The 107,305-nt window shown below is 48.1% G+C and overlaps 1 protein-coding gene across 1 annotated transcript; it reads right to left on the bottom strand.

Moving 5' to 3' along the window:
- Positions 1-23,512: 23,512 nt before the first annotated feature.
- Positions 23,513-103,048, bottom strand: MAP3K9 (mitogen-activated protein kinase kinase kinase 9). The gene is made up of 12 exons (XM_059691945.1): positions 102,275-103,048; positions 96,305-96,718; positions 57,189-57,369; positions 49,223-49,371; positions 48,116-48,291; positions 43,218-43,458; positions 41,155-41,277; positions 39,579-39,732; positions 36,848-36,916; positions 35,299-35,411; positions 33,560-34,363; positions 23,513-31,989 (listed from the first exon to the last, which is right to left on the bottom strand). The coding sequence occupies exons 1-12, from the start codon at positions 102,672-102,674 to the stop codon at positions 31,505-31,507; spliced, it is 3,309 nt and encodes a 1,102-aa protein (XP_059547928.1). The 5' UTR covers positions 102,675-103,048; the 3' UTR covers positions 23,513-31,504.
- Positions 103,049-107,305: the final 4,257 nt, after the last annotated feature.

Below are 107,305 nucleotides of genomic sequence, written 5' to 3'. Positions count from 1 at the left end.
ATAATGGCTGGGCCGCAAAAATACTCGTTGCAGGCCGCATGCTGCCCGCGGGCCGTGAGTTTGACATGCTTGCTCTACAGGGAAGAAAGAAAAGAAAATAGGCAACTTCAAATCTGTCTAATAAAAACACCAAGGGCACCATAGAAGTAGCATCTGCGGCCGTTCTGGAGGATCGGGGAAGATTTTCCCGGGAGAGTGCTGACTGGCGGAACAGAAGTGTGAGAGATAAGTCAGCTTCAGTCCAGGGCCCATGGCTGGGGCCTGCCTCTCCTTTTCCAGGTTATAATGTGAAAAGATTTGACAGCTTGAGATCAAGTGCTGTCTTTTCTTATCTTTTCCCTGGTTGTTCATGCCTGAGCTCAGCCGATGTCATTTGTACTACCCTGTGGACCCAAAGGCTGAGAAGTCACAGAAGACTCTGGAGGTTTATATCTGATTAAATCCCCTCGGAATAGAACAGGGACAGTGGCTACATGCATTATCTCTGAGTGCGATCAGACGCTCTCCAAGACCTGTGATTTCCTTTATAAGCAAAAATTCCAGGCCAGGTTTTACAAATATAGTCACAATGCCATAAGCAGCCTGAATATCTCCTATTGTTTTATGTTCCTTTGTTTGCTCTAATTTCAGCTTTTTTATTCTAAAACTAGTGCCCCAGTGTACAGGTTTGTGCACATTGAAAGGAAATTAATTAGAAGGAGGCCTGCGGGGCGGGACTAGGCCAGAAGGGCCAGACACACCCTGGAGCCAACCTCCCATGGTCCCAACCCAGCCAGCCACACCTGGGGCAGCGCCATGGCTCAAAGGGTGTCTGCGGAGTGAGCAGGGTCCCTCTGGCAGGTGGGGTCCCTCGGCCTGACCTGCAGGGATCAGGCCGAAACTGGCTCTCCAATATCCCCTGAGGGGTCCCGGATTGCGAGAGGGTGGTTCTTAGGTGACGCACGCACCCTGGAATTGGTCTCCCTCCTCTCTGGTTCTGGGGTGCATCACCCAAGAACCGCTGCTGCCAAGTCACCGCAGCTCGGCAGCTCCTGCATTGAGTGTCTGCCCCCTAATAGTCAGTGTGCATCATACCTACCAGATGGTTAGACGGTTGGATGGTCCGATGCAGGGGTTGTCTTGTCAACAAACTGTGCTGGGACAACTGGATAGCCAGATGAGAAAAAATGAAGTTGAACCACTACTTCACACCATATACAAAAGTTTACTCAAAACGGATTAAAGACCTAAATGTAAGAGCTAGAACTATAAGACTCCGTAGAGTGTAGGTGTAAACCTTTGTGATCTTGGTAAGTGATGGTTACCTGGATATACCAAAAGCATAAGCAACAACAACAAAAAAATAGATAATCTGGACTTCTTCTCTATTAAAATGAAAAACTTTTGTATTTCAAACAAGACCAACAAGCAAAAAAGCAAATGATAGCCCACAGAATGGGAGAAAATTTTGCAATCACATATCTGATAAGATATTTATATCTAGAATACATAAAGAACTATCATAACTCACTAATAAAAGACGTATAAATTGACCACAAAATAAGACCCAAAGCATGGAGGCATTGAACAGACTGACATACCTCAATGTGGGATTGGAGGGACGAGAAGAGATAAACCAAAGAACTCATATACTTATATGCATGGCCCATGGACACAGGCAATAGGATAATGAAGACTTTGGGTGGCGGGGCGGGGGGTGGGGTGTAAAGGACTGGGAGGGGGCCGATATGGGAGACATATGTGATACTATCAACAATAACAATATAAATATTAAAAATAAAATTTAAAAAGGCAAATGACCCACTTTAAAAATGGACAGACTCTGAATAGACATTTTTCCAAAGAAGATATGCAAATGTTCACTAAACACATTAACAGATGCCCAACATCATTAGCCACTAAAGAAATGCAAATCAAAACCACAATGAGATGCTACTTCACACCCACTAGGATGGCTGTCATCAAAAACACAAAAAACGCCTGATGGTTTTCATGGCTCAGTGGTTGAACAATGACATATGAACCAGGAGGTCACAGTTCCATTCCTGGTCATGCCCAGGTTGCAGGCTCGATCCCCAGTGTGTATGTGGCGGGTGTGTGTGTGTCTGTGTGTGTGTGTGTGTGTGCAGGAGGCAGCTGATCAGTGATTCTCTCTCATCATTGATGCTTCTGTTTCTCTCTCCCTCTCCCTTCCTCTCTATCAACACTAATAAAAGAGAAAAATGGTAATTGGCGTACAACGATACCCTTTTCATTGGCTAATCAGGGCTATATGCAAATTAACTGCCAACTAAGAGTGGCACTTAACTGTCAACAAGATGGCGGTTAATTTGCATATGTAGGCACAATGCAGGGAGGCGAAAGGGAAAGCAGGAAGAAGCCCCCTGCCACTGACAGTGATCTGAAACCCAGGGGGGAGCTAAGAGCTGGGGGGCAGGGCAAAGGCGGCCCTGGGGCCACCTTTGCCCTGCCCCCCAGCCATGATCGGAGAATCAGGCACCTTTTCCACCCTGGCCAGTGATAGCAGGAAGTAGGGGTGGAGCCAGCGATGGGAGCTGGGCACGGTCGAAGCTGGCAGTCCCAGGAGCTAGGGGTCCCTTGCCTGGGCCTAAAGCGGAGCCCACAATCGCGGGGCCGCTGCAGCTGTGGGTCCCCGCTGCCCGGGCCGAACGCCTCAGCCAGAGGCATCCTGCAGGGGCAGGGGCGGAGCCTGCGCAATCATGGCGCCCCCCGCTGCCACTGCAGGTCCCCGCTGCCCGGGCCGGACGCCTAGGCCAGAGGCTTCAGGCCTGGGCAAGGGGCCGATCCTGTGATTGGAGGGTGATGGGGGTCAACGCCTGAGGGCTCCCAGTATGTTTTGAGGGGGCAGGCTGGGCTGAGGGACACTCCCCCCCACACACACACCCAGTGCACGAATTTCGTGCACCGGGCCCCTAGTAATCAATAAAAATATATTTTAAAAACAAAACACAAGGGGAGCTATGGGGGGGGGGGAGAGGAACAGCTGCAATAATCTGAACAATAAAGATTTAATTTAAAAAACACAAATAACAAGTTTTGGTGATGATATAGAGAAATTGGACCCTCATACACTCCTGGTGGTAATGCAATATGGTGATGCGGCTGTGGAGAACAGCCTGGCAGTTCCTCAAATGGTTAAACATGCAGTGATCTTATGGCCCATCTGACCAAGAATGACACACTATAAAATGCACAGATCTCCAGTGTCCATTGGTAAGTCCTAAAAATGAATACATTCCTGCAACCAACATAACAATCATAACATAGAGCATCGCCCTCACCATATAAAGTTCTCTCATACCCTTTCCAGCAATCTCCTCTGTGAAACCCTAGAGGTAACTATTATTCTGATTTCTAGCTCCATGGAATAGTATTGCAAAAACAAAATTGTTTTTGAAATTCATATAAATGGGATAATCTAGCATTGTGACATTGTATTTTTCTCTTAATGCACAATTGTATCCCTATTAAATTTACTCCTACTGATTTCATTCTTTCCATACAGCTTGTTGTGGGCATTTTCATCTTGATTCCATCATCCATATCCGCTAATTCCCCCAACTTCATGCCGTCTATACATTTGATAACTCTTTGTGTCCTTAATCCAACATAACACAAGAGCAAAAATGGAGTCCAGCAGCGCTTAAGTAGAAACCTCCCTTCCAGGCTTAGGAATGAGAAACATGGTGGAGGCGCAGGTCAAAAGGAGGTGGGTGTGGGCATGGGGAGAAAACCCCTGTTGCTGGAGAGGCCTGAGTTCTGCCAGGAGTGGTTGGAAGAGGGAGCTGGTGACAGGCTGTCCAGTGGGGATGTGTGCTGGGGAGAGGGCAGGGCGGCAGGGGAAAGGCTGAGAGTCACATGCATAGGAATGAGCACGAGGTAGAGGGAGGGGAAGAGCTTCCCTGGGAAGAACCAAGGGCCACTCAGTCACCGGCGGTGGGTAACATGAGGTAGGTAATATTATTCCCATTTTCACATGGGCAAACTGAAGCCCAGAGACTGTGTTGAACACCCAATTGGATGATTCTCTACTTTTTCTTCTTCTCTGAGACCCCTCTACCCACCCACCAAGGTGTGCGGTGGCTGGCATAGTGCTACCCAACATACACCACCACTCCTCGGGCCAGGGTGCAGACCTGACCCTGTGCGCAAGGTTGGTGTCTGTTTCTCAGGAAAGTAGATTTGGGTCTAGAGACACTTGTCCTCACTGGTAGGCCCTTCCCCAAGGTGGGACTGTAGTACGGAGTGCAGCCATGGGTGCCGGGAAGGCCAGCCGAGAAAAGGGAAAGGACAGATGTGCTGAGTGAAGCAGGAGCAGAGAACTTCGCAACTTCTGAGGAGAAGAGGAAGAGGCCACACACACCTCGGTCCACCGAGGCTCCTGGGTCTTCTGAGAATCTCTCCTAGTCCTCCACTTACGTACTCCATTTTGATTAAGATAAATCGAGTGGCTTTCAATGATTGGTAACCAAAGGGGCTTGACTCAGAGACGTTAAGTAACTTCCCTGATGCCACGTAGTCCAGAGGGCGGAGTTGGAGCGGCAAAGCCCACACATTACTTAACTGCCAACCGCTCAGACTGTGTCTTCCCCCCCGGGCCCGCAGGCAGATGTAAGGCATGGCCTACCAGATCACTCCGCCTCCGTGTCCCTTCTTTCACACCCAATACACGTTCCCAAGGAAGCCCCAGGGCAGCCTCCATTGAGAAAATAAGTCACTTAATGATGAGAATGTCTAGGAGAGGCAGCACCATTTCCGTGGGTGGGAGGGGGCACCAGGGGGCAAGTTCTAGTCTTTACCAAGTCCTGGGTCTTTGCAGGAGCAGGTGGAACCATCTCCTTTCCTCCATGAGACCCGGTTAAGCAGATGGCTCGTGTGAGGAGGGGAGAGGCCAGGAAGGAATGGGGACATCGTTTGGAGAGGGGACTTTGTCCATGTCCCTCAGGAGAACGGAATTTAGATTTGCCCCAAATGTGCAGTCAAGCCAGGTGAAGCCCGAAGAAAAGTGGGTCAAGCCTTCTCCGGGCAGATCCATTAGAGGTAGCTGCTCCCTCGGAGCCACTTGAAGTCTGCAGCTCCTGGAGCTCCGTTTATTGACTCTGTTTATTTCTCTAATTTGTCAAGTACTGTCTGCGAGCAGCGAGCTTGCCTCCTCAGTGCTCGGCTCCTACCCGGCCTTGCAGGCGTCGCCAATTTGATCAGCACACTCTGCACTCCATCTTTTGAGTCATTAATGAAAACCCTGATGAATACTGGGCATAGTCAGATCCCTGGGAGGCTTCTCCTCCGCTGCTACCTCTTCTTGCCAAGCCAACAACCTAGCAGGGATGACCCTTCTGTTCAGGCCATTTTGGCCCATTGTTCAAGAATGTCTGCCCCCTCTTTTCATCCATTTATTTATTCAATCACTCATTCACTCATTGTGCTAGGGCTAGAGGTTTACCACAATTCCTGGCAAATGCAAATTCACGGAAAATGCTTTATGAATGCAAGTTATTATAACCGTGAGGTGTTGTGGGGAAGCAAAGATGCAGAGGACAGACCCCAGCCCTCAACAGTAAGTATAGGGACAAGAATAATAGCTTCGCCCAGCTGTTGTGGCTCAGTGGTTGAGCATCGACCTATGAATCAGGTCACAGTTCAATTCCCTGTCAGGGCACATGCCCAGGTTGTAGGCTCTATCCCCAGTATATGTTTCTATATCTCTCTCCCTTTCCCTTCCTCTCTGAAATCAATAAAGAAATATTTTTTTAAAAAAGATAATAGCTTCCATTTGCCAGGGCTGGACTAAGTATTCCGCAGATATTGTTCAGCCTGTGGTGGAGATTAGCCACCCGAGGGAGGCAGCTCTTGCTAATGATTACGAGTAAGAATTCTTAAGTTTTTAGATTTGCCTTCTTGCAAACTGCTGGTGGGGATAAACTTGCCTCCTAGGATTGTTATAAGGGTTTACATTATTAAATAAGTTGATATAGAAAAGGCACTTGGAGCATTTCTTGGCACATAATGAGCATTCAGTAAATGCTAGCTATTACTATTATTTCATGCAATAAATGCAACTACCCAGTATGAGGTATTATTATCCATGTTTTTCAAGCAAGAAAGCAGAGGGTTAGGAGGGTAAGTAATTTGCCCAAAGTATGTCAGCCAATAATGGAACCAGGGTCCAAGACCAAGTCTGTTTGATGCCAAATCCCATTTGCTTTATTATCATAACCTCAAAAGGAAGAAAACATGCATAAATACCATTTTATAAGATAGAAGAGCAAATGAGACTGTAAAGTGCAGTATATTTTCACCTCACAGAGTAGATTCTCAACAAATTCTACCAAATGATGATGATGATGACAAAATTATAAGCACCATACTGAAGTTTTAGAAAAAAAAACAAAAACTGTTTTAGGGTACCAGAGGAAGGAGAGATCATGTCTGAGCAGGGGACTAGTTGGAGACTTTCAAGGAGAAGGTACCATTGGAGTAGGCCTTAGCAGATGAGTGTGAGCTGGACTAAGGGAGAAAAGAACGTGAACCCCAAGAAGCAATCTGTCGAAATGGGCTTCCTGTGGCTAACTGGGCCCAAGTTCACAACCAGAGTCTAGTGGCCATGGCTGCTAGAGGCTCTCACACACTCTGCATTTCAGGAAAAGCCATACACTGAGCTCTCAACCTCCTGTAGTTTGCTCCTGCTATCTGAGTCCATTATAAGGGAGTTCCTGGTTTTGTCATTTCACCAGTGGACTGACACCTGCCCTGTCCAATCAGAATTCACAATTACATCCTCATTTGCATCTAAATTGACCAGTCAGAACTGCTGTATAAAGACCAATTAGAACACACAATACTGAAATCCCAGCTGTCAGACTGGCTATCATCAACAAATCAACAAACGACAAGTGCTGGAGAGGATGTGGAGAAAAAGGAACACTTGTGCACTGCTGGTGGGAATGCAGACTGGTGCAGCCACTATGGAAGACAGTACGGAGTTTCCTTAAAAAACTGAAAATGGAACTCTCATTTGACCCTGTGATCCCACTTCTAGGAATATATCCCAAGAAACCAGAAACACCAATCAGAAAGGATATATGCACCCCTATGTTCATAGCAGCACAATTCACCATAGCTAAGATCTGGAAACAGCCTAAGTGCCCATCAGTAGATGAATGGATTAGAAAACTGTGGTACATCTACACGATGGAATACTATGCTGCTCTAAAAAGGAAGGAACTCTTACCATTTGCAACGTCATGGATGGAACTGGAGAGCATTATGCTAAGTGAAATAAGCCAGTCAATGAAGGAAAAATACCACATGATCTCACTCATTCATGGATAATAGAGACCATTATAAACTTTTGAACAATAATAGATACAGAGGCAGAGCTGCCTCAAACAGATTGTCAAACTGCAGCGGGAAGGCCGGGGAGGGTTGGGGGGCAGGAGGTAGGGGGGTAAGAGATCAACTAAAGGACTTGTATGCATGCATATAAGCATAACCAATGGACATAAGACACTGGGGGATAGGGGAGGCTAGGGGACTGTCTAGGGTGGGGGGATAAAATGGACACATATGTAATACCCTTTGTAATACTTTAAGCAATAATAAAAAAAAAAAGAACACACAATACTGACTAATCAGAACTGCACAATTCGAGTCAATCAGAACAGTACAAACATGGAAACCACATTTGCATAAAATTGAACCAATCAGGAACCTGAGTGGGAAATTTCTCTATAAAAGGTGGCCTCCCCTTTGTCTGCGTGGAAGGCACTTTTTGTTTCCACTAAGGTTGCATTTCCCTGGTTTGCACACTGCTGGTGGGGATGAAGTTTCTCCTTTTTCTGCATCTCTGGGAATTTTTGTCAACAAAAGAAAAAGACTCTCTTTACACAGGAAACTGCATGAGCAAAGGCATGAAGATGGGAATGTTTAGGGTGTGTTTGAAATAAAAAGGCAACAAGAAGTTCCATTTAGATAGTATGTGATATATTTAAGGAAATAGTTGGGAATGAATTAGAAAGTATTGGTAAATGAAGTCTTGCCCAAAGCACTGGCTGACGTAGAGAGATTTCTCATACTCCAAGAGTCTCCTAAAAACACCAGGAAAGCACCATCGTCGGGCTTTGGGGCTGAGGACGGGGATTTCTCTTTAATATTCAGGCGAGAGTAATTGCCAGAACTGTGCAATGGGGCTTAAGTTTGAGGTAGGGGCAAAGCAGGGCTGACATTCAGCCGATACATGGGTGCAAAATGAGTCGTTAAAATACTAAAGTGTTTGAACCTTGAGGACATTATGCTAAGCTAAATAAGCCAGTCACAAAAGGACAAATGCTGTATGCTTCCATTCATATGAAGTATCTAAAGTAGTCAACATTATAGCAACAGAAAGTAGAAAGGTTGTTGCCAAAGGCTGAAGGGAGAAAGAAGGGGGAATTATTGCTTAGTGGGTATAGAGTTTCAGTTTTGCAAGATGGAAAAGTCTGAGATCAATTGCACAACAATGCAAATATATTTCACACTACTGAACTAAGCTCCTAGAAATTGTTAAGATGGTGAATTTAACATTGTGTGTTTTTTACAATAAAGAAAAAGTGACCACCAATCCCCCCCCCACCCCCCCCAAAAAAAGAAACACATTAAAGTGCTTTCCATCCGCTGGCAAATGGCACTGCCCTGGGCCACCCCAGGCCCCTTCTCCTGGACCCTGGATCCTTGACATCCTGCTATAAAGGGATTAAAGTCTGGCACTATTTTGAAAATCACCCCTGGGGCTTGGGGACTTGGCTGGAAGAAGCCTTTGCACAGCATTTTTCTTAAGATGGAAAAACACAACAATTGTATCAATGAAGGGGGGAGGCGGGCAGAGCGGGGGCTGAAGAGTGTTGGAAAAGCAAACAGACCCAACCACTGCATCTGGCCTCATATTCCTCAGGCGGGATCCCTGCGAGAGAGGAAGCATTGCGGGAACTCTTTCTGCTGAGTCACTGGGCGCCGCCCTGCCCCCCATGAGACTGCTATGTGGAGTCTGGAGGTACCGACCCTGGGAGTCCCTTTCTGGCCCCCGGGGACCACAAGAGTCCATCCACATCAGGGCATCGGGCACTGCCACCACCTAGGCACACACCGGGCTGCCCACTGTGTGGACACCGGGTTTTCCTGCTGCCCTCAGCACCGGATTGCCCTAATCTCTCCACTAGCTTGGCAATGCTGTGGAAAGTGCCAGAAAAAAACAACCCTAAAGAGTTGGTTCTTGGCAGCTTTGGCTCAGTCATTTCTCTTCCTACTGAGCCAGTGGAGTGGATCGCTCCTTGCCCAGCGCCTGATTTCCCGTCTGTGAGGCGGTCCGGCTCCCTCCAAGTGACAGGAGGGAAGGAGAGGCGGAGGCTTGGGGCCTGCTGTCCCTTCTGCTGCCACTTTCCTCCTCCTGCCCCAGCAGTGGCCCCGCTCACCCCTGCATTTCTGCCTGATGACTCCACTCCCCATAGTCACCTCCCTCCTACCCCTGCCCTTAAGGAAAAAGTGACCCCCCCCCCAATATATTAAAGTGCTTTCCATCCAGCTGGTAATTGGCATGGCCCTGGGCCACCCAAGGCCCCTTCTCCTGGACCCTGGACTCCTTGAAGTCAGGGCCTCCCTTCCCTCCCACGTAGAGAAAACATGGAAGACACCCGAAGCCTTTTCCAAGGGGTCTCCCCGGGCAGGGGAGAGGAGAGCCCAAGGAGGGCAGGGAGGGCCTGAACAAGGGAGGGCGGGGAGGAGAATGTAGGGGACCGGTTGTGACAATTAAAATGGTCTTTATTGGCATGTCAGCCCTCCACATGCAGCGAGCGGCCACCCGTCCCTAGCAGGTTCCTGAAGAAACATATGTGTCCATCTTGGCCATTTGAACGCCCCCCGCAACAGCACGTGCTCTCTGTTCTGCCCTCGCTAGCCCGGTGCTCACCCCAGAGTCAGCCGAGGGCTGGAATGACGCCACACCTGTCTGTGTGGAGCCCACCTTCCCTCCCCTACCTTGGCGCCTCTCTCCACAGTGCTCCCAGGTCTCAGGTGGCCTGTGTTCACTTGGGAATTTGTTTCAGCCTCTCTTGGGCATCACCAACGTTGGCCTGGCCACCCTGTAGCCTGGTGATGCTGTGATGACCCTTTAGTCAGCTTGCCATGGCTGAAAGGGGCCTCCCCTCCATGCAGAGAACTCTTAGCCACACTTCATCAGTTCATATTTACATGGATAACAACACCTAAGTTTTATAAAACGTCTCAAGTGCCATGCAGGTGTTTGTATGCTTTACTTAACCCTCACAATTCCACGAAGTCTAGGCTACCGCTCACCCTGATTGACAGGCCCAGGAAACGAGCATAAACATCTGGTAACATACCCAAAGCCGCATGTAAGGACCAGAGCCCAGATTCCCACCCAAGCCATGAAACGCCAGAGCGCAGGCATTTCCCAAAACATCATGCCAGGAGGCCACCAGAGTACACAGGACTGGCACCCAGTCCTTTCCTGGAGCAGGCGGTGATGGGATGGATGGAGAAGCTCATGAGGAGGGAGATACATGAAAGAGGGAGGGGAAAGAACGCAGAAGGGGGACTGGAGCCAACGGCCACGGAGGGACTGGGACTCTCTCTCCGTGTTCTCCAGGAGCCGGCTCTGACAAGTGGCAGGGTGTGGGTGCGAGTGAGGAGAAGAGGAATCGAAGCAAGTGGAAAGAGAGTAAGTGAGCAGAGGCACCTAGAGGCAAGGATGGGAGACATACAGAAGGTCAAGGAAGCACAATGGGCCCTGGCCGGGTAGCTCGGTTGGTCAGAGCATCATCCTGATAAGTCAAGGTCGTGGGTTCGATCCCTGGTCAGGGTAGATACAGTAAACCACCAATGAGTGCACAAATGAGCGGAACAACCAATCAATCTTCCTCTCTCCTTCGCTGAAAAACAATTTTAGAATTAAAGAAGCACAGTGGGTGGTGGAAGCAGAGAGCCGGCATCACCCTGGAGGTGCTGAGCCCGTGTCTGGATCCCTGACTCGGTGCCGGCCAGGCAGTCGCCAACTTTGGCTCTAAGACCTGAGTGCAATCAGTTCATCATGGCCGGCTTCTTCTTGACCAAGGTTCCCCAAGGCATGAGATGCCAGTGGCTTCTCAACAGGGTGCCCCAGGTTCTGGGGAAGAGAGGGCTGGAGGCCAGGAGGGAAACCAGACACTAGCTTCACCAGCAGGACCAGAGTATGCCTGGCAATGCCATCCTCTGGCCCAGCAGGCTGCCAGGACAGGCCCAGGCCGGGCAAGGAAAGGGAGGGAGGCCACCCCAAGGCCCTGGGGACACCTTGTCAACAGGCCAGTGTTCTTTGGCAACACTCCAGACCCAACAGCAACAGTGAGACAAAGGATTTCCTTCCTCCTCTGGCCAGTCACCAATTCCCTCGGGCTCTTGCAGGAGCCACGGGTCTGTCATCATAAAGATCCTCCTCAAACTTTTTCATCCACCCTGCGAGCAGGAAAGGGGGAAGGAAGCAAGATGGAAAAGACGTGTCAGCGTCTGTCCTGTGGCTGTGGTCTTCCCAGCAGGCTAGACTTCGTTACTGAGCAGAGTGGGGTCAGGGCCACAGCCTGGGGCACGCCCGTCCAAGACCCTTCCTGCCCTGTGGTGTTCTCCCACATCTGAGGGCTGGTAGAGCGGGGAGAGATGTTGCTCATCGTACCTGTAGAACCTGGGGCCCAGGGAGGGGAAGTGATTGCTGGAGATCACACAGTAAGTTACTGGCAACAGAGGTGCCAGAGACTTCGGTCTCCAGTGAGCAAACCTACCATCTCATTGCTACATGCACCGCGCTGACTCCTGAGGACGGGGCACGGGGGATGCTTCCAGAATGGCAGGTTTCAGTGGGAGGGGCAGGTTCACAAGAGAGAAGGGGCAGACAGACCACAAGGGTCTTGCGCTGTGTGACTTAGTAGAGCTGTGGCTGTAGGGCCCTGTGCCCTGTGCATGTTGTCGGGGTTCAGAGTGCCGGCTCTGGGCTCAAACAAATATGGACCTGGATTTTGTGTGACCCTGGATAGGTGACTAAATTCTCTAAGCCTCAGGCTCTTCTTGTGAAAAATGAAGATGAAAAGAATCCCTCCCGGGATTTGGGAGAGGATTAAGTAAAACAATCCACGTAAAGCACTTAGAACATTTGAAAACTGGCCCTGAGCGGGTCTGCCTAGGGCCAGCCGGGAGTGTGTGGGTTCTTGACCTCGTGCAGGAAAAATTTCACAACACCAGTCCAGGTGACTCTGAGGGAACGTTTATTAAAGCTGGGGACAGTGAAACAAGGAAGCGCTTAGCACAGAAGCAACAGCAGGGAGCCTAGGCTGAGCTGCCTTAGCTCCCTGGGAAGTCAGAGAAAAGGGGGCCTTGGAGACGGGTTAGCCCAGGTGAGCGGCTGCTGCCCATTGCTCCCTGGGATCCCTTAGAGTTAGGGGGGGAAGTTGGGGAAGACAAAGGGAATGTGCAGGCTGCTCCCCAGAGGGAGAGCATGAGCTGGACTCTGGCTGGAGGCTTTTCTCTCTTGCAGGCGGGAATCTTCGGGGCGGCCGCAGGAGGGCTTCAGCAGAATGTTCATCAGTTTTCCAGGTGTGCTCTTTCATGGTTGTGGCCTCTACTGATTGGTCAGTGCCTGGGCAGGGGGTCATCAGTCACTGCAGCTGGTCCTGGCCTTGCCCACCTGGTTTTGCTGCTTTTCTGGGCCTGGAGCTGAAATACAACTGAGGCCTAGATGTCATCTCCATGGAGGTGACCTCTGCATCTGCGGTAAATGCCAGCGTGCAGAGCTGCCTGTCTCAGTTCCCCTGTTCCCCTTGTCCTGGCTGGCTGGCCTGTCTATGCAGGCTCTGGGCTCAAACACGTGTGGACTGGAATTTTGCGTGACCCTGGATAGGTGAGTCAACTTCTCTAAGCCTCAGGCTCCTCTTCTGTAACATGAAGATAAAAAGGATACCTCCTAGGGTTTGGGAGAGGATTAAGTAAAATAATCCACATAAAGCACTTACACATTTGAAAATTGGCACTGAATAAGCACTTGATCTATGTTGGCTCTGGTTTTTATCTACAGCAGTTATCTGATTTAATTCTCACACCTTTCTTTTAAAAAAGGGAGGATGTAGGCTCAGAAAGGCAAGTTACTTGCTCAAATTTATCTATCCATTCAGATTCCTTAAGCTCATGCCAAGAGCCAAACACTGTTCTAGACGTGGGATACAGCAGTGAGCAACGCCGGCAAAAGTCCCTGCCTTCATGGCGCAAAATGTGGCCCACAGCCACCGTTTCCGGGCTGGGCAGGGCTGTGGTCTCATTTTGCGCCATGGGGTCTTGGCAGTGTTGGCTGCTATTTGGTGGGGTGTCGCTCCAGGACACTAGTGTCCTGGTGCATGGAAATTAATTAGAAGAAATATTTTAATATCGCTATTCGCCCTTTCTCTATAATAGAAGTGTCAACCAAATTCACGATCAACAATGACAGATAGAAACACACACGTGCAATTGGCACCAGCAAGAGCTTTATATGTATCGTGCATGCACGAGTCAACTTAGCCTTTTATATATATAGATAAACTTGCTTAATTAGACCTGCTTTCTGATTTAGATAAACTTTTTCCAGCCCAGTGAAGCACCCCAACTTCTCTTTCAGGTAATTGTCAGCAACACTGCAGTAAATATCAACACGTTGCCGAAACCGGTTTGGCTCAGTGGATAGAGCATCGGCCTGCAGACTGAAGGGTCCCAGGTTCGATTCCGGTCAAGGGCATGTACCTGGGTTGTGGGCATATCCCCAGTAGGAGATGTGCAGGAGGCAGCTGATCGATGTTTCTCTCTCATCGATGTTTCTAACTCTCTATCTCTCTCCCTTCCTCTCTGTAAAAAATCAATAAAATATATTTTAAAAAAATATATCAACACGAAGCACATTATTGTAGATCATGCAGGGAGAACAAAGGGTAAAATATTTAACTGCAGCAGTGTTTGACTATATTCTGTGCAGTGAGAAAACCTGTAGTCATTTTCAAGGTCCACCATTTCTTACTTCTTTTCAGTTGGGTCAAGTTTCCAAGCTTTCTAAATCTCTGTTTTCCAGCTAATGAAAAGAAAATAGGATTCCACCGAGTCTCCTATCTACCTACTCCAGGACTTCTGCGAGGATCCAATGAGATGAGGCATGGGGAAGTGCTTCACAAACATTTGGTTGAACTATAAAATGTTTGCACCTGGCTATATAGCAAGTTGGGTTCCTGGGCTGAAGAAATTCCAAGGAAGCTAGTCGCTAGGGAGAGGAAGCTGAGCATTGCTACATGACGTCATTACCCGGCACCCACAGCAACTATTTCCAGGCTGGGCTGGGCTGTGGGCCGCATTTTGTGCCATGGGGTCTTGGCAGCATTGGCTGTGATTTGGTGGGGTGTCGCTCCGGGGTATTGGTGGGGCCTGTGTCCCACTTGGTGGAAGCCAAGTGTTGGTTTGTTGGCGTCAGGTTCCTGGTGCCGTTTATTTTTAAATAGCCAGTGCACATCATGGCAGCTCCTGCATTGAGCGTCTGCCCCCTGGTGGTCAGTGCTCGTCATAGCTACTGGTGGGAGGGAAGGATGGACACTTAGCCTTTTATATATGTAGATAGCACAAAGACCCGCAGCTGTTTTACCTTTATCCACCTCTTCTAAGGAGCACCTGAGAAGCTCCTTCATTCCTGGCGAGGGGGAAACTGGGCCTCTTTAAAATCCTCCATCTGCTGCAGTAGCAGCGAGGTCCAAATGGGCGGTGCAGGAGGGGTGGGCCCAGAGGCCTGGAGATCTGGTCCTGACTTTGGGTCATTCTCGGGAACCTCCGAGGAGCCTCATGGGCTTCCACCCCAGCTCCCCACCTCTGAGGACATTGCTGGGAGGATCAAAGAGAACCGCTTGGAAGGGCTGGCTCCCATTGCAGGTAATTGCCAGGTAAACACACAGGCCCTCGGCCTTCGGCCTCTGTGATGTAATGGGCCTGCGCTGGCAGAGCGAGGAGATGGCTCACTGTGGGGGGGGCAGGCACTCTTCCAGGCCATGACGGTCGGCGAAGTGAGTTGCCTTTGCCAAAGTGAAATGGTTCCCTCGTGACTTGAAAAGAGAACTGTCTTCTACTATTTCATAAAGCATTTCAGTTACCTGGGCTGACACTCCCCTTCTCTTTCCACGAAACCTCTGCGGCAGAGTTACCATACTTCTGGGAAAGCAGCGCGTATTTCAAAGAGGGTGGGAACTCATATGGAAGGTGCGGTGGGTACAGAAGAGGCTGCTGCATAGCTACGTGGGGACTCAGGATTTTACCCGAGAGCACCCTGTGCCCAGGTTCTAGTCATGGTCATTTCCTGATCTCACCCATCAGCTGAGTGACCTTGAGCGAGTCAGTGATGACTCTGGCCCTCACATTTAAAAAACTATTTTTTAATTGATTTTGAGAAAGAGGAAAGGAAAAGGGGAGAGAGGGAGAGAGAGAGAGAGACAGAGAGAGAGAGAGAGAGAGAGAGAGAGAGAGAGAGAGAGAGAGAAACATCAACGTGAGAGCAGAAACATCGATCACCTGATGCTTGCATGTCCCCTACCAGGGATCGAGCCTGCAACCTGGGCACGTGCCCTGGGCGGGAATCAAACCAGCAACCTTTTGGTGCCAGCCACACCGACCAGGGCTGGCCCTCAGGTTTCTCACATATAAAATGGGGAGGTAATTGTAAAGTTCACTTTCAGCTCCAAAATTCTGTGACTCTAAGAGGAAGAGCTTGTAAATGATACAGCCAGAGCCTCAGAAAGACTGGGGGGATGCATTTGTTGTGTCTGGGATGGCTCACAATTGGGCTCAATGATCCATCTTTGTTTTAGGCCCAGAAAACCCTTCTGAACATGATTGCTGCAGGCCAGACTGAGGCCTAGACAGGAATTTCACATAGAAAGCAAAATAACAACAACAACAAAAACAACCCCAACCCCCCACCCCCAACACACACACACACACACATTAAGGGGGTGGGGGTGGGGGGGCTAGGGGTTGTTGTTTTCGCTTGGAGCTTGGAGGCCCAGAAGAAAAGCACACAAGGTTAAGGCTAAGGACACACACATACTCAGCCCCTGACTTTTAATATCAGAAGATCACTCTCATAAGCTCCATCAACAGTTTAGTAACCCACTTGGTGCCAACTAAGCCTTCTCCCTTAATGACATGCCTAGAGCACTGCAATTTAAAACCCTGGCAACCATGTCCTATGCCATTAAAAACACACCAACACACAGGCCTTCCTTGAGCCCCTAATATTTTGTTAGCATTTGCCCCTGCTGTTCTCCCACCCCTCCCGCCCCCCAACACAAGGCTCTTCACCAAACAGCTCTGTCCCCTGTTCCTGAATGCCTGCTCATCACTCTCCAGCCTCCGTCAGAGGCCCAAGGTCAGGTTCCATTCACATCCACAGTCTTGCTGACTCCCACCCGAGTTTCCAGCTCACTGTGCTTCCACTGTTCCCCGTCGAACCGCAGTGTGTGAACGTGTTTTTGTTCTTGACTGCATACTCTTATGCTCCACCAGCTTAGAGACCAAGTATGTCTTGTTCTGCTTCATTGCCACTTCTCACTTAGTGGGTGAATATTTATTAATAAATATTCGTGGCAATAAGTAGGGAAGGAGGGAAGGAGAAAGGGCAGGCAGGAGGAAACAGCATCTCCACCCACTCTTTCTGAGCCTCTGGCTGTATCATTCCCGCCTTCATCTTCATCTGGAAAACCTGTCGTTCCACTTGGCCAATTGCACGAATAGTTTTACTAGAGAATAAGGTCGGTGAACTTTGAAACATTTAATAAAGTCTGTGGTGAAGGGGCGGCATGAAGATGTCTAGATTTCTTCAGTATTGACTTTGCGTGTTTCAGACAAGTCCCTCTGAGGGTAGGAAGCAGGTCTGTTCCAGCCTCTACTGCAGACCCAGCCCCCAGGATAGTGCCCGGCACACAGATACAGGTTCCAGTGTTTGAGTGAGTGAATGACTAAATATCAGAGGGAGACACGTAAACCCCAGCCTCATTACACCCACTTCTCTAGCACCTCCTAAATCCATTCAGAGACCCAGCCCTCACAACCGCCCCCCGCCCCCCGCACGCACCCCCCTCCCCCCACACACACCTTTTAGGGGCTAGCTCCTTTGATTGCTGGCCCAGTAAAGACTTCACTTCTGGAAAAAGACTCCTCTCCTTTGTCAGCTGTTTCAGACGGCCCTTGAAGGAAAAATAAGTCTGGCTTCAAGTTTTCCCAACGCCCACTTATAGTTCCTCACACATGTATACTATTTTGTCTTCCAATGGCCAGCTAATTCTCTCAAAGGCAACCGTCTCTCCACCCCCACCCCGACGACTCCACCCCAACGACCTCCTCCCCCACTCAGCTTCAGGGGCCGATGGGAGCAAGCTGCTGACTGTGAGGTTTCCACAATGCACTCCGTAATGGAATAAATCTGCCTAAATTTCACTCTTAAACCCCAGAGATTAATGTTATCTTATTAGCAACACAAAATGGAAAAGACTGAGCGCTTTCAGCTTAATCTGCTTAGTTGCCGAGGCTGCAGGGAGCTTCTCCAAGGAATGTGCTTGGCTTTTGTTAGAGGAAGGGGGGAAAGTCCAACATATTATTTGGCATAAATCTGCCGATCTAATTTAGATGGTGAAAACCCAACTGATTAAGCCCTGGGCCTGTCTTTTTTTTTTTTTCCCCCCTATGGAGTCTACAAATATCATTGTTATTAGGAAATCTCATACCATAAAACTCACTATTGCAAATTTTATTCTCTCTCTCTCTCTCTCTCTCTCTCTCTCTCTCTCTCTCTCTCACACACACACACACACACACACACACACACAGAGCTGCTCTTTATTCTCATCAGTGCCATCTGGTGGTGATTCAAATCCTCTACTTTTAAAAATATTGATACCAGAGTGCCTGTGTATGTATGCATACAAGTTGTATCTATCTTATTTATCTATTGTATTCAAAAATAAAACCCAGAAATCAAAAAAAAGATTCATTAAAAAATTACCATAATAAAACCATTAAATGTTGAATATTTTAATGAAAAATAACTGTATGTTCCAAAACTAAAAATATATATGAAAAAAGTGTCGTTATTTTACGGTTTTGCACATCCCTTTAGTGTCTGGCTTAACAAAAGACAGCCAAATCCTCATATCTGTTTCTGCACTCAGTCTGTTTCAATATCTTGTTTTTGGTTGAAACATATGAAGAATATCTGACCTCGAGGGGTCCCTCGAGCTATAAAAGAAGCTGCGTGGCCACCTCCTCTCCCAGTGCCCCCGGACCTGTCTCTTGCTTCTCTAGTGTTTGGACAAAACAGACCCAGGGACGCCTCCTACCACCCTCCAACCTCTTTTCCAGTCACCACATTGGGAACCACCTCAGTCATGCTCAGCGTCCGAGACCAGCCAACACCATTTTTTGAACCTAACTCCTTATTGTTGAACAACCGTGAGCTCCCAGATTCATCAGGATTATTCCTCTGACGTGGAGGCTGCTGCCAAGCGCCCGGTGAACCTGCCTCTGTGGGCCTCCAATGGCGCCCTCTCGCTGGGCTTCTGTTTCAACCGCCCGGATGTGGCACTGGAGGACCTGGGCCACCTCTTCCTCGAGTTGACAGAGAAGAGGCATGAGGGAGCCCAGGGTCTCTTAAAGATGCAAGCATCTCCCCTGTGCCACCCCGGCTTCGACTGCACATGTGCCTATATCTCCCCTTTCTCCGCCCAACATTCCATACCGGATTGGGGAGGGAGGGTGTTAACCCCCTAGAGAGACAACGCTGTGTGACCCTCTAGCTTCCTGGGGACGCTTCCCGGGTGACCGTGCTTACAGTGTCTGACTTTCTTTTGCTCTTTCCTTTATTCATATTAACTAGCCAATCATGACAGTAACAATATCATTTGCTCTGAGATGGGGGTCAAAAAAAGATCCCCACACCCAGAACCCATCCCCTAAACCTTCACCCCACCTGTTATTTTCCATGGCTCAGTGTCCTCTCCTAGAAAGGCTCCCGAGAGGCACTGGTTTTGTCACCACAGAGCACACTGGGCTATCATTTATCTTTTCTCTTTCTCTCCCAGTCATCACCTAACCCTAACACTTATGAAAAAGAAAAGACTTCAAGAAAAGAGCATCCTATGAGGCGAGAAATGCAAGATAAGCAAACTGGCAGAGGGTAAAAGTCCCCTTGCATGGGCTGCTTGCAATACTTGGAATTCCCATAACCATGACCACCAGTGACTGTTCCCATCTTAGTCATCTTTCAGGTCTCAACATAGACACCTTCCTTCCTTCCTTCTTTCTTTCTTTCTTTCTTTCTTTCTTTCTTTCTTTCTTTCTTTCTTTCTTTCTTTCTTTCTCTTCTTTCTTCTTTCTTTCAATTTATCTTCATCTAGATAGATAGATAGAGATAGAGATGGTGCTAGAATGGAGTCACCAGCAGAATATAGATATAGGTACATAGATACATACACACAGACAGTCTCTGGCGCCTTAGTTGTCTGTTGCCTTACCTGATTTTCCCCCACTAGATGGTCAACTCCAAAAAGGCAGTAATTTTCTATCTCAATCACTCTCGGGAGTTTTAAAACTCAGGGGGGATGGTTTACGGTGTGTGTGTGTGTGTGTGTGTGTGTGTGTGTGTGTGTGTGTGCATTCTTCTTTAAGCGGGTGCCTCTAAATGGGGCATGCCTCTCCATTCGCCACAGTCCCCCCCACCCCCGCCCCCTCCTGTTGTTATAAGAATGCATCACCCATTGACCTGCCTGGCCCTGAATGAATTGGAATTTGTCAGCCACACTGCATCCCCAACCGGAGTAGGCCCTCCATAGGTATTTATCAGGGGAATGGTTCTGTTCCTTCAGGCTGGGTAAAGCTTCTTGAGCTGGATGGGAGTCCATGCTTCTTGAACTGGCCCCCCTTCACTAACCAGGGCCCCAGGAATCCCTTTGTGCTTGGTCAACTGCTCCAGTGCATCCCAGCACAGGAGGTCTCACCAGGGAGTCTGTGACCTCGAGGGCAGAATCCAAGTCTCTCTTCCTTTCTTCTTTTTCCCTCTTTCTCTTGCCTAATTCTCTCTTGCCTTCTCCTACCTTAATTCAACCACTTAATTCTCAACCACTTAATTAGGTTACACTCAGCGTAGACACCTGGGTAAGTAGCAGAGTGTCTGCTCATAACGAGGTTGTCTGGCCGGTGTGCTCAGGAGGTCACGGTTGATTCCCAGTCAGGACACATGCCTGGGTTTCGGGCTCGATCCCCAGGAGGGGGCGTGCAGGAGGCAGCTGGTGGATGTTTCTCTCTCCCTCACCCTCTCCCTCTCCCTTCCTCTCTCTGAAATCAATTTTAAGAAGAGAGAGAAGATCAGCTCTCTCCAGCCGGGGGCCTCTGCCCCTGGAAGATCAATCAGGTCTCATGGGAAATAGGAAAGTGTGCAGCCTAATGGGAGGGGAAGGGCAAGGGGGCGGGGACACTGCGGTAGGAGTTTGGGAAGGGAGGCTGGGATCTGACCAGGTTGGGCCCTCCAGGCCAGGCTAAAGAATGTGTATCTTTTCTACAGAAACTGGAGTGGCATGATCCGACCTGTGTTCCATGGGCCCATTTTCTAGGGCTAATTTTCTATCCCAACCCTTCCCTTTCCCCTCTTATCACAGAGATGTCTCCAGTGCCTGCCACTGAGACTGCGTAAGGACCCCTCCTGATTGGGTGGCTGCAGTGTGACCCTGTGTGTGTGTGTGTGTGTGTGTGTGTGTGTGTGTGTGTGTGTAGAGGGGGGCGGGGGAGACAGGGCAGAGCCACAGAGGCCCACCCTCACCACCACCCCACTTTCCTACGCCAAAACACCTCCAACTTGAGCTGGTCGGACTAGATTGGGTGGGGACCCGAGAGGATTAGCACATCAGTCCCAGTCTTAAAGAGGCACATTCCATAGTCAAGTAAACAGGGTGTGGGCACGTAGGCCCCGCCCCGCTCGGAGGAGAGTGAGCCTGTGTTGCCCTCTAGGAGACCTCCCTGGTACTTCCTCTCTTAGAACGTCCTCTGCCTGTGCCCTCACTAGATTCTGCTTGCATTCTGCAGGAGACTGCCCAGCACTGGGGAGGAAGAGATGAGGAAAGGGGGAAGGGGGAGAGCCCATTAGGACTGGAAGCTGGACTGGCCCGGGCCCCAGTTCTACCTTCTAAGAGCGGGGGCTTCTGAAGTCACTGTATTACTCAGGGCCCCTGCCTCGAAGCCAGTGGCCTGGGCTTCTGGGACATCTGCAGAGGAACCTGGCATCATTGGAGAGTATCCAAACTACTGTATTCATCATTGTTTGGCTCAATGTAACAGTAACATGCATTCATTCTTTAAAAAAAAGTCTTAAAAATTCCAAAAGCAAAAAAGCATTTTTTAGATCATCCATCATACCTTTCCATAAAGACAGCAATGATTGGCTTTCTTCCTTTTTCTTATGCCTATCAAGTGTATATTTTTTTAAAGGTGGAAAGAAAAGGAAATATGTTTTCTGCATATAATTAGGATAAAATTGTTTTTGAATCCTGCCTTTTAACCTATGAACATTTCCTTATTTCCTTAATTATTCTTGAACAATCTAATTCTAATGGCTACATAACACCATAGATGGTTGTATCACAAAACCAGAAATAGGAACCCAGCATGAATCATCACAGGCCATCCCCTTCAAAATAAGACAGACGAGCGGCTGAGTATGAGAGGGTGTCATCTCCTGTGTGCGTGCCTTTGCGCCCCTCCATCCCTTAGGACTCAGCTCAGGTGTTGTAGCCTCCAGGCAGCCTGTGGGTCCCCGGCTCAGGCTGATGCCAGTCCATGACGCACCCTCTAGTTCCCCCATGGCACCAACCACATTATATGAAACAGATTTCTGTATATTTCAATCTCTCCCATCAAACTGTGGGGAACTGTGAGGCCTGGGCCCCATCTGAACAAGCTATGACTCTCCAGTGTCCAGCGGGTGTGTGGCACACAGAAGACAATAAATGCCTTGCAGAGAAGTGAAGCGCAAACCTCCTGTGGGTAGGCATTTAGAAGGTTCCTGATTTGTGAAGAGCTTCCATGCTCTCACTTTCTCAGATCCTATGTTGACTGAGGGGAGAGGGTGGAAGAAGACCCCAAAAATCTCCTTTGGGTCCTTGGTAGTCACTTGAACCCTCCTGTCAGTAATGTTGGGATGGCCTGTAAATGAATCTTTGTGTGTACCCGACTCATCCTCATGATACAAGTGCAAATCCCAGCCCTGCTATTGGATAGTGTGGCCTTGGGCACGTTCCTTGACTCTGATCCTCGTTTTCCTCATATAACATGGAGATAATAATGAGATCTACTCTTAAGGATGCTGAGATGTTGTAAGTGAGATGATGTAGATCAAGTCCTAGTACATCATAGCTAGTTTTTATTACTGAATGGCATTTCTGGGCCCATGTTATAAAATGAATGCTGCATGGCCATACTGCTTTCCAGAAACATGGGACAATTTATACACAGGCTTATGGCATGTGGCACTCTCCACGGCATCTTCTTCAGCAAGGAGTTTGGTCAATTTTTCATCTCTGCCCAATCTGCTTTACAAAGGTTATGTGGGCCCTGGACCTACCTTGAAATTCAGCAAAAGGTCCTCTTTCTCCTCATAGTCTAAGCATCCGGCACTGTCACCCCTCCCCGGGTGCAGAGGAAAGGTATGGAGTGAAATGAAAGGTCACGGCATGAGGGTGTCAATATTGAAGTTCAGAAGCCATTTTTCCACGTGCAGCTAAATGATGAAAAGGGGGACTAAAGAGGCGAAGAATGGCCCCAAACAAAATTCTTCCTGTCTGTTTTCACCCACATCCTACCCAACCCTCAGTCAAAGTTAGAGCACAACGGCTGTGCTATGATCAGCTTGCTGCAGAAGTGGCTCAGAGAGGTTAAGCATCTTGCCCAAGGTCACACAGCTCATAAGGGCCATTAAGACTATCAAGACCACAAGGAATCCATGACTCAGAGCCCACAAATCTTGTCTATAAGTGTCAAACCCCATCTGTGTTTGTCCTCTTAACCCCATTCACAACTTCACCAGCAATATTAGGGTAGAGGATGAGAGACAACACACACTTGCTAAGAGCTCTGAAAGCCAAAACCCATGACCTGTGCCAAAGTCAGTTACGAGAAGAGACTCAATCACCTGGACAGACGTCACTCAGGGCCATGCTTCAGAAAGGCCCCTGTGGTCCAGCTGGGGGTGCTAGGACCTTCGGGGGGGGGGGGGGGGCTCCTCTCCCACCTCTTCCCTGTGCCATATCCATTTCTCTCTGGTTATTTTTTCCCTACATGTGGAAATTCCCAGAAACAGCCAGTTACTTGGACATCTTATTTAATTACAAAGAAAAGAGGGGCAAGGACAAATGTATAAAGCACCACAGTAAACCAGAAGTCATTGCTATACCAGTTTTATTCAAGTTTGTGTGTGCTCTGGTGGTGAGACCAGGCTGAGACCAGCATTGCACTGTAATACGATAAGAGGTTTAGCCATTGAACCAAGCCTGCTTGGCATCCTTAGTCAACAATTTACAGTACCTGGAAAACAAACAGCCAAAGGAAAGAACCTGAAAAGTTTCCTTCAGGACTTTTCTATTTTAATATTGTTGACGAATTAACAATAACTTAAATCCCAAAGCAAACGGGAACTCAAGGACACAGGGTCAGGACACACGGACAGGACACGGAGCAGAGAAGACCTAGGAATGAAAATTGGTAGCTAGTTACAGAGGAGCAAAAGGAACGCGTGTGCAACCTTTCACCTTACCCAGACTCAAAGGCTCGAACGGGGAGGCGAATCCCAAAGAAAGTGAGATAAAACCCATCTCCAGCTCCTTTCCTTCATCCTCTGAAGACAGACACAGTGTCAACTAAAGGTTCGTGTAGACAAGCGTGCATGTGTGTGTATGTGTACAGAGTGGGTGATGAAAAAAATCAGAGAAAGCTGACAAGTTCATCAACTCCCCTCTTTGCTACAACTGGGTACCAAGGGCACATGGCTCTCAATGCAACAAAAGGCAAAAGCCTGGCTTCAAGTTCCCAGTGAGGAGCTACCACAAGGCTTCCACACTCAAAAGACTAGGAGGGAGGGGGGTGGAAGCTGTGGCTAAGAGCAGTCATGGGGCCACTGGGGCTGACAACACAGGAGCGAGGCCCACAGGCCTTCCGTGGTGCGGGGAGAAGGGCTACGGGATTGACGTGTTCAACCCTTGTGTGGAACAAACCCCCGAAAAATGGTGGAAATGGTGGAGAGAGCAGCCAGGAGCAGAGAGGAAGTCGGCTGAGCTGGGAGGTTGCAGGTCCTGCTGGGTGAGCCCAGGGACGAAGGCAGACGGATTAGCCACAGGATACGCTCCCCCTTGGACACAGAGCCATCTCAAGGCTTGGGGGACCTACACTAGGCCCACCTTATCCCAGGGCTACTCAACAGTGGCACAACTTTGGAGCCAAGCAGTTCAGTAATGTTGCTTCCTAGCTGTGTGTGGGACCTTGGGCACGTTATAGAGTTATCTGAGCCTCAGTTTCCACATCCTCAGATGGGGGTCATACCTTCCCTCCCAGGATTATTGTGAGTCAAAATAATAATAATGGTAATAATAATACCTCTAGGACACCGCCTCCCACATAGAGGAAACGTGTGGTTTCTGATTCCTTGTTAGCCACGCAGAGACCAGGCTAAGTCTATGCTTCACTCTGACAGTGACGGAGAAGAGCCACAGCCAGCATGGCCCTGGCACTGGAGGTAGAGATAAATGATGAGAGTGAAACAAAGATGAGAGAATAATAACGGCAGTGAAAAGGAGATGGCTGACATGAGGAAGGCTTGCGGGGACCCAGGCACAGTGCGCTGAACACGCTCCAGGCATGCAAGGGAGTGAGGACGCCTCCACCCACCTGTCCTTTCTGAAATCTGGGAGAGAGAATGAGTCCGATTTATTCACATCTCTGGGAGTTCCGGGATGTCGCAGAGATGTTAGGTGAGAATCAAAACGGCCCTCTCTACTGTAATCGCCTACTTTGCCCCTAAAACACACACATACCTCTAAGTGGCCTCAGGGTTTGGGGGAGGCTGAAAGGAAGCTGGAGAACTTCAAGGAAAAGTCACCCCCAATTGTAGGTCCAAAGATGAAATCTGCCCTAAGATGACAGTCAGCATATTCCTATTTAAACGCAAATACTACCAGAAAACTCCTCCTCACACGGGATGTAGAGCAAGGGCAACCAGGAAAAACAGAACAAATCCTATCACCAACTTCACAATTCTGCCCCAGCGGCTCCGCAGACCCAGTGAGGTACTCCCGTTGGATGGAAATTTTAAGGGGGCACCCACGACTCAGTTCTATCAAGATAAATCGTATTTCAGTGCAGTATTTTAAAAAATTAAAATTAATGGGAAAAACAATCCACGTTGAGCACAATATCAGAATTTTAAATAAAGCCAGGACCTGTCCATGCAGGAGCTTAGGGATGTGGGCAGCATATTCCCTCTGAAACGGAAACTTGGTCTCACCCTCCAGCAAGTGCAGGCAAGTGACAATATCCCCCCCCCCCCCCACACCCACACACCGGACTCTCCTTCATCAATCACAGCTGACCTCTGGGCTTAGAATTCCTGGATGTGAGCCTCATGCGCGATCGTAGAAAAGGGCTGGAATGTACTCCAGTGTCTTGTCCTCAAACACCCATCTAGTTGTCAGGTCCACGCCTGCCAATTGGTCTCGTAAAACTAGGTTGTGGGTGTTTGCAGGGAGGGTGAGACCAGTCAGGAGGGAAGATGGGTCAGGAGAAAGGTGGGTGTTTCCAAGAGAAACAAAGATGTGGAAAAGCTCCTGGCTCTGAGAACCCACTGGACCCTTCTCTATTCATTCTCTCTCTCTCTCTCTCTCTCTCTCTCTCTCGAAGAAACATTGATTGGTTGCCTCCTATAACGCACCCCATCCGGAGACTGAACCCACAACCTAGGTATGTGCCCTGACCGGGAATCAAACCCTGCCACCTTTCGGTGTATGCAGCAATGCTCCAACCAACTGAACCACACCAGCCAGGGCTCATTCTAGCTGTAGTTGTGACCTAAAGCAAGGCTCCGGGCAGGGGATGCAGGGAAGCAGGGACCAGACCGTGAGAATCAGGACTGACCAGTCCCACTGGCTCCAGATTAAGGAGGGAGCCCAGCCTTTGGAAGAGCACATGCCAGGGCTCCCTCAGAAGCCCAGAGGCCAGGCTGCTTCCAGGGCCCAAGCCTGGAAATGGACAAAGGCGGGGCGGCCTGTCACATCCCCTCAGGACAAATGGAAAACACTCAGTCAACAGTCTGAGCAGTCTAGGCTAGGAGGGGCTCACCTGGCCGCACAGCCAACCCGAGGCCCAGGGCTGGGTCAGGTTAATTGGGCACCTGAGCCCTGTTAATTAGCCTTCATCAGCCAGGACTCCAATTTCTGCCGCCCACCTTCCAACACAGGTGCCTGAGTTGGTGAGCTCCCAGGCAGCCAGGCCAGGAACAAGCCGGGGACTGAGGAAGCAGCAGTGGGTTGTTCTTTCGGACGTGGATTTTTATTCATTTGAATTGCTGACCTAAGAAAACAATGATTCGTCTGAAGGAAGAGCAGGGCATTTGGGAACGTGTGACTACAACTGTAGCTTCACAGGACATCATCCTCAGGCCTGCAGCCATGGAGCAAGGCCGGTGGTCTAGCAGGTGGAAGCATACGAAATTGCTTATTTCCATATATATATATATATATATATTTTTACCTACAACCACTTCCCCCCTCCCCCAACACGTATATAATTTTCTCCAAAGAGAAGCCATCCAGCAAGGTGAGACTTATCAGCGCTGGACCGGGGGCTCCAGGACCACACAGTTTAAAGTTAGAAGGGCTTCGTGCTTCGGTAGGGGCAGCACTGTCCTCAGCTCACGGCTGGGCTGAGGCCCACGGACAGGAAGAGACATCTGCAACCTCACGCACCTAGTGTATGGGCAGCTCAGATCTCCGCAATCCTGCAGCTCCCGTGGCCTCCCTCACTTCCCATCACAACCACCATGAGCTGCAGGCTGTTCTCACCTCTGACCCAGGGGTGCAGTCTCTGACAAAGGCCTCAGGAAAAGCCCGGCCTCCCTGGCCTCCCCCGCCCCCCGAAAACTTGGCACCTGCTTCTTCCCCCAATCCTTCAAGAGGCAATAATGCATAAGCCATGGACACGGCCTGGGGCGGGGGGGGGGGCAGGGGCGGGTACAGGGTGAAGGGAGTCAATGGGGAATAAAGGGGACATCTGCATACTTTCAACAATAAAGATAAATTTAAAAAAAAATGGCAATGGAGTGTTTCTGACCTGCCTGATGCTACACACCTGAGTCAAAGGCTCAATGAAAGGAAAAGGTCCATTCTGCACTGAGGGGCCTGCCAGAAGTGAGCCATTCACAGCCATCCAGTCTTCAGTACCCACTGCCCTGTGCGCTGTTAACAGCAAGCTTGAAGAGTTAGGGGTGCTCAGGAGGTGTTTCCCTCCTTGCAGGGGAGGGAGGGAGGCCCAATGTGGGGGCTGTGGAACAAGAGTGTTGACAAGAAGTCAGGCCTTGCCCAGCTGGCCGGCCTAGCTCAGTGGTTGAGCATCAACTTATGAACCAGGAGGTCACGGTTCGATTCCCGGTTGGAGCACGTGCCCGGATTTTGAGCTCAATCCCCAGTGTGTGGTGTGCAGGGGCAGCCGATCAATGATTCTCTCTCATCACTGATGTTTCTATCTCTTTCCCTCTCCCTTCCTCTCTGAAATCAATAAAAAAAATCAGGCCTCGCTGTCCTCGGGTGCCCCACCACGTCCCTGAGCAATCGTGGTCTGAGGGAAAAGGGCTGTGTGAGGAAGCCCACACCATGACACATGCCCCACAGGCCAGCTGACCCTGTCCCGAAGGTTCCTCCAGGATGTGGCCTGATTCCAGTCTCTGAACAAATAAGACTCCGGGAGGGCCTCCAAGAAATCAGAGACCCCACGCTGTCATTCCGATGCTGCCCCCAGCCACTTCCTCCTCTGGAGACACTAGTGGTGGAGACGATCAGCCGGGCACGGTAAGTGGGGGAATTTGGAAGGAGGCTTGTAAACATCAGGTGCTACATAAATGCAGGAGAAGAGCACGGGCCTGACCATGGGCCCTGTTAGTCACGCAAAGCCAACCTCCAATCACTCCTCTTCCAGAAGACAAAGGAGGAGATGGCAGGCAAGTCCCTAGAAGGAAAAGGTGAGAACCACACTGCCACCCTCAGCAGTCCGTCCTCACTGACCTGCTGATCCTGTGCTCACTGCCCTTGGGAGGGAAGCGGGGACGGCGGCCTTTGCAGGAAGGAAATCCGAGAGTGAAGAGACAAGCCCGAGGTCAGACGGCAGAAGCAGAGTGAGGAACAGAGCCAACGTGTTCAGGGCTCAGAGCCTGGTGCCCGACTCAGAAATCCACCCAAGCAGCTTTTTCATTTCTCTTCACCTGAACCTTTGTCTTCAAGCATTTTCCCTTCTCTACCAGCAAGGGCATCAAATGTAGAAGAAAGAGATGTAATTTTGTACTAGGTCAGGAGGAGAGGTTAGCATTATTCCGAGTCGTGCAAATATAAGGTAGCACCATCATCATCATCATCATCATCATCAACCACCACCACCAAACCCTCAGGATACTAAAGGATGGGAAGTTAAGAGCACACACCAACGTCTCTTAGAAATAACATATGAGGGTATCTAGGACATCCACTCAGCCCCAGCAGTGGCCTGGAGGCCCCAGGCGGTAAATGAAGGATCATCTGTTTAGCATCAGTGGAAGGAGCCAACAGCTCTCAGGATAAGGGGCAGAGAACAGGGTCTGTTTCCTATCAGCATCGTCCATGTAGTGAGCACCGGCCAAGAGTAAGGGGAAGTCTCTGAGGAGAGAGAAAAGGGGAAAGGGAGGCTATTGCTGTCGCAGAGGAAGCCTGGTCCCCAGGTTCAAGGCGTGAGCCTGACCATGACCACAGAGGCCACGGAACCTGAATAGACAGAAAGTACCTCAAACCTGCTACCCTATAGGATCCTTATCCCAGGGGCCCAGCAGAGAGAGACGGTAACGCCTTCATCATCATGGAAACTCACGGAAGCATTTTCAGAAGAACCCCGCTGCTGCCTCTGGCAGTTGTAGTGCTTCCCTCAGCAGAGACGCAGCCTCTGGCTCCCTCCTGGATGGAGGAGTAAGAGCGGGGTTCAACTGTCACTCAGTGGCAAATGGCCGTCACTCGGTTTATGCTGTGTCGGTTACACTTCCAAGAAAGATGGCTACCACCTAACAAAATGGCAAAAGGTAGAACATGAGCAAAGGAAGCATCCCTGCCTCACACCACAGAGCACCATCCAGAGTCAGCATGGTTTGGATCACGCTGCAGGCTGCACCCACCTCCCCCCGAGAGCCGCTTTGTGGCTTACAGGTGTGTTGGTGGCTTACAGATGTGTTAGTGGCTGGGACTGGAGCTATGCGGAGTCCAGGGAGGGGCACAGACCAGACCACCTGTGTCCCTCTCCCACCAGGAATGAAGAGGAGTCCTGGCTGGACTCACAGTTTATCCCTCCTAGCTAAGGAGTGGGGAATGGGGCAAAAACAATCTCCTACATGTGGGCTTCACTGAACAAAGACAGAGAGGATGAGATGCAACAACAGACCCTGAGCCACAAAACCAATAGTGCCTCCCCAGCCAAGACCAGGTGGGGCCCTTGAACCAAAGTGCCAGTGGGCTCATAAAACAAGGAACGATTTGAAAGCCATCCCCTCGGCAGGATGTCTGTCACAGGTGCAGAGAGCAGTGACCATGTCTATCACTTGGACCTGCTTCACCGCTCTCCCCGTTCTGACATTCAGGCAGCAAGAGCAAGGAGCCTGCAGGCTGGCCACCAACATCTCCAGAGGAACGTTCCACGATAAAAGGCGGTGGAGCAACACACAGAGTCTTGAGGGGGGCGGAGCAGGACCTAAGGACTCTACTCCCAATCACGCTGTTTCCCCCACTCAGAGACAACTGTTCCCACGGACGCAGGAGGCCTCACTGATGCAGGAGGCCTCAGAGTGAGTGGAGTAGTGAAGATGCGTAAGAGAAAGCTCCAGAAGAAGCTCAACATTCAAGTCAAGGAATCAAATTCCAGAAAAGTCAGGGTTGGCCACTGTTGTCCTTCCTACCTGGCTCCACAGTCCAGCATTGGGGCCATCTGTGCACAGAGACAAGAGCCTTGGCCAGTGGCCAGTGCCGGGACTTGGAGGTTACTGTCCATCGGCAGCTCACGGAGCACCTTACAATCATCGCCGCCGCACTCATCCATTCACGGAAGGTACTACCAAGGGCTCTGTTTTGCTTCACGGGCATTTCAGAATGGATGGCCTGGCTGAGAAGGAACACCGTTGCCCAGTTCCAACCCCCAGTGTCGAGGATCCCACACTCCCACCCCATATGCTATTCTGGTGCAATGCAGAGATATCTACCAACCAAATACGGAACCCAAAGTCCACTATTTCCAGGGACTGGAGGAAAGCTCGCGGGAAGGGAATGACACATAAAGATCAGACAACAAAAGGGACAAACGGAGGAACTTGGTCTCTGGCATCCCAAGCAACTGGTCGTGGGATGAGCTTATGTTTGTATCGGAACCTGGCCTGACCGTATGTGGGCCCCGGGGAGAAGATGGGTGCCAAAAGGAACAAGGATGGACAGGCTCCGTTACCCTCTTTACTGCAGCTAACTGTATTTTCCCTAACACCCTTCCCGCCCCCAGCTCTCACTGAGGCAGCTCCCCTACCACGGGCAGGCTCAAATAAATAGGTGGGCACCTGGAAGTGCAGGGAGGTAGTGCCGGGTCCATCCGTCCCCCAGCTGGCATGGAAGGGCTTAGGACACAGAAAAGCTCACATCAAACAAGATTCTGATTCATGGGTGTCGGGGAAGAATGTGGAAGAGAAATAAAATCAATCACAGAACGTCCAATACTGATGCTTGGGAAGGCTGAACTCAGGGCTAACAGGGCCCCCAGGACAGGCCCTGGGCATACCCAGGGGCTGAGGAGAGGGAGCAGCAGACAGATTTGGCTGAGTGACACCGCAGGGTCACCCTAAAGGCGAGGAAGACTGTGGAGGGTGGGGGACATGCACGTACCCCTCTCCCCTACAGCCAGAGCTGATAGCCACAGCCCCTCCAGTGGACACAGGTAAAAGGCCCTACAGGGCTAGCGACCCTCTGAAGTGGCTCTGCTTCCATCCCTTCCGTCTTCAAAGTGCATTATCAGTGCAAGAAGTGGGACTGGATCTCAGGGGTCCAACTCTGAGAAAGGGCTGTGCCAGCCAGCTCCCCCATCTCCTCCTGCGTCCCCCTTGCCCACCCTGAGCCTTTCCGTGCTAAGACCAGAACTCTTGCTGGATCTCATAAGAGGCAGGCCTGTGTGCGCTCAGTTCAGCTCTACACAGTGGCACAGTGCTGTCCTGACTCTGGCCCTCGGCGTCCAGGTCCAACAGCGTCCGCTCGGTGGGGGGCAGCGGCCCCGCCTGGAACGGGAGCAGGGCAGGGAGCCCAGGCCGCTCCTCCAAAGTGCTGCTGCTGCTAGCAAGGCAGGAGTCCAGGTTGCTGGGTGTCTCTGTGCTGGAGCTGTTGGCCGGGGAGGCGCTACGGGCGTGGCTGGGGGACACAAACCACCAGGGGTCCAGCCGTTGCCGGTTGGCGGAAGGACGAGGCCGAGGCAGGAACTCCAGGGTCTTGGGTCTCTCCAAGGCGGAGTCCTGCTGTGCGTTCCAGCGCCTCGGGGTTGGGGGGAAAACTACATTGGGGTCAGGGAGACGGGGGAATTCACCTGGGTCTCGGCTGGGGCTGGGGGTTTTCAACATTCCTGGTCAAAAAGACAAAGGGAGTGGCATCAGATGAGGGTCCCTTGTTTCTGGGCCAGGTATACTCTGCTCCATCCCCACCTTGCCAAGGCCCTACTCACTTGGGATAACACAAACAACAAGTATTTAATGAGCACCTACTATGTGCCATGCAGTGTGTTGGGAGGCCCTGGAAAATACAACAGTGAACTAGAAGACCATGGTCACTATATCTGACAACAATAATGGGACACATGGGGGTTATAGCTATAATAAAATGACTTAAGGCAGATGCTGGCAAACTACAACTCGCAGGCCAGCCACCTGTGTTTGTAAATAAAGTTTTATTGGAACAGAGCCACACCTACTGCCTGCTCTCCCACTGCAGCAGCGGAGGTGAGCAGTTACAACAGAAACTGTATGTCCCACCAAGCCTAAAATACTGACCATCTGGCCCTTTACCAAAAACGTTTGCTGACCCATGACTTAAGGAAATGTCTGTTTATTCCCAGTTCATCCATTTAATAAACATGTGATGAGGACAAAGCTAGGTATCAGAAACCTAAAAAAAGGGAGTAATATAGGGAGAGGTCACATATTTATGTTTAACAAAAAAATCTTGCCCTAACCGGTTTGGCTCAGTGGATAGAGCGTCAGCCTGTGGACTCAAGGGTCCCAGGTTTGATTCCCGGTCAAGGGCATGTACCTTAGTTGCGGGCACATCCCCAGTGGGGGTTGTGCAGGAGGCAGCTGATCAATGTTTCTCTCTCATCGATGTTTCTAACTCTCTATCCCTCTCCCTTCCTTTCTGTAAATAATCAATAAAATATATTTTTAAAAAAATAAAGGATGAGTTCCTTTATAAAAAAAAAATCTAAAGAGGGGAGAGACAGCTGAATGGGCGAATACAATGATCATTTATAGGCAATCCCCTTGAAAAGTACTGGATTAGAGGCGGCTTCCAAGTCAGACTCAGGTCTTCTGGGAGGAAGGGCTAGTGATGGGACAGACCCAGGAAGGGTGCAGGCGTGCCCAGGTGTCACCAGTGTCAGATGGAGAAGGCAGGCCCCTGCGCAAGCACAGCAATTTACCTGGACACACCTCCACTTCCGAAGAGTCAGGCATGAGTCAGGGGTGAGTGGTGAAGGGCGGGAGGCCTGGGTGGAGGCTTGCCTTATGAGTGTGCCTGTACTAATGCTATAATGAGGCGAGAGCACAGCTATGCGGCAAAAAACACCCGTCCGAGTTCAGGGCAGGCTCCTTCCGGGAACTGCAATCTCTTCTGCAGGGAACAAGCAGAGCTAGGCTCCCGCCCTCCTGTACCCTGACACTGGCCCTCTGCATCCAGGCCCAGAGCACTGCCCTGTGCTCTCCCAGGCCCAGGGCCCCAGCGTCCACAGGAGCCCAAACCCCGGCTCTGGTCCTTCCTAGAACCTGCCTCTCTTGCTCCTCAGGGAAGACCCCCTGAGGCACAGGACAGACCAGCCATCTGGATTGGCTGAGTCAGAGGAGGAATGGAGTTCACTCTAACATCCCTACCCTTGGGGAAGGCACAAAGGCAGGAAAGAGAAGAGAGGAGGGGGCAGGACTCACCTGCTCCGGGGCTGGGGCCCAGCCCGTTGCTGGAGGGGCTCCTGCTGGCCAGGAGAGCCGCTGGCTTGAGGGCCCCGTCAGAAGGGGTCCGCCGGTGACCACTGGGCTGCGTGGGGGCTGTGAGGGTGACGTGGGTGGGAGTCAGAGATTGGTGAGGGTCCCGTTTGAAGCGCTCCACTCGGATGTTGACCAAGGGGTTGTGGGTGCAAGGGGTCGGGGGTGGGGCCTCCACCGGGCTGACAGGCATCTCATACACCACGATCTCATCGCTGTCCGAACGCAGCAGGGAGCGTGTGGAGTTGCACTCGGAGATGGAGGAGAGAGACAGCAGTGTCAGGGAGGCAGAGGGGTCTCCTAGCAACAGCATGGGCTCCTCCTTCTTGAAGAGCTTCCGGGACGGGGGGCTGGTGCTCCGTCGAGGACGACTGGCCCTCTGAAAAAGTCCCTCGCGCCTCTTCTTCTCCTCCCGGGCTGGTGGCTCAGGCTCCTCTGGGAGAGGCAGCTGGCACTTGCCAGCTTCCAGCAGGTCAAACCCTAGGCCTGTGGCTGCGAGAACAGCCCCACAGCCAAGCAGAGCCACCTCACAGCGGCGGTGGTGGGCGCCACCCCGCTTGAGGCTGTTGGTTGGCGTCAGCTGAGGGGTACTGGTGGCTGAGTTGACTGGGGTGGGCTCCTCGTGGGCTGTGTCACTGGGGGGGCCATCCCCATCCTCTCCACGAGGGAATGGGATACAGAGGTAGGACTGGTTGGGTGAATGCTGTAGACGACTTTCCCCACTCCCTGGGCCTTCGCTGTCCTCATCGTCTGTGAAGTTGAGAGTAGACGGGAAATAGAAAATGGGAATGCAGCAGCAACAGTAAGATTCTGGTCCTTCTCCCCCACCCAGGCCTCCTGGCTCAGTGTCAGGGATGCAGAGGTCAAATACTCAGATGGGCGAGATGGGGGACTGGGCATTGAACCAAGAGGGCTTTACCCCTCCACACTCAACTGTGACCAGCGAGAAATCACTCTCCATTCCAGAGCTTGTTTCCCTACTTGCAGAAGCAGATCTGCCAATTTCCTACTTCTTTCCTAGGGACCCTCAACACAAGAAGAGCAGCGAGTTTCCTAGAACAATGGATAGACAGAAACATCCCTAATTTTTTTGCACTTTGGAATTGCAAGGGACCTTGGGTTTCTAGAATGACAGCCTAGAATTTGTCTTAAGACTGGACTCTTGCAAAGGAGTAGAATCCCCTCCATGGGTGAAGGCCAGCCTTCTCTATAGACTGACCTATGACCTTGGGAATCTACAGAGATAAATAAGAGGATGACTCTCTGAGAGAGAGCCTGGAGAAGACCTTACCCATTCAGTGATCTCCCTTAAGAGGAAGACTGCGGCAGCCTCTACCACCATCTCTTGTTTTATGGACATCCTGCACTGAAATATGATGAAACAGACCCAGAAAAGGGAAATGCCTGATTCAAGGCCTCACCCTTCTGCACTGCCCTAAGGAGACCCTGACTGGCCCCTTGGGACAGAAGGCCAAGGGCAGGCTCCATGGCAGCAGTAGTGACTTGGGAAGATTTAATGAAATGGGAATAGGGCAAACGAAGAGGGAAAAAGGTGGGGGGCCAGGATTTGAGTAAAAGAGGGGACGACCCCATGAAATAATACTGAGGACCCTACACAGTCCTAGAAGCTTGGCAAGAATTCCCTGGGGGAACAGGGAGAGAGTCTAGACAAGGGCAATGCTTACCCATCTCTGTAAGGCTGGTGAACCCCGGCAGGGCCGGGCTGCTCCGAGGGCCCTTCCCCAGGTTGGGGGCACTGGACGACCACTGTTTGTATCCATCTACCAGGGACTTGAGGCTACAGAAGGGGAAAGGAGGACACTATTAATACTGGTTACTGCCCTTACTCCACCCTCAGTTCCATGGGCCTGTGGGAATGTGTCTCCCTTCATGACACCAGAGCCCTCTAGAGCCTTGGGGAACAGGCAACAAACCTTACTGAGCCCACCTGCTTCATTGACAAAAGCGCACATGCTGCAGGGAGAGAAAAGCAGCGGCGTGACCCACCCCCTTCACATGCTGCTAAGGGCTGTGGAAGGATCTGATGGGCGGGCCGGGAAGAGGATAGAAGGAATAAGGACTGCCCAGCACCGGCCAGGATCTACCCTGAGTCCATCTTAAGGGAGAGGCCATCCATCCACAGACACTGAATACAACACACGGGTGACATCAGAAACACTGCAATGCCATGCCAGCCAGGCCCTGGGCAGAGGAGTGGGCAGAGACGGCCAGGTGGCTCCACTCACATCATTTCTCAATTCCTCCTTCCAAGCTTATGGCATGCTCAGGCAACTGTCAAAGCCATTCACTTTCCAAAATCAAAAACCAACCAACACAGCTGCACCAACCCAGTGCACTTTGGGACAGACCTATGTGGGGAGGACGTAATGCTGTATGCGAGCCCTCGGTTTGTCTGGGACTGGAGAGCAAAAGGACAGGAGCTCGCTTTCATCCCTGGAATCAGCTCACACTAGCAAGCCAGCAACTCCAGACGCAGACTGGGAAGCCCACCAACCCCCTGATAGGTGTGTGTGTGGTTGGGGGTGGGGTGGGGGGAGTCAGGGGCCCAGAAACACTGGCCTTTCCCTTGAGGACAATGAGAGGAAGGACAGGAATCTGTGCTGTGGTTGCCCTAGAGATACCAGGATTAGAACCTGAGGTGGCTCTCACTTTTGGGCTAGAAAGCCATTCAATGGAAGCCCACTCTTCCCAGTTTCTCTTGAGGGAGAGAGAAGAACCAAGTTTTTCCATGACTTCAGATCTGCTTCAAGTGCCATCACAAATACCAATGAACTAGAATACATTCTAGCCACCAGTGGTGTGAACCAAAATACACCACAAGAGATAAGCAAGCTGCTAGAACCCCTAGCCTGGGACTTCTGCCCGCTAACCTTAGAACAACACTGCCTCCAGCTCTGGGTCCAAGGAAATCCAGGTTAGCATAGTCAGAGCCAGTGCTGCAGACCAAAGAGTACAGACTATGGTCTCCCTAAAACTAAGAGTACCAGGAGAACCCCAATAACCGGAGTGATCAGGGAAGTGAAGAACAAGGTAAAGTCAGACCAACACAGGAATTTTCCCAAGGTGCACGATGGTACTGCTTAAAATAAATAAATAAAAGGTCAGCACAGCTTGGCAATAACGAGGCTGGATTCTATGAGGTGCACTGTGAGAACAAGGAAATGGAAGGAGGGTTATTGCCAATACATTTGAAAGGGTGATGATGAGACTCACCCCAAGTGGAAATGTGGAGATTCTGATGGGGTACTTAACCCGTTAGCTTTCTCACGTCTCTGAGGGGATCTTCAACGAACACAGAGAATCAGTAGTGGGTCGAGCAGGTATATCCAGCTCAGCCTCTCCCAGAGGAGACCCCTCAAGGCTGGACTCGAGCTGCGTCACCAGCCACCCTCCCCTTGCCCAGTCAGCAAAGCCCACGCCATGAAAGGATCTTACGAAGAAGGCCCAGCTTGAGCTGCTACACATCAGGGCCGCCCCGTCCCTGGGACAAAGGTCCCTGGGTGCCACAGCATCACTCCACGGGGCTGCAAACTCCCCTACAAATGTGGACTATTATGTTCTTAAAATATACAGATGCAGATTCACTTAACATTACTAAATTCAATAGAGCTTTATGTCTATATATTTTCTTTAGCTGACAGGGACCAAATTTAGAAATATTGTCATATAGAGGCTCTTAAAATTTACTGACATTAAAGAGGTTTTTTTTATTCAAGACTAAGTAGAATCCATTGTATTTCTTAGATAGGAATTGAGAATCATGAAAAATGAAGTCACATGTTTTGAACTGCTTCAAAAGTCTCAAGGGCAGCCCTGGCCGGGTAGTTCAGCTGGTCAGATCGTGCTCACCACACGCCAAGGGTACAGGTTCAGTCTCCAGTTGGGGCATATATAGGAGTCAACCACTGAATGCATAAATAAGTAGAAAAACAAATCGATGCTTCTCTCTCTTTCTCTCCCCTCCCCCTCCAAAAAAAAAACAACACAAAAAACCCCCAAAAAACTAGCCAGGTGGCTCAATTTGTTGGAGCATCATCTCACCCACCAAAAAAGTTGCAGGTTCGATTCCTGGTCAGGACACATACCTTGGTTGCAGGATCGATTCCCGGTTGGGGCATGTACGGGAGGCAACTGATCAATATTTCTCTCCACATCGATGTAACTCCCCACCCCCCCTTCCTCTCTCTCAAAAATCAATGAAGGCATATCCTCGAATGAGAGTTGGGAAAAAAAATCTTTAAAAATAAAGTTTTGTGAGCAAATGTATATAAGGAGGAAGAAAATCCCAAAGTTAACATTTTATATTGCAAAGTAAACTTAATTTATTAGCAAGACAAAAAAAAAAAAAAAAAAAACAACTTCTTTAAATGAAGCCAAACCACAGAAACAACTGGGATCCTTAGCCAACCTGGTAAGTCCTATCTGTAATCACACTAATGTCAGACATATCATGGGATTCAGAGTGACTGAGTTTCTTCTCTCCAGCCCAGGGCACAGAGGACAGACAAGGGCTCCTGCTCCTGTAGAACTTAGTGCAGCAAAGCAATGTGCCATCCTCAGGGGGTCTTCACAGCTTAGATAGTTTGCCCTAAATTTTCTATCCCAGGGTAGCTAGCAATCTCCAAAGCCTGGCTTCAGATAGTCAATCCTTTACGAACCAAAGTATTTTCACATTCAGCTCAGATCTGACATAGCGAGCTAGATTTTGGACACGAAATCTTCGTGTTTGGAGGAACATGGAGGCCAATTATAGGTTGAGGGCACCTAGAAGTCTGCTATTCAACCTTAGAAGCTCTTCGGAAAGCCACTAGAAAGGGTGAGGCAGGTTGCTGCTTATAGTCACACCAGGAAAAGTAAAAAAAAAAAAAAGCCATGGTTGTAGATTCTCACACCAAGAATAAGAAGTATAAACCATTGTGTTTGTTCTTCAGGTATGAAATAGAATTGCATTAAAGCATGGGAGAAGCATAGCAAATTTTACACCTACTTACGATGAGCCAGCTAATCTTCTCTGCACTTCACAAAGATGAGCTTAATTACTCCTCCATCAACTCCATGAGACGGGTATGGATATAATCCCCATTTTATGGATAAGAAAACATAAGGTTCCACAGCTAGGCATGGTGGAGCCAGGATTCGAACCCAGGGAGCTCAGGGGCAGCATCCAAGCTCTTCACTAGTGTACTACAAATGCCTGGCCTCCGAAGGACAAGGACCGGGAGAATGTGAGTCCTAGGCCACAAGCCCACAGAGCACACACAAGCACATCGAAGGCACCAAGGCGTGCTTTGCGCTTTGCCCAGAGGGGGCGCTCACACCCATCAGAGTGGCTCTGGAGTGGGGCCTAAAAGAAGTTCTAGTGGCCCTGAGTTCTACCTAACTGCTCTACCAGGACTGGATTATTCTACCTGCCCCAGCTTCAGGATGAGTCTCCAGTCAACAGGGCCCCCTAATCCATATTCCTTCTTTCCTCTGAGCAGATGTGTTGGGGAAGAGCCAGGTTTAATTACAATATTCTAGCAGAACTCTGTCCACCTGGCTCAGCCTCAGGGTATGTGCTTCTCTGAGTAGCACTCCTCTGGCGGTCGGTGAACTGTCACTCATGGTCTACCTCCTGCCCACTACCTCTTCTTCACTTCCATCTCGTCCGTGCTCTGTGGCTGCTTCTGCACTGCCACAATAAAACTGAGCCGTTACCATAGACACCACACGGCCCAAAAGCCTAAAATATTTATTATCTGGCCCTTTATGGAAAAAGTATGCCGGCCCCTATCATAGGCGGTTCCAGGGGAAAAGGAAATTGGCAAACTCTGTTGTAAAGATCGAGAAGCTCATAATTTCTGAGGAAGAAGTGAAACGCACAATAGAGAAAAAGGTACTTCCCACCGTAGCTTTAAAAGGTGCCCCGTCTTCAAATGAGAATCTCCCATCATCTGGCTCTTACCCTTCGTCGCCCGAGGCAAGCTCCTTCTGACCCAGCGTCCCCGGCCCCCACGTCCGTCCCTTCTTCTTGGAAGCCCTCTTCTCCTCCTCCTCTCCTTCCTCCTTCGGGATGACTGAGCTCCGGCCCCAGGTTTTGCTGCTTTCACCTGGTGTCACTGTGAATAACAAAGGTTGGATGGGATCTGGAGACAGATGGACAGCGCTCCCCACCAGCCCCCTAAACCAGCCTCTACACACACACACACACACACACACACACACACACACACACACACACACACTTGGAGCTCCCGGGAAGAAGTCACATTTCTTTAAAAACTCCGTGCCCATGTGGAGCCTTCCAGGAAAGTGATGGAGTTCTCAGCCCCCTCTCACTTAGCATTCTCAGAGTACCAGACGTGGGAACCCTTCCTAGGTTCTCATGAGTCCAACGAAAAGCTGGAGCGCAGGCCAGCCAGCCCTCAGCGCTCCAAACAGGTCTGACGGAGGCATTTGTTTGGCTGGGTGGGACTAGAGTGTGTGTGTGTGTGTGGGGGGGGGGGGGGGATAAAGGGCAATGGAGGTGTGAAGTGCAGAAAGTTTTGTAAGGAAAGTGGTGGAAAGGAAGCAAATGAGGGTTTCGAGGCTCTGGAAAAGGGAGTCCGGAGGAGGAGGACAGGGGAAAGGAACGGGCCTAGAGAAATAGAAGAGATAACAGGAAGAACACTCTTCTGGGCGTGGGCTGAAACCCACCTGCTTCAGAGACTTGGCTTATTCCACAAATGAGTGAAGTGAGCCAGTTGCCAACAAATAAGCAGTTGAGGGAACTGAGGCAAAATACGGAGCATGTGGAAGCCTCCGCGGCTGCCAGCCACCTGTGGCCACCGCAAAAGGGAGTCCACTGATGTGGTCTGATTTTTCAAGGAAAGCCAGAAATCCGGGATTTTTTTTAAAAAAATGAAATCCCTTAAATCAGGGAAACTAGTTCATTCCTATACATACACACACACATGCATGTGACATGTATATGCTTTAAAACTACAAGGAGTAGTTTTAAATGGGGATGCTGTCCATCTGTCTCCAGAGCCCATCCAACCTTTTAGAACCACAAGGAGTGTATATATCAATTCTTTTGAATAAGCACCGCCAGAAAAATGAAATCGGTCCAGATTTGGCCTATCATAAAATACTTGGCAAGTTTTCTTAGGACCTACACTTTGAAAACACCCTTCCCTGGGAAGCAAGAACAAAAGAAAAACAACCACGCCTCCAATACGGCAGAGCGCACAAGGTGCCCAGGCCACGGTACCAACCTGTATCTACATCACACACCAAAATGCTCTGTACCCACAGAACCCACAGAACCCTTGCTGGTATCTGACTACGAGGAAGGGGAAGAGGAGGCAGCGGTAAAGCTAATGGAGGGAGACCAGGGGGAGGCTGAGGTTCGCGTACATATGTGCATGTATGTACACACTGTCGAGGAGAAGTGGCAGGAGCTATGGATGGTGCAAGCCTGGACCAGTCGGTGGCTGGACAGAGTCGGGGACAGGTGCCCCCGAGGTTCTGGCCCCAACTAATCTGGGAAGCAGTCTCACACTGGATGGCTCGAAGGCGAGGGATGATGGTCGGGCTTGCAGGAGGGCTGGAGCGGCTGCTGCTGAGGCTCTTCCTTTTATCCATGGTGGGGGAGGCCTGGACCGTGAACTTGTGCTGGAAATCTGCTTGGAGAAAGATAAACACATTAGAATGCATTAGAATAATAAAGATAAACACATTAGAATGCATTAGAATGTTCCCACAACCCAGTTCCTCCTAGAAAACACACACTTCCTGGCAGGCTTGAGGGACAGGCCCGTTTCTTAAGAAACTCCTTGTTCACCTGGGAAATGTTCTCTTTCAGAATCATCTCTTTTCCCCCCAAAAGATGGCAGGATGGCAGGATGGACATACAAGGAGAAGGAAGACTCCTTATCCCAGTGGAAGTCACGAGACAGTTTTCATAAACGGACACAGGTGTGGCAATTACATATTTAGAATAGTCCTTTTTGGATCCTGAGAGTTGGTGACTATCCTAGGAAGTGTAACTTTAAATTCTCCGTTTCATATAATCTATTAGTGCACACCCGTCTTCTCGGGGACCCCAGCAGGCAGACTAATGCTTCTCACCACGTGCAGGCAGAGCAGGGGAATAAGAACGAACCCTTGGTGGGAGCCTAGGGAAGTGAGGGCCATGGAGCTAATGGTCCGAACTCTGATGCATTTCAAAGGCAGTTCGGCTTAAGCCATGGAAAGCGTACAGCTCTGAATTTCTGAGTGTTACTCTCCTCATCGACCAAAGAGGTACAATAATCACAGCTGCACGCTGACACCTAAGTCTGCCCCCTGGACTGTGACCTCCCTGAGGTGGGAACGATTGCGAGTCTCTGCTTCCCCGGCATGCAGCAGTCTGCGGGCACATGCTGGAGGCTCAGAGATGCTTAGGGACTGTGTTGCCTGAAGAGAAAACAAATGCTCAACAAGGAAACCAGTAGGCAGGCCCCATGAACGCATTCACTGGCTTTCACTGAACGAATTCCCTTGTCTCCGCTTACACCACCATCCTTGTGCTCCAGACCACCCACTCCTGCTCCTACTGGGCCATATTCCCCGCGTTCCCTAACTTCTAATGAGCTTGCTTCCTGGGGCCTTAAGGACTCGGAATACAGTGAACCTTTTCATCTACATAAACACACACTTGAGCGTTCACCTCCCTCCATGGGTACAGCGCCCCCCACAAGATTCTAATGCCTAGTTTCATATTTCTTCACATTTTCCCGAGGTTGTGCACACCACAAAGGTACCTGTACTCAGCCAATGCGTTTCTGAAAGGATATGTGTAAATCAGATTCTTATACATTAGTCCTAATCGCAACTGCACGCAGTGAACTAATTATTTAAAGCAGTGGTTCTCAACCTTCCTAATGCCGCGACCCTTGAATACAGTTTCTCGTGTTGTGGTGACCCCCAACCATAAAATTATTTTCGTTGCGACTTCATAACTGTAATTTTGCTACTGTTATGAATCGTCATGTAAATATCTGATATGCAGGATGTATTTTCACTGTTACAAATTGAACATAATGAAAGCATAGTGATTCATCACAAAAACAATATGTAATTATATATGTGTTTTCCGATGGTCTTAGGCGACCCCTGTGAAAGGGTCGTTCGACCCCCAAAGGGGTCGCAACCCACAGGTTGAGAACCGCTGATTTAACGGAACCCTGAGATGAGACAAGAGTTCTTTTCCTCACACATACATGCTCTGGAATCGCTGTTCCCCACAATGACACGCTTCCCTCGCCAGACGTGCCTAAGGTAGGATGTGCTTACATGAGTGACCATGCTTCTACCAGCCGGACCGGGCTTGCCCGTCAGGACCTCCGCCAGTGTGTCTTCCCTTCATACCCTGTGTTTAGTCACCCTCATGAAGTGCCCTGGGGTGGAGTCCCTTTTCAGCAGGCCAGTCCAACCAGTGAACGGAATGGCCCATTCCAGGCCGGCTCCATGTTGAGACTCAGCTGCCATGCGTCCAGCTCAGCCCCTGGCTCCCGCCCACCCCCGGCCACCCCAGCCCCTCGCCCAGTGCCCAAGTCCCAGTGGGTCCCCGGCCACTAACCCGAAGGGAGGCTGATGCGGTTCCCGTCCTTGAGCTTCAGCCGGCTCTTGCGGAACTTGCCCTTGCGTTTCTTCACCCGCGGCTTCTCCTGGCACAGCTGGTGGATGATGATGTTGAGCTCGCGTCCCAGGATGTCGATCTCCCGCTCGGCCAGCTCCTGCTCGCGGCGTCGCAGCAGCTCCTCCTGGTTCTTCTGCTGCAGCGCAGCCCGCGTCAGCTCCTCCTCCCATGTGCGGAGCTCCTGGGGGCGGCAGGACCCAGAACCATGAGTAGGAGTGGGTGTCAGTGCAGAGAGGTGAGGCCTGAGGGCCCGGAGGCCGGTGCTCAGGGCCACCTGGAGAGCTCCCCTGTAACACCCCCTACATCCACTCCCCAGCAGAGACGGCAGCACCATAGTTAGCTGGTGAATGAACACCTGCCCACCTGGCTGGTGGAGAAAGGCAGGCTCAGAACAGTCACACTGAGGATACAGCTAGAGGAGCCAGAGGCCAAGCCCCGGGCTGAGAGCTCCCAGTGGTTCCTTGATTATTGATTAAAATTGCTTATGAGTCAGGAAAAAAAATGGAGGGTTGGGTAGAAAATATAATATGTACTTATACTTTGCAGATGTGATTCTACTTTAAATTTTCCCATCACGTAAGAATGTTAGTTTTTTTTTAAACCAGAGCCAACTTAATGTGATCTACCTTAAAATGTGCCCACTATAAATGAATCACTCTGCCAGCATCACCTAAAACATTCAAATAAAGAAAACAGCCCTAGCCAGTTTGGCTCAGTGAATAGAGTGTTGGTCTGCAGACTGAAGGGTCCCAGGTTCAATTCTGGTCAGGGGCACATGCCTGGGTTGTGGGCTCAATCTCCAGTGGTAGTGGTGCAGGGGGCGGGGTTTGCAGGAGGCAGCCAATCAATGATTCTCTCTCATCATTGATGTTTCTCTCTCTCCCTTTTTCCTTCCTCTCGGAAATCAATTTTTTTAAAAAATATATATTTTATTGATTTTTTACAGAGAGGAAGGGAGAGAGAGATAGAGAGTTAGAAACACCGATGAGAGAGAAACATCGATCAGCTGCCTCCTGCACATCTCCTACTAGGGGTGTGCCCGCAACCCAGGCACACGCCCTTGACCGGAATCGAACCCGGGACCCCTCAGTCCACAGGCCGACGCTCTATCCACTGAGCCAAACCGGTTTCGGCTCGGAAATCAATTTTTTAAAAAATATTTTTAAAACACACACAGATTTCCAGAGTGGCTGTTGCAGAGGTAGGGGAGGCATGCTTGCTTGGTGAGGGAGTCCGCTGAGGCATGTGGTCGGAACTCTCTTCTTATCTTTCTTTTTTTTTAAATGTATTTTATTGATTTTTTACAGAGAGGAAGGGAGAGGGATACAGAGTTAGAAACATTGATCAGCTGCCTCCTGCACACCCCATACTGGGGATGTGCCCGCAACCAAGGTACAGGCCCTGGACCAGAATCAAACCTGGGACCCTTCAGTCCATAAGCCAACGCTCTATCCACTGAGCCAAACCGGTTAGGGCTCTTCTTATTTTAAAGGACAGCCATTTGCTCTGGAAGGATGGCGACAGTGCAGCCAAGAAAAGAGAGAACATTTCCTGACATCTTTGCCAGGCACTTGCTCTAGAACCGCTGCTACATTAAGTGGGCAGACCCCCTTTTCCTTCTGCATGAATTGATCAATGAACCCAGCACAGAGTCCTGGAAAGAGGTGGGATACATGGAATCAGGAAATAGGAGAGAAAATAGGAAAGAGAACAAAGCATGTGTATAAAATTTTTAAATATGGAACCTAAACTTTTAACACTGGATACTCCAGGCCTAGGACTGAAGGGGGTGGGGATAAGGGGAAATTTAAGAAAGCTCTCATGTCAATAACCTAGGAGAACCATGTTTAAAAAGTGGAATGTTTCTTTAATAAAGAAGCCAGAGCAACACTTCTGTGGTCGAAACTTAAAATTCTCAATGACATGCTCCACTAGAAGGAGTCATTCTGGACAAAAACAAAATACTATAGATAAGAAACTTAGAGCTTTTTTTTTAAAAAACAAGTATGAGAGCATATTGGGGAAGCTGAGCAGCAGGTAGAAAGCAGAAGAGAGAACAGAGATGGGAATAAAATGTTCTGGTGGTAGGAGCTTTTTGTCTGACTAATCTTCCATTCCCAAGAGAATATCAAAATAACCATAAAAGGAATAGAATGAGAAACAAGAAGAGGATTAGCACCTAGGAAATTGTCTGGTATATGGTAGGTGCTCAATAACTGCTGAGTCAATGAATGAATGAGTGAATGAGAAAGAAGGAGGTAGAAGACACTTTTATAAATGCAATCCTCCTTTATGGAACATAGATTCATCATAAGTATCTACGAGATGAGCTTGAACTTTTGAGCTTCTACTTTGATGAAATAAGCTCCAAAGAGATCAATGGTGCACCTTCCAAATCCTTGGCTTCCCTGTCCCATGACTTAGCTTTCACCATCAGGAAAACACAAACACATGGACGAATCAGAAAAATTGTTACTGGTTGGTTGTAATAATTTACCATTTGCTGCTAAGTGGGAGCGCTGAACAGTTCAAGCTAATACCAGCCTTTCTAAGTCCTCTCTCCCGCATACTCTTGTGTAAGGGATGGTTTGAGGCTAAGCTCCTTCCTTTTAGGGAGCCCCAACCCCAGTCCAGAGACCAAGCCAGGTCACAATACCTAGAAGCAGTAGGTTGAGCCAACCTGAAGAATAAGCTGAATCACATAGGAAACCAAGACATTCACAGAGTACTAACTAGCCTAGGGCACTATATACCCGGAAGAACCTCAAACATGGTAAGTCCCCTTCTTGTGAAACACCTATGAGGGGTCAACCTCATAGTGTGCCAATCATATTGTCTACCTTCAATAATGTAAGAGGAATCACTCCAGAGACAAAGCTCATTATTCATCTTTCCCTCACTCGCCCAACTACAAGCCTTATGTGGAGAGGCATCACAGCGTGGTGGTTAAGAGTGAGGACTGGCCCTGACCAGTTTGGCTCAGTGGATAGAGCGTCGGCCTGCTGACTCAAGGGTCCCGGGTTCGATTCCGGTCAAGGGCATGTACCTTGTTTGCAGGCACATCCCCAGTAGGGAGTGTGCAGGCGGCAGCTGATCGATGTTTCTCTCTCATCGATATTTCTAACTCTCTATCCTCTCCCTTCCTCTCTAAAAAACCAATAAAATATATTTAAAAAAAAAAAAAAAAAAGAGCGAGGACTGAACAAACTGCCTGAACTGTGTGGCCTTGGGCAATTTGATAGGGGCCTCATCTGTGATAGGGAGTTAATAGCACCAACATCACAGGGTTGTATAACATAAGATAATTATTATCTCATTACGTATGATTATGTAAGAATTCATATAAATAAATAACAGACCACAGCACATAGTACCTGCTCTGTGAATGTTAGCTATTGTGAGAATGGGTTTGACTTTTCCTAGTAACTACTTATTGACAAAATCCAACTTTCATTTTTTTATTGGCTGGTACCCTTATAATTTCATTAATCAAAGAAATAACTGAGAGTCAGTGATTAGCAATCTAGCAAAAGGCCAGCAACTCTGCAGTTTTTCTAGTTGGAACAGTTTTTTAATCATTCTGCTCAGTGGTCAGTGCAGGTCTCTCCCCCTACCCCCTGAGATCCTTAAAGATTCGTCATCAGCTCACTCCATTCCCCTGCAGAATGCTTGCTTACTCGACAAACAGTACCAAGTTTAGGATTGCTCTGTTGAATAAAAAGAATTTAATCTTGTTACATCAGCTCCAGAAATGATGTTGAAGTCATTTGTTTAGGGAACAATAATGATACCACGAAGAGGATGATTTGGGAATCCGAAGACCCAGGTTGAAGTTTCTGGTTCCCTGCTTACCTACACAAGTTACTGACCCTCAGTTCTGAGAAGAAAAAGATAATGTCACCTGCCCTACATGCTGGTGGCAGGGGCATAAGACTCCAGGATCAAAAGGATGAGAAGGTCTTAGCAGACCTTTCAAGTGGAAGAACTGGGAAGTCATAAAGATACGTGTAATTTTAGCTGCTATTATTATCATGTTGCTTCCCAAATTCCCATGGTGGGGAGTGCGAAGGGAAAGAGAAATTAACCAAGTCTATATATAGACCTCCCTCCGGGCCCTCGCTGTAGCCCTTAGATTTAGTTCTGTCCCTGCAGTATAAAGCAACCCAGCTGCTTTGATTAACTTTACCTGTGGGGACACTGACTGCACCAAGGGCATAGAGAGGGGACATTTACAGAACGGCCACAAAACAGGAAGATGGATCTCTACCTGGCTAAGTCTCTGAACTCCCTGGTTGGTTTGGACTGTCAGCCCTTTTCACAAAAACATGAAAAATGCCCAACAATTTCAGATTCATAGTATTTTTAGCCCACATGCTATTTCTGTTTCTGATACCAAAAGACACTGGCAAGGTGTTCCGATAACTGTTCTCCATGTTGAAGTATCCTTGGAATCAAGCTAGCCCTCGAAAAGTCCATTGCAGAGCCAAGAAACCTTTGGAGAACTCTTTTGCACTTTCAGCTGGCAGGTGAGACACCATGTTGGTACTTGCCCAATGGTGTGCTCCCTCAGTTTGGACAATGAAGTAGATAGGCTCAAGGAGAGCTTTGGCTCCGACTCCCCCTGCTTATTCCCGCCATATTTCCAAAAGAAGAAAAAGTCTATACCATTTCAGGTCATATCTTAGGCCTGGAGCATTCTTTCCATGCAAAGCAGAGAAGGAAAGAGCTGCCCCGTTATTGCAAACCAAGCAGGAAGGTGGTCGTGTCAGGATCTGCCCAGAGGCTCCAGCAGGGAAGGCTCACTGATCCAATACACGACTTTATCTTTTTCCTCTTACCTTTTCTTTGGCCCTGAGTTGGTCAAACATCTCCTGAATCTCATGTTTCCAGTCATCCTGCAGGCAGTGGAAGGAGTCCTTGGGCATTTCAAAGAAACCAGACTCCTCTATGGTAGTTAGCTGGTCCAGGATATTTGTGAAGGGTGGTCGTGAATGGGGGTCGGGATTCCAGCAATCTTCACGGAGCACATGAGCAGACAAAAAGCATGAATGGATAGAGGCAAATGTTAGACTTAGGATATGATGACCTCATTTACCAGACAACTACCTCTCATTTCTCCTTTCAGAAACAGAGACTGGGATTTAGGTCCACAAACAGGGCTTAGGAAGTAAAGCCAGGTGCCCAGCATCACAATCAAAGAGGGTGAACTCGGAAAGAAAATGCTGCACTTGTGCACCCATCCAATGGTGACTATTGATTCAGCACAAGAAAGGCAAGTCCAAAGAGTTCCCTTGTGTGAAGTGTACTACCACACTTGATCCAGTTACTCACGATTCCAGTCCTACAGTGGGTAACTACACCTTGGGCCTCAATTTTCCAAAAACCAATGAGCTACCCTCCCCGACCTCAATGGGCAATTGAGAAGGCAAGGATCAACAACACTGGAGTGGGAGTCAGGAAAAATGAATTCTTTCTACTTGCAACTCAGCTCTTACTAATGGAGCGGCCACCCATCCACTTAGCTTTTCTCAGCTTTGGATTTCTCACAAAATTGTAGGATTTGACTAGATGACTTTGGGAGTTCCTTTCTTCTCAGGTGCTCTTTATTTCTACATGTAAGACACGCAGAGGTCCTAAAATAAAAGCGGCTATACCTTCTTCATTTGAGTTAATAATATAATGAAAAACTGGATAGCAGGCTTTAGTTACTAAGTTAAGATCTACAGTCACTGAAGAAGGGCAGAAGGGACAGCTGTGACATCTACTATCAGGGTGCTAATATCATCTTGAAGTAGCTCTTCCAACCACCCATAGGATTCCTCCTTGAGTGACTAACACTTCATCTCCTCTTTCAGTAACTGATCCTGCAGAATTGGCCAAAATCTATCAAGTGCTGATAGGAAGGTGAACCGTCTCCAGTTTTGTCCTGGCCAGGGATCACTTACCTTCCATGAGTTTGGCAAAAGGTTCTGGGCATGTAGAAGGGATGGGGAGGGCGAGTTTGTTCATGGCCACTCCATAAGCGACTGCCAGGCCATCGATCCCTCGGAAGGGCACCTCACCAGTCAGTAGCTCCCAAAGCAGCACCCCGTAGCTAGGGAGGAGGAGAAGACGTGATAACCACGGGTGCAACTGCACTGAAGTAGCTCATTCATGCGTGCTTGCTGAGCATGCCGCGTTCTCTCCAGCACGTAGGGAGACGAACAAAATGGACGTAGTAACGTAATATGAAAGGGGGACCATAAGGCCTTCTGGCGGGAAGCAAAAACTCTGGAGTCAAGCACCCTCGGTTTCAAAGTCTGCTCCTCAAATTCCTCACCTGTAAAGGGCAAATAACACTAGCACTCTCTCAAGACTCACGATATTAAATGAGCTCCTCTAGTGTTTAAATCAGTGCTCAAGGGCCATAGCTATTTTGTTGTTGTTATTGTTAGTGTAATAAACTGGGAGAAGGGGCAGCCTCCCCAAAATACCTGTTTTTCTGTTTTAAAAAAATTTCGGCTTTAGTCACAAATATAAATATATATATAATATATATATTTTTAGCTTTGGAAACACAGAAAGCTGACCACTCCAAACAAACAGATTTATTTTTCCCCTTAAAATCTTTAAAAAGGTTTCTTTAATGCCCACTAGGTTGAATAGATTCCTGCCCCCATCAGTGTGAGCCCTTAATGGACACCGCTAATTCCAAGGGGACGTTTCGCCAGGGTAGCCTGCACCAGCCGAGCACAGCAGATCACCAGCTGTGAGGACATCAGAGCTCCCTCCCTACCTTGCAAGTCTACATGAAGAATTTCTTTTCACAGGTCCTGGAAGCCAGAGAATGAGGAGCACAGAGCTTAGTGGAATAACTATTCTACGAGTTCACAATCAAAACTAGACAAAATACAGCGTGTTTAATCCTTCCAGGAATGAGTCAGGACAAGAAAACGTAAGACCATGAACGGTTGGAACAGTGGCTCTTTTTATATTTTCAACACAAACCTCGAATTTTTTAATATTCATCAGTAGTTTACAAACAACAAAAAGTCGTATTAATTTAAAAGAAAGAAAGAACCCAGTATCTATTTTATCGTGGTACCTTGCATGTGCAGGGTGCTATGACATTTACAAACACCATCTTGAATCCCTACAACAAACCTGCAAGGTAAGTTTCATCATCATTTTGCAGATGAGGAAAGCAAGCTCTAGAAAGGTTCAGCAGCATATATTAAGGGCATATAGGTACATGAAGTAAGTCATGGTTGACCCTGCACCACCTTTCCATTCTTTCTCTCTAGAATGTCCTTCTACCATGTCTCTGCCTGGGAAACTCTAACAGTCTTTCAAGATCCGATTCAAATGCACCACCATTTATTAATTCATTTTTTTAAATATATTTTATTGATTTTTTACAGAGAGGAAGGGAGAGAAATAGAGAGTTAGAAACATCGATGAGAGAGAAACATCAATCAGCTGCCTCCTGCACATCTCCCACTGGGGATATGCCCGCAACCCAGGCACATGCCCCTGACTGGTATCGAACCTGGGACCCTTCAGTCCGCAGGCCAACACTCTATCCACTGAGCCAAACCGGTTTCGGCTATTAATTCATTTTAAACATCTGTTAAATCTTTATTATGCATCAAGTTCAATGCCACACACTAGGATACAGGATAAAAGATACAGATCTTGCCCTGGCTGGTGTGGCTCAGTTGGTTAAGCTGAAAGGTCTTGGGTTTGATTCCCGGTCAGGGCACATACTCAGGTTGCAGGTTCAGATCCCCAGATAGGGTGAGTATGGGAGGCAACCGGTCAATGTTTCTTCTCTCTCACATCAACTTTTTTCTCTCTCTCCCTCTCCCTTCAATAAAAACATATCCTCGGGTAAGGATTAAAAAAAAAAAAAAAGATACAGATCTTATCCACGAAGAGATTAATGAGAGGAACAGAAAGGCCTTCAATTAGAATATGGAGACATGAGTCACCACAGAGATACTATGAGAGCACAAAGGAGGGTCGCCCAAACCAGACCAGGATGGGATGGGAGATTGCTAAACCTTGAGCTAGACCTCGAATGCTGAGTGAAGGAAGAGTTAGTGCTCCAGAGACAGGGATCAGCACGTACAAGCACATGAACTTGTCTTTAAAGAAGCCCAAGTGGCCTGACATGGCCCCAAAGAGCAACAAGGTGCCAACCCGTGAGCCAGGGCAGCCAGGGGATCCCTACACATGGACTCTCAGAGTGGCCTGGCCAGTCTCCTAAGACAATGGCTTTACCCCAGTGATCCCTCTAAACACTTGATATATCTTGACAGGAAAAAGCCTGGTAGACAGTTTCAAAGTCTTGTCTGGACAAGGTGCTGGATTTTAGACTGAGGCTGATGGGAACAATGGACACGTTAGGAAGCCTTGCCTAACACCTCCAGGTGTTACGCAGCCTTTGTTTGGGCTGCCACATACTGTAGTTGATTGTTCACCAGCCTATGGGCTCCTATAGGGCAGGGATAGTAGTGTTTAATCTGCGTTCTCAGGGCCTGGCTCAGGCTCTGGTACATAGTAGGCACTCACTTAGTGAGTGAGTTGGTGGAGAGGTGTGGGAGTGAGTGCCTGGTGAGATGGTCCTGCAGGGTGCACAGGGTAACCCTGAGTAAGGCCTGAAAACCACCAAGAACTGCACTGTTACACTTCCTACCAGACCTTTAATGTGGCCCCCAGACAGAGCCCATGCTGGGCAGCTTTTACCACATAAACTCTCAGCACTGCTGGCTAGGTTAGAGCGACTTTCCTCTTGCCTGCCCTTGGCATTACTGCCCACCTCCACCCCGAGGAAGGAACACCCACGGTCCCAAAGAACTTCTTTCTCGCATCCAGGCAAAGACAAATGGTGTCTGAACCCTAACCACCTGGAAAGACAGTAGAGTTTCAAAGACCCAAACATGCATCCTCTTTGTGTCCTAGCATCCTCCGTGTGACGGTTCTCCCGCGGAGCCCTAGGTGACCCATGGAGAAGTCTCAGGCCACCTGGAAAAGGGAGGAGCCAGGCACCTCTCGGCTGCAACAAGAGCAGCTCTGCTCATACCTGGCTGGCTTCTTTGGGCATCAGCATTCCATTCCATTTGAAGGGCTCTACAACTAAGTGAAATGGGAGGACTACTCCCCAAGAAAGATCGAGACAGACTTCAGTCAAATGCCTGCTTTACCACTTACCAGCCATATGACCTTGGGAAAGCAAGTTCACGGCTCCAGACCTGTTCCCTCATCTGTACAAAGACGGCCTCCCCTACACCTCGCAGAGCAGAGAATAACAACTGCTCCTCATCCAGAAGTCACCACCCGTGGCCAGCAAACATCGGCGCTGCCCTTGGAGAGGGCCTGACGTGAGAGTGGCTGGTGGGAGCTGGGGAGAGCCCTCCGTGTGTGGGGAGGGCCTTGTTGAAGGACACCTGCCTTCTGGAAGAAGCCTTTCCAGGATGACTCAACCAGTCCGAGTTTCCCTCTGCCAATGTTCCTGTTTATTTTTGTAACAGAAGGTGGGTGATATAAAGGAAGTCTTGGTGTTCCTTTCACAGCAATAGAGTCCAGGAAAGAAACCGGAGAAATACACGTTAGTTGGGTCTGAGCCCCAGGGAGAGGCGGGCAGAAGCCCACTGATTTACCTCAAGTTTAGTTTAATTTGTTGCCCTCCTGGGATTGACAGGGAAGGTCAAGAGATCCTTCCAGCCGAAACCGGTTTGGCTCAGTGGATAGAGCGTCGGCTTGCGCACTGAAAGGTCCCAGGTTCGATTCCGGTCAAGGGCATGTACCTGGGTTGCGGGCACATCCCCAGTAGGAGATGTGCAGGAGGCAGCTGATCGATGTTTCTCTCTCATCGATGTTTCTAACTCTCTATCTCTCTCCCTTCCTCTCTGTAAAAAATCAATAAAATATATTTTAAAAAAAAAAAAAAAAAAGAGAGATCCTTCCAAGACCATTTACAAGCAGCCTGGAAGCACCCACCTAAACACTGCCTGGGACTCCCTCCCCCATAGAGAACCGCCAGCTCCCACAGTGCTGCCCTCCGGGAACTCACCCCCCCCCCCCCCGCCATGTCATTAATTAGCCACCTCCAGAGGTGTGGTAACCTTCCCCCGTTGGGTACGGTCAAAGGTGGGGGAGGGGTGTTTTATTTTTTTTCAACTTGAAGAAAAGCATCGGAGTGGATAGCAATCCTTCCTGACCAAAGGCATAGCAATTCCACACCTGAATTGGACCAGGACTGTTTTTCTTTTTAACCTGTGTTCTCTAAGTTAGAGCTAACCTGTTTATTAGGGATAACTGTCAACTCAGGGGTCCATGCCCTAAAGGGAGAGGTGCCCCCTGAATGGGCTCTTGCACTTGGTAATCAGCTGTGACCCCACATTCAGGAACCTCACTGACTGTTCACTAATCTTTGGCAAAAACAACTGAACTTAAAATATGTGAAAACACTTTGTAAATTGTAAAGTAGCATACAATTCTTCTTGTTGTTAGCTGGATCCTCATTCAAAATGATGACATATTTACTAACATATTTATGTAACATATACATTGATTTTTTATTGGCAATACATACTTCTTGATATGCTCATGCAATATTATATTTAAAAAGTAGCTTAAAAAACAGAATGACCCTATTTTAAGGGATGGGTGGATGAGCATGTTAACAGGAATGAGTACACCAAAATATTAATATAGGTTATCTTTGGAAGTAAGTTGTGGGTGATTTTCTTTTTCTTTTTTCTTTGTTTATTCATATTTTCTATTTTTTTCTATAGTGAACATGTTTTACTACTGTAACTTTAGAAACTTACAATGATCAATAAAATACCTCCATTTCATCCCACACATGAGATAAACAATGTACGGCATTCAGTATAGAGCCTGGCCTGTAAGCATTTGTAGGTGGTAAATACTGCTACCAGTGTATGTGTGCTGTATGAATAGCAATGGGCACATGTTTTCTTCTGGTAAAGATGCAAGATCATTTGGAGCCACTTAGATGAGCAGGCTTGAAGAGAAAGAGATAAAAGGCTCATTTAATGGGTTCAATAGATGGTGTCCTAGAAAGAAATACTGAAGCATGGAAGCTAAGGAAGCTAGAAAGAAATAGGGTGAATTACGTTTTCAAACCACATTCATCAACCACGCTGAGTCAGGAGGCTTGAGCCCCGGGAACAGTCCTAATCCAGAGAGCCACTGGCAGAGCAGACCATGAGACAAATTCCAAGACACCTCATCCAAAGTGCAGTTGATTTGAAGTTTACCTCCCAGCTACTCCCTTCAGGTAGTAGAACAACATCATCAGATGCCTCTCACCAGAGGCTCCTCAAGCCTGCTTTCAGGATGTGTGCTTTCAGGGCAAATCCTGGAGCTTAGTCTTGGGTAAAAGCTGAAAGGTTCTGCCTTGTTACGTCCCTGATGGACAGAGCCCTGCAATGGCCTTGCCCTTCCTTGCTTGGATTTCTATCACTATGAGAAGATCTGACATTAGGCACCTGGGTTTGCTCTTCCCGCTGAGAATGTACCTGATACCCAGAGGCATCTCTGCCGAAATCATTGCAGCAACAGAAATCTTGGGAATGTGACAATTAATCCTGAGTGATTTGGGGGCCAGGCTGGGAGAAGAGGCTAGCAGGAATGTAGAAAGTAGAAAACTATCATGCTACTGAGAAGTCCTGTTGTCCCATGAAGAACATTAAGATGAGGTTGAGTGTGGCAAGTGGTTGATTGTCCCCCGGAATCCATTCTCTCCTTCTTCCATAATAAGAGTTTTAGCTGGGCACATGGTTGTCCAGCCTACAGCTGTCTGCCTCCCTTGGAGCCAGGTGTGCATACATAACCTAGAGCAGGCAATGAGGTGTGCACAGAGGAGATGTGCACTATTTCTGGGTCATCTCCAAATGAAAGACAAACTGCTTGCCATGGATAAGCTCTCGTTCCCCTTCTCTGCAGACTGTAATGCAGAAGCAGCAGTCAACTCAGATGTAACCATTCAGGCAAGAACAATGCAATGAGAGGCCTGAAAGAACCTGGGTTCCTGAACGATCTCATAGGACTAACTGGACTACTCCTTAAAAGAAATACACTTCTAGCAGCACAATTTACAACAGCTAAGATTTGGAAACAGCCTAAGTGCCCATCAGCAGATGAGTGGATTAAAAACGGTGGTACATCTACACAATGGAATACTACATTGCTGTATAAAAGAAAGAACTTTTACCATTTGCAACAGCATGGAGAGCATTATGCTAAGTGAAATAAGCCAGTCAGAGAAAGATAAATATCTTGGCGGTTCCTCAAAAAGTTAAACATAGAATTACCACATGACTCAGCAATTTTGCTCCTCAGTATATACCCAAGAGAACTGATAACATATATGTTCACACAAAAGCTTGTACACAGATATCCATAGCAGCACTGAGCCAAAAAGTGGAAACAACCCAAATGTCCCTCAACTGATGAACAATGGATAAACAAACTGTGGTATATCCATAAATGGAATATTATTCAGCTATTAGAGGAATGAAGTTCTGACGCATGCTAACACATGGATACACCTTGAAAACATTATGCTAAATGAAAGACACCAGTCACAAAAGACCATATATGATATTTGTATGAAATGTCTGGAATAGCCCCCTAAAGACAGAAAGTAAGTTTGTGGTTGCCAGGGCAGATTAGGAAATGACTGCTAAGGGGTATCAGGTTTCTTTTTTGGGTAATAAAAATATTCTGAAAATAGATAGTGGTTATAGTAGGTTGAATGGTGGCCCTAAAAAGTTATGTCCATGTCTTCATACCCAAAAGCCTTATTTGGAACAGAATCTCCCCTAGAGTCTCTGGAGGGGCTGTGGCCCTAGGGCCACTAACTGTAGACTTTTGGTCCCCAAACTATAAATTTCTATGGTTTTACAACACCAGGTTTGTGGTAATTTGTTATAGCAGCCCTAGGAAACTAATAACAATGGTGACTGATATAACACTTTGTAAATTTACTAAAAACCACTGTCATACTTTTTAAAGGGTAAATGTGACTATCTCAATAATGCTGTTATTAAAAATACACACACATACATACAAACACATAAGCTCACTTTACAACACATCAGGAAGCAACGACTTCATGGACTGAGGTGCAACGATAACCTATAGTCCTTTCTTTTGCGTACCAAGGTGATGCCCAGTCTCACAGCCACGGGCTGCATGCTCTGTAGATGCTCCTCCTCTTTTCCTCCCATCAGTGGGGACAGGAGTTTTAGATCCATATGTTCACACAAAAACTTGTGTTCCTCTTAAAAGGAACACAAAAGTGACCTCGTGGGCTGATATTTATTAGGCAGATGGCTGGTCCAATCTGTGACTATGCATTTCTGGGCACGTGCTTGGACTTCTTTTCCTGCTCCTTATCCGCATGCAACAGATAGACTAAAAAGGTTAACCGGATAACTGGAAAGGATAATTTCCAGCCACCAGAAAAAAGAGACAGCACAGTGAATACTTATCGTCCCAGGAGCTTATAGCGGGGACAAGTCCAGCAGTAAGAGCACTGTCGCTAAGCAAGCCAGGGTGACCCTGGGGAAGGTCTCCAGGAGTGACAGAGTGCCCTCACCCCCTACAGTCAGCGATGGGAGTACACACTGCCCCTGACCTTCCCTAGGGAGCAATCACCGACTGAGAGGGGCCTGCATAGATGTGCACTCGCCACAGCACTGGAGGGACTTCTGGCAGATGAAGGCACTGGAAACTGTCCCTGGCAACTCGGGAATTGGTGTAGATTTCTCTGAAGGGGTCACTTAGACCTACTTGGGGTTCCTGGGCATCTCTGCAACCTCAGTTCTCCAAGTCTCGAAGTGTGTGTGCAGCCAACACAGACCCGGGGGACACTGACCTTGCACCCTTGAGCCTTACCTCCACACATCGCTGCCTTTGGAAAACATGGAGGCACGAATGACTTCGGGGGCCATCCAAGCGTATGTCCCTGCCGCGCTCATCTTGGTGGTTCGGTGCCATTCCCGAGCCAGGCCGAAGTCAGTGATCTTCAGGATCTTGTTGCTCAGGTCTCCATTCTCCACCTTCTGGAGGATCAATACTGGGCCAGGAAAGGAATACACAGAAACCAGAGAGTCTGCATTAGTCACAGGGCAACCACCAAATGCAGAGCCCTCGGGGCCCCACTGTCCTCTCCTGTGCAGGCTCCATCATGCAGCTACCAAGGACTGACTGATGGTCGGAGCCGTCACTCCTTCGAGGCACCATTTTTATGCCATGTCTTTTATCAGCATTATCTCCAAACCACACACAGCCTTATGAGGTGGGTACTACTGCCATCTCTGTTTCACAGAGGAAACTGAGGTGAGGAAACTGAACTATGGCACCATTACATTTTCCAAGGCCACCCACCAAATAAGCTAGGACTGAAACTCAGGCAGCCTGACTCAAGAGCCTTCTCTCTTAATCTTATAACACACGGCCCATTCACCCCCTAAGGAAGGCGCTGAGGTCACAGCTGACCCCTCTGAGGAGGGGATACTTGGGCTTTCTGTCGGCCAGGGCACTGCTGGGCTACAGCCTAAACTTCATGGTACATGAAGAATATCTAAATAACACTATCATTGAAAATACACACACATACTAGCACATACAAACGCATAAGCTCACTTTACAACACATCAGGAAGCAACGGCTTCACAGACTGAGGTACAAGGATAACCCAGAGTCCTTTCTCAGCCCACAAGGAATGGACGTGCATGTTGGATTCCCAAGGTTTCGTGTCTGGACAGTCTCCATGAACCAATTCAAGGTACTTTACTTAAGCTCATAAGGAAACACATTTGGGGACACAGAGATTTCCCCTTATTCCAGGAACTCACCCCCTCCCCATTGGGAAGTGGCTGACAGGGTCAGAGGGTACACACGCGTTCACACCCATGATGTTCTCTATGAACATGGCCAGGAAGGAAGAACTGGTGGCTGAACTGGTTATACTGGGCCGTCTCCCAGGTTTAACGCCAAAGCATCGCGGTCTGGGAGCCATCCTGGCATTCCTCGGACAGCAGCCGAGGCAGCCACCTCACGCACAGGACGATTCAGCGATAAGTGTGCCCTGTGGGAGCCAATCTCCCCCAAAAGAGCAACAACGCTAATTGACTGCAGTGCTGTAAGCTGAGCCAAGGAACTCTGCCGGAGGGGGCAGCGAGTGAACGCCCTGGATCTGTGAAGGACAAGCCTCCATTTTCCAAGTGGGATGGTTCCGCAGGCCCGGAGCAAACACAACCGCTCGGGGGCCAGACACTGGCCACGTGGAATTCAGAGTTCTGAACACAGGATTCCAGGGAAGGAGGAAGGCTTCCCTGCCACTCGGAGTGGGGAGGTGTTAGGGCAAGGGCCTTAGGCAGGTCCTGCAGGCATACAGCTGTACTTTTCCTGCTGCCCTCCACCCCCAGCCAATGTCCAACTGTTACCACATGGAAAGGATGGGGACCAACAATCTCCAAGCCCTATGTGGTTCTCAGAAAATCATCAGTAAAGAGGGTTTACAAGCAGCCACGGAGCTGGAGGCACAAAAGAAAACCGTGCCAGCCACTCCCTGAACCTAATGGACTAAGTCTCCTTCCTCCACACCCTCTCCCCTGACACGGCCCTCCCCACTCCCTGCTTCCAGCAGCCTGAAAGGGCCCAGGCCTCTGAGTGCTGGGCAGATAAAAAACAGAAAACAAAAAAAACCTTTCTTCATGTCATCTACTAAAAATCTTTCCAGGCCCTAGCCGGTTTGGCTCAGTGGATAGAGCGTCGGCCTGCGGACAGAAGGGCCCCAGGTTCGATTCCGGTCAAGGGCATGTACTTTGGTTGCGGGCACATCCCCGGTGGGGGGTATGCAGGAGGCAGCTGATCAATGTTTCTAACTCTCTCATCGATGTTTCTAACTCTCTATCCCTCTCCCTTCCTCTCTGTAAAAAATCAATAAAATATATTTTTTAAAAATCTTTCCAGGTTCTTCTATGCCTCTCTCTCTCTCTCTCTCTCTCTCTCTCTCTCTCTCTCTCTCTCTCTCTCCTTGGACAGAGATAGCGGACGAATGTGCACTCAGGGTGCGGGCACTAAAGGAAGTGACAGTACAGAAGCCCACTGAACCTCCAAAGAGGGGCCACCAGCTGCTGGCCGTTTCTCTGGAGTCAGCCTTAAATCAAAGGTTCAGAGAGATCCCCCCTTTTCATAGGCAATGGGGCTTAGTCCTGTTACCTCAAATCTCCAGGTGGCTGGCCCAAGGCACAGTGGGGAGGAGGGTAAGAGTTTCATGGTACATGCCCAGCCAGTGTTGCTCAGTGGTTGAACATCAACCTATGAAGCAGGAGGTCAAGGTTGGATTCCTGGTCAGGGCACATGCCCAGGTTGCAGGCTGGATTCCCAACTGGGGGTGTGCAGGAGGCAGCTGATCAATGATTCTCTATCATGATTGATCTTTCTCTCTCTCTGCCCCTCTCCCTTCCTCTCTGAAATCAATAAAAATATTTTTTTAAAAAAGAGTTTCACGGTACATACGCACATGGAACCAGCTAAACTTCCTCATACTCTCTGCTGGAAGGGGAAGCAGAGAAGTTTGGGTTCTGTTACAGGAAAAGGGTTTTTAGCCACTGAATGGCATACTGAAGACGATGTTTAAAACAGCCTAGTCTGTCAGTTGGTTTAGGAGGGATGGCAATGACGGAGATGGGGCAAGAATCAGCCCGGAGAGAGACGGTCTGCATCTGAATGCCTACAGGTAGTGCAGGTCCAGCCCCATCTCACCCAATCCCCACTGCTCCCTGCTGCCTCACACCCAGCTGACCTCAAATATTTATCCCAACAGGTTGGGCCCTGAAGGCATCTGAGTTAGAAATCCCTGGTGTTCTGCCCTCAGCCACAAGGAGAAGTGTAATTAGAAGCCAGTTAATAAACCTGGCAGATGGTTACAGGCAAGGATTCTCACCGTGTCCTGACATACTGATATCAACAAGTCTCTATTACTAGTAATAATTATGGTTACAAAGTTTGTAAAAGCTTTACCTTTTTCTGGAGTTTTGAAAAAATTGAAATGAAATTCACATAACATAAAATTAAAACTTTTAACGTGAACAATGCAATGGTACTTAGTACATTCACAATGTTGTACAACCACCACGTCTATCTAGTTCCAAAATATTTTCATCACTCTTCCAAGGAAACCCCATACTTATTAAGAAATTGTTTCCCATTCTCCCCTCCTCCTAGCCCAGTGATGGCGAACTTATGACACGGGTGTCAAAAGTGACACGCGAACTCATTTTTTTGGTTGATTTTTCTTTGTTAAATGGTATTTAAATATATAAAATAAATATCAAAAATATATCTTTGTTTTACTATGGTTGCAAATATCAAAAAATTTCTAGATGTGGCACGGCACCAGAGTTAAGTTAGGGTTTTTCAAAATGCTGACACGCCGAGCTCAAAAGGTTCGCCATCACTGTCCATAAATAGGCATTGGGGTTGTTTCCATCTTTTGTTGATTGTGAATAGTGCTATGAACATGTGTGTACATATATTTTTTGAGTGCCTGTTTTTAATACTTTGGGGTATATATCTAGGGGTAGAATTACTAGATTATATATAACTACAGGCCCGGTGCACAAAATTCTGCCTGGATTGTGAGAGGGCACAGGCCAGGCTGAGGGACCCTGCCAGTTCACCATCGGGGCTGAGGAGGGACACAGGAGGTTAGCCACCAGGGAGGGATTGCAGGAGGGGTCCAGGGTGTATCCGGCCCATCTTGCTCAGTCCCAATCGGCCAGACCCCAGCAGCAAGCTAACCTACCAGTCGGATCGTCTGCCCCCTGGTGGTCGGTGCACGTCATAGTGACTGGTCGACCTGTTGACTGTCTGCCCCCTGGTGGTCAGTGCACATCATAGCGAGCAGTTGAGCGGCCTTAGCATATCATTAGTATATTACGCTTTGACTGGTTGAATGGCCAACCAGATGACTGGACACTTAGCATATTAGGCTTTTATTATATAGGGTTCTATGTTAAACTTTTTGAGGAGTACCTGTGCATCATTCACAGACTCCCCACTGCCCCATCCTATTGTAGCTGGGTGCTGGGGGCGTCTTCCCAATGTTACCTATCCCTGGGGAACTAGGGAGAGCCAAGTGTACAGCAGGGAGGATATCGACACTGGGGAATGAGGAACCCCTCAGCCAGGTTCACTAGTGACTAACACATCCAGCTGGTGCTGGTGCTGGTGCTGGTGGGGGACACAGGAAAGATAAGCCAGTCTTCCTTATCTGTCAAGGGCCTCCCAAAAGCTGCACGGAGAGATACATGAAAAAACTGAACATCAGGTCAGGACAAAGCGTACACCAATAAGGGCTCAGGTTTTGCTGCAGTCTCTAAGATAATCATAGTTTTCCAAACCTCAGTAACTCAAGAACATTACCTATATACCATTGACCTAATATTTTTATTTTATCTTATTTTTTAAAATTGATTTCGGAGAGGAAGTGAGAGGGAGAGAGAGATAGAAACATCAATGATGAAAGAGAATCATTGATTGGTTGCCTTCTGCACGCCCCCTACTGGGGATCAAGCCTGCAATCCGGGCATGTGCCCTTGACCAGAATCAAACCTGGGACCCTTCAGACCACAGACCGAGGCTCTGTCCACTGAGCCAAACCAGCTAGAGCTTAATGTTTTTCTTTAATTACTTAAAGAAGAAATTTTGTTTCATAACAAATGGAAAAAATATTCTAAATATTAGGTACAAATAAATAAAATTAAAATAACTGATTAGTTTCAGCAGATCCTGCTACTGGTCAAAGTTCTGAGCCTAAGGCCTGTTTCTTGGTTAGAAAGAAAAGATTAGACATGTTAGAGAGGATTAAAGGCCAACTAGCACTAGAATGAATGAATATTGAGTGGTTGAATGACTTTCTATGGGAGCCAACAGTATTTAATACAAACCATCTAAAAGGGCCTCAAGGCCATCCTCAGCCAGGATAGCAGGGGGAGAAATGAGCCAAAGAGCCGGGTAGGATGGGGACAAAGGCTTTGTGCAATGATCTCCTATCATTTAGCTGGAGGCCAGGCCCTCAAAACTCAGCAAAATTGAGGAGACTTCCCCATATGTCTGAATGGCAAATGATGGCTTATCATTTTGAGATTTCTTATTTATTATTCACCTTCATTAGCACAAGGGGCTCAGATTTGCTAAATGCTCAGCTTGGCACCAAGGCTCCCATCCCCATTTGGTTCAAATGATTCCCCATCACCTCTCCCAGATTAAGCAATTGGTCTAACTCTGTTTAGAGTTAGGTTTTGCTTGGTTTAGTCTTTTTTATCTTAAGTTTATTGTCAAATATGCATACATATAGAAGAATATATATAAAACATGTACTAGTATTATGGTTTAAAAAAATAAGATGAAACCCATCCATTCTCTTAGAAACTCCATGTGTCACAACCCCTTCCCTCTCCCCAGATGTCACACAATCCTCTGTTATTCATTCTTTTACTTCTCTTTGTAATATTACATCCTATGTCTATATCCCTAAATAAGATATTGTTTAGTTTTGAAAAAAGTGAGACAAGCACAAATGTAGCTTTGTGTACTAGTTTCCTAGGGCCACCAGAAGAAATTAACACAAAATTGGTGGCTTAAACAAAGAAACTTATTCTCTCTCAGTCTGGAGGCTAGCCTTCTAGTCCAAAATCAAGGTGTGGACAGGGCCATGCTCCCTCCAAGACTCCAGGGAAGATCCCTCCTTGCCTCTTCTAGCTTGTGGTAGCTGCCAGCAAGTCTTGGCATTCCTTGGCTTAGGGTGGCATGATTCCAATCTCCTCATATGGTCCTCTGCCCTCTGTGTGTCTGACTGTGTCTTCACATGGCATTCTCATCTCTGTGTGTCCATGTCCATGTCCCTCTTCTTATAAAGACACCAGTCATTGGAGTGAGGCCATCCTCACCCAGCATGACCTCATCTTCACTTGATTGCGACTACAAAGACCCTGTGTCCTGTAAAGGTCACACTCACAGGACAGGCCACCAACATATCTCGTTTAGGGGGACACAATTCTACCCACAATACTGTACAACAGGAAGAATACTGCCTGTGCTAGAGGAAGCCTCCCAGAAGGTAATTAGCTAAACAGAGAGTTTGGTTGTGGTCCCAGAGAATTGCCAAGAGCCCTTCCAGGGAAAGCTGATGAGCAAGATCGTGAGTCCCAACAATGTTGGGTAGGTGGCCACAGCGGGGACATCTGGCAGTGCGGTCATGGGGGAAGGTGCAGATACTGGACATCCCTCGGGACTATGGTTGCAGGAGTGAGCTCTTCTGATGTTCTGTTTCTAAATTCACTGGGGCCTGCCTCTGGTTCTCGGGATCAGGGAAAGAATACACTCTGTCTCTCTGGTCAGCAGAGCAAGGAGAGGTGAGCTGGAGCTTACTCGGCACATGAGCAAGACAGCCAAGTGCAGACAGGAATCCGGACCAGGCTCCCCCAGGGAGTCAGCCTCAGGCTAAAGAGATGGAACATGGGCAGTAGGGCAGTAGGTAAGTAGGTAACGACAGCCCCTTGCCCCACTGTCCATCCTCTTTGTCAAATGCACAACCGTTCTCCTGGGATCACCCTTCCCAGTCCTCAGGGATTTCCCTGCGCCTCTCCTGTGTTATTTCCTGTGCCCTACACCCCACTTTCTCCTTTGGCTGGTTTCTCCTCTTGCTTTGGTGGTGTGTGTTCTCCTTAGAAAGAGGAAAGTACTTTTTTTGTTAGAAAATTATCTATTCCATCCCCATACTTGGTATAACAAGGACTGGAGACTTTCCTTCATAAATCTGAAGGCATCATGCATTATATTCTTGCTTCTAGCACTGCTGTGAAGAAGCCCGCAGCCATGTTGCTTCCTGATGCTCTCTGTATGCGATGTGTCTTTTTCTTCCCGGAAATTGTTAGTCTCTTCTGATTCCCGCCCCACCCCCCATTCTGAAATCTCAGAGGGTGGGAATTTAGTGAATACTTTCAAATCTGAACACTCGTGTCCTTCAGCTACAGGGAATTTTCTTGAAGTATTTTACTGTTAATTTCCTCCCCTACTTATTTCCTCTTTCTCTACAACCTCTAACCAGATAGTGGGCTTTTTAAGCTGCTCCTCCAATTTTCTTATCTTTCTCTTCTACTTTTTCCAGTTTTCTTTCTTTTTCCTCTTTTTTCTGAGGCATCGTCACTTTATCCTCTAACCCTTCCATTGGGTTTGTCCTATCATGGTTCTAATTTCTAAGAGAGAGCTTTTTGGTTCACTGAATTTTTTTTTTTAATATATTTTATTGATTTTTTTACAGAGAGGAAGGGAGAGAGATAGAGAGTTAGAAACATCGATGAGAGAGAAACATCGATCAGCTGCCTCCTGCACATCTCCCACCGGGGATGTGCCCGCAACCCAGGTACATGCCCTTGACCGGAATCGAACCTGGGACCTTTCAGTCCGCAGGCCGACGCTCTATTCACTGAGCCAAAGCGGTTTCGGCAATTTTTTAAAAATTGAGTGGCAAGCACAAATGTAGCTGTGTGACAGCTGTTTAGTATGGGCACAATATCTTTTCTTTTACCTGCGTGTATTACTGATGGTTCTTTTTTTCTTTTTTTTTTAATATTTTATTAGTTTTTTACAGAGAGGAAGGGAGAGAGATAGAGAGTTAGAAACATCGATGAGAGAGAAACATGGATCAGCTGCTTTCTGCACACCTCCCACTGGGGATGTGCCCGCAACCAAGGTACATGCCCTTGACCGGAATCGAACCTGGGACCTTTTCAGTCCGCAGGCCAACGCTCTATCCACTGAGCCAAACCAGTTTTGGCCTGATGGTTCTTTTTAATTTCTCTGTTTTCTCCCAATGTTGTTTGTTCCAGTTACTTTTTCTCCTTGGGCTTTGGTCTCTAATGTACTTTTGTTCAGAGCTGTAGTAATCTTTAGTTGTCTGTTCATGATTAAGAACCAAATTGTGCTTAGATTTTAAAGGTATATACTGAAATATTTACCAAATTTTTTTTTTTCAGGATTTCCCTCAAAATAATCAAGGGTGGGGAATGAGTGGAGTGACAGAAGATATAAGATTACTCACGAGTTGATCATTGCTAAAACTGTTTGAGTACAGGGGAGTTCATTATGTCATTCCCCTTACTTGTGTATATGTTGTCCATAATAATAAGGGAGGGGGGGAGTTTCAAAAGCTGGGTAGAACCTCTAAGCACACAGGAGGAATCTGTCAGCTTTGAACTTCACTGTAGGGAGGTCCAGATGAGCTTAGACAAGAATATCTGAGGTAATTTCTCTTGAGCTGGTCAGCTCCCAGAGGGTAGTACTATTCCAAACTGCTAGGAAAACAAAGGTCTGGCTGCCAGTGAGCTGGGAATCAAGTCATGAGGAGGGCGAGGTGGTCTCAGAAGACAGGCTTCTGTACAGAAACCGTGACTTCATCTTCATCCCCTTTTTTATTTTTTTTAAAAAATATATATTTATGGATTTCAGAGAGGAAGGGAGAGGGAGAGAGGGAGAAACATCAATGATGAGAGCGAATCATTGATCGGCTGCCTCCTGCACACCCCTTACTGGGGATCGAGTCAGCAACCCGGGCATGTGCCATGACCTCCTGGTACCTAGGTCTACACTCAACCACTTAGCCACATTGGCCGGCTCCTCTTTCCATTTTTTAGAATAAAGTATTCACACTCTCCATATACTTAGTGCCCCCCAGTCCAGAAACTGCTTCAACCCTACCACAAGGAAAGGCAGTCAGGTGGCTGAATGGGGTGCAAAAGGAAGCGGTCCACAGACCCAAATGCATTTCTTACAATGGATACCCAATCCTTTTTATTTTAGCAACCTCTCCTCCCCCAGTTCACCCCAGTTCCTGGGGTACCTGGTCCTCGTAGCTCCTAGATCAGGGGTCCTCAAACTTTTTAAACAGGGAGCCAGTTCACTGTCCCTCAGACTGTTGGAGGGCCGGACTATAGTTTAAAAAAAAAAAACTATGAACAAATTCCTATGCACACAGCGGCGGCAAAAACACCCGGCGGGCCGGATAAATGTTTTCGGTGGGCGGCATGTGGCCCGCGGGCCGCAGTTTGAGGACCCCTGTCCTAGACTTTAAGGAATCTGTGATATAAACAGATTGGTCCTTTGCTTTCCTCACTGTCAGCTTCAAATTATCTCTCTCAAATGTGTTAAGTCAATTACCACTCATCCACCTGTTTCCCAGCTTCCGAAAGTTTACTGCTGTTATCTCCTCTCCTGTTCGCCTTGTGAGTTCCTGGAGTTTCAGCTGGGTTTCAAGAGAGCACAAACAGCTGTAGTATTTGTATGTATTCAACCTGCCTCCTTAGCCTGGAACCACCCTTGGTTTGTTTGTTTTCTTGGGTAGGGAGCAGGACCAAGTACAGTCTGTATCCAGAGGTGCCCTGCAAGGGCTTCCCACTTTCCTTGGCTGGGTTCTTCCATCCCCCAATATGCAAATTCTGTATTCCTGCTTGTTCCCGCCAAAGCTCAGATCAGCCTCCGTGTCACAACATCCCCTCCCACCTCAATAAGAACAATTTCTGAGCTCCAGCAAAGAGGGAAGAAAAGAGCAACAGATGAAGACCCAGAATGTCTGGTTCTGGCTCCGCCACTGTGTGTTCTCCACCAGAACCCGTCCCCCCACCTCTGACCTTCTCTGTAATTCCCAGAAAGTAGTGCAGTCTTTCCTGGGCCCAGCCAAGCTCCACCACCCATTCGAGTTGCACAACAGCTCAACTCAAGGGCAAAGAGAAGTTAGGTAGAGGATTCTACCAGAGAAAAGCTCCGTAGACACAGCCAGGCCGTAGGAGCCTGAGTCAGCACTGGAGACTTTAGCCTCCTGCAGCTCGTCCTCACCAGTGGAAGAAGAAAGACCTCGGGCTCCAGCCCCACAGGTCGGACTCCCCATTGTGCTGACTCAGCAAGAGCCACATGGAAGAGCCTGTCTCATGGACCACTACCACGCAGTGAAGACATGGCCAGCAGGCATCCCCCAGCCTCTCTTGGCCCCTGGCCCTCAGCTCACTCTGTCCCTCCCTGCAAAGCCAAGAGAGGCCAGACTTGCTTACAGAGGCAAATGATTCACCACCTAGACTCCCCGGCTCTCTGCCTCAGCAAAGGTGTGGTGCTGCCTGGAGACAGCAGGGAGATGCCAGCAGCCACTAAGGCCCCAGCTGGGTTCAGCAATGTCAGCAGAGCTGCACCAAGTCCACTGGCACAGCCAGCGAGGCTGTGCTTCCCAACAAACACTTGAGCCCAGGCGGCTAGCAGGCCCTGTGGGAAGATCTACAGACGAGTAGAGAAAACTGGGTCTTTGAGGACTTTGGATCTACCTCCTCTTCTATAGAAGAAGAAACTATTGTATGTGTGCTGTGCAGACCTGGAAAAGCCAAAGGACACTCAGCACAGTGATCTTGTCCTGTGACCAGAGCTAGAACAAAGCTGAATTACAATGGCCTCCCTTCCTATACCTGTTACCTGAAGAGGCATATAGGTGCTCAATAAAGATGTCTTGAATGAATGAATGAATGAATGAATGAGTGAGTGAATGAATACATATCATCCCAAAGGTTTCTGATTGAATCAGCTAAGGCAGTGGTCCCCAAATACCTATCTGAGGGCTGGCTACATCAGAATCACCCGAGAAACTATAGCAATGATGCCTAACCTTTTAAAATATGTCCTTTCATCCTTAAACAATGCTATTATGAGGGCAAATGTACTTTAGTGTGTGTCAATTAAGAAGAAAACAATAACCAGGGCTAATGTTTATGAGGGCCTTAATGTGTGCTGTGCACTGGACTAAGTGATTCACCCCTAATCTTACTTCTCCCAGCAATTCTGGAAAGCACTTTCAGATGTGGAAACTGCAGTCCAGAGAGGCTGGTCCACAAGTGGGAGGAGGCAGTGCCAGGACATAACCCAGGTCTGAATGAAATCACAGTTGGGGCCACAGGTCACCAACCAAATTAAACCCCAATAAGGAAAGCACTTTTAAATGTATTTGTATTTATGAACACAGCAGCACCTACACACATGTGAAAAACAGAAATATGAATACTTGCACTTTCTATGAACATGTTTAGATTTAAAGACACCTTGCAGTAATCCCCTCCTCAGAGGTCGATAGCCCATCTCTGGGAACCACTGAGCTCAGTGCCTAGAAGCCCATTATGCAGAACGCAGCAGGATACTGCCTCCAGGAGAGGATCTACCTGTCTACCCTCACCTCACATCCAAGCAGGTGTCACCAAGCCTCCAACTCCAGAGGAGTGATGGGAGAGAATCTCCAAGGAAGGGTTAAAACAGAAGGACAGAGTCAGCAAGTTCATGAGAAAGACAAAACAAGTTGAAAACACAGCAGAAATGAACTGCTACATTAGCAATCCTGGCAACATATTGTGGAAGGACTAACGGGGATTAATGATAGGAAGAGAGGCTGAAATCTGTGACCCAGACTGTTAGTCGCCCTTCAATGGTTATTCTCCCCTCCTCCCATAGTAACAGAACCCGCAATTTCAAGATGGGCATCTGGCCACCTCTAACACCCATTAAATTTCCCTTGTCCCTAGTATATCCAGGTGACTAAGTGGTATCCTGTGGCTGCTTTCTGTAACATTGTCTTAAAAATGCCAGCTCCGGGCCTTTGGTCCTGCTTCTTCATCCCTTCCTACCTTGTGCTGCCTGAAACACGAATGTGATAGATGGAGGACTAGCTACCAGCTGGGACCATGAGGGTAAGATCATGCCCAAAAGTTGGCATAGCTGTGAACGAGAAGTTTAGGGCTTGTAGAACAGAGATGCCATGCCAACCACGGACTGTTCTTGCCAGACTTTTATGTACCAAAGAACCAGACTTCTTATTTCAGCCACTAGAGACTGTGAGTGTCCACTCCTGACAGCTAACTTATACAAAGTCAAATTCCACTCCTACAAAATCTCTATAGCCCTGGCTGGTGTCGCTCAGTTGGTTAAGCATCATCCCATGCAGCAAAGGCTGCCAGTTCAATTCCAGGTCTGGGCTCGTGCCCAGGTTGGGGGCTTGATCCCAGGAGGGAGTGTGCAGGAGGCAAGTGATTGATGTTTCTATCTCATTGATCTCTCTCTCTCTCTCTCTCTCTCTCTCTCTCTCTCTCTCTCCCCCCCTCTCTCTCCCTCTCCCTTCCTCTCTCTCTAAAATCAATAAAAACATATTTTCTTAAAAAAATCTCTTTACAGCAAAACAGCAATCCAAAATTGAAAATATAAACCAAAAGCAACATTCCAGCCAATAAAATCTCCAAGCAATAGAGCCAAAGATTTGGATGGCCTCTCCAAGCTGTTATAAAATGAATCAACTTGAAACATGTTTCAACTGCATATTTTTAAAGTAGTATGTCATGTTTTATAATAAGTGTTGGCTTAAATATTTCAAAAACAAAAGGCCGCATGTATGGAGGGCCTACAGGCAGTGCGCTAAGCACAGGGTGTTCAAATATAAATTAAACCAGTACCGCCCCTCAAGAAGATCACTAGCCAGGAGGAAGGCTCAGGGAGTAAGAAAGGATAGAGCAGGAGACCTTTGATTTTTGTTATAAACCCTGTGATATAACTTGGCTTCTAGACTAAACATTATACACGTGTGACTTTAAAAATACACATCAAAAAGATGTAGCAGGCAATTTAATAATATAGGACTATATTAAAATAAAACATTAGTATAAAAAAAGACATAACTTGATCGCATTTCTTTTTGTTGAGAATATGCTGTCCATCTATCTATCTGTCATATAGGAAACACCTGAGAGGTATATACCTACACCTAACTGCTAACAGCAGTTATCTCTGGCTACCAGGATTTGAGGTGACAAATTTTTTATACTCATCTACATTGGTGAAATCATCTAAAATAAACGTGTATTTTTGTTAATATAAATAATAGGTCCCTTTTTCCCCCTGTTGACCTCTTCTAGCCCAAGCTCCTTCCACTATCCCACACTGTCCCCTCTACTTGGGGTTCAAATGTTTAGCAATTACATCTCCACAAGACCTTGCACATCTCTACACTACATCTCTCCTAAGCCACAGTCCACATCTTCATGTTTTTTGTTGTCTTGGGATGGGTTCATACCATAAGTTAACTGGGCAGGCACCTCACTTAATCCTACACCCTGTATGGACAGAGCCGCCGCTGAGAATGGTTTCCTCAGAGCACTGTCAAGTTGGTGATGGCTACTTCTCACTGGCCAGGACGAGCAGGGATGGCTGTCTAGAACAGCCGTGGGCAAACTACGGCCCGCGGGCCGGATCCAGCCCGTTTGAAATGAATAAAACTAAAAAAAAAAAAGACCATACCCTTTTATGTAATGATGTTTACTTTGAATTTATATTAGTTCACACAAACACTCCATCCATGCTTTTGTTCCGGCCCTCCGGTCCAGTTTAAGAACCCATTGTGGCCCTCAAGTCAAAAAGTTTGCCCACCCCTGGTCTAGAACAAAAGGGAACTGAAGAGAAGCCACCAAAGCTCAGAGTAAAACCTAATTCTACCTGAGCCCACTGTCCTTCCCACTAGAACTCTGGGGGCCTCTGAAACCAAACTACTAGAGGATTGCTCTGTATCTTTCTAGGTAAGAAAACCAACCATTTATAACTAAACTAGAGGCCCAATGCACAAAATTCGTGCAAGAGTAGGCCTTCCTTCCCCCGGCTGCTGGCACCAGCTTCTCTCCGGCACCCAGGACCCCGGCTTCCCTCGCAGAGGGAGGCCCCACCCACCTGCAGCAGCCCGCTCGCTGGTCAGTGGCCTGGGCCTCCCTCTTTGAGGCAATCATGGAGTCCCCTGATTGATCGCCCCGCTGGCCTATGGCCTGGGCCTCCCTCTGCGGGTGATCATGGGATGATGGCCGGGCCCTCAACCAATCACATCGTACCCGCCTTGGCTGGCCTGGCACCAGTGGGTGTCATAGCATGGTCCCGGATGGTCATCCAAGTGGTCATTCCACTGTTCAGCTATTCAGTCGATTTGCACATTACGCTTTTAGTATATAGGATAGGAGTGCTTTAGAAGTGAAGATTGTAAATATCTGGGAAGATCAGACACTGAAACTAGGGCATCTCTGGCAAGGTGTGATGGGCAAGAGCTTGCTGGTAGGCAGTGTCTCACTGGGTGTAATTTAGAGCAAATGTGTACCATAAGCACCATGGCTGAGATAGTACATTAGCTTGGGGGTTGGGGAAAGAAAGTGTTTATGGACAGGCATGTAACCCTGCTACAATCTAGTCTGACACCATTGTAGGAGTTTTGATTCATACATGCTAGACCCTATAAACTCAATACCACCAATCGTCTTTAAGTTACACCCCTCCAGATGGTATATCATTCTAGACCATCAGTAAGGTCAGTGGAGAGCTGAGAAGAGAAAACTTACACGTTCAAAAGTTCGAGGATAAAAGCTAAGAAAGCAGAGGAATCCTGGGATCTTGAAGTTCTGATATCACCATTAGACCACCATCCTTAAGATAAGTATGAATTTGGTGCTGAGCAGTAGCAGGTAGGCCCAATACAGATGCTTAGCAAAACCCAAAACAAAATGTTCTCAATCCAGGATCTCTACTTGGATTTAGGGAATCCTCTTCCATCATCCCTTCAGTCACCAGGCTGTAAGAACTATGAACAGTCTTTGACTGGCTGATCTCTAACTTTCCACCCATCTCTAGGACCCTGTTGCTTGGTCCAATGCCTAGCTGACTATCCTCTTCACCGGGAATCTTCATTCCTGTCCCACCCCTACCAAGTCACCATCCATGTCTCTTTGTTCTTTCCTATAATGTGTGCCCTACCCAGAGATTCATCCCCAGACCAGCAGAAAGGGCCTTCAGAGAGTGACGAGAAAGGCAAAGAATAAGTGTAAATTCCGAAACAGCCACAGTCGACCATGGGAGAAACATTACATACTGTTCATTCACCTAAGAAAGAATCATTGTCCAGCCCTAGCCAGTTTGGTTCAGTGGACAGAGCGTTGGCCTGGGAACCGAAGGGTCCTGGGTTCAATTCTAGTTAAGGGCACGTACCCTGGTTGCAGGCTCCTCCCCAGCCCGGGCCCTGGTCAAGGTGCGTGCAGGAGGCAACCAATCGATGTGTTTCTTTCACATCGATATTTCTCTCTGTCTTTTCCTATCTCTTCCACTCTCTAAAAATCAATGGGAAAATATCCTTGGGTGAAGAATAAAAAAAAAAGAAGAAAAAAAAAGAATCATTGTCCATATTCAAAAATGGAGGGGAAAGTTATTTTAGAAAGGAGCCTTCTCCTTGCTCCATCAGTAAGTCTCTGGGGTCAGTAAGTCTCCCCTACAAGACCAGGCTGGTGCTACTAAAAGTGGTCAGGGCACACTGGGTGGAGTTCTGAAACACAAGGGTCAGGACCTCACCAGAGAGTCACATGCCCCAGCAAGTCAACTCTTGAGATGCCAGTTTTGTCCTCGAACCACGAGGCCACACTCTGACAAACTGCAGCAAACACTCTCCTCTCTGGGAAAGAGGCATCACTACCATGGTGATGGAAAGGGAGCTGGAGTCAATAAGTTTTTTAGTTTTGTTATTTTTAAATCCTAAGTCAAGGACATGCTTATTGATTTTAGAGAGTAGGGAAGAGAGAGAGTGAGAGGGAGGGAGAGAGAGAGAGAGAGAGAGAGAGAGAGAGAGAGAGAGACATATCAATCAGTTGCCTCCCAACACTCCAACCAAAGCTTCTAAAATACAACCGACATCCAGGATCAGACCTATAGCCAGGAGAGAATCCAGGTTGTTACTCCAAGAGATCAAGAGTCCTCCTTGCTAATATTCCTGCCTGAGAATCTACTGACTTTGGCCAATAAGAGATATCAACTGCTTTGGTTATTGGACAAGGTCAGTGATCACCTACATTCGCGAAAGGAAGAGAAAGAGAGAGAAATAAAGAGTTGATTCTATGAAGAAAAATAGGATGGAACTTGCCTCATTCTCACATCTCTACTCCCATTCATTCTGGCCATAAGTCAGCACCTATAACCATTACCATCACCATTGCAAGTACTTACGGAGCACTTACTATATGCCAGGCACTGAGCTAAGCATTTTACATGAGCTATCTCACTTTAAAACTTCATGAGATAGCTCATCTCTGTTTACAGATGAAGATGCTGTGGCTGAGTGAAGGGAGAATACTCCTCAAAGTTACATAGCCAGTCAGTGGTGCAGCTGGGACTGGCTTCAAGCTCCCATGCTCTTAATGATGACCTTATTCTACCGCATCTAACTCCAACACCTACTGCGGAGCACTCTGAAAGTAACAGATGTAGAGAGAAGGGAACGTCTCAGACGGGGTCACAGAATAAACAGCTGCTCTTAGAGTTGTAAAGAAGGGACAGGGCTCAGTCCAGGGACAGGCTCAGGAGGAGGCCACTCTTTGTAGGGGGAATAAGGTTATTTCAGGCCAAAGGGAATAAAAACCCCGACACACCTTAGCAAACTAGTCCCTGGTAGCTGGAGCAGAACCTTCGTGAAGGGAAAGGGGAGAAGGTGGAGCTGGAGCAAAGGGTTGGGGCAGGACTGAAAGACTACAGGCCACTCGGAGGAGCTGGGAATCCACCCTGGAGTCAATAAGTTTTTTAGTTTTGTTATTTTTAAATCCTACGTCAAGGACATGCTTATTGATTTGAGAGAGAGACAGAGACAGAGAGAGAAAGAGATCAGTTGCCTCCCATACGCGCCCCAACCAGGGATCAAACCTGCTGCCTAGGTATGTGCCCTGGCCCTGACCGGAATCAAGCCCACAACCTTTCAGTGCACGGGACAACACTCCAACCGACTGAGTGACTGGGTCAGGGCTCACAAGCAGTTTTTAAGCAAGGAAGTGGTATGATCAGATTTGTGTTTTAGCAAAACATCGTGGTTGCAGTGAGATTGACAGCAAGAACAAACGGACGACAAGGACACAATCACCTATTACCATTATCCAGGGGAAGGTGGTACAGAACAAACTAAGGTACCGGAGATGGGGACACATGATCAAGAGATGAAGTAATTGCCAAAACCGGTTTGGCTCAGTGGATAGAGCGTCGGTCTGCGGACTGAGGGGTCCCAGGTTCGATTCCAGTCAAGGGCATGTACCTTGGTTGCAGGCATATCCCCAGTAGGAGATGTGCAGGAGGCAGCTGATCGATGTTTCTCTCTCATCGATGTTTCTAACTCTCTATCTCTCTCCCTTCCTCTCTGTAAAAAATCAATAAAATATATTTTTAAAAAAAGAGATGAAGTAATTAATTACATGTACAGGGAGCAGGAGCGGCCAATGAGCCCTAGGAAATCTTCTGGCTTCACATCACTCATTTTCTCCGGCTGGTACCTGTATGTCACCAATCTTAGGGGAAGGTATGAGGGTTCAGTGAGTACAGGGGCTTTTAGAGGGCCCATCCTCACCCTCCCACCCCTGACTCTGCACCAACATCCACCCACCCACTCTTCCTTTCCAACAGGGACTGAAGCTTCCCATCCCCCCTCTACATGCTCACAACCACCTAGGCACACGGTTCCTCTGTTCCAGTTGTAACCACCAACTCTCCCGTTACTAACTGCTGCCCTCTGGACCATGTGCGGTCCCATAGTCCTGCCGCGCTGACACTATTTGCCAAAGCAGCTCAGTCCTGCGTTCATCAGGAACAATGGACTGAGCTTCACAATGTCAGCCAAGGGCATGCAATAGAGAGCTCAGGGAACAGCACAACCGAGCATGAGGCCAGAGGGGACGGAACTGAAACATGAGCCAGTGCTCAGACTGGCACCTGGGCCCTAAGCACAGCGTTCAGACATGGCGGTTAGTTAACAGGACTGTGCAACTGTTCAAAACCAGAGCATGGCCAGGGTTTCAGGCCACTCCCAACTCTGGCTGGCCACGGGAGGGTCAGATGCATTTAAATGGAGCAGCCTTCCTTATGTGCCCACATCTGTGTCTGCAACACGATTCGGCAGCATGAGGGTGGATTTCTGCTGCTTGTTGGGCTGGAGCCTAGAAGGGGGCACGGTAGGGAAATACAGTGTTGACAGAATAACAGCGGCTGGTCTCACGCTGGCACAGCACAAGTTACCAGACTTTTTCAAGCTATTTCCAATGACCCTTTTAACCAGCCCCAGCTTTCCATGGGGCCTTCACTTTCATCTCTACCCTGGATGCTATAACCCCTTTCCCATCTCTCTCATGCTGTGCATAACGGTTTTCTTACAGACAAGCGTATTGTGATTAAAACAGAAATCTCAGTGCCATCTCCCCGGCCAAGCCTCCCAGCATGCATCTGCAGGACGCCTTGCTCTCTCCAACATCCTAAAATATGACTATTTCAAAAGGTGTCAACGTGGGTACCCACGGCTACCGCCATCTTGTGCAAATTAAGCCCAGATAACACAGCGGGCACCCTCCCCTGTGCTGGCCCAGACACAGATGTCACCGGCGGGCAACAGAAAGGCAGGGCAGAGCTTTTGTGCAGCCAGTTTCCTCACGAGAGAACATCCCCTCAAACACCTGTTTGCCCTGAATATCCCCACCGTCCCGGCTCAGACGGGCTGAGCAGAGATGCCAGGTCCCTGTTGTGCCTTGGAAGCACACAGCTACCAGCTGGATAGAAATAATAAAAACAGGGGTGGCACAGCAGACCTTTGACAATGCTGTCAACAAAAAGGCATGCTTCTTTCTTGGCATGTGGGCATGGGGTGCTGCTGGAGCACAGGCTCTCAGGGCCTCTAGCCCAAGCCTGCCCACTAGAGCTCCCTTAGCAGGCATGGCAGGTGGCCTTTTCCTAAGGGCACAGCATCTCCTGTCTTCTAGGCTTTTCTCCAATGTGACTGGACACTCCTCCCGCTGAGAGGCGGGTCTCTGTCCCCTCTGCTTGAGTCTGCATGGGCCGGGACTCACTTTGACGACTACTGCCTGACCTCTAAGCCAGGTCAGAAAACAAGTTGCAGTGTCTGCCCTGTTCGCTTGTGCTCGAAGCCTTGAGCTGCCACGTGAGAAGGCCAAGAGCCCTGAGACAGCGGCGCCCGTGGAGGGGTTAGGGGTGGGCACCCCCATCGGCAGTCCCAGCCTTCCAGTCCTCCCAGCCCAGCCAGCAGAGGTGTGTGTGAACGAGCCTTTCCGATGATTCCTCCCTCCATCTCTGGCCTCATCCTGAGCCTTCAGATCTTCCCAGCTGAGGCCCTGGAAACTGAGGAGCAAGAACAGCCACTCCTGCGAAGCCCTTTCCAAATGCCTGACCCAAAGTCTCCATGAGATAACAGAACGGTTCTCGTTCCGAAGCAACAGTAATGGAAACAGTTGGTGACTCATTTGTCGGTCGAGTCTCACATCTGCTGCTACCAGAGAAGCAAACAGTATTTTTTTTTTTAGAAGCTCCCTTTTATTGAGCACTTACTTTGTGCAAGGATTTATGCTAAGGGCTTACACACATAATTGCACTCAATGCTCATTACAATGCTGTACGTAAATAGGAAGATTACCCCCATTTTACAAAATGGAGATGGACTCGGAGGTTGAGGACCTTGCCCAGATGTGCCTGACTGACAGCCCATAACCCTGACCCACATTCTGCTCTCCAGCCACTCGGACACGAGCTGCTTCTGTATGGAAGACCCAGCTACTTGGGAGCACGGGCTTCCTGTCCAACAGCCCAGGTCTGGGAATCTGCTAAAGAACCCAGGAGACAGGGGCACAGCAGCGACAAACACTTGGCCTAGACCAGTGGTCGGCAAACTGCGGCTCGCGAGCCACATGCGGCTCTTTGGCCCCTTGAGTGCGGCTCTTCCACAAAATACCAACTTCTGCGCATGGGCCACGAAGTTTCAATCGCACTGTACATGTGCGCCCGCACGTGGTATTTTGTAGAAGAGCCACACTCAAGGGGCCAAAGAGCCGCATGTGACTCGCAAGCCGCAGTTTGCCGACCACTGGCCTAGTCTAAGCTGGGGCAGACCCCCTGCCTAGAAAATCCCTGCTATGGCCCATCACTCTATTTTCAATTCCCCCTGAATCCCACTCCTTCTTTAAGGTCTAACCCTTCCACCCAGGCCCAGAGAATTCTGCCTTCTCTGGACACCCTCTCACATATGTTGGGCACACCATTCCATACTGCCTCCTGTTGCTCCGGTTGCCTGGCTCCCGAGGATGGAAGGAATGTGGTGGAAGTGACGTCTAAGGTATGCATGTGACAGTGACCTAACCTGCAGCACCCATACAACAGCAGGCACGTCAGCTTCTCACAAGGAGCTGGCAGGCTGCGAGCCACAACCCACACACAACACAAACATCCCAGGCTCTGTGGCCTGCACTTCACCACGGGCATCACAGAGGAGAAAGGACTTGAGGGCGGCGGAGGAAGCAGCTTGACCCACCACAGACACCCATCACCATCACCTGGCAGCCAAGGAAACCCCGACCACGAAGGCTCGACACCAAGGTTCAGGAGTTGCCATTTTGAACCTCAAGTCCTTAATAGTCCTGGAAAGCTGAGAAACACTGACTGAAGTTTCCTGTGAGTCACCCCTCTACCTCCCCACTGAGAGCAAGGAGGGACCAGCCCCGAGGACCTCCTCAGGCTACGACTAACTTTGCTCTGACTCACTGTCCTCCTGTCTGTGCTGTGGACGCCTTTCCTACTACCTTCCTTCCACCTCCACACCCACTGGGATGGGCGAGACAAGGTTTGTGCCTATACCTTCCCGGTCTGCCTCCAAAAATTACTCCACATAGCCCATCCCCATGGGGTGGAGCTGAGGATCTTACTATGCTTGGGCAACTAAAACCACACGGACTCTCAAGGTGGTACATCTCAGTTTCCAGGGCGAAGCCAATCTGTTCCTTCCCTGCTACCTGGGAATGTAGGCGTAATGAGCACACCCAGAAACTGCCGGGAAAATATTCCAATGCCTGATTTCCTCCCTCGGGGAACTTCCCTGTGAGGAAAGATCTTACAATATCCCCTTTTTCCTCAACAGGGACTTTTTTTTTTTTTTAAATATATTTTTATTGATTTCAGAGAGGAAGGGAGAGGGAGAGAGAGATAGAAATATCAATGATGAGAATCATTGATTGTTTGCCTCTTGCATGCCCCCCACTGGGGATCGAGCCCACAACCCAGGCATGTGCCCTTGACTGGAATCAAATCTGGGACCCTTCAGTCCACAGGCCAACGCTCTATCCACTGAACCAAACCAGCCAGGGCAACAGGGATGTTCTTATTCTTTCCAGTGACCTTGCCATTCCTATGCCTTCTCTGGCATATACTACATATGTAATATACTACACATCAAATCAGGCACCAAAAAGCTTAGAGGAGCCTGAAATTGACCAGATTCATGGTCCATGCCACCCAGAGCAATACATGTAAAGCCAGGCTCATAGGTTATAATCACAGGGCAAGATGTACCCGGAGTGGGGAGGGGGCAGCATCCTAAAGGAAATTAGAAGTTAGTTGGACCATTTCATTATTTTGCCAGGTATCAGGGGATTCATATGGTCCACAGAAATGCTCTTCAAATCCCCCCCTTTCCTCCCTCTCATTGCCCTGACACAAAGAAGCTCACAAATTTCCTGCTTAAAATTCCTTTTTAAGTAATGTTTCTGTCCTGCTGAATTGAAGGATTCTAGTCCTCGTCCCCTTTGCCTCCCTCACATCACACCAGCTCAAAAGTAGTAGTAGCAACAAAGTCAAATTCTCTACAGTGAGGTGGGAGAAGGAACAGTGGGGAAGGTTCACTCATAACAGTTTGGGGCTCTTCCACCAGCAACTGATCCAAAGCATTAAAGAATGAATGGTGGAAAATCAACTTTCTCATTCACGATATTAGTCTGAAACTGTAAGTGGCACCACAAAGCCTGCCTCGTTCTCCTCCATGGGGTGCAGAATCGCCATGCTGGTCCAACATGGTTCTTCTGGTTGCAAGCTCAACTGCAAAGGCAATACCTGGGGGAGGGGGCCGGCTCACCGTCAAGAAGACCCAGAGCTAAAAACCACGGCATCTGAATAGCCACATGGGGCTCTGCCATCCACAGATGTGTCCATACGTTTTTGAATGTTTACGTTACTTTTCTGGTTAAAAATGTTTAAATGCCATAAAGGAGCACCAGTGAATTTATCTGAAATTTATACATACTTCCCTGGTTTATACAAAAACAAAACCACAACATGAACATAAACAAAAACAAGAGTCCCACAGAGGGGAAACTTCGGTTATGGCCCAACTTTTGGGCAGCTGTATGCAAGCATCACTGTGGTTCAGGACCAACACTAACAAAAAGCAAAGCGGAGGCCACGGAATGAAAGCTGAGGTGCATATTGTGCTTTTGGAGGGGCCCTGGGGAAGGAGAAAATGAGAAACTAACTTGCAGCAACTTGCATTTTAGGACCATCAGGTCCAGAGGTGTCAGAGGCCCCTGGGCTGGAGTGAAGGATCTGCTCCCTGAAATTCCAGATGTGGGATGATCTGCTCCGCAAGACCAGGTTTAAAGTCGGGGACTAGCCTCATCACACCCAGACTCTGGTGGGTCACACGGGCCATCCCACAGAACAAGGTGCTACAAGAGGGTCTCCTAAGGCAGTCTGTTTCCAAAGAACAGAGCAGAAGGAACAGCACACGAGCACTCAAGAGCCTGGGGTTCAAGCTCAGGCTCCATCATTCTCTAGTTATGTGTTTTAGGCAAGACATTAAATCTCTCTGAGCCTCAGTTTTCTCTACTGTAAAATGGGGCTAGCATCACCTCCGCCTGGAATACATTAGTTAGATATTCTTTCAAATGAAATTCTACAGCACCAAATACAAATATGATAATTCTTCATCCCATCTCTAGAAATATGAGGTGGGGGTAAGGGGAATGAAGGTTCATTTATTGCTGTCACCATGAATAACAGGCTAAGGAAAAAAAATCAGTTAAGGTCACGTTGACACTAATAATCTTAAATCATCTGAAAAAAGCTTGTGGGGAAAATTTTTAGAAGGTTTTTCCATTGCCATCCATGGAACTTGATGGTACATCTTTCCTTATCACCAGCTGCCACACACTAGGGATAGACAAGCTAATTTTATTATTAATTTGATCCAAATAATTAGAGTGAGTAGCTCTCCTATGGAAGGAGAAGGGAGAACTACCAATGGCAGAGAGATTGCTACTGACCCACCCCAGAATTCCTATCCCTAAGCACAGGTACCAGGACTCAACTGCTTAAGAAATAAAAATGTTTTCGATTCGAATGAAAAATGGGCAGAAGACCAGAACAGACATTTTTCTAAAGAAGACTTACATAAAAAGATACTCAACATCCCTAATCATGAGGGAAATGCAAATGAAAACCACAATGAGCTATCACCTGATACCTGTCAGAATGGCTACTGTCAACAAGACAAGTGGTAACAAAGTTGGTGAGGATATGGAGAAAAAGACAACCCTTGAATACCATTGGCGGGAATGTAAATTGGTGTAGTCACTCTGGAAACAAGTAGAACTACCACATGATCCAGCAATCCCACTTCTGGGTACATAGCCAAAGGAAATAAAATCACTATCTAAAAGTGGTATCTGCACTCCAGTCCTCATTGCAGCATTACTCACATAGTTAAGATAAAGAAATAATCTAAATGTCATCTACAGATGAGTGGCTAAGGAAGATGTGGTATATGTATACAATGCAATATCCTGCCACTTGTGACAACATGGATGAACCTTGAGGGCATTATGCTAACAAGAGATAAGTCAGACAGAGAAAGACAAATACCCTGTGATATCACTTATATGTGGAATCTAAAAAAGCCCAATTTGCAGAAATAGAGTAGAATGGTGGTTGCCAAGGGCTGGGGGGGGTGGGAGAAATGGAGAGATATTGGTCAAAGGTTACAACTTTCCAGTTATAAGATGAATAAGTTCTGAGGATCTGATGTACAACAGGATGACTATAGTTAACGAAACTGTACTGTATACTTGAAAGTTCCTAAGAGAAGAGACGTTAAATGGTCTCACCACAAAGAAGGTAACAGTGTGAGTTGATGGCGGTGTTAGTCCTACTGTGGTGATCATTTTGCAATACATATGTGTATCAAATCATCATCTGTATACCTTAAATTTATACTGTGTTATGTGTCAATTACATCTCAACAAAGCTGGGGGGGGGGGGGAATAAACATGTTTTTACTGTTTTTTTCTTCCTGAAAATTAAACCAACTAGAAGAGCCGTGAACATTCTTATCCTTCTACCTAACAGAGAAGAAAATTATTGAGCTCGTGTTGGTGAGCAGCTTTGACCCAGTGTCTTATCAGCAAGTCATCCCCATTCCTCAGATGATGTATAGAGCCTCATTCCACCACTGTCCACAGCGCTCTGACCTGGCTGGAAAGCCTGGCAGAAGAACAGGCCCTGCTGTCAGGGGCTGGGGGAGGCTGGGAGAAAGAATACTGTCTTGAGTCTCAAGAATGTCAACAGCACGACTTTCGGCAAGTCACCCAGCTTCTCAGAGTCAGAACCCTAAGGTTCCTTTAAGCTCTGACCTTATGGATAGACACAAAAGAAAGTTAAGCCCTGGCCGGTGTGGCTCAGTTGGTCAGGTACCATCCCGTGCATCGAAAGGTTGCCGGTTGGATTCCTAGTCAGGGCACATGCCCAGGTTGTGGGTTCGATCCCCCAGTAGAGGGCGTGCAGGAGGCAGCTGATCCATGTTTCCCTCTCACATTGATGTTTTTTTCTCTTTCTCCTTCTGCTTTCTCTAAAAATCAATAAAAAATCTTTAAAAAAAAAAGAATGTTAAGGATGACTGGAAACTGCAACGACCACTGCTTTCCCCAACCACAGTGCTTTTTTCCTTCCTCTTGTGTTTTGAAGGTTAACAGAATGCAGAAACCAAATCCTATATAATAAAAGGCTAATATGCAAATTGTCCCCTCGACCAGGAGTTCAACAAGGAGTTCGACCAGGGGGCGGGGCCGGCCAGAGGGAGGTCCATGGGCGGTTGAGGGTGCAAGGCTGGCCGGCCAACTGCCCATGGACCTCCCCCCAGCCAGCGCCCCCCCCCAACGAGCCCCCCCCCCTCAATCGGCCAACCACCCATGGCCCCTCCCCCTAGCTGCCCGGCCTGATCAGCAGGATTGGGGCGGGCCGGCTGGACCCCACCTGTGCATAAATTTGTGCACCAGGCCTCTAGTAATATAATAAGTATCTGGACAGTAGGTACACTATGACTAAAATGGCAGAAGAGGAGCTAAGTAGACAAAAATAGGCAAATCATATATAATAATAAAAACCGTCACATTTTACACAGTGAAATCTGGGATAATTTTTCCTTTTTCAATGATACTTTTTTCCTGTTACACTGCCTTATCAGGTACACCAAGCTGCAAACAGTCACACGAATTTGCAGGGAAAGGTCTTAGTTACAATACCCATCATGGCCAGGACCCTGTAGCTGCACTGGTATGGCCACAGCCCCCACCTCTACCCACCCCCAACCCACAGGGATGCGAAGAAAGAGCCGTTCCAGGTGGGAAACTCCAGAGGCAAACATTAGGCTTCTGACTCTGCTTAACTCCAGGGAACACCTTCCCTGAGGATTCCAAGCTCCTAAAGTTTATGAAATGGATACATAAAAGCAAGGGCTTGACGGAAGCAAACAGCAAACGCAGTTCACTCAGTAAAGGAGTTTGAGTCCATCCGGAGAGGAACTAGGCACAGGAAAGGCAAGACTTGGTAGCAAAATTGGAACTGCTGCTCAGCATCTGGGCTGCCATATGCAAAATCCTATGTTGGCATCATTCGAGGGAGGGGGGCAGGGAGGAGAGGAAGATGGAAGAAGGAGCACAACACCTCTGCTGTCAGGAATCCTATTGGGGTTCCTGTTTTCATAGGAAAAAATTATCAAAGAAAACCCAAAGAACCTTAATTCCATTTGTTTCTAAGAAGTAAACTTTAGGGTAGGAAGGAGACTCACTGTTCTTTGTATTTCAATTGTGCACTATTTTGACATTTTGAATTTTAAAAACCCATTGTGCAATTGGAGCGAATATGACTAAAATACTGAAAATGCAGGTACAAGACAAATTGTACTCCAAAGTACAAGATCACAAATTGTGGACCTAAATACTGAGGGAATAAATGTAGTTGCTGGACTTACAACAATAATGTCAGCATATGGAGTTCTTACCGCCTGCCAGGCACTGCTACAAGCGCCACTTAGATTATTTGAGGTGCACGTCTACCCTGTAAAATGAGATTGGTGGGGTTATAATTATCCCCATTTCACATTTATAGAAGCTACGACACAGAGATTCTTAAGGTCCCAGCTCACAAGCAATAGAGCCAGGGCTCACACCCAGTCTCACCCAGAGCTCACACCGGCTCATCTCCAATGGAAAGGGGGTTACATCCTAAATGTGGGCTCTATAGGAGGGGGTTCTGGCATTGTTTGGAGGATGTCTTGAGGCGGGTAGTTAGTACATGGAAAAAGGCACAGCACCGGAACCTGTGATGATCAAAAGCACAAACATTTCTTGAGGACCTCCTACGTGCTACAGTCCTCTTACCCAGATGCTCAGTTAAAGCAGTTCTCTGTAACAGTGTTGATTCATACCGTTATCTGAGTCTTGGACCGGTAAAAGCTATAACCCTTTCCCCCCAAATGCAGATTCCCCACCAGGAGCTTGGCACAACCGGATCTGGAAAAGCAGTAGGAAGTCAGAGCTGCTATACAGAGATGGAAAAGGAGTAATCACGCTCCATTCTCCTTCCGAAAGAAGACCACAATACTCAAAATAAAATCTCTCCCGCCCACCCTGAACATTCCAGTCTTAAAGGAGACGATGCGACAAGAATGCTACAGTTGATTTGGGAAGGCTGGGAGGACGGTTTGAAAAAAGGCATCTATTCCCTCTGACCTCAGCCGCAGAGTGGGGCAGCAGAGTAGGGAGAGGGAGAGAAATATATGGCCTTCCTCCGAGGGCAAAAGCATTTTAATGATCAGCCGAGAGGCCAGCCGAGCCATAAAACTGGCCGGCTGTCCCTTTCAATCAGGCCAAAGGCCATAATGAGGCGAGGCAGCATTTCTCAGGGGGCCTAGCACTGCGAGTTAAGCTGGGTCCACAGAGGCTCCGGCCGTTGGAAGCGGCTGGCAGGGACCAATCTCTGCAGCTTCAGCGGAAATAAATCTGCCCATTTCAGTGGAAGCGGTAAAACGACACCTGGCTGGCTTGAGAGACGGCAGCTTAGGGCTGCTGAAAGTCCTCATAATAAAAAGAAAAACCCGATTCTATCCTGTGCACACCAAACAGCAAGGAACAGGAAGAAGGTTCTCCTACTCCTTGGGAAGAGGGGAGAAAGTGCAGGGCCACTGCTGGCTGTGGTTTGTGCATGACACACCGTCTTGGGACAACCCTGCTCCTTTCTGTACTGTCCACATCAGGGGTCCTCAAACTACGGCCCGCGGGCCACATGCGGCCCGCCGAAAACATTTATCCGGCCCGCCGGGTGTTTTTGCCACCACTGTGTGCATAGGAATTTGTTCATAGTTTTTTTTTAAACTACAGTCCGGCCCTCCAACGGTCTGAGGGACAGTGAACTGGCCCCCTGTTTAAAAAGTTTGAGGACCCCTGGCCATTGTACAGACGAAAATCCTAGCCACAGGCCCAGGGTCAGGGGCTTAAGAAATAGCTTGAATCCAGGTCGCTCTGACGCCCAAGCCAGTGCCCCTTCCATTAGAGCACAGTGGTTCCAAAAAGCAAGCTTAAGGGGGAAATACTTTCTTTTTATATGAAAACCTTCAAATTTCCTACAGAGAATAAAAACCCCAGGGAAGACCGGAAGGGAAGGGCTGTGTAATCCACAGCTTTCATACGTCTCATTTCTGTAGCTCACTGTCACGGCCTAATGGCCTGCAGAGCAAAGTGTTCCTGCAGTTGTATTGGTGAGTGGAGCACAGAAACACAATTAAAACCATCTAAATGATCTTGAGCCCCATCTGAAAAAGCCTTATGTCTGTTCAGAAAAGTGGATGGGAAGCCAGTAAGCAAAGCCCCGAGACACTAGGATGCCCGTCACCCAGCTCCAAGGACAGGAGAGTGGACTGTGTCCTGATTGTGGATGCAGGCTGCCCTTGGTTTATTGTAAATCCCAATTATGATTCATGTGACCAGAGCATCTTCTCTCTGCAAGGCCATCTGTCATGCCCTGGGCAACAAAGGGGGAAGGGAGCACCTGTGGGCTCCTGTCAGCTGTCTTCTCGCTTGGCGAAGATTCCCCATCAGCAGCCTGGCCTCTGCAACAAGAAGCTGGAAAGAGGGGGAACCTGGGCATGCAGGAGCCTCACAGAGATTCAGACAGACCATGTAGTCCTCACCTACTCCCAAAACACACACGTTCACACTTACGTCACATGCCAGTCCTGGGAGGGCCCGCAGAGACCATCTCATCCAAACCTCTCATTTCACAAACGAGGACCCTGAGGCCCAGAGAAAGCACAAGATGTACCCAGGGCCACCCAGCCAGTCAGCGCCACTGGGCAGGTGTCCCTTCCACTGCACCAGTCCTCTTCCCCAGATGCTCACAGAAATTCTCTATAACAGAGCTGATTCATAACTTTCCCCAAATGAACCCGCACACATTTTGCATAGATCCAGGGGTTCAAGGTTAACAGCCCTTCCTAGTTAAGAACAAGTGTGGTTCTACAAGAAGCCGACAGGGCACTGACAGAGACTCCAAGGGCGACCTGGGGGAGAAGCTACATTTTTCTCTTGACTCAGACCACTGACGTCACCACTTTATGTCTCAGTGCCCATATCCATACCGATCCTGAGCTACCTCATGGGAATGAGGCGAAGCACCAAGTCAGGAATGGAAAACTTCCCACCACGGAGGAAAGGAGAGACCGGCTATGAAGCACAAATCTTGACCCTGAGCGATGGCAGCGCCACAGGCCACCTGTGAAAGCGGGGGGGGGGGGGGGGGGGGGGGGGGGGTGTCACTATTTAGCTGTTACCAGGTTCGCTTGAGGTTGAGAACTAAGGAAGAGAAGACATGATTGTTTATTTGACTTTCAAGGCAACAGTGGCTCAAACCAGCAGAAACAGAAACAGGGGTAAAGGAGATGAGACAAAAGAAATACAGGGTGAGGCAAAAGTAGGTTTACTGTTGTTTATAAGTACGTGAAACAGAGTTTATTTTTGCATTATTATTTATCAATTATTGCGTTATTTTCCATATGAACACTGGTGCCCCACCCTATATTTAGAAACCAGAGCCCATACACCTTTCAAAACCCTTCTTGCTCTGAGCCCACCCAACCCTTCCTTCAACCGAGGCCATTTCCCCCACGATCACAGCTCAATCATAGTCCAGAAATATCTACCAAAACCCTGCACACAACACAATTTTCTGCTCCAACTCCAGTGCAGGCTTTGTTAGTGCCTAAATATTGCCCAGGACCCCAAGCCGCTCCAGCCCCACTGAGTAAGCTACAGAGAAGCCCTCAGGGTCAGCAAAGAGGAAGGGAAAGAGGGTGACTTCCAGAGCAAACTTGGGGGGAAAAGGGGAAACAATCCACAAAGAAGCCCCTCCAGCCACAGGAAAAGACTGAGGCTAGAAAATCCACAGGGAATGTCAAGGGCACCATTTGCTACCCTCCTCCCCACAGGAGGCCATGCTCTCACTGGGCGTTTGTGTCTGCTGGTCTCCCAGCCTGGAACCTCCCAGCCCCACCTACCCTCTACACTTTGTCCATTAACTCCTCTTCTCTCTTCAGACCACATCCTCGGCAAACCCTCGGGTATGTCCCCGTGTTAGTCACTCTCATGTCACCTGCACCTTCCCTCTACTGTGCTCACCAGTCATGATAGCATCTGTTTCTGCTTACTGATACATTCCCAGCACCACACGCTCAAACTCACACACCACCAGAACCACCTTTGTGCGGAAGCAGCGAGGTTCCCAGACAAAGTTAAAGAAGTGAAGACACAATGCGACCCGCAGGTCAGACCTCTTGGCCTCGCTAGGGTCTTCTGCGGAGACGTGTCACCTGGCTGGTGGCTTGCTTCATTTTAGCTCTATTCACTTATGTATTCATTTTAACTTGCAGAACAGGTCTCTGTATTCATGGAAAATGCAGCCCATTAACTGACCACAACGCTCTGGGACATGCCTGAGGGCTGCTAGCTGACTGCAGGTACAGTCTCCTGCACTCAAAGGAGAAATCCAATTCGTTAAGCGCTTGTACACTTTTGCCTGGAAAAGTCCTCAAGACACATCTGTCATCCTCCAACTCTCTGTAAAAGGGAACTTGTAGCAAAGCACCCCGAAGACTAGAAATGGGGAGAATAACAGGGAAAAAGATTCAGAAATACCAGAGCCAGGTACTGCTGGAGATGCATTCATGAGTCATAGAAAAAGTCATTTATGAACCTCTCAAAAAGACTAAGAATTGGGTTCTCTATAGCTGGTATTTGACTGCCTCCCAGATCCACCCTGAGAATGTTCTCGTTTATTCTCCTATAGCGGGGGTGGGGAACATTTTTTTCTGACAAGGGCCATTTGGATATTTGTAATATCATTCGCAGGCCCTACAAAATTATCAACTTAAAAATTAGCTTGCTCTATTTGGTTAAACATTTAATTAACTCACCCCTAATGCCTTGGCAGGGCCAGACCAAATTATTTCACAGGCCTTCTGGAAAGCTACGTTTATGGCTACTCCTCATCCTTTTCTAGGCAGGTCCTTTCTGCCGCATTGCTGCTGGCCAGGAGGCCACTGCCTCAATGGCTTCATCCCTAAGGCAGGAATGTGCTCCACCTCAGGGGGAATGTGTGCAGGAACAAGGACACTAGAGAGTGGAATCCAGTGGGTCACGGGGTTCCACAAGCCTGGAGGCCAGCAAGCTCGCAGCCTGGGGAAAGCCTACATGGGGAGCGCAGTCAGGGGCTGAGGCCAGAGTCCAGTCCAGGTGCGCGCCAGGGCTTAGACCAGTGATGGCGAACCTATGGCACGCGTGTCAGAGGTGACATGCGAACTCATTTTTTTGGCTGATTGTTCTTTGTTAAATGGCATTTAAATATATAAAATAAATATCAAAAATATAAGTCTTTGTTTTACTATGGTTGCAAATATCAAAAAATTTCTATATGTGACACAGCACCAGAGTTAAGTTAGGGTTTTTCAAAATGCTGACACGCCGAGCTCAAAAGGTTCGCCATCACTGGCTTAGACTTAGAGTCAGCCTGAGGCGAAGGGCAAGATGGAAGCTCCTCCCACTGTAGAAAAGCAGGTGTTCCTCTCTCTTGCCTTGTGAACTCCGAGAGAAGGCTGGAGACAGGCACAAAGCACTGTGAGCACAGAACTGGGAGGGAGGGCCTCCGGTTGCAAAGGAGCAGCCAATCAAACAACTCGACAAAACTGGACCGGGCACCCCGAGGAGCACGACAGGGCTTCACAAGCTGGGACTAAAGGAACGCCGAGGGTGGATGAGACAGGCTGGCAGTGGACCCAGCAGCACCTGGCAGCTGCAACTGGCTGCTGTGGAGGCACTGGCCAGTGAGTCACTGGGAGCGAGCGCCTGGGAAGAGTGCAGAGAAAGAAGAGGTCAAAGCGCTAGAGGTTACTAATGAATATGTTGTAAAAATGCCACACGCGGCACCCAGAACAGGTCGATGAACTCAGATGTTAGCAAGGATCAAGGGCCTGGAGACTACAATGAGAACACAATGCAACTTCCATGCAAATAAGGCATGAGGGACCTCCAACAAGAAAACGGGAATTTTTACATTTTGAGATCCTGCAAGTAGACCAGTTCAAGTGCTACTTTATTCACTCATTCATTCATTCATTCATTCATTCATTCATTCATTCAAGTGCCTGAAAACTAAAGACAAAATCTATTTAGAGACATAGGGGATGCTCCTGAGATCAGAGCCAACGAAAACAGGAGGCCAGGGATGCAGTTTCGCAGCCAGCTGCAGGCCGGCACAGTGTTTTTGCTTTGTTTTCTAATGGCCTGCGTTGGGTGGAGCAGACATGCCCTTCGCCATCATTCCCACCAAGCCCTACACCATCACATCAGCCGACTGAAAAGCATCTGAGTTTGCAACCACTGGCCTAGCAGATCTAGTCCCTTGTTCTTTCATAGTCTTCTACATGCCATCAGGTTAACATGTTTCGCATCAAACAACTATTCAGCATTAACTACAGTGATGGGCTGTGGGGCAGGAGAAGCAGCCAGCTTTGAGCTGAGCACAGGAAACTGGGTGGGGTTTGGCTAGGCAGAGAAATGAGGCGAGAGCACCCTGAAAGCAAGATTATTCCCACACCAAGGGTCAGTGTGATGAGGGTGCAGTGGTTGAAAAGTACAGGATGTGTCCCAGGGGAAAGAGGAAACCAGCTTGGCTTAAGGGGCAAGTACCTTTGAGGAAAAGAGGGAAATAAAGCAGCAAAAAAGCCTCATGAGAAGAATAAGTTGACATCCAAAAACAGGAAGGCAGGTGTGGCTAGTCCCAAACCAAATACCGTTCACCACTCACCTGTTCTTTCAACTAGGAAATCAAGAATAAGGTGATGGACCGTACATTAATGAAATATGGATGCCATGGTTCTGTGAGCAGAGTAACATCACTTCTAGTTACACAAAACCGAAGTACTAGAGGGCCACAGAAATAATGCAGTGAAACACCCCCGCTGCCCAACAGCAGTGTGCCAATGATGGCAGATGATTAGGAACACAAGCTCAGGAGTCAGGCCTGAGCTCAAAGCCTAGTCTAAGGACTGGCAGTGAGAGTCTAGAGAAGTGGCTGGCCTCTTCCGAGCCTCAGTTTGCTCATCTGTAAAGACACTCATAGCCTTTACCCGGTAGGGTCCTGAGAGAATTAAGAGAGAATCTACATAAAATGCTTAGACAGTGCCTGACTTAAAGGGAGCACTCAATAAGCATTAGTCATTGTTATTAATATTATTATTAGATAGGGGTTTGACTGTTAATACAGGATGGTATATCTAAATAGTAAAATACTGCGTAACCTTTAAATATCTAGTAGTAAAAGAATATTTACTTATATGAGAAAGTGGCTACAATACACTGACAAGTGTGTGTGTGTGGGGGGGGAATGCATGCTACAAGCAATGTTTATTAAGATTTTCTGTGCATGACTTGGGAGTGAGAACAAATATACACAAATGCAAAATTTGATAAAATACATATAGCTTTTGCCTGTATGGTTCTTCCATGTGTCCTAAGAGAAGGAAATAAGTTATCCTATATAATAAAAGGCTAATATGCAAATGGTCATGATGCCCTCACACCGTAACGACCGATCAGCAGGAGGCAGCATGCGCAGCAGACGCGGGTGGGCAGGGCTGTGTGCGCGGCAAGGCAGGGGGACATGAGGTTGTGTCCCCCGCCCAGTGCCAGCCGGGAGACATGACACTGTTATTGTTTAATAAATTGATATATTATTTTCATATACATTTTACTAATTTTCTTTCATCTCTGACACTTCTATTATAGAGAAAGGGCAAAAAGCAATATAAAATATTTCCTCTAATTACTTCCCTTTTAATGTGCATGAATTTTGTGCACCGGGCCACTTGTTTAATAATAAAAGAACACTGGGGTAGGGGAGGCCAGGGGACTGTCAAGGGCAGGGGGGGGAAAAAGGACACATATGTAATACCCTTTGTAATACTTTAAGCAATAAAAAAATAAAAATAAAATAAAATAAATAAATAAAAGAACACTGTCTTTACTTTGGGTGAGGCTTTCCCTTTTCCAAAGCTTTTTCATATGGTCTCATTTTTACACTAATTTAATTTTTATGGCTACTGTTAAACTGCAATTCTGCCAAATGCCTGTAAGTCAAAACCCTGAAATCCATCTACCTACCCTCAAAAGGACAATCTTTCCTCTGAAAGACCACTGATCACTAACACTGTTGCTAACAATCAGGTTTTTCCCTGTCTGATGGAGCAGAGCCACATAAATCCATTTTTATAGCCAGCACTTTTACAAGCAGTTTCAAGAAGTGATGTTTAAGTTAACGATGCAATGTGGTAAAGTAATAGAAACCATTAGCTAAATCAGGGGTCTGAGCTACACAGCCCAGGGCCTGTCTAGCCTTGTTTGGCTGTATGATGCTAAGTATCTGAGATAACGGTTCCTCCCAATGTATGTCCCACATTGAGATTCCATGGTAAGACTGCCAGCTGCTTTCCACCAGCATGCTCTCCCTGTTCCTTGGTGATACATCCGGATTATTAGCTGCACCCACTGCACCCAAAACAAAATCCTCCATCTCCCAGCCTCTCCTGTACTAGCCATGGCTATGTGATTTCATTCTGACCAAATAATGCAAGCAGATGTGTTATGCTGGACTTCTGAGAGATTCATGGGAGACAACTTCTGTGCTTCTGCTTTCCTCCTCCTCCAGGCTTGTGACTTAGACCAAATAATAGCATCCTGAACTATAAGGCGACCCCTGAGGATACTAGCCATGTGCTGGGATAATGGAGTGAAAAATAGGAGCCTGGGTCCCTGAGGACACTGTGCAGATGCCCTAAAACCCCCCAGATTTCCTTTCAAAGACAAATGAAGGCATACCTTGTTTTGGCTAATGTTACCTTGTTTTGTTCTTTTTAGGTTATGTACAGTCAAGCCTAAGCTTACTGAAGATTATCAACATAGGATGCTGCCCTGACCAGTTTGGCTCAGTGGATAGAGTGTCGGTCTGCGGACTCAAGGGTCCCAGGTTTGATTCCAGTCAAAGGCATGTACCTTGGTTGTGGGCACATCCCCAGTGGGGAGTGTGCAGGAGGCAGCTGATCGATGTTTCTCTCTCATCGATGTTTCTAACTCTCTATCCCTCTCCCTTCCTCTCTGTAAAAAATCAATAAAATATATTTTTTAAAAAAATAGGATGCTATATGCTATTCACATTTCACCGCCACTAAACAGCTTATACTTTTTAAAGTAGGTGATCAGGAATGATATAACATTTTAATAAATCACTTTTTTGCCCAGCTGGTGTGGTTCAGTGGTTGAGAGTTGACCCATGAGCCAGGAGGTCACTGTTTGATTCCTGGTCGGGGCACGTGCCCCTGTTGCAGGCTTGATCTCCAGTTGGGAGTATTCAGGGAGCAGCCCATCGATCATTCTCTCTGACCACTGAAGTTTCTATCTTTCTCCATTTCCCTTCCTCTCTCTGAAATCAATAAAAATATATTTTAAAAAAAATCACTTTTTTGCTGAACCTTTTGTAATGGATGTTTATCATCAATTACTTTTTTTTTCCCCAACAAGGACATTCTCAATATATACATATTCTTTTCTCTGGAGGTTCAAAGTCAACTAATACATATAATTTGCAGAATTCTGCCCTCACATGCAGTGACCCAAACCTAACTCTCTGGAACCCCTAATGAAAACCAAGGAAGACAGGCCAACATCCCCAGGTCTGCAAAGTACAAAGAAGTTGTGACTCTCTAACTGAAGACAAAGAAGTGGCATAACATTTTTAAAACGATTTCCAAGTCATGTACACACAGCAATGAAATGAGAACAGTGTCCTGAAGCCTCCTGTTGGATATGCTGTATACGATCCCAGGCAAACAGCCAAGGAGGTAAATGCCAAGGAGGTGCCCCACCTCACCTGTGAGATTTATGGGGGCATCAACATCAACACCAACCATGCAGAACAATGAACCTTACTCACTTCTGGACATTAATTATCTCCTGCCACAATACACTGCCCCGAGGGCCCCCGCTGGCAATCCTTGTGGCAAGCCGGCACAGCCATGGCATACTCAGCCCCACACTGGGCACCTTATGTGCCGTGCCAGATCAGCCAGGTTCGGTGACCCTGAGAGGGGGCGGTGAAGGATGGAGAAAAGACAGACAAGAGGATGAAGCTGAGTATGGGTGGGACGCTCTCCTCTCTGATGGAGAGCTAGCGACAGTGCCACGGACTACAAGCCGTGTCTTTATTTCATAGCCAGATTCCACGAGGCAAAGTAAGGGCGTGGTCAAGATGCTTACAACATTCTTGTGGGTTTTGATCCTACTCAATTACATGCACCTGAACTCTATCAAGCCCACATCACTCAGACACGTGGGGCCATGTGTTCGAACCATAGGTTCAAGCTTACAACTTTAGCTGCTGGCTATGATTGTGCTGGGAGGGCTCTGCCCTCCAAGCTGGGACTTGCACGTGGCCATGAGAGGACTGTGCCCTCTCATTAGGCCAAGGCTTGAACCTGTCCAAACACTGTAGCTGCTCTCCACAAATCCTAAAATTCACTTAAGGACAAAGAAAGGACCAGGGCTTTGTCTCCTGGATGATAGAATGACATTCAGGTCTCTTGCCATCTCCTGCAAACACAGCAAAACCTTGACAATTTAGCTTTTCCTTCACAAGAACCTAGACTTACAAACACAAATCTCATAAGGTAAAACCTTGTATTTACAGCTTGAAATTATACCCAAATTTAAAACTTCATAGAAAAAATTATTAACTTTCACAATTCCATCATCTTAGCCCAAATTTTTAAATGGGCTCAATTATGTAAGGTTAAAGCACTTTGCTTAATTCTCCCAGCATGATCCTATCTAATATAGCGGGAATATGCTAATTGACCATCACACCATCACAAAGATGGTGGCACTCACAGCCAATAAGGAGGGGGTATGCTAATTAACTGCCCCACCCTCAAAGATGGCGGCACTCACAGCCAATATGGAGAGAATATAATTGACTGCCCCATCCTCAAAGATGGCAGCGCCCACAGCCACAAGATGGCTGGCAGGAGAGGGCAGTTGGGGGCAATCGGGCTGGCAGGAGAGCAGTTAGGTGTTGATCAGGATGGCAGGGGAGTGGTTAGGGGTGATCAGGCTGGCAGGCAGAAGCAGTTAGGGGCAATCAGGCAGGCAGGCAGGCAAGCGGTTGGGAGCCAGCAGTCTTGGATTGTGAGAGGGACGTCCAACTGCTGGTTTAGGCCTAATCCCTGTAGGGGTCCCAGATTGGAGAGGGTGCAGGCTGGGCTGAGGGACAACCCCCCCCCTCCCTGCACAAATTTCATGCACCAGGCCTCTAGTAAGGATATAAGAAAAAATAAAATAAAGAAAATTCAGCTTCTATATCATTTGTTTGTACCAACACATCTGCTTATTCTTATCCCATCATCCCAAGCAATCTCTAGGTAGAAATCACTTTGAAAAAGGGTCACCAAAAGTTTTAATTTCTTTAAGACATTTAAAGAACAGAATTTTGAAAGCCCATATGAGAATAAGCATATGGTAAAGAGACAGAATAATGGCAGAAGGAAAAGAGAAATCAGGTTTTATTTTATGGAACTTAAATCCTTCACATGCATTATATCTAAAATACATACCCAATGTTCATACTCTCACAAGAATGAATTTTCTATTATTAAAGGGGAAGAGGGTGCAGGTGGAAGAGGTAACTAAGGGTAATAAAGGCTATTTACCGGGGGTTAGGGGGGTCAATCGGGGAAAAAGGAAACATGTAATACTTTAAACAAACAAACAAAAAAAACCAGTCGGTTTGGCTCAGTGGATAGAGCACCAACCTGTGGACTGAGGGGTCCCAGGTTCGATTCCGGTCAAGGTCACATGCCCAGGTTGCGGGCTCGATCCCCAGTTGGGTATGTGCAGGAGGCAGCCAAGCAATGATTCTTTCTCTTCATTGATGTTTCTATCTCTCTCTCCCTTTCCCTTTCTCTCTGAAATCAACAAAAATATATTTCAATAAATAAAATAAATAAATAAAGGCTCCTTAGTGTAAATTGGAAAGTATATAAACCATATATGCTCTGGAAATGTCTGCAAGAAATGCCAGATGTAATAGTTATATTCCCTGAAAGAAAACATTATGGGTTTCTTTCAGTACAAGGGCCGACACACTATCCACCCTCTATCCACCAAGTCACACTGGCCCAGGCTAAAATGCATTACCTTAAACAGATTCACAAAAGCATCAACAGAAAAGTAAGCTACCTCCGGAACAGCCCGGAACAAAACAAAGCCTGAAGGCTTTCTGGGCTCAAAGCTGAAGGATACAGAGAGCATGAAGTTCCTGGGCCCACCTCACCCCCAAAGTCCTCCTAAGACCCTCCTCCCTGGACAGGGTGCTCACAGTGACCATTCAGCACCCTGGATCCCCTTTCCCTCACAGTTTAGGCAGCAGAGAATACACATGACCACACAGAAGAAGCATAGTCCCAGTACCTGCGGATTCAGCCAAGGAAAGAGACTCAAGTGTCTACCGACTCACCATTTTATTATGTCTAACACTTGCTTTATGATCCAGTTTATGGATTCTGGGTGGTTAATAAAGTTGCCTCTCAGTTCCCTGCTATTAAACACTAGGAAGTTATAACAATTAATTAACACTGCCCCTAGGCTATCAGGAGGTCTGGAAGCCGACCAGCCAGGTCCTGCTCTCCAAGTTGACACGGAACCTGAATGGGCCTCACAGCTTACACCACATGCCTCCTCTTCCTTGGAGCCCCTTCTCTGGTGGGTGCCTCAACCTGGCTGTCTAGACAGAAATGCAAACAGGTGGTATAGGTTTGCTTTACCTGGTGTTCCACGAAAGAGGAAAAGCCCTTTTGTGGTTACAGACACACTTCCCTCAAGTGGAAAAGTAAACCTATGTCGTTGTTGCTTTTTGCCCGGTACATCAGAATTACACATTGCCAAACTTACCTGCTAATGGGAGCTCAGAAGTGTCCCAACCCCTCAGGCACCTTATTCTTCTCGTCCTAAACCAATTTTCCTGGCACTCATCGCTGCCCTACGTCTCAACTCCAGGATGGAATGGTTTTAAGCAAGCAGTTTTCACTGCCCGCTAGGGTTCTTTTAGGAATCCACGTCAACTGATGCCCTGGACTGAGTCTGAACGTGCTCTCAAGCCCTCCAGCCCCATCCCTTCATACTCACTGTTGCTGGACTTAAGGTCGCGGTGGATGATGGGGACAATCGCCTCATCGTGTAAGTAGTTCATCCCTCTGGCAATCTGCACGGCCCAGTTAACCAGGATGTCGGGAGGAATCCTCTTCCCAGATAGCACTCTGTTCAAAGGTCCTCCACGAGCGAACTCCATGACCAAGCAGAGGTTGGGTTCCTTCAGACACACACCCCTGAGAGCAATGATGTTGGGGTGCTTCAGCATGGCGAAGAGCTTGGCCTCCTGGCGAACATTCTCTATGGTCTGGCTGATGTCCTCATCGGGGTCGTGGCGAGCTGCTTTCACGGCGACCTCATCCCCTATCCAGAAAGCACGATAGACCTTCCCAAAGCCCCCGATGCCAATAATCTCTTCCAGGGTTAGCTCCGCAAAATCAATCTCTAACACTGGGAAAGAGGAGGGAGAGAGAGGCGAATCAAAAACATTCCAGAAACACCATTTAATCACCCATTTACCCGGATGCGTGAACGCAGCAAGTTGTCTCTTCATGCGGCTTTTCTGTCTTCCTATTATAAAGTCAACTGCATAAGGGCAGGAAATGTGATTAACTTACGCTCTGCGGCCTTATGCTTTGTAACTGGCACACAAATCTTGGGCTGGACATGGTGCTGCTATATGAGCAAAGAGCTATTGTATGTGGGGTTTTTTTTCATGAAAACCTGTTCTATCTTCTCAGTCTCATCATCTTTACCTGGCTTACTCATACTCATCTCTCAGCTTAGTAGTTTGGCTAAAAAAAAACAACAACAAAAAAAAACCAACAGACAGACAGACAGACAGACAGACACACACACACACACACACACACACACACACACACACACACAAACTTTGCTAAAAAACTAAGAAAACAAAAATGTATTTCTGAACTTTTGGCAAGGCCAAAAGAGGAACTGCCCACTACTTTCTTCCACAGCCAGCCCCATGATGCCGCCATTCTCCACTCAGATGCTGGTGGTGCTCCAAACTCTGTTCTTGCTTAATTATAGTGTTTCTATTCCATCTGGGGCTGATATTCACTTGTATTTTGTAATGCAAGTGGCAGTCTGCACAAAGGAAACTCTTAGGAAAAGTTAGCTGTTTTTTGGTATACAGAAAGTATGGCCCATCTTGACTCCAAATGCTCCAAGTGTCAGGCTTATCACCTCATCGGGCGCTCTCCCCAAAGAATATACGGTGCGGCACGTCCCGCAGACTAGCAATCAGCATCCATTCTAAATCCCTCCAGCAGGCCTCTCAGTTCTACAAAAGCCAGAAAGCTGAAAACTACATTTCCCAGACCCCCTGACAGCTAGAGTTCTGGATGCAGATCAGGTTCTGCGTTAGATGCAGAAGATTTAGAAGGCAGAAATGAAATGGAGGCCGTCTTCTTGCTGCGTCTCCTGGCAAGCAAGGCTGTGGAGAGGTGGCGTTTTTCTGCAACAGCGAGTCAGTGTCCAATCATTCGCTCTGTGGATGAGGAGAGGCATGTTGCAAGGCCAAGTGGTTGCCTAATCCTGGACTGCAACAACAACCGGGCGTTCTTGAACTCCACCGCTTCAATGACAGCTCCTGATTCTGTGCCTTCCCACTGAGAGAAGTAGCAGCCTACCTGGTGGGCTGGGTCTGCAATGTTCTTGGAGTTTTTCCGACAGGTCCGCCTGAGAGTCCCTTCTCCCTACCCTCCCAATCATTCCGTAAGCACCTAACTTCCTGTGCTAGAGCACTTTCTACTTAAAATAGCTTGAGTGTTTCTAGGTCCTAAAATAAAACCTGACATTACTAATGTTTGCCTTATCTCATCTATATGAATGGGGGGGGGGGGTGCCTATGTTAAAGAGAGATTAGAAACCCTTTTGGAGAAACATATAAGTTATGTTAGGAGTCTCCTGGGTCATGGAGGGAAGGAAAGTTCATTGTTTTCTACCAGTTTTTATGCTGATGAAAAGATATGGGCCTATTTAACAAATTTGTGTTTACACATCTTATTTCTTTAGCGGAGTATCTGAATTCTCCTTAAGGGAATGAACTGTTGTATTTTCTCTTCTACCTGCCTTCTTCCCTGGGACTGAAGCATGGTTGTGAACACACAGGAGGTGTTAAATATTTATTTAAATGGATGAGAGTTTTAAAGATGTAATTCTGAACTAGGGTGCTGAAAGGACAGCTCCACGGGTGGCGTTTTGCAGAAGACAGAAAACCTCTGTGGGGAAGGCCAAGCAATAAATAGTCTTGCTCTGGGTAGGACATAAACTCTCAGGTTCTTGCTATTTAGTTAAGAAAATATTACGACCAAACTTAAAGAAAAGTATAGAACACAGCTTACAAGCAGATAGAAGAAAGAACAGAGGGGGATGGGGGCAAGGGAGGAAGGTACTTCTCTTCCCTTCCCTTGGAAGTAAGAAGTTTCTTGGAGTAAGAACTAGACCAGCGGTTCTCAACCTGTAGGTCGCGACCCCTTTGGGGGGGTCGAACGACCCTTTCACAGGGGTCACCTAAGACCATCGGAAAACACATATATAATTACATATTGTTTTTGTGATTAATCACTATGCTTTAATTATGTTCAATTTGTAACAATGAAAATACATCCTGCATATCAGATATTTACATTACGATTCATAACAATAGCAAAATTACAGTTATGAAGTAGCAACAAAAATAATAACATGAGGAACTGTATTAAAGGGTCTCGGCATTAGGAAGGTTGAGAACCACTGAACTAGACCCTCAGTTGCGCTGAGAGAATGTGGGGCTCTCCTTCCGTTTCCTGCTCCAGTCAAGACCTGGTTTTAAGTAAGAATCAGGTCAAGTCGCACCCAACACATTTTTTAGTTTCTTTGGAAGGACATATCCAGGAATATCAGGAACAAAACCTTATTTCTTTCATTTTCAGAGTCAAGATGTTCTTCGCTCTCAATTGTATCCTTGAAAATGAAATGTATAGGCACATTCTGGTGGGTTTTGGCAAGTGAATGGTACGTATCTCACTCGTTTAAAAATCTTAAGTACATATGAAAATGCCTCCTTATAAGAAAAATAAAGTAAATTAGTCAGACAGAACCTTAATTTATGCCCTACTTGAAAATAGACACAACCTCCTGTAGGAGAAACGTTTTTAAATGCCTACATATCTCCCAAGATAAAACATATGGAACTACATCTTTTCATCTTCTACTAAAATAAGGAAGATGAGAGACCTCCTTGGTGATTTTTATTTCTCAGTTCCATGACGAGCTATACGCTAATATCTACATTGGAGGGGATAGAAGAACTATTACATTTTTCTTTGTCATAAGATTTAGTAATTTCCACCTTTTTTTTTTTTTTTACCTCTTTTGTGTTGAGTAAAGTTTGAAACAGAATTTTCCCTCTGAAGCAATATTTAAAACGAAAACAGATCATTATTAGTGTCTTCTATTCGCAGTCTAACATCACAATTCATGCCCCAGATGGGAAGTTCAAAAGGGTAACAGGGAAGAGTTGTCAGTGGCTCAACTTCATTCCAAATCTTTGGAGAAAGGTTGTCAATCACCTTTTATTTCTGAGTGACGCTACCTGAACTGGTGGACATTAGCCTACAGGTAGGAAGCACACCTGTCAGCAACTTGCCCTGTTTATCTTTACCAAAACGCTGTCGTGAAATTATTTACATCACCAATCTCCCTCATGTGTGACTTACAAGCACCTCTTTATCGTTTCTTTCTCCCTGGATATTTAACACAGTAGCCATTCTCCACGAGGCCCTCTAATTGCTTTGTGACTGGAATTACATTTTCTGAATTATCAAGAATTAATTCCAGGCAAGATCAGAACTCCTGATGACACTAAATAAAATAACTTACCAGGACCTTTCAAATACCATGTTCTTCAAGTCAATTCTTTCAATAAGCACAAGGGACTGCCTACTTTCTCACCATCTGGGTTCTAGATATAAGAATCTAGTCTACGCAAGGTAACTTTTGTTACAATAAGATTAAGTCCTGGGCACCTAACGGAGAAGGAGTTTCTACAGTGGCACAGTGGACATGTCTGGCTCTCTGGGGATGGGCGCTTCCAGCCTAAGTCTCATTCACTCCTGACTGCTCTGACAGCGGGGAGCACAAGACAGTAAAGAAACTGCGTTCCAGCTCATGAGCCTCACACAACCCTTCGGCTCTGACCAAACTTAAAGAAAAGTATAAAACACAGCTTACATAATTAGCTGTTGCTGAACAAAAAAAAATCACAAACTTCACCCACAAAGAACCTTGAAATGTGACTTACGTTTAAAACCAGTTTTCTAATACACCAGACCATTCTTCCAATATTTCTCCCAATGTGTGACCAAGTTCATCTTCAACACTATTTCAGATACTAGCCTTCATCTTCCCAATACTAGGGCCAAAAAGATATAATGCCTAGAAACAGCATAAAGTACTTTGTTGCCACTAAGTACTATCAGATGCAGAAACAGGAAGTTTTTAATTGAATGAGAGGGAGAGGGAAACAAAGGTAACTAAAGATTTGAACATCAATTGATAGTCAAACCACCGATACAAAAAGAGAAAGGAGAAAAACAGGGTAAGAGATTATGACTTTGATATTAAGTGGTGGTATTTAACAAATATCTTAAGATAATAACACAGTTGTTCAGGCGAAAATAAGTTACAGGGCCAGAAAATAACTTGTCACGAATGACATTTAAAACTGTTTAAAACATTTAAAAATGTTTAAAGTTGGAGATTGGTGATGATTTTTTAAAAATCAGCGCTATGATGCAAAGTGTACAAAATATGGACTGAGGAATGCTCAATATGCATCAACAATATTTTTCTCAACAGGAAGGAAATTATGGAATCCCTCAAATACAAATATAGTGTAACATCTTTCTACTAAAACCACCTAGCATCATTGATTGAGGGATTTTCATGGCAGCTTAAGTCCTTTGAAAAAAACAAAGGAAATTTCATTACAGGGTATGGAACAGGGGACTCCTGGGAAACTGGTAAAAACCAGGACACTGGAAGGAAGGAAGGCCCTGGGAGGGACCTATGGGCATGGTCCCCCTGAGATTTAGCAAATACCAAATATAGGCAAGGATCTAGGATGAGAAGAAAGAAGAAAATGTATTGTCTTAGCATCCTAGGTGTCAAGGGACTGGGATTTAGCCACTGTGCCCTGACCTCCCGATCTCTCATGGGAGAATGACTTTTGCCTCTCTCATCATTTCCCCACCCACCACCTGCCCATCCACACAACACACACCCTTCTCAGCACATTAGTATTCAGTGAGACTCCTGAAGGTACAACTTCTGAGTTACAAGATTAGCATCCAAGAAATCAACCCGACATTTCAAAGACACTTCAGCCCTGAGTGCACACAGGCTTCCGGGACGTGTGAGCCAGCCCAGCCCTGCGGGAGACAACCCCCAACTCCTTCAAAGCAAATGCCTTTAAGGGGCGGGGACAGAGGATACCGGGGGCCGGGAAGTCCTAGACGTGGGGACTAGGGTTACGACAGAAACCACCCGCTAGCTTGCCTGAAATCCTTCCAGATATTTTTTGAGGGGAGGGGGGATTGGAGGAGGCGGGGGGGGGGGGGGGGAGATTGGGGGGAGGGAGGCGGGAGGGGAGTGGGAAATGGGGAGATTCTCATGCCGAGGCTTCAGGAAGTGCAATCAGGGGTTGCTGCTGAGGTGGTCAGAGGAAGGCTGAGAAGCCCAAATGCCGGAGGTTCCAGGCAAGGCCTGCGGCGTCTCTATGGTACACACAGCACCCACCGAAGCCCTGCGGCCCGAGCGCGCGCGCCCACACCCAGCCCCAGGTCAGCCACCCCCCCCACACACACACACTCAACCATCCCCCCACACCTAACCTAACCCTCGAGGGGGGCTCCCGTCTCTCCGCGATCACCCCCAGGCTCCAACGCCCGCCCTCCCCCGCCCTCCCCGCCGGGGTCCCGGGCCCCGCCTTCGCCTTACACTGAATGGGCGGGTAGCAACTGGGGTCCTCGCCGCCGGGCTGGCAGCGGCTGGAGAAGGCGCTGCGCGGGGTCACGTAGTTGCTGGGGAAGATGCCCACCCGCTGGTTCAGCTGCCCGGTCCACCAGCCCTCGTCGCCGGACACCTGCGAGTCCTTGGACAGCACCTCCACCACGTCGCCCAGCCGCAGGGTCAGTTCGTCCTCGCCCGCCGCCTCGTACTCGAACACGGCGGTCCAGTAGGGCAGCGGCGCGTCGGAGCCCAGCTCCCCGGGGGCCGCCGCCGCCTCCTCCTCCTCTTCCTCCTCCTCCTCGGCCCCGGCCCCCGCTCCATCCTCCCCCGGCGGGGCTGCAGCGGCGGCGCTCGCCAGGCAGCCGAGAAGCGCTCTGGAGGGCTCCATGGAGCGGCCGATCCATAGGGTGCGGGGCCGCCGCCACCCGCAGGAGCCGCCGCCGCCTATTGTTCATGCGGCTCCGCAGAGCTGGGGGGACCCCCTCCCCCGACAGTGGCCGCAGGTAGGGCCCGGGTTGGCGGGGCGGAGAGAGCTAGCTGCTGGCTGCTGGCGCGGCGAGTGCCAGGAGCTCGAGTGCTCACCGCAGCCTGGGGGCGCGGCGGGCAGGGGCCCCCGCCTGTGCGCTCGCCCCCTGGGGGCGGCCGGCCACCTCCGCCGCGCTACCTGCTCACTCAGCCGGTGCCCGCCGCCGCCCGCCTGCGGCCGCTCCCCTCCCGGCGCCGCGCCCCGCCCCAGCCCCGCCAGCCCGCCCGGGACCACCTGACGCGGCCTGGCTCCGCCCCAGCCCTGCGGACCCGAGGGGGCGGGCTCCCCGGGCACCCGGCCCGCCCCTGCGCCAACCCGCCTTCCTATTGGATGCTGCCGACCGGCCCGCAGGTTCCCCCCGCCGCGGTTGGAGCACCCCGCCAAGGACCCGGCCCGCCTCCCTCCGCCCCCGGCGCCCCGGTCAAAGGCGCCCTCGTTCCCGCCCTCTTTTGCGGGCTCCCACATTCTCAAACCCCAGGTCACGCCGTTCTCTCTCCCATTGGCCCGCCGCAGCTCCAACCATTGGCCCGAGGTACCTGTCCATTTCCTGGGAGAGTGCCACACCTCCGGGCTGGGGAGGCCGCGGCCTCATTGGGTCTGTGGGGAGGGATGGGTGGATCCTAAAAGGTAAAGCCCGGACTTCATTCAGGGCAAAAAGGCTGGAGGAGGCCCTTCCCTTTGTTTGCGGTGGGTGGGTAGGGGTTCTGTTGGGCAGTCCCGGGGTTTCTCCTCCTACAGGGAGCTTTTGAAAATGAGCAGAGGGGAAGGGAGCTGGGTTGCGCCCCCTGGGAGAGCGTTTTCCCCTCCATCTACCTCTGACATTTCGATTCTCCCCTCTTGGATCTGCCTTTGCCGTGGTCCAACCGGCTGGATTGGCCCCACCCCACCTCCATCACCTCTCATTTCCTATTGAAGGCCTGCAGGCCCATTGAAATGGTCTTTAGAAAAACTCCTACTACGACAGTGCCCGCCTTTACAAGGAGTGCACACAGCTTTCCTTTTCCTGGGTTCCTGTAAGAAGAGATTCCAATACAGTGGTTTTTAGAATTCAGAAAGAGAAACCACGTTACAGGGGCTTCCAACGGAGGCTGGAAAAACTGTGGCGAAGTGGGCTTGGTCTCTCTGAAGAGACAACTTTCTTACAGTCGTGCATTTCTTTCGCCTGGGTGAACTGCACCTCTGGTCACGGTGACATATATAAAAATTAGGTTAAGAACCAAAGCAGAGCCCAGCCGGCGTGGCTCAGTGGTTGAGCCTTGACCTATGAACCAGGAGGACACAGTTCGATTCCTGATCAGGGCACATGCTCAGGTTGCCGGCTGGATTCCCAGTGTGGGGCATGCAGAAGGCAGTTAATCAATGCCTCTCTGTCATCATTGCCACGTGAGGGCCGTATGCACATACGGGGAACGTTGTGGAGTGAAAGAAGATGTAGTGTTGAGGATTGAGAAAGGTATGTTGAGATGGTTTGGACATATAGAGAGGATGAACGAAAGGAGATAGGCGAAACAAGTATACAAGACGAGTGTGGATGGGAGAGGTGGAAGGGGTCGACCTCAGCAAACATACCTCAATCAGATTGAGGACGTTTTTAGCAAAGGCCAGCTTAGGAGTGCCCTAATTAAGTTAATAACAATGTACCTACCTATATAGTTCAAGTTTAAAAAATTTAGCTCTCAAGAGAAATTTCAATCGTTGTCCTGTTGATATTTGGCTCTGTTGACTAATGAGTTTGCCGACCTCTGAGATAGGTGGTCCCTACTATTTCTTCTGTGCTTTAACCTCATCAGAGCAATGAAAATTTCCAATGAGGTTTTCTGGCATTTCAAAACTACCAAATGCTGAAAGATCTAGCCCAGTCTTCACCAAACTGCCTTGCCTTTTCCCCTTTTGTGGTAAGAATAGATACAATTTGCCCTAGCTGGTTTGGCTCAGTGGATAGAGCATGGGCCTGCGGACTGAAAGGTCCTGGGTTCAATTCCGGTCAAGGGCATGTACCTGGGTTGCGGGCACATCCCAGTTGGAGATGTGCAGGAGGCAGCTGATCGATGTTTCTCTCTCATCGATGTTTCTGACTCTCTATCTCTCTCCCTTCCTTTCTGTAAAAAATCAATAAAATATATTTTTAAAAAAAGAATAGATACAACTTATTTAGCAAGAGTTAGTGCTTCACTGGGTATTTCTTGTTTAATGTTAGTTTGGGGTTCATTGTTGGACAAACTGGAGACCGTGGTGTAATTGGGAAAGATAAGCAGCATGATCTTGGGGAAGTACTTCACATTGCAGTGCAGTGTGTTCATCCATAAAGTGAGGGGGTGGACTGGAAGATCTCCTGTGTTCTTGTAGGCCCGGCATCCTGTGGTTTGCACACGAGTATGGCTACACAGTATACCCACACAACCAAGGTCTTGAAGAAGAGATATTTGAGTGCTGTCCTGAAGAGCATCCAGAGGAGGTCTTGAGAAAGGACTTCTGAGTAGATGCCCTAAAACAATGTTCAGATTCTTCTTGTACATGGGATCAGTGAGCTGGAAAAGATATGGAGGAGTCTTAGCGTCAATTCTCTAGGTTTTGTTTAAGATAAACTATCTGACCCCCAAGCAAAAGAGAGCAGGATAATGGAGATAGAGAGGTCCTTTGTGTTTTTAAAAAGACCATAAGGAAAAAAAGGTTTTCTTGAGAAAAATTTATTTTGGAGGAAAATGGCATAGACATACACAGAGAGACACAGAAAAAGAAAACCACTAGAAAGATACAGAGAAAACCATCCGTGGTGGGTCTTTCAAGTAGCAGGATTATGAGTCATTGGACAATTTTTGTCATTTTGCTTCTCAGTAATTTTTTGTATGTGCTACTATATCGCTTTGTGACTCTTCACTTCTCCCCCACCCAGAGGAGAAGGGGAAAATATTCCAGATCCCTCGAACTCCCTATATAATTTAAGTATGTAATACCATAGCATGTGTTTAGCACCTCCTGAAGAGTCATTCATCAAACATTCCAAGAAGTCATTCTGTAAATGTTTGTCGAATGGGTAAGTGACAGGAATTCAAATGAGGGAAGATCCTTCGGGCTAAGTTTGCCTAGCAGGGTGTCATGGGAGAGGCAGAACCAAAGCTGGTCCTGGATGGGTACCGGGTGGAGCCAGGAAGAACCTGTGTTCAGGAAAGGAAGGAGGATATGGGCACAGCCACCGAGGTGGGAAAGCTTGAGTAAGCCCATCTGGATGGGATAAAAGGATGAGAAAGAACTCTGAAAAACAGGTTGAGACCAGATTGTATAGGGCCTTGTAATCACTTGATTCACACTAATAATTAATTATTTGTAATGATTTAATGTCCAGTTTGTTTACCGCACGGGCAGGGACCTGGTTCTTTACAGGTCTCCCAGCACCTAGAGAGCGCATAAATCACTCTCAGTATGTATTTGTGACTGAATGGCTGGTGTGAGCACCCAGCTAAGAAGCATGGGCTTTGTTTAGCAGATAAAAGGTTACCATTGAAGGCTTTAGAGCAGGGCTGTGAGGGGATCAAATGTTACTGTCACTGTGGACTGGAGTAGATGAGAAATGCTTAAGTTGGGCATTGAAGGATGTGCACAACTTGACTAGTAGAGAACAGAAAGGTGGAGCTGGAAATTAATGTAATGGGTAGCAATAATAGGAATACCAGCCTGAGAAGAGGAGAGAGTACAAAATGGGAGTGATGGGGAATAAAATGGATTAAGTAAAAGAAGGGCAGATTGCAAAAGACTTTGAAAGCCAGGTGGAATTACCAAGATTTCACCACTATTAATTTCTTGAGCAGGGCCTGACACATGTCACCCCAAAAAAGGACCATTTTCTCTATCCCACTGAAAAGTATAGCATAAGGCAGGGAGAGTATAATAGCAGTCAGTGATGCAGCTTGGCACTACGAGGCTCACTTCAGAAGATAATGATTTCTTGTGGGTCTGTCCATTAAAAACCATGTGGCTTTGAGCAGGGCACCTGGCTGAACCTGTTTCCTCATTTTTTTTTTTTTAAGAAGTTTTTTTGTTTTGTTTAGTTTTTGTTTTTTTAAAAGAAAGGAAGGGAGAGGGATAGAGAGAAACATCAATGAGAGAGAAACATTGATCAGCTGCCTCCTGCCCACCCCCTACTGGGGATGTGCCCACAACCAAGGTACATGCCCTTTGACCAGAATCGAACCTGGGACCTTTCATTCACCAGGCCAACGCTCTATCCACTGAGCCAAACCAGTTAGGTCTCATTTTTTAAAATTTTAAACTAGAGGCCCAGTGCACAAAATTTATGCACAGGTAGGGTCCCTAGGCCTGGCCAGTGATCAGGGCCGATCGGGCCTTCCGGCTGCCAGCCAGGGCCTTCCTTCATTCTGCGACACCCCCTGGTGGTCAGCGCATGTCATAGTGAGCAATTGAACTCCTGGTCAAACTTCCAAGGGGACACTTTGCATATTAGCCTTTTATATATAAAGACTAGAGGCCCGGTGCAC

Source organism: Myotis daubentonii, chromosome 1, assembly GCF_963259705.1.
Source record: "Myotis daubentonii chromosome 1, mMyoDau2.1, whole genome shotgun sequence".
NCBI classification, from domain to species: domain Eukaryota; kingdom Metazoa; phylum Chordata; class Mammalia; order Chiroptera; family Vespertilionidae; genus Myotis; species Myotis daubentonii.
The sequence above is the reverse complement of the archived record's forward strand: the minus strand, read 5'-3'. Positions and strand labels throughout refer to the sequence as shown.

Excerpts from the sequence above, each read along its gene's own strand:
- MAP3K9 (XM_059691945.1), bottom strand. The coding sequence starts at position 102,674 with ATGGAGCCCTCCAGAGCGCTTCTCGGCTGCCTGGCGAGCGCCGCCGCT. Across the intron at positions 48,292-49,222 it reads TTTTGCCAAACTCATGGAAG|ATTGCTGGAATCCCGACCCC; the intron begins GTAAGTGATCCC and ends TGCTCCGTGAAG. Across the intron at positions 31,990-33,559 it reads GGGCCCCAGCCCCGGAGCAG|GAATGTTGAAAACCCCCAGC; the intron begins GTGAGTCCTGCC and ends CTTTTTGACCAG.